Source organism: Serinus canaria, chromosome 1 (assembly GCF_022539315.1).
Source record: "Serinus canaria isolate serCan28SL12 chromosome 1, serCan2020, whole genome shotgun sequence".
NCBI lineage: Eukaryota > Metazoa > Chordata > Aves > Passeriformes > Fringillidae > Serinus > Serinus canaria.
Genome location: NC_066313.1, coordinates 77,097,241 through 77,238,930, shown reverse-complemented (window position 1 = coordinate 77,238,930; position 141,690 = coordinate 77,097,241). Strand labels below are relative to the sequence as shown.

General features: G+C 39.0%; 2 protein-coding genes across 3 annotated transcripts; one reads left to right on the top strand and one right to left on the bottom strand.

Moving 5' to 3' along the window:
- The first annotated feature begins 20,085 nt into the window (after window positions 1-20,085).
- On the top strand, window positions 20,086-28,908 carry METTL21C (methyltransferase 21C, AARS1 lysine). Its single transcript, XM_050981840.1, has 6 exons — window positions 20,086-20,132; window positions 20,463-20,531; window positions 24,444-24,595; window positions 25,892-26,034; window positions 27,560-27,677; window positions 28,235-28,908. Exons 3-6 carry the CDS (start codon window positions 24,454-24,456, stop codon window positions 28,627-28,629), a joined length of 798 nt encoding a protein of 265 aa, XP_050837797.1. The 5' UTR covers window positions 20,086-20,132; window positions 20,463-20,531; window positions 24,444-24,453; the 3' UTR covers window positions 28,630-28,908.
- A 136-nt stretch (window positions 28,909-29,044) lies between these two features.
- Window positions 29,045-79,394, bottom strand: TPP2 (tripeptidyl peptidase 2). 2 transcript variants are annotated; one of them, XM_050981804.1, is made up of 30 exons: window positions 79,159-79,394; window positions 73,217-73,345; window positions 71,392-71,487; window positions 70,878-70,982; window positions 70,096-70,220; window positions 69,226-69,389; window positions 67,791-67,945; window positions 66,693-66,769; window positions 66,037-66,164; window positions 64,125-64,224; window positions 62,006-62,154; window positions 61,762-61,877; window positions 59,961-60,129; window positions 57,894-58,051; window positions 57,307-57,383; window positions 56,379-56,485; window positions 55,448-55,602; window positions 54,205-54,321; window positions 52,567-52,667; window positions 50,496-50,592; window positions 50,083-50,220; window positions 48,533-48,777; window positions 48,255-48,333; window positions 46,366-46,404; window positions 39,670-39,821; window positions 39,475-39,571; window positions 38,466-38,596; window positions 37,004-37,211; window positions 30,510-30,629; window positions 29,045-29,886 (listed from the first exon to the last, which is right to left on the bottom strand). In XM_050981804.1, the coding sequence occupies exons 1-30, from the start codon at window positions 79,318-79,320 to the stop codon at window positions 29,797-29,799; spliced, it is 3,786 nt and encodes a 1,261-aa protein (XP_050837761.1). In that variant the 5' UTR covers window positions 79,321-79,394; the 3' UTR covers window positions 29,045-29,796. The 2 variants fall into 2 exon arrangements, with proteins under 2 accessions (XP_050837761.1, XP_050837763.1); XM_050981806.1 differs by lacking the exon at window positions 46,366-46,404.
- Window positions 79,395-141,690: the final 62,296 nt, after the last annotated feature.

The following is a 141,690-nucleotide window of genomic DNA, read 5'->3' as shown; positions in this document are numbered from 1 at the left end:
TTGCACCCCAGGCTCCTGGGGGAAGCTTGTCCCCAGTGCTTAGGGGAATGAGCTGGAAGGTGCATCCATGGAGCAGAAACACCAACAGAGTGACATCCTTTGGGATCAATCAGTCAGGCATGTATAAGTAAATCAGTATTTGTGCATGGGACACTATGTTTATGAAAGGCATCTGGTCTGGTCTGCAGCTTAGGGCAGAAGTGCTGTGGAGGTGAGGACAGCACCTCTCTGTGTGCCCCACAAGGCTTATGGAAAACTCTGGAAAGTGCTTGCACCTGGGCAAGGCCCTCTTTGCTTTAAGCATACAGAAGCTGCAAGATCAGTGTCCCCAGGGAATGGGACTTTTCAGGGATGTTTCCGAGGCCATGCTTGAAATACGTAGTGTTGGTAAGCAGCTCGTGAGGCAGCTCTGTGAGCAAGAGGTCAGCAAGTGAGGGACTTCTCTCTGCTGATACAAGACTGTGTCTGAGGACATATTTGAGATAGAAGTGCCCTGAGTGTAGCACAAAGCCCTTCTCAGTATCCTCTTCCCTAAGGCTTGCAATTTGTAGCTCAGGAGAAGCCTCCCACCTGACTGCCACCATGTTCCAAACAGTAATTTCAGGCTGCCTGGCCTAGCAGGATTTGAAATGATGCCAGGATATGATTAATAAATTTCCATGTGCTTGCAGGAAGGCCAAGGAAAGCAGTGCTGGGAACAGCTGTGGGAGGTTTCCAAAAGCATGAGGTGACCTCCATCATGGCTGTGGTTGAGTAGGAATGTCTCCAGACAGCAGAGTGGCAGTTGAAAAAGTCTGACTGGATCTGACCCCACAGTTACCACTCCCTGGCTTGACTCTCCTTTTCTGGGCAAGTGGGCACTGCCATCTTGTCCTCATCAGCCTGAGTACCATTACCAGTCAGGAGAGGTGACAAATCTCTTGGTGGCAGGAGGCAGCCCCAGAGTGCTGAGGCCTCTGTGATGGCTGTGAAGGAAGGGATGATGGCTGGTTTCACCTCTGTTTCAGTTGCTGGAGAAGAAGGACATTCTGCCCCCACTCTCCTGGGTCCTGGCTGTTCCTCCTGGGTGAGTGAAAGCAGCCCAGCTCGCTGAGGCAGCAGCACCCCAAACCTGTGTGAGGGAATAAAGAGAAAAGTGCTGTCCACAGCTACACGTGGCAGATTTTCTGTTGTTGTTGCTTATTATGGGAAGTGAGGAAGTGAACTGTTCTCAGGGTATTTTTGATCATGCAGGCCTTCTCACTCAGCAGTAATCTAATCCCCCCAGAGGCAGGGGGATCCTATATACTGAGGTGCAGAGGGTAATTCTGCTGCCATTCTTCGTGTCAGCCTTTTTAACTCACTCAGCAGCTTGCCACAGACTGAAAAAAGCAAGCATAAAATGCCATGCCAATGGATGTGTAAAGTGGAATAAAAATGGAGAAAGGTAAATTGTTTTTCTGAAACTTAGTGGGGTGTCAGAAATTGATCAAGATAACTTTAGTCTTTGACAGTACTAGACAGTCTAATTTCCCCACTCATATTAGCAAAATCTTTCTGTGTATAATGTCTCTTTTACTTTGGAAGAATAGCAATGCATTTAAAAAAGCCCTCATTCTCAATTTAATGAAAACACATCTCACAGTGATTTTATATATTTCACAGTTGATTAAAAAAAAAAGCTCTCTCCCAGGAACAAAGATTTCCCAGCTTTTGAAAAGGCAACATCATTTTTTCCTTGGTTGCAAAGCTCCTTTTTTGCTATAATTGGATATTAACACCTCTGAGACTGACTGATTTCAAAGGCAACGCTCTGGCACTGAACCGGCAGGTCGGTAGTTGAGCTCATGACAGGGCTGCAAAGTGCTTCTGACTTCAGGTTTCAGTTTCCCAGGGCAGGCCCATGCCAAGGTATTCCCTCTTTCCTCAGAGGTGTTGGGAGCAGCCTCAGGAGTGTGCCTGGCTGGGTCAGGTGTCCAGCTTCAGTGTATTTCCTAGTACCACAGGGATGCAGCCTCACAGTTAAAAGATAGGGATATCTGGATGTGCTTGTAGTGAGACATCATAGAATATCCTGATCTACATGGGACCCACAAGGATCTTTGAATTCCTACTGCTGGCCCTGCACAGGACAGCCCCAGGAGTCAGACCATGTGCCTGAGTGCATTGTCCAAACACTTCTTGAAATATTGGCAGACTTGGTGCCATGAACAACCCATTTCTAATGTTCAGCCTAAACCTCTCCTGACACAGCTTCATGCTGTTCCGTCATGTGTTTCAAAGACTTTGTGAAGCCCTTTTTAAAAGAAATGTGTGTATGTGTGTGTGGAGTCCATGTACACTCATATGGATATACCTATCCATAAACCAAGCCTAAAATTGGTCTCTGTTAGGTGTTTGAACAGTCACTGAATGGGACAGCGGGGTTACTCCATGTAAATTGGTTATTCCATGTACATCTGAAGCACACTGAGATAAGTAAAGTACAGTAAAGTCTTCCATACAGTAGTCAAAAGATTTTAGGAGAAGTTCCTGAGGGATGCTGGGAAGCTCCAGGATTCAAGAATATTTACTTGGCAAGAGTTGCACCCTGTGGTAGAAATAAACACTTACAGGCTCTTTTAAAGTAAGAAATAACCTTAAAAGTGAAGACCCCTAAATGCACCTGCAGTTTATTGAACAGCTGCTTTCCAGGCCATGTTTAACTGAAGAAGGATCTACTTACATCACATGCACATCAGATCCAAAGGAGTTCACATCTGGGGGCCAAGGTCAAACATAAGCTCGTAGGCACATTGAACATGCCGGGCATTACTCAATGGTTATGGCTACCTGTGCTTGTGTCGTGGCCTACATGTGTACCACTGTGACCTTTGTGGAATTAGATCTTGGGGTGCTGGCTTAGTGGAATAAAGTAATGGAATTAGGCGGCTTTGTTTGTATAGTGAGCTTTATTCTAACATGACTGTGTTTCCATTCCAGCACAGAGGTGTCCCACTGCCCAGGAGGCTTGGATCAGAGGTGTCACACGTGTCTATTAAAGACTGTAATTGAAAGAATTTGCCTCCTCCCTCCTTGCCTGTGTCTGAAGGAGGAAATCCCTGTCCAGATGTGACAGCTGCATGCGAGGAAAGGACACTTGGCTATGGCAAGCTCAGTATGCTGAGTGCTTTACAGGCAAACAGACATGGTCAGTACTGAGGAAAATGAAACACTATGTGATCTAATAAGAAGTCTTCGATGGTAGAAAGTGAAAATGATTAATGCAGTTGCTGAGGTACAAATTTAGCAGGCTTGGGAGGACCAGAGTCTCTGGTCTGCTGAGGCCAGGTTGCATTGTAGATAAAATAAGTAGTGCCCATTGAGGTTTTTTTAATTACATTTTGAGAAGTTTTAGTCATGGCTTTCCATCAGAAAACTACCATTCTCTTTGCATAGAGAACCAGTAACCCTGGTGCCTGGAGTCTCAAGCCACCTGGGTGAGGGGGTATGACTGGTCCAGCAGCCCAGCAGAAAAGGCAGCCTGACTTAGTCACTGTCCTCTTGCTCTAGAAAAGCCATAATAGACATGGCAAATGATTAGGCATCTGGTCAGAGTCAAAATGCAGACCTTTAAAGCAGGGAGAAGGTAAGATTAGAAAAGCTGCTGTTCCTGTGAAAGGAGTCTTTGCTCATGTAAAACTGCCAGTGGACTTCTCTAACCAAGAAATGAGGAGAATGTTCTGTGAACACAGCAAAGTAAGAGGGAGGATGGGGAAGAAATGGACAAGTGAGGTGACTTGTCAACATCTCTATTGCTGTCAATGTACAATGCAAATGTGCTGTATCTGGGTACTGAATCTGGCTGGCAAAGGGGCTGCAGCACTCCTGCACAGGATGAGCCCTCAAACCACAGGCTTCATTCCTGGTGTCTGAATACCCCGTTGATTGATTTAAATAAGGCAGCTGCAGGACTCTTAGTAGGGGGGGAGCCTCTGTGCCAGCACAGAACGGTGAATGGAAGTGAGAATGTTGCACGTGTTCCTTCTTCACTTCTGTTCCTCTTCCCACTGCTTCCTTGCCCTTGGGTACTGGTCATCCACTGTGGCACACACAAACACTCTCCAGGAGAAGACCCCTCTCCTGTGGGGAGAGGCTTACCAAGCTCAGTGAGTGCTAGGGCCACCTAAAGGCTGGGAGGTGGCTGGGAAGGCAGGCACAGCTGTGGGGAGCAAAACTTCCTGCTTGCAGTGGTGGGAGCACCAAGGGCATCCACTTTTTGATGAGGAGTTGAGTGAATAGATGGGTGCTACTCTGCCAAGCTCCCCAAGACCTGGATTGCTGATGGCTCTGTGTTGTGGAAGAATCCTTGAGCCAGTGGGAACCATCCCATGTGCCCATTCAGGCTGTCCTCTCCTCCCTCATGGAGAGCTGAGTAGGTCAGATCTAGGATCGAGTGATTGGAATTTTGATGCTTGACTTAAGAGGGTCTCATGGCTCATTTGAAACTAAGCCTGAGCTAATTAGTTCCTGAAGACAGCAGTTCAGAAATAACCTGTCTGGCTCTGGGTGTCATGGTGGGAAAGGATGAGGAAAGCTCCTCTCTCCCATTCTGTGCTCTCGCCTGGCACACACAGTGAGGTGTGTCTTGGCTGGCTCCAGCCCAGATCTGCCTTGTCTGCCGAAGGGATACAGGAATTTCTAAATGCTTTTTCCTGAGTTATTCTGGCTCTGCTAAAAGGCCTGTTGTTTTGTGTTCATCTACTGTCATTGTTCCCCTGGGTTAAAAACTGGAGCAGGTTCTCCCTGCACCTGCTGGCACTGTTTGGGTTAATCCCAGGTACTCAGCCAAGCTAGCTCTGGCAGCAAGGGCAGAACCTGCAGGGCCACTGCCTTTTTCTTCCTGTCCCTGGGGGAGATACAAATTGAGACAGCCCCTGGCCTTTGCTTCATTTCTGTCCCACCTTTCAGCAATCTTTAGAGTTTTAAGTATAGGAAAGAGATGTTTCCAGAGACAGGGAACACTAGGCATTTCAAAGTTTCTGCTTAACTGGTACTCACAATGGAAAAAAATAATACCACATTTGTATCCAGATATAAGAGCAATGGAATGAGTACAGAAGTCTCTTATTAAAACAACCATCAGCCTGATGCTATAATTGGTATTTTATATATATATATAATATAAACCATTATATATATTAAATATAATTATTTATTTCTTACACTTAACAGCTATGTTCTCATTTTTCCTCCTCCTCTGGATGAGGCAGGCTGTTGCTCTCTTGCTATCTTTATGATTTTTAGCTTGGCTTCTACAATGAAATAAAAAACCAGTCCTCACTTCAAAAATATGTGGTCATGTTTCTTAAATGAAACAGTATGATGCTGAGAGTACCAAGACTGTAACTCAAGCTGCTGATAGCAAACTGCCAAAGTGATTTTTCTTTCAAGATATTGCCTTTCACTGAACCTGAAGATTGACTTACAATTTGTTGGACCATACATATCTGTTGGACCATGGATATCTGTTACATTTAGGAAGAGTGATTAGCAAACACTGGCAAGGCATTCTCCTAAGTAATATGGCACTATTACTCACTGCTGAATTTAAATGAAAAGATAAATGTTGCATGCCACAAGCCTAGCTCTATGCAGGTTTTGCTTCTGTTGTTTATTATGTATTTCTAAAGTAGCAGATAGAATTCTGGTGTCTTTGAAGCTGTCCTTAAGAACCAACAAATCAAAGATCCTTATTAAAGGAGCTGCTTCTATTCAGAGCAGCATAGCCAGACCTTAAGCTAGAAGTGCAGGACAAAACCTTTAAAACACTGCAAGATAAGAAGTGCTTTTGTAGAAATTGTCCCGTTCGTGTGACAACTGCAGCTATATTTGTTTTGGCATAAAAAGTAATAATTTTAAAAATTGAAAGTGCTATTATTTTAAATGGATTTTATACTTCATTGGCTATTGCTGTTCTGGTCCTAGGGAGCAGCTGACTTTAAGAGGCTGTTCTGGTCCTAGGGAGGCTGACTTTAAGGCTCAAGATAGTCATGCCAGCAGCACTGCTCTTAAGAAGATGCGTTTTGTCACCAAGAACTAAGGCAATGACTATCTGGTCCTGAATTCCCCCATTGGTCAAGCAGCAGAGAAATGTTTTTCTAGTCAGATCACACACAAGCCAGGGACATGGCTTTCTGCAGAGGAGTGGCCACTCTAAGAGCAGGCTCTTAGACAAATCTTTCTGCTTGTAAAAGTGTATCAGAGCTCATGAGACCCGTTGGGTGGTAGCCTGTAGAAGAGAGCCCATAGCAGTCTGGTGTTCAAAAGAAGGGCTTAAAATTATGGAATAGCTTAAATGTGCATGGGGAAGCTGAAAAGAGTTGGTAGAGGCAACCTTATCCTCATTAGCAACATCTTAAATCACTGCATGAATGTCCTTTCTCATGTTTCCTGCACAGATGCTGGAGATAATTCTGAGTCTATAAAACTTTGCTGGATATAGCTCAGTTTGCAGGCTCTCATTCCAGTTTTGAGGAGTAAGTACATTCTTGTCCGGTCTTCATAGTGATATAGTGTGGAAAAAACAACATGCCAAAGCAGTTCTCTTCCATGTGGTCCTCCTTCAGCATAGATGGCTGCAATATCTGTGCCCACCAAGTGAGTCACACACTCACACCTTTCAGTTTACAAAAATTTTGAAATGTCGTGGGGAAGGGAGTAGGGTGTCTGCCTACCTATGCTGTTTCTTCTCTTTAAATGAGCATTTGCCCTTTAACCTTGCTAAGAAGCACAGTTTAACTCAGAGGGCACTCAACTGTGGAACTTGTTGGCTCATAAGGGGTTGGAGCAACTTCTTGCCATGTAAGTCCCAGTCTAGTGAGGTACCAAAGATATGGAAAGGTGTCAAATAATGCCACCTCATGCTCAAACACAGTTGTGGTTGTCATTCAGCAATGAGCTTGCATATATTTTTCAATTTAATCTTAATGGGTTTAATGGGATTTGGAGTGTCCCCAATGTTTGTGCTACAGCTGTGCAATCATCTGACTTGGAGCTTCAACCAGAGGCTGCAAAAAAGCAAACTGTGCAAACCTGCTTTCACCCTTGCACCCAGCACCTGTGACATTCTCCTCACAGACCTCACTAAAATGAAGACTGCACTTCTTGGCTGGTCTTGAAAAGCAGGATAGTCAAATGTCTGCTAGGAATGGCTCAGGTGTACTTTCTCTTGCCTTAGACTGGAAGAATGGCCTTCCACAAGCAATTGCAACCCACTTTTCTGAAATTTCTAGGAAATTATACCACCTGATGGTTAGATTATTAGACTACAGCTACTAGCTAGTAGCCAAAATTAACACAAATCTTAATTACTCAGATTTTTCTGTAGCTGTTAATCCTTTCTAACTTTACTTAGCTGTCATTTCCAAGAGGAGGAGACTGGGGGAAAGAGAATGGTTTCCTGTTGGAAAGAGAATGCTTTTCGCCTTACAGGTTAAAGGACATACTTTCCATCCCATTTTACCTGTCACTTCTCTCAAGTGTTGACACAGACAGAAAAGAAGTCTAGATCATAAAAGGCAGTTGTAAGCCTCTTGGGCAGCCAAGTCCAATGTCAATCTTGTGAACTCCTGCCCTAAGTTGTTGTTTGTCTCTGGCTAAATCTGCCCTGTAGCTCTGTTTCCATGGTAAAACTTCCATGTCATCAGACGCTGGCCATAGATGCAATAAGTCAAATCCAAATGTTTTTGTCTGAGTGCCAAAAAAAAAAAAAAAAAAAAAAAAAAAAAAAAAAAAAGTTTGCCAGAGACATTTTCCCACCTCTTTCACCTTGCAAAAGTAAGACTTAATTTTAAGTCTACTTCTTGCCTCCTGACATACTTTGCTTCTTTGCCTAGGTGACAAGGGATTCTCAAGCCAGTTTCACCTTGGGGTGCAGTCACAACAAAAGAGGGACTGTGAAAAACTGACTTAAAAATAATCATTACCTTCTAAGCTGGATTGCCATTTGGGGTGGTGAGAGAAGGATGGAATAGAGACAGTTGCACCCACAGATTACCTAGCTGTCACTTTCAGTTCCAAATCTTGTTATTTTTCCAGTGAGTTTTTATTTTAGGGAGTCAGGCTTATATCTTATCTCAAAATTAAGTACTTTGGCTCCTTCTTTAATCAGCAGAGATTAGTTTCATGCAGTCAGGGGAGCCTGGAGGAGTAATCAGATGCCCTACCAGCACAGATGGGCTTCAGCTCTCTAATGTTGGCTCCTCCTGCCATTTGATACTCCAGAGCAGATGAGACATCTGCACAAGGCTGGTAGACGTGATGTAAGATGGAGAAAGCCCACATTCTTTTTGGTGAAGCAACTGGATGCCAACTGGGATAGTCCACAACACCTAAAATAGCATTAGACACTTGCTTTTACGCTACTGAATCCTGGGTTTAGAGAGTTTAATTATTTTTAGATTCATAAATTATACAGAATAGATCTCCATGGACTGTAGTGAACAGAACTCCCACATTGATACCTCAGTTTAGATGTTCTGACCTGGCATTGAATCCCTTCTCCTAGCAGGATTAAGTGGCCTAAATATGGTGTCTAGAACAAGTTAGTCTTTCGTTAGTGAATTTGCAGACGACACTTCGCTGGGAGTCAATCTGTTAGAAGGTAAGAGGGCTGTGCAGAGAGACCTGGAAGGGTTGAATGGATGGGCAGAGTTCAAGAGGATGAAGTTTAATAAGTCCAAGTGCCGAGTCCTGCATTTTGGCCACAATAACCCCCTGCAATGTTATAGACTGGGGATGGTGTGGCTGGACAGTGCCCAGGCAGAAAGGGACCTGGAAGTGCTGGTCCACAGCCAGCTGAACATGAGCCAGCAGTGTGCCCTGCTGGCCAAGAAGGCCGAGGGCATCCTGGCCTGTGTCAGGAATAGTGTGGCCAGCAGGAGCAGGGAGGTCATTCTCCCACTGTACTTGTCACTGGTGAGGCCACACCTTGAGTGCTGTGTCCAGTTCTGGCCCCTCAGTTTGGGAAGGACATTGAGACATTGAGTGTGTCCAGAGGAGGCAACAAGGCTGGTGAGGGGCTTGGAACACAAACCCTGTGAGGATCGACTGAGGGAGCTGGGGGTGTTTAGCCTGGAGAAAAGGAGACTCAGAGGTGACCTTATCACTCCCTACAACCCCCTGAAAGGTGGTTGTAGTCAGGTGGGGGTTGATCTCTTTCACCAGGCAGGAGCTGACAGAGCCAGAGGACACAGTCTTAAGCTGCACCAAGGGAAATACAGGTTGGATATTAGGAAGAAGTTTTTTATGGAAAGAGTGATAAAGTACTGGAATGGTCTGCCCAGGGAGGTGATGGAGTCACCATTCCTGAATGTGTTTAGGAAAGACTGGATGTGGCACTCGGTGCCATGGTTTAGTTGAGGTATTGGGGCTGGGTTGGACTCAGTCTTGAAGGTCACTTCCTACCTAGTGATTCTGTGATTCTGTAAAATGAAACCTCCCTGCCAAGGTGATGAAGGGTTTCCATTGTCAGTTTGACAAAAGCACATGAGTGATACAGGAGAGCAAAGATGACACCCAAACTTAAAAAGGTTTCTGTGCTCTCACATTGTCCCCAGTGCCTGCATGACATTGCAGAATCTGGTCAGTGAGGACTGAAAAACCCCATCACAGGTGCCTTTGCAGTAGATATCTCTGCAAAAGCAGGAGATACCTCCTCTCTGTTGGCAGGAGGACCAACAGCTGGGAGACAACCACATCCATCAGCAATGAGCTGGCACCTCAGGCTGCTCACTGTCTCCTGAAACACATGCAGAGAGAGGCCACTTCATCAGTGGAGGAGCTTTACTGTTTAGCTTACATGGCACTACCACTAGCAATATTCTTTAGAAGAGCTGCATTGCAGAAGTGATAATTAAAAGTAATACTTTAATTCTTCTAACTGAATTTCATAACTCATGCATGGAGAACAGCCTAGGAAAGCATTTACTGCATAACATCCATAATAACTATTTACATTTGAAACAGCTGGAGAGAACTCCTTGCAATCTTAGCAGTACATTTCTGTGTTTGACCAGAGAGAGAAACAACATAAAAATATCCACACTACGGCATGGTTGTTGTGAGTAGTAATACATGAATAATAATTTCCCCAAAGAGAGGCTTCAGGCAGAGCAGTGACACCAGAGCAGGTCATGAACACTCAGACAGGTGTGAGCATCACTCCCTCCCACCCAAGGACACCGGAGCAGAAAGGCAGAGCTCCTGCCAGTGACAGCAAGCATGCAGGCAGGAAGGCTGGAGCTCTGGGATGGAGGAGAGGATGAGCAAAGAACACAAAATTGGAACACCAGATGTAGCTGTCCAGGATTGCTACTGCTGTAACTCTGGATTAGCCTGTGCTATGTGACACAGTATTGTTACTCATGGCATACATTTCACTTGATGATAATTTCTGCACTGTACAGGTACCCCTCCTCTGAGCATCTGTCTGTGCTGCAGTGCTGCAATTGCAGCCCTTAAAGAGCTTTTAAAACAATTGTGGTTTTGACCAATTGGTATGAAAATGGAGGCCTGGAACCATGTCCTGGGAGGGGAGGGGCCAACAAAGTATTTGTGGGGCCATCAGTTGTGTGAAATGCATAAAGTCACCCCTCATCTTTTTGGTGGTGCTGGCAGGGAATCATTTTAACCTTGTTGTAATAGCTATCCCAAAATATCTTTTCTGAATAGCCTTACAAAAGCTGCCAGGCAAATCTTTCATAGCTTTAAGTATTACTGATACTTGCTAGATAACGTAATTCTGCTTTTTCTGGGCCATTCCTAGCATACTACAGGCAAGCTGCATGACTCCAGAGGCAGGGGCACAACAAAAGGTTTGCCAAGGCTGACTTCTTCCCTGGCACCAAGTTCCTGGGCCTTCTGGCCTCTCACCTTCACAAAACCAATAAAGTAGGTGAAGCTGAGGAAATAAGCTAAGATTCAGCTGTCCCTCTGATAAAATAAAAAAAAAGCTAAGACTCTCCTTTCAAACAGTCAGACTTTGATTTATGTTTCTAATTTGTACTTCTGTGCTTTAGTGAGTTAGGAAGGACTTAATGATCACTTCTGACTGAAGATGTTTGTTAAACATCCACATGGCAATCCTTTTAAACTTCTACAGATGCCAAATCAGCATCCTATTCCCATCTACGAGATGGAGAGCACACACAGCAGGATACAGCAGATAAGGCTACACTGAATTTATAGCCCATTTATAGCCTCAGCCAACAGTTAAAAAGATGTGATGACAGACATTGGAGCTCATTTGATTTTTAAAAACTAAATATTATTAATGACTTAGGATTAAATTCTGCAGTTCTTGCTTGGACAAATATGCTGAGCTTTCAGATGTGGCACACCACAGCACACAGATGTTGATTATATCCAAGTGAAACCAGAGGTCTCAAAACTATCCCTTTTGCACCCAGACTAATTCTATACATAGAAGAAAGGAGAGGCAAGAAAAAACTTTTAAAAAAACATGATTCCAAATATACAAGAGCCCTCTTAAAGATAAACTTGATAAAAGATATGAAATATATTTTTTGCAGTCCAAAGCAAAAAAGCCCACTCTCTCCAGTGACATAGAAATTTACCTTATGGTAACCATCTGACATTTCCACTATGGTTTAAATAATGTCATCAAAATGGCATTAATTCAGGCATGGAGCTGCTTTGATTTGCATTAAATTTTTTGATTTGCATGCACAATCTGTATTTATATGGTGCATCTGTATAGTGAAGCTCATACAAGTCCAGGTTTGTTAAAAATCACAGGGATTAAGGGTGGTATTGGCAGTGCTGGGTTAACAACTGGACTCAGTCTTAGAGGTGCTTTACAGTCTTAATGATTCCAAGATTCTAAGTCAATAGAGATTCTTCCATCTAATTTTTTTAATACTTCTAGTATTAGTCTGCATAGTCTGATTTCTGAATACTTATTCCTGTTACAAAACAAATTGCTTCATTATAATATTGCTTGGGCTACTCGTTAGTCATTCATTTGAAATTACTTCAAATACACTTTTATTTTCCTTCTAGAGAAACACCACATTTTTCACAAGTGGAAGAGAAGCAAGGAGTTTCTTCAGTGGCAACCATTAATAAGAACCTGCATTCTTGTTATTCAGCCTTTTAATCAAGCCTCACCTTGACAAAACCCCCATTGGCTTCAGTAGCTTTACCTGAACAAGAATTTGAAGAATTTATTGCTTGGCAAATATTGCTACAACAGGGAATAATTATATATCCTACAAGAAAACCCCAAAACAACAAACACAACAACAAAACCAGAACCCCACCCCCAAAAAAAAAATCCAACAAAACAAAAAATCAGACAGCCCAACAAAACCAAAAAAAATTAATCCAAAGTCTGTAGCCCTGAGAGTGTTCATCCTTGACACAGCCAGCTTCACTTGGTCCCTCATTTGTGTCTATAGTAACCAGCCCCAAACAGATTGAGTAAGGGCAGTCCCTGCTGTTAAACTTCCAGTTCAGCATATTAGGACTATCACAATCTTAGCTCTATAAAAAGCCACATGGAATTAGTTCAAGATCTTTCCTTGCCATTAGGAAAAAATAGCAGATGGCTTTGAGTGCTTCTCCAAACAACTGGCTGAGAAATGGTAGAGGGACCACAGGAGGTAAGACAACACCCCATGGCAAGGCAGGGGGCTCCTCCGTGAAGAGCTTTGAGAGAGTTCAGATGAAAGTTCAGCTTTAGTGACTTCTCTCTGCAGGGAGCAGCAGCTCTCCAAACAGGTGGCATGAATAAGCAGATGAGAAAGAGGTGGCACCAAAGAGAAAAATCTGTCCCTATTTAAAACAGAGAAGAACTGACATTAATAATGATGCAGTTTCAGATTTTGAAAAATTAACTACGGAAGGCTTGAATATACCCTCAAAACTCATTGCTGAGGGAAGCATAAGTGTGTGACTATATAATTAGACAGGAATTAATCAGTGTCAAAAAAAAAATAAATCTATGGATGAGTTATATTGCCTCTGCTGTCAAGATATGAAAATGAGGGCAAAGGATCTGATTTGCCCATGATTTCATGCAGTCAAATGCACTTTTCACATTCAGCTGTGCCAGAGATTGTGCCTCTCTGTTCCTTCCCTGCCTTCTCTTTGCAGTTGTACCTCTCTAGCCAATCTCTTCATGCAAGTGCATGGCATCTAAATGGTCTATACCCTGATAGGAGACACTTAGAGAAGCTGGGCAAAAAACTCAACAAGGAAATTACTATTTAAAAAAAAACAAACAACCTGTTATTCGGGTATTACAATATGTGCTTAAATAATGCTCCAGGGCTCTTCACATAAGAAAAGTGAAGGAAGGTCCTACTCAGCCCAGAAAAAAATTTTGAGTCACCTGTCCCCTTGTTTCTCTTGCAAGACAGGAAGACATCTTGGTTCAACAGACAACATAGATGGACACAGAAGGTACACAACACACCAATCATCACATGAATGAGGCTCTTCAGGTTAATCCAGAACAGCCTAAATTACAGAGGAAGGTTAGGTTATGGAAATAAACACTCAGTTTAGAGTCCCATTCCTCACCATCTTGGCTTTTGTGATAAGTCCAAGTGATGCAGCACTGGTTTCCCCAACAGCTTTGCTAATGAGCTGCAGTGCTTGCACTGCCAGGGAAGGACAGAGCAGACATTAAATGCACTATACACAGCTGACAGTTGCCAGGAGCTGGTGACGAGGTGGACGCAGCCTGGTGTCCCTCTTTTCAGCATAAATCTTGGAGCATTTCTTCACTCTATCATGCTCCTGAACGTAAAGATGCCCTACATGTCAGCACAATTTAAAATTATTGCTTAGAATCTCAGAATGGCTTGGGTTGGAAGGGGGCACAAAGAGCATCTAGTTCCAGCCCCGCTGCCATGGGCAGGGACAGCTTTCACTAGACCATATTGCTTCAAGCCCCATCCAACCTGTCCTTGAACACCTCCAGCAGAGGGGCATCCACAACTTCTCTGGGCAATTTGTTCCAGGTTTCTTACCTAGCAACACTCAGCTTTGCTTCCTTCTTTGAGATGTGTGCCACCTCATTGTACATGAAAATTAGGTTAAGCCTGACTAGCATGAAATATTGAATCAACTAAAGAAAAAAACCATATTTTTGTCAAGCACTGAAGCACACTGCCCAGTGAAGTGGTTGAGTCACCATCCCTGAGCCAGGCAAGCAGAAGAAGGCACCTGCCAAGGAGGTGCATATTTCTTATTCTAAAAATAATGAAAACAGTGTGTTTGGTTTGAGGTTCATAATCAGTGTTATCCTACACCTTTCACTGCCCTTATTCAGGAAGGCCACCAGAATTAACTTGGAGTACTAGTGACCTTAAGCTGAGAATTCATTCCACAGCCATAATGAATTGGAAAAAAAAATGCCGAACACTGAAGATCATTCTTTTGGTTGGAATGGATCTTTAAAGGTCATCCAGTGTGATCCCTCCTGCAATGAGCAGGGACATCCTGAACTAGATCAGGTTGCTAAGAGCTCTGCCCAACCTGACCTTGAATGTCTCCACGGATGGGGATCGGTCTGTCCCCCAGCAGGTATTGGCATCTGGGGTTGCCCCAACCCAGGTGCAACATGTTTCACTTGGTCTTGTTAAATCTCAGGATATTCCCATGGGCCTACTTCTCAAGCTTGTCCAAATCCCTCTGGATGGCATGACATCCTTCAGGTGTGTCAGCTGCACCACTCAGCTTAATGACATCTGCAAATTTGCTGCAGGTGCACTCAATGCTTTTGTCTACGTCATTAAGAAGATATTAAATAACACTGGTCCCAGCATGGACCTCTGAGGGATTCCATCTGTCACCAATGTCCATCGAGCCATTGACCATTACCCTGTGGATGTGACCATCCAACCGATTCCTTAGCCACAGAACAGTTCACCCATCAAATCCATCTCTCTCCAAGTCAGAAAAGGTCAGGGATCCTGTCAGAGACTTTACCATAGTCCAGATAAATAACATCTGTGGCCCTTTTCTTGTCCATTGATGTAGTCACTCCATCATAGAAGAGCATTGGGTTGATCAGGCAGGACTTGCCCTTGGCAGAGCTGTGTTGGCTGTTTCAAGTCACCTCCCTGTCCTCCATGTGCCTCAGCAGAGCTTCTAGGACAATCTATTCCATGATTTTCCCAGGCACAGAGGAGAGGCTGAGAGTTTGGTAGTTCCTAGGGTCCTCCTTTCTACCCTTTTAAAAGATGGGTACTATATTTCCTTCTTTCCAGTCACCTGGAACTTCACGTGACTTTTCAAGTATCATGGGACTACACCAACCAATTCCATCAGGACTCTGGGATGCATCTCCTGGGATCCCATAAACTCATGCACAATCAGATTCCTCAAGTGGTCATGAACCTGATCTTTGCTAACAGTGAGAAGCATGTTGCTCTCTAGTTCTGTCTTGTGGTCCACTCACTGGAGAGGTGTGGGAAGATGTCAGTGAAGACTGAGGCAGAAACATTGTCAAGTACCTCATCCTTCTCTTCAGCTGCTGTTACCAGTGTGTCAGCCTTGCTTGTCATGGATGGTACAGTTTCTTTGACCTTCCTTTTTTGGCTGAGATATCTACAGGGGCCCTTCTTGTTCTGCGCATCCCTTACAAACCTGGGCTCCGGCTTTGCCTCGGCCATCCTCACCTCATCCCTATACAGCCAGACTGGATCCTTGTACTCTTTCTGGGACACTTGCCCATGCATTTTCTTCTTGCCCTTTAGTTTAACCAGCATGTCCCAACTCCACCATGCCACTCTCTTGCCTTCTTTGCCCAATTTCTTGCTCCTGGGAAGCTCAATCTCTTCCACTCTGTGGAAGTTGACTCTAAAGATCTACCAGGTCTGTACTGCTTCCTTGTCCCTGAGAGCACTTTCACAGAGGGTCCTATTTACTAACTCCTTGAAGAGCTTAAAATTGGCTTTGCTGAAGTTTGCTTTCCTAAAGTTGAGGGGCCTAACTTCACAGCTGACCTGACCCATATCTCTCAGGACTAGAAACTCTACCAAGTATATGATCACTGCAGCCGAGGCTGCCTCCTATATTGACATCCCAAAATAGCCTGTTTGTGTGGGTGACCACCAAGTCTAATATCTCATCTCCTCTGGTAGGGCTGGCTATTACATGGATCAGGGAAGTTATCCTGCATGCATTCCAGGAGTCTCCTGGATGGCCTACAGCCACCCAGCAACTTTCCCAGGAGATTTCAGGGCGTTTCAAGTCTCCCTGCAGGACAAGAGCCTGCGAGCACAATTACTCCTGTAGCTGGAGCAAGAAGGCTTCATCAATAGGCTTCTCTTGATCCAGGGCCTGTAGGCACCAACACAAGTTTTTCTTTGCTGCTCTGGTTCTTGTCCCAGACTTTTGACCTGCTAATGTCTGTTCTTAAGAGACAACTCTCCACACTCAATCCAGCTCTTGGTGTAGAGGGCCACCCCACCACCTCTCCTTTCTCCCCTGTCCCTTCTAAACTGCCTGTAGCCATTGACAGTCACATTCCAGTCAAAGGATTCATCCCACCAAGTTCCAGTAGTGGCAGCTAGGTCATAGATTTCCAGCAGCACAGTGGTTTCCAACTCCTCCTTGTCTGTTTCCCATGCTGCCTGCTTTTGTGTAAAGGCACCTCAGCTGAGCTGTCGGCTGTGTCATCTTTCTAGAGAAACATTCCTTAATTCCTGTGAGATATTTCACTGGTGTTTCCCTGTCAGGGATCTCAGCTGAGAACAAATTCACCTTGCAGTTGTTTATACTTCAGCAGACCATGCCAAGACCATGCTGTAGACATTTAGCTGGCTGCTGACAGATGTCTCCAGCAATAAGAATGAGGAGAATCTGCTGTAGAAGTGCGACTCTGCCATTTTTCATCCAGGTCATCCCGGCCCTCCAGCAAATCCTGCAGGAGATCCAAGACCACGAAAGTTTTAATCAAAGATTCAAGGCACACACCGAAGAGATAATATCTGAATTCCTGTCGTGGAAGAAAACAGTGTTCCTTTTTCAGTTTTTGTTTGGTTGGTTAGTTGGTTGGTTGGATTTTTTCCATTTCGTTATAAAAATGCAACAATGCCTTTGTGGTTTTGGTTAGTGATGTGGTTTTGCGGGTATATAGCTATGGTATATTTCTGTCTCTGGCTTCATGAAGATCTCTTTCCTAGGTGCTACAGTGTTAGAGACTGTGTATTATGTGGTACTTGTCAGCACTGAATTTCATTTATCACATTATCACCTCTCATAACATGCCAGAAATCTTTCTGGAACTCTGCAGCTTATTTTTCTTTTCACTTTCAAGAAAAATAAGCTGCAGAGTTCCAGAAAGATTTCTGCATTGTCATCATATTATTTTCACAACATTTTAGCAATACACTCAGCAGCACTGGTTCTTCTGGGTCATTGAAAACCTGGCCATTTATGGTCTCCTTGCTGTTAAATTAAAACAAAACATAAAACTCCTTATCCCAACCAAAAACTCAATATCTGTAAGGATCTCTAGTGAGTGACCTATGAAAAGCTTGTGAAAAAGCACATACACTGTAAACTGGAGGACAATTCATGACATGCTTGTAGACACTGCCAAAGAACACACAAAACCTTTTTTACAGAACCTCTTATTTATCACAAGCACTGCTGTTCCTCTCAGTTTAACCAGCACTGTCACACTTGCTCCACTGTTCCCTATATGCCTCCAAGACTCCCTTAGAAATACAACTCACATTTGTACAATTTCCTGTGCTTGGGTATCAAGCCTACTTTTAGATGCAGGCACCACACTTTGGTCTGGAGCTGGTAATACCACTGTGGAGTTCTGAGTAAGTGCCATTTGGTCCTGTTCATCTGTGGTTATTGATTTAATTGACAAGAATATAATTTAACTTTTCTGGTTTAACTCTGCTGTCCTGTGGCACAAATCTGGCAGGCTTCTTGCTCCTGATGGGTTTAATGACTGTACCATTTTCATTCCTGTTTATCACAACCTTTTAAAGTTTTGATAGTTTTACATATTTTTTATGCTGTATTCAGTACTATTAACTGCAGAAAAACTTTTAAATTTGTTTTAAAATTGAAACACCATAATCTATAATCCAATAATAGGAATATAGTTTTACTCTGCCTGTACATGGAAGAGAATGCTACTGCTGAGTCCAGTGACACAGTCAGGAAAAATACTCCTCCCAGCTTTCCTGATTGTTTAATACCACTAAATGGGAAAAAGACCCATACTACCAATTAGGTTTCACATTACCAGACCTAACATGCCCCCAAATCTATGCAAGCTACACAATTCATGTTAAAATACATACATTCTAAAAATATTTGAAGTTTGCTTTACTTCATCACATTTGGCAGCCTGCTGCATTTTGTCTTCCACCAATGGTCTACATGGAAAAATTCCCACAAGTGTTTTGAGAAACGGAAAAGCCAACCAATTAATTCAGAGCTTTGTGGAATTGGATTTTGAATTGATAACTGAAAAATGCCCTTTTACACATAGAACTGAGGTGCTGTATTGCCCTCAGCCTGCCCATTCACAGAAGTCTGGAGAAGTTTTAATTCCATGGGGCTACCCCTCCAGACAGCAGTAATTTTCATTGTTAAACAAGAAATACTTGGAGATTGAGAGTGGAATAAGAAGTATTTCTAGAAAGTATGTAGTAAATATATGTCAACAAAAGCTACATTTCAGAGTATCAGTGTTGATTCCTCCACGAGTTATAAACAAGAAATTAAGCCATGCCTGCATGATTCATAAATAAAGGGTAATGATGTCCCTACAGTTTCCTACCTTGCTACAAGAGACACCTTACAGAGTAAGCCAATTCCTCTGCTTTCATTTAACAAATAAACTGTTTACATCCACCATCAGTCCCATTCCAAAGCTTAGGACAGAGCTCTGACAGCAGCACCAGTCTGAGCCGCATTCACCCCTGGTGACAAATACAATAAATATGACAGCAGGAACATACCTGCTAAAACGACCGCATCTTAAAAAAAGCCATGGCAGTCATTCCAACAGCAGCCTATCTCCATTTCCAATAACAGCTACTCACCTGCCTCAGGACCACTCCTTTGCACTACTTGTAAAATCAGGCAGGTCTGTGGAATGCAAAGTTTACAATATCAACTTAATGCAGTTAATATCTTAATACTAGTTCCCAAGTATAAATTAAAAATTCTCTTTTAACTATCACATTTCAGAGGTAAGAAGCTGGTGAGCATTTTAATGTAGAGACAAGTGCTTCCTATCCTTAGTGAGACTCCTAGAGACATGTAGCAGCCCACACATGGAACAGCTGCTGTGACACAAAAGGTTCATTTTTTTAACTTTGCCACTCTTCAGGAGAGCATTACCTAAATTCAAAAGCTTTTCACCCCAAAAGGAAAATGCCTATAAACTGAATTAAAAATCCACATTTCCTCTGCCTCCCCCATTTCTTTCGCCAGCCTTCATCTGTTCATTAATAAGCCAGGGGTTATTTTCTAGCTTTATGACTTCCAAAGTAGCTTTAAAATTTTTCTGTCCTCTAATGGCATTGAATTTCTTTTGACAGAATCTTTGCAAAGAAAGAAAAGGGAGGGCAGAAGAGCAGCAAAAGAATAAATGGATATAAACCTCTCCAATTCTTGAAATGTGTAAGGAATTCACATCTGGTTCATCTTCAACATCTATGACATCCATCTGTTTTAAAATAATCATCTGGAAGATCTTCTGATAAAAGTGGGATTTTCATGATTTTCATTTGTTTTTCCTCCTCTTTCAGTTCATACAATGTTTCCTATGGTTATGACCTGCAGTGAAGATGATGAGAAAGTTGTTTTTTCCTTAGGACTGACACTAGCCCACACTGTCTGTGACTCAGGGCAGGGAGGGCACCCAGAGCTTCCCCAGCCAGATGCTCAGCAGGGCAAGGAAGACCTGACCTTTTCCTGGTAGTGGGAGCTTCATGAACTTTTCCCTGTGCTTGGGCTGCTGCCAAGTTGCCACACTCATTATTTATGCGCTAGTTTGCCCACAGTAAGTTGCTGGCTTGGTTCAGCTCCGCTGACGTAAGGCGAACACGGGGAACGGCGTTGTCTGCAAAAACAGAACAAGTCTGGAGGAGCCGAGAAAGGTTTGTATGCTTGTGGCTTCAAAGTCTAAGAGGGTTTTTGATTTTGTACTGCACATGTGGAAGACTTAAGTGTAACGTGGTAAGTGTAAGTTCTTCGAGCGCTGCCTGGTAACGTTACTCTAAATAACCTGCAATCCGACTGGCTGGAGGGGAAAGTTATTCTTTTCAGGTGCATGCCTGTATAAAATACCTCTGGAGCGTGCATCCACCCACAGGAAACTTCCCATGCCCTCTGTCACATCAGGTACCCACACAGCTGCCCAGCTAACCTCGTCTGACGTGCCTTTGTGTTCCCTGCTAACTAACAACAGAAGTACCTTTGTATTTCAGGTCAGCTCTGTGAGCCAACAGAATCCAGCTCTCTGTTTCGTGTGGAGTGACGGTCACTGCGGTATTTGGGTGCGTTTACCTTGTAGATTCAAATATCACATAAATTTACTACAGCGATATTCCTAACGTTGACATTTCCTTTGTTTCCTATAATTTGTATTGTTGGTGTTTATTTTTTTAAATTTAGTTAATGGTAACATGAGAAAATTGCATGAGCTCTAAAACAGATGTTAATGTATGGTATGAGTATGGTTAAACCTGATCTTGCAAAGAACAGACTGCACTTGCAAAGAACAGACTGCACATGTGAGCAAATGAAATTGGCTTTTGCCCAAATATTTAAACTAACACAGACTACACTGAGCAACTCTGTGCTGAGATGAAACACATTTCAGCAGAGTTGTGTTTACAGCTGAAAACCTAGTGACACAGCACTGCTCAGTAACCTACTCTTTTTTGGCCACATAACTGGATATTAAAAGCTCTTTCCAAGCAATTGATTTCAGCAGCTTAAGAGGCACAAAGTTTATTCTTAAAGGGGTCTGTTACCTTTAGGTTTATCATCGTCTTACAATTTGCCCCTAAGTGTTATCTTGTTAATTTAATGTAATATTGTCAAGTAGATATAGTTTTTTGAATTCTTCTTTCTTCCTTAGGTTCTGAAGAAATCAAATGTGATTTTCTAAGTTTTGTTCACAACAGCTTAAGACTACTAATGAAGTCAATACTGGTTTAAAAACTCTGAAATAATTTAGATAATCATTTCCCAACAAGACTAATTTGGAAAAAACCTGGCTGCTAACATTCAGAAAGAGCCAACATTTTCTAAGAGAATAAATTTTGCTTGCAACATTATCAAACCAAAATTCTTTTAGCGATACATAATTTTTAGTAAAATATGGATCAGAAAAATGTCAAACTAGTGACAAATGTTTTTCGTAGTTCTATGAGCACAGCAGCAACTTGAACATATATTGTTGAGAATAGAGAATGCAATAATGCAAACACCACCTATTTGCAAACAGCCTCTCAATATTCACTTGTGCCTGTAGCCTTCAGGAACAGTTTGTCATTTAAAATGATAAATAAAGCTGTGCATCAGTAAGGCCCAGACACTAATATGCTTGAATTATTGAATTTATAAGATTAAAACTGTCCTGTAGTTTGCAGCTAAAAAAAGACTTACTTTTAACTCCTACGAAATACGTCATTGAGTAATTATGGCAGTAGAATGAACATGCATATATATACATATATACACAGTTATAAATCCCTCTCTGTTTAGCAAAAGCTACCCCTCTACAAGACATTAATATAGCATCCAGAAGCTCCAGCCAAAAACCAGAGCCCAGTGTGTCAGGTGACATACAAACATAGAGTGCATAGTGTTTATCCCCCCAAATCACCACCTAGGAGCTCAAGCAACTTATGGACTTAATTACCACACCAGCAGCAGGGTAGCCACTGGTGTGGAATTTAGGCCTCCTGATCATTTTAATGAATTTAGTAAAACCAGCAAGGTTTCTTTATAAATATTTAAGCAGACTCCCATTTTAGGGGAACTCAAAGGATAAAGTGAGGGAAAGCATAACAATTTTCATTTGAAAATGTAACATAACATGTCTAATCGAGTTAGAGTTCAGTCTGAATGAGTGATAAATAAGGTATAGATACATATCAGGATCAGAGATACAATTTTATTTGCTGCAGGTACTTAATAGCTGATCAACAAATTTGTATTTATCAAGCATGCTTCCAAGCTATTTTCTGGAATTCGCTGCCACCCACAGCCAATTGAAATTTTGGCCTGTTGTAGTAAGAGCTTGCTTAAGCAAGGAAAAAAATACAGGGGGATCTTTCCACCCAAATGGACAAATTAACAGTTTATTGATTAAACAAGACTTCTGGTTTTATACATGGTAGGGTACTGGACAAGGTAAAGTTTTCTCCTGCTTCTTAGTTTCAGGATTGTTTTTTTCACTTAAATAGCACAAATCATTTTTGTAAGGCTACAAGAGCCTTACAAAAAACCCCACCAAAACAAACACTCATCCCAAAACCCCCAAATATGAGAATGTAGTGATCTGAAGGTTTCAACATAAAATGTTCAGAAGACTGTGTCTTCAACCAAATCTCTTCTGGCTGTAGCCATCACCAGTTCTGACAGATTCTTCTCTTTTCACTATGTACCCTCCAAACTGCACAAGTCTGAAAATATTTTTCACAGAGATTTCCTAAAACAATAAAACAGGAGCAGATTTTATTCTGTCTTAAAGCATGAAAAGGAGACGTTGCTCAAATCCAGAAGCCTACTTTTGATTAAATGAAAAAAAGCATTGCTGTTGGAAGGAGGCACACTGTGACATGTGCAATGTGAGCATGGATGCACTCACTCATATCAGGAAATGCAGTGACTGCACCATTAACTTCAGTCTCTTACCTACCTTCATCTTACCTCAAATCACACACCACAGGGGAAAGCCAGATCTTGTCACTAGCCAGATGGAGGCCCTCTGAAGAAAAAAAAACAACAAACCAAACAACAGTGCAGAAATCGATTTAAAGCACTTTAAAACAGTCTTTCCTGTTGCAGTACAAAATCACTGCCAAGATGGAGCAAATGCAGTGTCTGAGGAATTAGAACAGAAATCCTGTCCTTGTGAATAAACAGAGAAGCAATAAGGAATATATCAGGTATCAGTGGAATTGCAATGGTGTCAATATCATGTGCAAATTAAATCACTCACATAAGTCAGCAGTCACACTGTTCCTTAAAAAATACCTGCAGGCATCTTGGCCACTGCTAGAGATTTACCCCTTCCAGTGAGGATACGTAAAACAGCCTCCTGTAGTATGATGCAACTCAAATGATACAACACTTTGCAGTGACTGAGGCTGGAAAGAGCAAATATGCAGCCTCAAAAATGAGCAGAGTGGACAAAAGTTTTTATTATGGATAGAAACACAGCTCACTCCAGCCATCATGTTATGTAGGAAAGGTGAACATGTACAGCCTCTGGCCAGAGCAAGTTATGAACCTTTTGCTCTTTACATATAGATAGGTCTGTGTATATATCTATATCTAATCTATATCTATCTATATCTATCTCTATCTATATCTATATCTATATCATCTATATCTATATCTAATCTATATCTGTATTTTCACACGCTCACAGATATAGGCATATACATAGATGCTTCACTGAAGAAAACTAGTCAAACAAAGAGTTTCACTGACCTATGTCTCTCCAAGCAAATCTATATTACATCCTGTTCCTGCTTTTATTGGTGCCAGTTGGTATCAATCAGTTCCTTCTTAGATTGGGTGCCCTGTACCCTCGGGATGCACAGAGAGAGTTATCCAAAAACTTTATGGATTCAGTCTTCTCACTGCAATGATTTCCTGACTGCCATCTGGGTATTCTGCAGTTCATTGCATTTCAGTGTAATTGGGTTAGTTGTTCTGCAGGAAAAGACAGGGAAAAGAAGGCAACTCTATGCAAAGAGACAAAATCAAGAGCACTAACTGCAGCAAATGAAACAGTTTTATCTCTGGAATCATAAGTCCCAAGTTTTTTGAAAATAGTAAATTACATAGCTAAAAAGTCACAGATGTTAAAAGACAGTTATGCTCCTCCGCTATTGCTTCAACTTATGAGTAGCTCAATTTTCAGGCTGACTAGAGGTATCAATTCAGTGACATAATTCTAAGCTTCTACATAAATGATAAAATAAACCCAATGATAAAAATGATAAATGAGAGAGAAGAAAACTTCTGACAGTGTTACTACATTCCCAGAAACAGCTCGTACCACCCACTGGAGTGGAGATGTCCCATCTCATCCCATTTCTTCAATCCATCACTGAAAAACACTCCAAAAGGCCACCAAAGGCCACCTAAACTACTGACTTTTTCCAGACATATTTCATATGAAGAGAGTGCCTGCAAGATTTTATAACATTATTTTTTCCTTTCAGCTCTTTTGCCATGATCTCTGCACAGCAGCCACCATTCCCCAATCAAATTCAAAGAACAATGGACTGCCAATCTGAGGAGGAAGAAACCTGTGAAGAGCAGTATGACTCTGAAAACTGCACTTGCAGCTCTGAGCATGCAGCATCTGACACAGGTTTAGTCCAATTTAAATACTGCAATTGCCATGGCATGCTAGCATATCATAATTTGATTTTTGTCAGTCTTCAAACAGTAGATGTTATAATGCAACTTTTCCTTTGATACCCAATTTCCCCCATCCTCTTATGTTTGCATATATTATCAGATCAAATCTACAAGAAATACCCCTCTATCTCCATAATTAAGAAATATATTTAAAAAGGTCTCCTGATTTTATTTAGACATCTAAGAATTGTTTCTTAATTACAATCTCTTACAAAAGAGATATGGTTATAATATGCATTGATTGGGCTGGCACTGTTGAAGCCGTGTTATTCAGATTTTAACAGGCTAAATTGCTCCGACAGCTACTAAGGATTCCAGGCAGGCATCAGTTAAAATCCCTACAATCCAGAGCAAATTTTCCCCTTGCAGTTAATTCTATGCATATCCTTGCAACAAAAGTACAGCCATTCAGAACAGTGTCCTTGTTGTTCAGTGAGATCAGATGGATCTGATCAGATGAGATCAGCACAGATCTGAAAAATCTCAACCACGAGCCTCCTTGCTATGATGAGACACCCTAGGACACCTGTAGCACTGACTTGCTGAACTACATTATGTATGCCAACATAAAAAGCATCTTACAACCCTCCTTCTGTGGGAGGATGCTTAAAAAAACAACCGCTAAGAAAGAGTCAGGTTTTCTTCAATGTAGGATGTAAATCCTAAGTCTTTATGTAAAAAGCAGCTTGCTGTTCTAGAGCTGCTGGCCTCACAAACAAATCTACAGCACAAACACCATAATACAAGCTAACTTGATCCTGAAAGTCTTTTAGCTATCATTAGCAGAGTTTTATATTTGGATTAGTAGGTTTTCCTAAAAGGCTCATTTCTATCTCTAAATTGCTCATGTGAAAACCTAGAATGACAGGAAATGACCATTGTTCCTTTCACCCCCTGGCCACCCAGACTGTCTGGTTTTGGACAGAACTAGTCTTCACTGAAGGGGTGGTCAGGCATTGGAACAGGCTGCTCAGGGAAGTGGTAGAATCACCACACACAGAAGTGCTCAAAAGATCTTGAGATGTGGCATTTAGGGATGTATTAGCAATGAACACAGTGCTGGATTGGTTAATGGCTGGATTTAATGATCTTCCAGATCTTTCCCAACCTTAACGATTCTATGATTCAAGACCAATGTCCTGAGAGCTTTTATAGTCCATGTGCCCACATACTGGTTTTGTAAAATACTTTTTACCCTTTAACAAGTTGCACATATACCCATGGAATTTCAACTTTTCTCTCACAGGCTCACCAGTAACTCTTAAAATACTGCAGAACTGGGTTCCTAGAGTTTCACACTACTTTGATAAGGAGCACTACACGTACGTTGGCCACCAGATTGTCATTCAGGAGTCTATAGAACACTTTGGAGCTGTGGTATGGCCAGGGGTAAGTACACAAGACCACATGCAGAAAGCTCACGTGACACAAGAGCAAACCAGGACAGCAGCACACAAATATGAAGGAAGCTATCTTAGATGACACTTCTGACAATGGAAGCTTCCCTCTGCAGAATGAAGTCCTTCAGCAGAAAGCTCTGCCTTAGGGTAATTTGCCAGTTCATGCCAAAAGGACTGTGGCACCAAAGCATTTGTACATTGGATGTAAGGATTGAAAAAAAAAATTCAATAAGGGAACTCAGGAAGAAACATTCAGCTTCCTCCATGCTTCCAACCAGTCACTGCTGGTAAGTAAGTAATCAGCAGTACTAAAAGGAAGCTGAAAAAGAAAACTGAGATTAAATAGAAAAAGGATATGAAAATTACTAAATATGCTTATTTTAAAGAAAAGGCTGGAACAATTTCATTACAGTATGGAAAATCATACTTGTAAGCAGTACTTCTTCAGTCTCTGCTTCTCCTACTCTTAAAACCAGAATTTTATGCAGACTAAGAAAACTGCCTTTGAGGGAAGAGAGCCAACTGATAAAGACAAGAAAACCAGAATTTCAAAATTGTTCAGATCCACATTTATTTAAAAAGCTCACAAGAAAATGGCAGACAATTTCAAAACAATAGAGAGCATATGGGTGGGTGAAACAGGATCTTATTCTGAAATGTCAGATCATCAATTCGCACATTAATCAAGTGTCAGAATGCAGGTGGTAAAACTCTCCAAGAAAATTGAGAGGTTGCACAAATTGGACTGATGATTCATTAGCTGTCAGCTTTCCCAGAGCAGGTAGACAGTGTTGCATTATGAAAAGCACAAGAGTTATAACAGTAACACAATTCTAAAGAAGAGAAGCAAAAGGGGGAAGACAGTTTCTTTGGCATCAGTTTATGTTGGTAATAAACAGCCCACTTATATTCTGCTGACAAAATCTTTACAAAGGCCTAATAATATTTTTCATACAGTGCTGTTTTGTTTTTTTCAAAGGTTATACTATTATCAATAAACAAGTGTCAAGTTTGTAAATAACCAATTTTCAATATCTTCTTTGCTAAAAAATTTGAAACAAAAAGTTTTTCAAAAATCTCTGCTGAAGCCTAAAGTTACTGTATCATAGTGATAGCATAGCATAAAATTTATGATAATAATCCAGAACATTACTTACATATTGTTAAACTTTGCTGTTCTGACTGTATGGTTCACATCTTAACACTGCCTATTCTTGTGGGTCCCTTCCAACTCAGCTTATTCTGTGATTCTGTCTTGAGCTGTCAGAGGACTCATGTAGAAGTGTGTAGTAAATCAGTATCACATAAACTTAAAACTAAAAATAAACTACTTTACTTTTTTTTATATTAAAAAAACAGGATACATCACAATTCTTCCCATCTTACATTTTTGTTACACCCTTCAGTGTTTCTCATTATACTAAAAAAACACAACACTCTTGTATAAAAACATCTAATGAATTTTTGTGCAACTTAGCTCTTACCCTCTTATGGATATGTGTTAACCATTTTAGGCACTGGCTTTATCTCAGTATCTGGAATCAAATCAAGAACAATTCAACCTCAAAGACAAAAAGGTTTTGGAAATTGGTGCTGGAACAGGCTTGCTTTCCATTGTGGCCTGTATCTTAGGTTGGTAAATTTGTATTTCCTTTTGAACTTCTAGTGAATGATGATCTAGCTGTCATTGTCACTTTAAGGCAATGAAAAAACAGATGAAGTTAACTTTGTCACTGTTAGTTTTGTTGTTGTTGTTTTTTTTAAATTGAAAATCATTGTAAAGTACTGTTTTGTTAACTAAATTACCCTAGTTATGGGGGAGGGGGAAGCTGGACCAGTTACGTAGATAAAGCTTCACACGTGTTCAACTACATATCTATGAATTTTGCCCTGTCTCAAGTGAAAGGATGAGAGGAAACAGCCCTAAGCTGTGGCAGGGAGTTCAGATTTTATATTAAAAACTTCTTTTTATTTTACAGAAAGGGTGGTTAGATACCCTTAGAATAAGTTGGCCAGGGAGGTATCTGGAATCACTGTCTCTGGACGAATCCAAGAGGCATCTGGATGTGGGACTCGGGGATATGGTTTAGGGGCGATTATGGTAGTGCTGGGTTCATGGTTGGACAGATGATCTTGAAGGTCTCTTCCAACCTTAGTGATTCTGTGAATTAAACTCATGTTTTCTTTAGGGGCTCATGTTACAGCTACTGATTTGCCTGAAGTTCTTGAAAATCTCTCATATAATATTTCAAGAAATACACAGAACTTGAATATGCACAAACCTGAAGTGAGAAAACTGGTATGGGGAGAAGGCCTCAATGAAGACTTTCCTATGTCAACTTACCATTATGATTTCATACTGGCAACTGATGTTGTGTACCATCATGGAGCTCTGGATCCCCTGCTAGCAACAATGGTGTACTTTTGTAAGCCAGGAACAGTATTACTCTGGGCAAATAAATTCAGATTCAGTACAGACTACGAATTTTTAGAAAAAGTTTGCAGTGTATTTAACACAACCATCCTAGCAGAATTTCCAGAATCAAATGTCAAGCTGCTTAAAGCCACAGCAAGAAAGAATTAAAGAGAAAACTATTAATGATCTCGATTTAGCAGCAGCACCTCACAGATTGGAATGCTTTCCAAGATTATGTTGCACCATCTGTGCATTTATGGTTGTAAAGTTGCAGTTGCATCTAAGTTTTGCATTGCAAGTAGAAAAAAACCCAGCAAGGCAAAAGACATAGCAGTTTGTCTCTGCTTGATAAATATGACCTGTTCAAATTGACCAACTCCCCTCCACTGAAGGAACAACATTAGTAAGAAAGCTTTAACAAAAAGCATTGATCTTCTGGGCTGCACTGAACCTCTGCTGTTTGTAAGCTGCTTTCTTTCAACAAGTTTTATTTAGGTACTCATCCAGAAACCAATACAAATTTTAGCTTCAGTATTTTTATTCATTATAAAAACCTTTTAAAGTATCAGAGTGAACATGGTGGTATTTTGATCTTCAACTTTGCACATTTATTCTGCTGTGTTTTGTATTTTTAACATTAATAAACATCTATGTATAGCTTTACAATATCTGATCAACATGTCACTGTCTGGCACTTTTATACATGTATCAGCCTGTCCTGATACTCAGCTTCACCAGGATTTCTGAGTTTGCCTGAAATCCCTCCAAAATTAAGAGTTTTGAAAATTTACAAGAGTACCTATGCATCAGCAATTCTGAGAAACATTGTAACCATGAGAGGTTGAATTTTTCTCAAAAACATTAAATGTAAACTCTTGCAAACAATACAGGTGTCCATTATTTTCATCTAATAAGTAAGATTTTAGCTACTCTTGAAGTAGCTTTAAGGCCTTCATACAATTGAAATTAAGATTAAACATGTTAAAATTCAGTGTACCATAAAAAATACAGAACTTTTACAGGTTTGCAGTTCAAAGTAACAATTCAGAACATAACATGCATGCAGTAATTCTTTCCAAACTAATTCCAAATCCTTGATGTTGGCAGTTCTGGCACATCCATTGCCAGCAATGGGATGCACAATAAGGAAACTCCTTGATGACAGGAGTTAGGTTAACAGGTATTAAGCCATACCCAGGTGCCCTTACTGATAAATACACACAATTTAATAATCAGCATTCAGTAATGAAAACATGCGTTCGAATAAAAAGTCAAACTTCTCTTTTCCTATCCTGTCCCATATAAAATCATTTAAATTTTACAATTGTTGATTCTCTAGAATACACAATAATCAGGTGGATACATGACAGGAAGCCAATTTGCAGTGAAAGTTGCACAATGAGTCCATCCAAGCAACTTCATTAGCTGAGGAAAAAAAATCACGCATTAAAAAAATTAGTCTTACTCTTTTTAACATCTAAATCTAAACAAACACTGCACTGATATCAACACTTTAGTAAAAATGTCTATAATCAGAAAGATAACAGATTCAAGCTGGTAAGCTTTGAATTCCTCAGTCCTGAAAGGGGGACCCCTCCTCCCATTCTATATGATCCACATTCTTTCAACAATGCACAAGAATTTCATCTTAGGAATTCCCATTAATTCTCCATTAAGTTCTATGAGAAGTCATTATGATTAATAATGGTAAAAAAACCCCAGTGGTAAAACAGCAACATACGGGCATTTTCATGCAGATATCTTGGACTGAGTTGTCTCTACTTCCTTTATACCCCAAAGTAAGTTCCAAAAAGTAAATCTGCTAAAAACAACAGTTACTCACAAACAAGTTATTCTAGAAAAAGGAAGGGGGAAAAAGCACTGTTTCAAATGAAGGCTGAGTTACAAACCCTGGATAAAGTTAAAATATTACATTTAGTGCTTTCTAAAATGAGAAAAGTACAAAAAATTCCAGAAGAGTTATATCTTACTTCTGAAAGCTTAAACAGCATGAACACAGCCCCATTACTTGGCAAAACACTCCTTACCTGAATGCAGTTTTTTAAGTTGTCCTTTGTTGGCTTTTCTTCTGCAAGTTTTGTGGCAAACTTGAGCCCTCTTCCATACATTTTATTTACCAATGCATGCTTATAGGCAAAAGTCAAAACCTACAATGCAAATTAAAAAAAACAAAGCAAATTAGGTATTTTAATATCTTACAATGTTTAACAAGTGAGATCAAACTCTGTTCAGGTAGCAGAAGTGATTCAAAGTAAAACATTTATACAAGATATTTGCAGTATAACAGATGATTCACAGTAGTAGTCATAAACATGAACTTCCTAGAGACTATTTCTGACTTCACAAACATATTTGACTTCGGAACTTATGTAACACAGATGTATTTTAATTTTTTGTCACATTTCTAGCTTCTTTGGATTTTCATTCTCTACAGGCAACTGTAAGGCATATTAAAAAGATAATTAAAGAATCACCAACCAGGCAGGTATATTTTTGACCCAGAGAAGCAAAAATCAAATTGAGAATTTTAATTCCTAGTTAGTCACAAACTTACTGCAGAAACAAGTATGAATGTACACAGTGAATGACATATCCAGACAAAGACAGAGAAATGTACATAATTATAACAAGCAATGAAGACAGGTAAGCATGAAGACAAGCCTCAGGTTTTATGTCAGCTCCTCACTATTGGTAACTTTTTAAGAAGAGATTATAGAAAAGCTCCTTCTTGATAATATCATTTCTAAAAAGCCAGCTTACAGTCCTTACCAATGCCGTGGTTCATGAGAGCAAATGAATGTGTCTACCTAATAACTAATGTAAAATAAATTTAGGTTCTTAACACCCAACCACTGCCAGCATTCAGGGTGTTGCAAGATGGTTCACACTATTTCACCAGCTGCAGCCCTAAAAATTAGAGCAATCAAGACACTTGCATGTATTCCCTTTGGAACTCACAGTAAACAAGATATTTTTTTATTTTTTACTGAAGAGGGACATAGCAGTAAAGTTGGTGAATATGGTGGTGTGTCTGTTTTTGGCAGTGTTTTATGAAATCTTTTATTAGAGCTTGCTATTCATTTCCCCTCATTCACTACAACATTTTTCCTTTGCTCTGACTCCACAATAAAGGTTGAAGATTTCCCACTTAAAATATCCCATTAAGAAAAGCTAACAGAAACCCTTCAAGGATGTTCAGAAACACATTTTACATTACAGAAAAAAAATTAAATATTTCTCAAGAATATAAACTTTAAGGAATCAGAGATCTGAATCTTACAAGGAGAGAAGAACCTGTCTAATTTTAGCAGGCTGAACACTTACACTTAATAACATGCACAAGTATTTGCAGGATCAATAAATAGTTAAAATATAAAAAAGAAATAAACTTAATTATCAAGCAAGTCAAGGTGTAATTTTAAAGCTTCGAAATACTATGCCAAAGTATTCAAGAGTTGCTTATTCTTCTCTCTTCAAATACTTATTTTGCTGCATTGAAATATTCTCTTAAGCTGTTTTAGCTTACAACACACACATATATCCAACAATGAGCATACAGCACCATTCACATATACAATTTTCCAAATGTTACTGTTGGAAAAATAATCTGCATGCTGCATTCTCAATCCAATTATTTTGGATATTTTTTCTAAAGCAAAACACATTACCAAACATTTCTGAATAACTGCTCAGTGGATCTATTAGCAGACTTTGTTGGCTAAACTAAACTTAAAAAATTATTTCTCTTCTGTAAAAGATGATAGAACCACAAAACAAAAAAAAAACCAAACAAAAAAAAATCAAATGAAAAATGCATTGGAGCTCTCTGCAAATATAACATTTCTGAGGCTAACCAGAAATAATGTCACTGCTCTATGAAGAAAGCTCTTACCTGACCCTGTAAGTTTTGAATGGTTATTGAACATCAGTGATAAAGGCAGGAGGAAAGCCACTTGACAGCATTTCTTTCGTAACAGGGCTTCCTAGAGTTTTTGTGGCAAGAAAACAAAGCATTTTACGAAATACCCTTGCTCTGGCCAAATAAAAGGTTGGGTATTTCTAAATGAGAAAAAGGTTCTCTGCTGAACCAAAAGGTTTAAAACAATGCTCCAAGAGCTCCTGACATAAGACAATAATTTCTGTCTTAGTGTTCTGAAAAAAACCCCAATCAACTGTATACAAGTTCAGCAACACTACTAAAAATTCATTAGCATTTCAGAAGTTATGAACAATGCATGAGCTGCTTTAAAATCAGAATTTGTTTACAAACAAAAGATGTTAGATAAGAAATAGCACTTTACAACTTGTACATATATTGGCCAAATTAAGCCTTATAGATAAAATACTGCAAGCATTATAAGATCACAGAAGTAAAGGTTATGATTCCTTGAGACGTGTAAGGAAAATGTAAACTGAAGTGCTATTAAGATATAACAGAGAAAACAGCAGCTATCTGAATGTATAAAATCATCAAATAAACCTATTTGTAGTATCCAAAACCAAATTGTTAGATGAAAGAATAGTAATGACTTTAAAGTATTTAATATTATTTCAGAACTACATAATGAAATAGTTATATAATATAATGAAGGCCATCTTTTGCACAAAAGTGATTTGGGCCAAAAATTGTACAAAGAGCAATAAAAGGGTATCGAGAAAAGGTAATGCATACTTCTAGGATACTGGGGGGAAAATCACTTAAGATACTTTAAGTATCTTAAGTGATTTTCCCCCCCAGTTAAGATACTTAAATCAGTTACGAAAAATCAGTTAAGATACTTTATTCCCCAAGCTAATGGCCTGGAATACTACATGTACTAGAAGCCAGACCCATGAAAGTGTTTGGATGCCCACCTCCTAACTAGCCATTGGCTATAAAGATGTGTATTTAGGACAGTGAAATGCTGAAATTACCTCTCTGAAGACATTTGTGGGGCTGAAGTATTTAAAAGCTAGAAGACACTCTCAAAAACACTATGTTTGAATACAGGAATACTAAAATGCCTAATGAAACTTTTCTAGTATGCTAATGTTACCTGTGGAAACAGACTTGTAAAATCAATTAATTAATCATTTAAAGAGCTGATTAAAATATACCTACATTTACCTATAGGTAAAATACTAGGTTAAACAATACAATCTCTAGGTAATATACTCCAGCTATTTATAAGAACACTGAAGTTGTAATGTTTACAGTTGCTAACAACTGAACTTTTTCAGGTTCATATACATCTATAGTAATAAACCAGGCTTTCTTAGCTATGTTTGTTAATTTTTCTGTGCTCTATTAACTGCCCTATTATGAATAACAACTACATTAATAAAAAAAAAAATTACTTATTTTCATGGAAGCAAAGGGAGTTAAGGGAATCAAATACCCAGCAACACATTTTTGGTAGTGACTGAATATAATCAGCTGGAAGAGACAGCTGCATCTGACAATACAAACAATATTAGGAAAAAACTATCCAGGTTAAAGATGTTTAAAAGATATGATGGAATGAAATGGGCCTTTTACTTGTTTTTAAACTTACTTTTAATGTGACTTTTTGCTTTTCCCCCACAGCTAATAAAGGTAGAGAGGCATTACATTCTACAGATTGGTCATTCCCAATAACAAACACACAACATCCTACTATTCTCCTGTAGCAGCTGTGTTTAAAACGGAGGATTTTGGCCCACAAAATTTAAAGCCATGTTCTTGGAAAATAAACTAAAGTGCTATCATAAAGATGTTTGTATAATCTGTCAAATACTTGCTGCATAAAGCTGCCTTAACTGGAGTTTATATGAAATGCTTTTGTGTACACAGGGGACATAAATGTTTTATTTTGTGTTTGGTTTTAAGATGAACCTTTAGACAATAGCTGAAAGTATGAACAAATGAATTTACTATCAAAATTAAAGTGACTTCCCTACATACTTGCTACAATATGGTGACAAGCAGGTTACTTCAGTGACAAACAGACAATTCAAAGGAACTACCAAATGCCCTGTGGTGCCCAGGTGCTACATCTGCAGAGGATAGATGAAACAAAGGACAGTATTTCATTTACTAGAGGTGAGAAGTAACACACAGAAAAGTCATGATGCTCCTGATTCCACTTTAGAAACAACCTAAAACAAAGCATGGTTTGGTTTTCAAAAATTCCACGGTCTCTTGGTTTTCAAAAATTTACTTAAGCTTTTAATTACTGACAGCTGCATGAACTTTATAGGAAGCTTAGAACTAAACACACTTAGAGCAATGCTTCCATCTTAAGTCATATATATATACACACATATATATATAAATGATCAGTGCAGTACTTAAATGCCTGATTTTCATCCTTTCTCACCCAGATGTTCCATCTTTCGAGTGCCAGTATTACACAGACATATGTACATAAAAGAAGAGCTCCACATTTTCATCTCCAACAAACTGCTTCAGAATAAGCTGGCTGTCTCTTGACAACTCTCCTTTGAAGGACATTCACACAAGGTCTATCTCCTATCTGACTTGGCTGCTCCACTTTCAATCTGTGCTCGTTTAGGATGGGTGAATTAATTTTCTTTGTTTTTGATTTGTGCTGCAAACAGTGTTGATAACTCAAATATTTTAGCTGTTGCTGAGCAGTGCTTGCAGAGGCCAGACCTTTTCTGCATCTCATCCCACCACTGCACCAGTGAGAAGGTTGGTGGTGCACAAGGAGTTGGGAGCAGATACAGCCAGGACAGCTGACCCCAAGTGACCAAAGGGATATCCCACACTGTATGGCACTCAGCATATAAAGCTGGTTAAGAAGGAGAAAGGGGGGAGTTTTAAAGTAATGGTGTTTGTCTTCCCAAATCATGGCCTGTATATGATGAAGCCTGGCTTTCCTGGAGATGGCTGAACAACTGCCAGCCCATGGGAAGAGGTGAATGAATTTCTTGTTTCATTTTGCTTGTGTGGAAGGCTTTTGTTTTACCAACTGTTTTTGCACCCTACAAGTAGCTCTGTAGGTCTTATAACAGTCAATCAGTTTAGATTTAAATTTGAGTAATAAAACTCAAAACAGTAGGAAAAAGAAGACATACTACATAAACAGGATGGAAGTTATTTCCATATGAAATGCTACAAAAATCTGGAGAAGTTTTGATCTTTTAGTATCACTTCAACACTACTGAATAATCAATTTTCAGAGCAAAACCAGAATATACACTTTCATAAATCCATGGTTAAGACAGTCAAAGAAAGAGGTTCCTAATCTGTAGAACTCAAATCAGAGTTACTTATTCCAGGCTCAAAGCACACAGCTCAGCAATGCTATCTGTCTTGAAATAAAAGCCGAAGAGTGAAACTCCCAACAAAATGTCTATATTGACATTCTTTCACTGAAATTATTCCCATCAGCTTCCAAAAAATAAAGAACAGGAGACAGAAATAAACCAGGGGTTACTATGCTGGAGCAAAGTACTGCATTTACAAACAGACAGCAAGAAAATCATGTGCCAAACAATATGATTGAAGCACAAAATCTGCTATCACATGATATTATTGTCAGTTAACAATCAGAGGAGATATGCTGAAAAGATGTATGTGTACAAGGACATATACATTAAAGTGAGGAGGGTAAGCACCATCAACCTTCCTGACCAGGCCTCCACCTAAAGCACAAGTTCTCACAGGAAGTTTATCTACTGTCAAGGAAGTTAAATGCTTTATTTTGGGTTTTTTTTTCCTCTAGTCTTGTAAGTTTTTCTTTTGTAACTATCTGAAGCACTTTTTTTATTTTACACAATTATCAACAAATACCCTGGTCATTCCATCTTCCACTAAAACACAGCCATATGTGACAGTTAAGTTCAGAAACTAATTAACATCAATAGCTCAAAAGTTAAAAATACAAAGTCATAACCTCTCTAACTTAAAAGCTACATAATTAATTACCTACAATTTTTTTTTTCCTTCTGGAATTGCAGTCTTGAATGAAAGAGGAAAAAAATTTAGGTCTTAGGATCAGGAACTCTAAAATGACCCTGAAGTCCGTGCTAATAAATATGTAAATGTAATTATTTCCAAGGGTTTCTTCCTTTACCTCTACAGACATTACTGACAGCAAAACACAAAACTTCTCTTGTCCATAGTGTGGAAGAGGCTACAGCATGCAGGACTGAACAGGGTGGGGTGCTGCACACCTCTGTGTGAACAGCTACAAGAGCGCAGAGGTTAATCAAAAACACTCCCTGGAAAGTACAGAAAGAAGCAATTCAATATAGGAAGCAGCTTTTTGGTGGAAATCTAGTAATGTCTGACACCCTTCCCTCAACTTCTACATTCACTTGAAAAGAGATGGACTTACCATGGATTTCACAGGCTTGGCAAAATCTCTATGGAAAAAGGTCATAAAGGAAGCACAATGCACAGGGGGGCCATCATGGCAAAGTAGAAGGGAGGAATGTACAAGGCTGTGCACACAAAGGCAGCGCATATTCCAGAAGAAACCATCAGAAAACCCAACATGCAAATGAAAAAAAAAAACCTGCTCTGGTCTCTTACCTTGCTGTCAGAAAGATCAGTCCATTTTGTTGTTTCCCAGAATGTCTCTGTCAAAGCTTCTGAGCAGCTTTCATGATCCTCATCTTTGCCTTCTGCATCACTGGAAGCAGCCCCTTCTTGGGTCTGCAGATGAAGAAGTTGGTCAGCCAGAGCACTTCCCTTTCGACACAGTGCATCCACTAAAGTACTCTTCTGTTTTTCCATTTCACTAGGGAGGGGAAAAAAAAAGTATGAAAAATAGATAGAATTTTTGGTAGATACCTCCTTAAGAACAGAAACAGTGCTAACTCAGTTTAAGCTAAAAAAGCTTACAGTCATTAGTACACACAAGACTATTTACTAAATTAAACTAACCATAAAAGATTACCCAAAGACACTATGCATTCAAGATACTCAATCATTCTTCTAAGTACAAAATGCCTTAGATGACTTAAGGCAAGGGCAACTCAGGATTCTAAAAGTAAGTCAGCATCTAGAAATACAGCTTTATAGTTCCTGGCATTATAAACAGAGAGTTGAATCCACCACTAATACAAGCAGATATAATTCTGCTGACTTCAAAGGAATTGCATCCATTTAAAGCACCATTGACTTTGGTGTTCAATTTCAGATGTTATATTCAAAACACATGACCTAATGGATCAACTTACCAAGAAATGTTTAGAATTAAGTTTATTATGTCAAGGCTTTGCTTTTATATCAGCAATTCTAGAATTATAATTCTGAACTCAGGATAGCTAGAACAGATGGACTAGCTTTACAACTGAAATGTGATATTTTATAGATAATCCACAAAGATGCATCTCCCATTTTAAGGGCCTAATACTCAAATCTGCTGTTCTGTTACTAAAACAGCACCATGCTACACACAGCAAAATCCATCACTTATTCTCCAGACTACGGTGTCACCTTAAAAATACTATCTTGCTAAGGATATACATGCTGATTGTTCCTCTGCGCTATCTGAAACTAAAGAACAATAAGTCTCAAATACTCTGAAGCATGGTCATCACACTTTTTGCAAACGAAATCTCTTGCCAGCATGCAGTTACTTCTTTGGCTGATATAAATTTTGTCTTCAAATGCAGATGGGAAAGGTTGCAAAATATAAAGAAAAGGCAAGTAGCATTCAAAACAGATAATTCTACTGATACTCCAGTGGTCCCCTCTGAGCTTAGACTAAGCTTGATACAACAACTTAAAATCCCATTTTTCTGATACATTTAAATCCTGAAAGGATTCATATTTATTTTACTGAATAAATTAAAAAATGGAAGTTTCAGTGTCCCTGCATTCTGGAGATATACAAAAATTGTGTTGTCATATTTTAAATTGTGTGTGCCACAAAAAAATAATACAAGTTATCAAAAAACAGTTGCAGTCATTCCATTTCTTACATGCAGAGACAAAGTACATAGACTACAGAAATAGGATGCAGGAAAATTATTTACTGGGTAGGTACTTTTTTATAGTAGTTGCATCAGGCCTGGGATCAGTCTTCATAGCAAAATATACTGCTAATGCTGTTTGATCAATATGAGAAATTACTGTATTTGCAGCTTCAACGATTTCATCAAGTCTTTTCATTCGTTCCTAAAAGAAGAATAAAAAGATGTTCAGCACCATAAAATTGCATCATTGTTGACTCTACTAACATTAGGGTGATTGCAAAGCTATGCAAAAATAGTATTTGATCATTCAATATGTTCTTTTCTCCATCTCATTCAAATTTTGCTTAAAACACTCTGGAAAGTCTTCAAGATTTCCTGCATACTTAGTCCATTTCACTGAAAACAAACTGTGAAATAAGGTTGGAGGTTGGAATATGCAAAATGCAGAGTTTACAGAAAGAAAATCACCTTTCAGTACAAATCAGTACATTTGTAAAATGGAGCAGTTATGCAATTCAGAAATAAATATAAAATCAGAATGAAATGAAAAGAAAAATATTCAAGCTAGTGGCATATGCACAAAGGTATTTGTCTTCAAGATGAAAAAAAACCCACATGCAAACTGTTCTGTTGAAAGTTGACATTTTTGAGGACAGTAATGGAAACTAGATTTAGCTGTGTCACTTTAGGGGGTTACTGTCCTCAGCTGTCTGAGTCATGCTGCTAGGAGAAATTACCAGTCCAGAAGAGAAACAGAATAGGATGTGTGTTTGTCTCAGAAGGCACCATTCAGAATAAAACTACTGTACACTACATAAGTATGAAAACTTAAAATGTGTTTAACTGAACAAGGCATAACTTGATGAGCCAACACACTTTGGTCAGGCATAGTTTCTTTTATTCTGCTGTGGAATTAAGTAAATCACAGTCAAGGGAGGTACCTGTCACTCTAATTAGAAATTTCTGCCTTTTAATACTGTGTACAGTCACTTCAAGTTCAAATGTGCACGAAGAAAGACTTAGTTGTTAATGCCACATGGGTGTATTGAGACAAATCAAGTTTAAGAAGTATTAAATAACCTTTTCAGAATCCAGCTGATGAAGTCTTGCAACGTACAGAGGAAGATGATTGGGAAATGCTTCTTTCAACTCACTATACATGTCAGTGGTATCCAGCCTAGAAGAGAAGAGGATATAGCATTGAAGTACAGATTCTGAGCATTTTTGTGAACTTCAACCTGCTTCAAGCTTGTGTAGTAATGACAGCAGACATACTTGGTCATCCACTGTATTTTTAGGTCTCTTAAAGCTTCAGCAAATTCTTCTTTTGCATCTTTTTCTTTTTCCTGTTCTTTTTCTTTCTCTTTGCTGCCATTTTTACTCTTTGATGGTGATGGTATCAGATGATAATGAACAGTAAGGACATCCTGGAGGTGGGAAAAGAGACACATACTCAGAGGGATACACTACACTTTTTTTGATGCCATATGAAAACTAAATCATAGCCAGCAACTACTCTGAATTACACATACAGTGAGTAAAGGTTCTGAGAGCAAAGATATTAGACAGTAAAAATTCGGGAACTGCTTTAAGTTTTTATTCTAAGCAATGCAAGGATGTAAATATTAAAACAGCACACTAAGTGTAAGAAAAGAAAGCCTAAAATTTAGCTAACTTGACATTTTTACATTCACATAATTTTACATAATATTAGTTAGGGAATAAGGTAGGTGGTTTTCTGTGCTTGTTGATAAAAAAGAAAATAACTTGGTTAAAAGGATAAGGGAAAAAAGACAGATCCTATCCTACAAATCTGGCAATAAACAAATGAATTAAGATGGCTGAATTCTAAAAAATAGTACCACTGCAGGATAAACATGAAACATGTCACAGGATATGTTTATTACTCCCAAGATACTATTTCTTCTATGTGCATACTGAATTAGCTGATGCATCCAAAGTCAACTGATTTCCACTTTGCTGCTGCAGATTTTCCAGTTTCACCTGTATCTCAGTTCTAATTAAGTAGACACAACAGCAAGGGTTTTTTTTAAAACCTTAAATGGTAGCATAGAAATATGATTATAGTTTGAGTTCAAGCTACATTAGTCAACAACTACCATGAGAAAACCAGTTACAGCTATTTAAAAGGAAAATCCTAACACAGACCATGTTCTTGAAGTCAATTTCCTCACAATTTACATAGAAGTTTGCAAACAAGGTAGCATTAGATTCCATCCACTGCTTCTAAAACATCAAACTGCTGGGTGAGGCCATTTGTTCATTTTGGTTTTAATGTTGCAATCTTTACACAATCCTCTCCCTGCACAGCAAGGGCACATGTCCCATTACTTTACATACAGGATACTTCACAGAGAAGATCACGTAAGTTTAAATCCTCTAGATACCACTACTCTGTTGCAACATGGTGCAAAATATTGAGTTGTATGCTCAATTACTGTGGCAATTGAATTATTCTTACCAATTATTCCAGAATACATTTGTGGGAATGCTTTCCATAAACCAGGTCAGTGTTGTGTAGTAAAATGAATCCTTGTGTACAAAATGGAGTTAAAGTTACTTAAATAGCAAGTAAAATGGTGACAGAATTGGACTTCAACACTACACTTCGCAAACATTAAAAAACCATGCTGCAGAAAAATTTTATTTGAACTCATTGTTCAAACAGACCAGCATTCTGCTGTGGGTTACTGAACACAATATTGGTAAAAGTTACTTCAATATTCCCTTAAAAAAAATTCAGCTACTTAATATGAAATCACAGAATCACAACATGGCCATTTAGTTTTTTTTTTTTTGAAAAACTAGTTCTGATAACTAATCTGCATTAAAGTGTAGCTTTCACAGGAACTATCCTGCACACATGCATTGCAAGTATGAAGTGAACAACCAGTCAATACATCTAAATGAGCCTCCAGCAAGACCTAGGCTACAGCATAACTAAACAGGTCATGGAGGTAAGTACATACAGGAAAATACAGAGGTCAGGAACATGATGTGGGACTCACTAAAGTAATCAGAACAGTAGAAAGCAACAATATAGTTCACTAAAGCAAACCAAACATTTTAAGAAGAAGCAAGTTCAGCACAAAAGTCTTAATTTACAATATCTTCTAAAAGATGTTCTCTATCGAGACTAGTATTTTCCTAAGAAAGAAACCTGCCTAAGAAATATTCTTCCAAGAGTTAGGGACATCCTTTTTGAAAGTCCATTTTCATTTCACTTAGCAGCATATTTTTGTAGTTATGTATGTAGATGACCTCTGCATTCTCAAGCCTTATCTATATGAAAAAGCTCTAGTTTGTTAATCCAGTTATATTTGGTTTGAAACAAAGTCTCACTTACATGGATACTTGCATTTTGAACAACTAACCCTATGTAGCTAACCCATCAACAGCAAAATGTCATCTCCCTGTTTTCTCACATAGGTACTTTTGGTCTCATGAGGTTCTGCAAGCCTTACAAGCTATGACCACTGAAAGGAAAACAATGAGCTTCAGACACAGGCACCCTCCTCTCAAAAGAGCTTACACAGCAGACTTCTCTACAGACCTCAAAATTATTTCATGGGATAAATAAAGTTTAGGTTATTATCACATTTAACTATTACAGGGCATTAAGAGGGACTGAGGGCTTATTTATTTTATCTACAAACACTAGGATCATTTATTACTTGGCAACTCCCTAGGTATCTCAGAATGGCCCTGTCATTGCCATTACAGAAACATTCATCATTAGAGAATAAGGAGAACCAAGGCAGCTCTTCACAAATCAACACTCCAATCTGTTTCCTTATTCAAATTTCTCTCTGTCAGGAACAGAATTCCTAGACTAGTGTACTGGATTTCATTTTATACATACCTATAAAAAGATAGAGAGCTATAGACAGAGAAAGACAGCAGGTGAGCATACTATCCACTGAAAAATTTAGGGAAACTTTCAAATTTATCCTCTAAAAAGATATGCAGCATTGAGCAATTGGGATGCATACAGGATACGCACTTCAGTCAGTGTACTCTGGGGAGTCTTGTAAGCCTCACTGGGTTTACTTTTAACTGAACTACAAACTACACACATAAACAAGCACAGTACCTCTTAAAGAGCTTAATTAACAGTTAATTTGGCTTCAAGATTTCAATTTAGATTTCTGTCTGATGCTTTAACATCTAGTATTTTATATGTTAAGCACATATAAAACTATTGTTATTTGTACTTCAAAGCATTCACAGCAAAGCTAACCACAGGGAAAACACAGCAAAGCTAACCACAGGGAAAAAAGCTCCCTCTAGGAACACATCCCAGGTCTCATATTCCATTTAATAAGCATCCTCAAATTAATGCCTATTTGCACATACAGGCGAATATACATATGGAATTTTAATCTGTTTTAAGATGCATGCAATTTGTGCATTGTTCCTTATTTTTATGGCAACTCTCATTTAATGGAAAATTAATTGAAGCTTCTTGGAGTCACCAGGCAGGCTTACACAAAATTGTATCAGACAAGTTTGTGTAACATACTTCATCCTATTTCTGAATGCCTCATGGTTAAACAGGGGTAATATCTTAATGCTCAAAGGGAGTCACCATTTTACATCTAACTTCACAGTGGTATTTATTAGTCTTCCACTAGTACTTATCAATATTTGCACAATGCATTTCTTGCTTTAAACTGGGAGAAAGGATAGCAGGGAAAAAAAGTGTAGAAACTTTCCGTCCCTTGGCTAATTGTTACATATTGCTGTTCAAAAGCTGCATTATGTAAACCAACAAAAAGTCATTCTTACAGACCTGAAAAAGTCAGTATGTTTTTCATTCTAACTATGTTCTGGACAAAGCTTGGAGACAAGGGGAAAAAGAAATTAGATTGTAACTGTGTTAGAAATGAAAACAAAGACACCTGTTTATTATGTGGCAAGAGCCCCCTGATGTTTTTGTACAGTATAAAAGAATTAACTATCTTTGGAAACCTAGGCTGCTATTTCCTGGCATAACTACAAACTGCTTTTATGCAAAACAGAGATGCAGTCAGGTGGATTGTTGAAACCTGCTGAACATCTGGGCCCAGAGGGTGGTCAGTGACACACAGCTGGAGGTCAGTAACTAATTTTGTGCCCCAGGGGTCAATTCTGGATTGAACATGTCTGATGTCATCATTAGTTTCTGGGATGATGGAGGCAGAAGGCACCATCAGCACATTTGCTAGTGACTCCAAACTGGGAGGAGTGGCTGAGATGCCAGGGAGTCTGCTGCCATCCAGAGGGACCTCAGAAGGCTGCAGAAATGGGCTCATCAGGACCCTCCAAAGTTCAACAAAGATAAGTGCAAGAACTGGAAAAGAATAAATCCAGGCACACTTCATGCTGGGGGCCATCCAGTAGGAAAGCAGCTTGGCATCCTGGTGGACACCAGGTTGAACATGAAACAGCAGTGTGCCCTTGTGGCAAAGAGGGCTACTAATCTTACAAGAAGGCCTGGACCTGCCCTTGAAAAATATGAAAAATCTCCACGTATTTTTTTGACTGACTGCATCACTGAAGAAATATATAAACAAGTTTTCTGTGCTGGAAAACATCTTAACTGCATATAAATTTATGACAGGGCAAGGTAAATACCAAAATTTTTAAACTAGGAAGGCTCTGAGTTGCATTCTCAGCAAAATGCATTAATTATTGGAACTCTTACAGAACAATGCCCTGAACTATTCTGTGTTTTATTTCACAGAATATGCTGAGTTGGAAGGGACTGAAGGATCATCAAGTCCAGTTTCTGGCCCTGCACAGCACCATCCCCAAGAGTCACACCACGTGCCCAAGAGTATTGTCCAAACGCTTCTTGAACTTTGTCAGGTTGATGCTGTGACTCCTCTGGGGAGCCTGTTCCAATGTCCAACCACCCAACCACTCTGTGGGCGAAGAACCTTCTTCTAATACCCAGCCTAAACCTCCTCTGACACAACTTAAGGCCGCTTCAGGTCCTGCTACTGGTCACCACAGAGAAGAGACCAGTACCTGTGCCTCCAGTTCCCCTCACGAGGAAGTTGCAGACTGCAATGAGGTGTCCTTTCAGTCTCCTCCAGGCTCAACAGCCCAAGTGACCTCAGCCACAGACACTCCTCATACAGCTTCCCCTCAAGGCCCTTCACAATCTTCGTTACCCTCCTCTGGACACTCTAATACCTTAATATCTTTCTGATATTGGGGCACCCAAAACTGCACAGAATATTCAAGGTGAGACCACCCCAGTGCAGAGCAGAGCAGAGCAGGTGCTGTTGTGCCTGATGCCCCCCAGGACACGCTTGGCCCTCCTGGCTGCCAGGGCACTGCTGACTCCTGTTCAATTTCCCATCAACCACGACCCCCAGGTCCCTTTCCATGGCAGTTCTTTCCAGCCTCTCACTCCCCAGTCTGTACTGTACATCCAGGGTTGCCCCAGCCCAGGTGCAGAATCCAGCAGTTTCCCTTGCTGAATTTCATATGGGCTTTGATTGCCCAGCCCCAGATTTTGTAAAGATATCTCTCAGGCCTTCCCTGCCTTATCAGCGCCTCCCAATTTAGTATTGTCTGCGGGCTTGCTGAGTATCCCTTCCAGTACTGTGTCCAACTCATTATGAAGATGCTGAAGAGCACAGGGCTGAAGATGGAGCCCTGAAGAAATCCAGTAGTTTATCTGCTGCTAGTACCCCAATGAGTAATAGATGGAAATAACAAGAAGGACCACTTTTACTTTGGCCTGGGTGGTTTTAGGGCTCAGATCTGAAAACAAATCTGTGTTCTAGAACCAAAGAGGAAAAAAATCAAGGAAAAAACTCCCCAAAAACCACAACCTCTGGAATCTATTTAATAGGTTTTGTTATTCAAATTCTATTATTACTATAGTTTAATTCCCTTGTTAGAGATTCACTTAGTGAAGATCTTATACCCTATTTACCAGGAAGTCATGCATTCACATGGGATTTTAAATTATCTTTCGGAAAGCGATCTGAGTGATTTTCAGGTATGAAAATAAAACTCAGCAACACACACTAAAATCTTCCTTGGAAAGCCTAATCTCATTCCTTCATGGTTATTACACCAAGAAGAGAGTAAGTTACAGGTTCAGATTCCAGCTTACTGTTCACAAAATAACAGAGCATGACTATAAGCTACATTATTCACAGTTCTCAACAAGAATCCTGGCTAATCTGCTTGTCACTCCAGAACAAAGTACCTTGAAATCAACAGAAAGTAAATACCTTTACAACTTAAGAACAAGAAAAAACCCAGTAACCTTATGTAGGTAGTTTAGTGAAATATATTTTTGCATTTTTTAAAAAAAACTGTTTTACACTGACTCCTGGTAAAATACTGTATTACTTGATGTGAAAATACAATAAAGCACAATATTAAACACTGCTATACTAAAAGTCACCCCCTTTCTAAACTATCTGATACATGTTCCAAAATTCATTCTGTGAATACTACTACCTGCTATGTGACTGTATAAACTCTAGCTTCCTTCTATGTTTTTTATAACTGTAAAGTAGACAACTATCAATTTAGTAGACTGAGAATACACTTAGATATTCAATTATTCAATTCAAAGTTCATATTTGATCCTAAATCTGAAGAGAGAATAGGCAGAAACACTTGCCACAAAAATCTTGACCACAAACACTGAACATTGCTGAGTATTTAAGAAAAAGAAAAATTGCAGATCACTAACAGCACATGCATTTTTACAGCACTTATGGCAGAAGTATACAGATGCTCACGTGCCTCTCAGCTATGTGTTACAGTAGTGTTTTGTCGTTCTACCAGTAAACATACTTAAGGTGCTGAAGTAAATAACTCAGGTCTAAGCAGGTAGATGAAGGAGACAAATTAAAAAACTAAGACTGGTAGACAAATTCTTTAAGTCATATGCAAAAAGACTTCAGTATATCTTTTTCAAAAACTAACATTCAGTACCTTTTTAAATTTTCCTTGTCGCTTTGCTGCAGACTGCCCCTGGGAGTTAGAATAACATACTGTAAGAAAACATGCACACACCACACAGGATGGAGACACCTTCTCTGTACAATTACAGTTATACTTCCAACCTACAGATTTGCAAATTTTAGAGAGTCACATGTATGATCAAACATGCTCTTAAAGCATGCTCTTTCAGGTTTTTGAAATTAATAAACCAATGCATCACTGTATATACAATCCATTACTCCTGCAATATAAGCAAGTGTTGTTAACCACTTAGCTTCAAATAATAAATTACAGAAATTCAGCCTCAGAATTTTAGATTTTTGACTCTTTAATGGCATTGTTCTCTTTCATAATAAATACAGACAAATTATATACATTTTCCCTTACCTTGCATCCACTCACTGACTTAGAGACAACTTTGCTGCCTAATCCTCCTTTTTTGTCTCCTGATACATATTAAGGTTCACTAAAGGCAGCAGAAAGTATCAGAAGCTATTTGATACCATCCTTTTTCCACTGAAATATGACCATAACAGTTAGGTCTTCAGCTATGACATGAGGAACACCTCAGCTAGAATTTCTTCCTGTGTAAGATCTTAAGTATTCTCCATCATATGAAATTTGACAGGCTGTATCTACCTATCTCCTGCTTCCTATCTGAGAAACCACTGTATATAGCCAATTAGTCTGGTTTAAAATAAAATATGCAAGATTGCAACCAATAGTTTAAGCAAGTGCACAGTTCTAGCTAGGGAAACTAAGTTATCATGGATTTAATAAAACCACACTTGCGACCTCGCAGGTACCACAAAGAAATATTAAACTAGGTCTTTTAGAGCTCCTAGTTACTGGGTTTTTCCTCACTGATAAACAAATTCTCCTAATACATTCTCATCTGCAGTTACATGCAATCTGCCCCAAAAGTACAACCATTCAGATTGAATTAACTAAACTTTTATGCTTAACAATATCTAAAGGTACATGCCAACCTACTCTCAGAAACTTATTTTCTATGAAGACATACTCTAGTTTTATACAAGTTGTTCAGCCACATCAAGTGGTATATGCATATAGATCAACTACTTCTGAGTACTAACAATCATCAGGATTTACTAAAATTTAGTCTCAGGCTTACCATCAGCTAAAGGAATCTTCTAAACACTGTAGCAGCAGATACACAGAAAAGTGACAGTTACTATAATCACTGTTGCATCACAGAGTCATACAAGTTAAAAAACATTTTTCACAGGATGCTGTGTTATGAGCAAAAAGGATCCTTCATCTTTTTTTTCTAGCCTCACACACAGAGATCTTATACCATTCTGTTGAAGCATACAATCGTACTAGTGGTTGACAACAACAGTGTGTAGCAGGTAAGAAAATCTGTATACGCATTTGAGTCAGCAAAATTCCTACTACTCGGTAACAGTAACATATATGTGTTTAGAAAGCACGTGTTTCTGCTGAATATTGCATGCATGCAACCAAAGAGTATTACAGAACCAACATGCAAATAACACTATATGCATGTATTTTTCATTCAAAAATTACATTAAGCTAGGGAGTCACATAAGGTCAATTTTAAAGCCTCCACACCAACAAGAAAGCAGTTGCTTCTAGAAATAAAAGATTTTAGAGCAAAATAATTAAAACTCAAAATTTTAGAAAATGCAATTAAATTTAAAATTAGAAGATGAAAACAATAACAGAACTACTTAGATTTTATAATGAAACAACTGCTTCTAAAATGTATTATGTTACCAAACTGAAAGCTCTTTAAAGTACTAACCCCATACATTACAGCCCTTCCTGGCATGCAATTTGCTTGCTAGGAAAAAAAAAATCAGAAAAAAACCCCATCATCCATTCCATATACTCACAGCTTTCTTTCCAAGTTCTGTTTTAGACAGAGTAAGACTTCCTGCAAGATAACATCCTGGTCCTGCTCCTTTAGGTATTCTGTTCAAAGAAAGTAAGTTAAGTGTTAAAACCAGGTTCACTAAGGTTTCATGGAAACTACAATAAACATGCCAAATGGGGAAAGAGCAACACGAGGCATAACCAAGCCTGGACAGGCAGACACTATTAAAGTATCATTTTAGTGAGGTGCAGAGGCAGCTGCCTAGATGCAGATGAGAAAAACAACTTCTTAACTTACTTGTCATCAGGCAGGGATGTAACAAAGAATGGCTGACTGTGTTTTGGTGGTAATGTCAAACTGTTGGATTTCTTCTTCCCTAAGAGAGCAAGGCTGTGGTTTTCATAAATATCTAAGCTCAAGGTACTAGACAGCCTATGAGAAACAATAAATGGCAGGTCTTTGATGCGATCCAGCTCACTGTTCTGCTCATGACGAATTTGTAACCGAATAGTGTAATCTCCTTTTTCCAGTTTCACAGAATACTGAAAAAAAAAAAAGTTCTCATAAATGCCAAGGTTCAACATTTTACCATTCATAAAAAAGCCTCCAAGCCCCAGAAATAAGACTGTCATGTTTTGAAAGCATTCTTTAATTTTTATCAACCTGACAGGACTGTTTTGAGCCACAGTATGCTAAGTCTCCTTTCTGATACTGCTGCAGTAAAACAGAAAGCAGCCCCAAGTAGAAAAGAACAATAACTCAGAACTAGCCTGCCCTTGAATCTCCCTCTCCTGGGCTAGGGAGTCATGCTTCCTGTTGGTATTTCTTCCTGGATTAAAAAAATTAGAATTGTTTTAGAATCATCCTATGATGCACAACACCAGAGATCTACAGCATGACGGTCCACCAGGTCTAAGTTACAAAGCACTAGGGTGATGTTTAGATTTTACAGTATCTTAAAAATGCAGGTAAAGGAATAAAAAGCTTACACAATGCAATTTCTGAAAATAGTTTATAAACTGTAAAGCATGTCTTCTCTTGAAACTATCTTTTGTACACTTCCAGAATAATCAATCTGCCAAAATTACCATTATATTGATGATGTTCAAGTATGATTTTATATTGGTAAAACGTAGTTTCAAACCAAAAAATTATGAATAGTGTTTCTTTAATTAATTTTTTCCTTTTTTAAATATTTTTTTTACTGCTCCCTACTTCACCCATGATCCAGGCACACAGTCTGTTAAGGCAGAAAGAGATTCTTGCAGAGGGTAGAGTACAAGTGTTGTGCAAAAAACTTCTCTTTCCAACATAGCAATGGGAAGCAAACAAAGCTGAAGCATTAAAAAAGCTGTTTGAAGATATCGACAGCACTGAGGACAGTGTTCATGCATACAGAAGCCCCTGCTCTATCAGCACACAAGTCAGACCTTTCCACATTGCATAGAAAAGTTTAAGGTATTGTCTTTGTAAAAAAAAAACAAAACAAAGAACAACACAGTTTTGAACTAATTTCTTGAAAAGCACCAGACAAAATCACAAGAAATGAGAAGGTAGCAGCTTTTCCTTTTTCTCCTTCCTCAGGAGAGGAAAAAAAATCATGGTCTATTTCATGGACACTTATCTTTTTTTGATACAAATACATCACCATTGAACCTTGTATGACTTCTTGTGAATACATAAGAGCATTAAAATTATGCATCAGGACATGTAAAGAGTTAAGAGGAGGCCTGGGAGGTAAAAAAAAAAAAACAAAAAAAAAAACAAAAAAAAAAAACAAAAAAAAAACCAACACATTTTCACAGTCTTCAGCAAAAAGAAGGTAAAATAAATACATTACTCTGTACCTGGTGTGGATAGGCATCTCCTGAACCCATCTGTCTTTTGTTCTGGTCAAAAATAATCCAGAGCTGACTATCAAATTCAGATTCATACAACAATTCACAAAGAAGTGGACAGCTTGGAGTTACTTCTCCACTCTTAGGCTATCAAAAGAAAGGTAAAAGCATTTAACCTACTACAGAATAAAACAACTACAATCCTTACATACATATTCAAAAAGACAACTGAACTGTAGCATGTTTCAAACAACAGTAGCTTTTGAAGTGGACTAAGTCAGAATTTTGACTGTAGGGAGTCTAGAGTGTGACTCTAGACCTTCTTCCTGAGAGAAACTAAGTTAAAATTAAGACCTCGTTACTGAAAACATTATGTGTTAATAATAACTTTAAAAACCTCCCCCAACTAACAGAACCCTTACCTGATGGAAGTTATAGGTCAAAATCATCTCATACAGTTGACGATTATTTGGTAAAATATCTCTGGATCCCAAAGGTTTTATTTTTGCACTCACTGGTCTGCAGTTAAACAACAAAAGGTTCTCTTAAAAAAACATGTATCCTCAATCAAAATCTGTCTTGCTTAAGTAGAAGCATGTTCTGAGATACAACTGAATTCAGCACATGCCATAACATCTCATATATTTTAACTATCCAAGCAGCATAAATTCCTCAGTTAAAATTAATGTCAGTCCAAAAACAAGTCTTAATGAGACTACAGGCACTGCCAAAAAAAAAAAAAAAAAAAAAAGAAAAAGAAAACAATGTAGTAGGCATGTCTAAATGCTCAAAATTAAAGGCCTTTAAGGGAAAAAAAAAAATCAGGTTACATTTCTAGTATTCATGCTGAAATCAATACTTGTCTTCATAACTGATTAATGGCACTGCAATTACAAGACAGAACAATTGATAATTCCTTTTTATAGAAGGCTGTGTCTTCAGAGAATGTAAGAAGCCTCACATTAATCTGAGTAGTAACACAGAAGAATGTATACTACAGAGTGTGTATGTTAAGTCAGACACACTTGGGAAAAGCAGCCAAAGTTCAGGGCAAGCAAACATTTTAGACTTTAAACATCAAAAAACGTAAACAAAATAATAATGATATAGTAAAAATCTAAGCTTCAGAGATAAAGAATAGGAGAATCAAGGTGGTCTGGCATCATTTAAGTTTACCTTTCATTTATTAAATCAGATAACCTCTAACTTCATGATCAGAATTTGTCTCTAAGGTTCTGCCAGCTCTTCCATTGTCAAGGGCAGAGAGACTAGTCACCCAGTAGGATCTGGGCGCTGGGTCAGACCACAAGTCTGTTTAACCCAGGTTTCCTAGTCTGGCAGACACTAGATAGACTGCTGACAGAAATCTTAAGAACTGAGTAACACCACATATGACATGATATGTCTCCCTAACATTCACCCTGCCTCCAAGCATTTGAAACAAGAGACAGAATGAAAAGCCATTCAGTAATTCTCTCTGTGTGTCATGACTCAGTTCATTCAAGAGACACTATTCCTGCCTTAATTTAAATACATAAATACTTCTCCATAGTTAACTTAATTGCAGTTAATTTACTGTCAGATGAAGAAGTAAAGAGCATGGCCATTTTTCCAACCAATAATGAGGCAAATATTAAAGGGACTGTTTTATTACCTCATTTAGGGCACATCAAATGGATTATTTCTGAATCTAACACTAGGTGATATGTTCATTAAACTCCTGGCAATTCCAATTTGTCAATTCCATTTAAAAGTACCTAAAAGACTCAGACAGAGCCCAAAGTCTCCACTCACAGGCCCAAATAATGGAAAACTGTGGATTACTGACCACTGTGAAATTGTTCCACATCTCAAAAGTGCCACTTGAAGCACATGGCATTTCTTTAACCTTCTGAAGTGACCAGCTTTAATCACTGCTGCACCACTCAGAAATTTTTCCAGCAAAGTTCTTTCCCCAAATCAGCATGTGTTAAACTAACAAGGTAAACACAGCTTTCCCCCAAAAGATCTGCACCAGATTCTACAAAAGCACTTTAAATACAGCAAGAGAGAGAGGACAGTTTTCCCAGGTCAGAATTTGGCAGGACTCCAAGCAACTGTTTAGGGAAAAAAAAAAAACCAAACAACAAGCCAAAATAAAAGAAACAAAAAAAAAAAAAACCAAAACAGCAAACAGTAGCACATAATAACTCCAATACCTCTACAAATTTTTTCTTTAGATTTTAAAGTACCTTTTACCTCTAAGTGTCTGGAAGCAGTGGAATATTTTTGTAAATTTTTCTTCCTTCAAATTAGCTTAAGGAAAGTAATTTGTCTTGAAAAAGTCACCACAAAGAAGAGAATGCTGACATATTAATTGATGCTTCCAAAGTTACTTTGAATTTGACAAGAATGTTTTTGTAATCCTGAATTTCACTGCTAATGCGTTACTGTTTTAACTCTACATATGAGCAGTTTTCCCAGTCTCCCAAAACAGTTCCCCAGAAGCTCTACCTGAGCGTTTGAACCCAGCTTTTCAGACTTATGCATGGAGCAATATCTTCGTATTTCAACAGGGACTGAACATCAAACCGTACGATGCCTTCTGAAGCGTGCTAGAAGAAGAGTATACAGCAATTATGCTTCTGTGCACTTACAACAGTAGAGGGGGACTACCTATTATGATCCCCCAAAATACAACATAAGCTGTAGTTATTTATACTTTAGCAAGTAATACTGTGTCATTTTGAAAGCATCACAAGTGCATTTCTATTTTACAACAGCAGATACTGGGACTTGCAAAACTTATGTAAATAAAACTTAAGCTCCAGTTGCTCACCTTTTCCTTCCTAATTTAAATACTTTGTACAAAATTGTTAAGTCATACTACAGGCAGGACAACATTTGTTTGTGCATTTAGGATTATTTACTTTCAATATGTAATTCAATATATACAATATAGAATATTAAAACAAGTATTTTATGGTGATTCCTAGGACGGTTATTACAGAACAGATTAACTCTGCAAAAGAGAAACAATACTGCATACATAGACTTGGTATGGGCAAAATAATTAAAAAAGTTTATTTCTAGCAGAATCCCATTACAAAGACAATAGTATATAAGCACTACTGAAATTTATTTTATGGATGTTCCCAGTGCTCAAAAAGAACAGAAAGTCTATTTGTATTCTCTTATTTTTCAGTGTCCATTATTCATTCGGTACAATCCTGCTGGGCTGGGGGCAGTTTCTGTGCATACCATCACTGACAACTGTTTCTTTTCTACCAGTGCAAGACCTGGTACCTTAACACTACCCACTCTTTCTTCCTCAGTTTATTCAGCTCTTAGAGCCTGTATACATCCAAATTCATCCACAGGAGAGCTACAATTTGCTCTGGAGTTTAGCTGAAAGAAAGGCAGGTGCCAAGACAGATTAGCATACTGCTGCTTCATATAGGTACCCACTCTCAAAAGAGCTCTCTCCTGAGGGAGGCATTGTCAAACCAAGCCAGGTTGCATAGGACAATAAAGAACACAAGTACTGTAGATATCACACTAACACATTAAGCAACTTTTTCAACCCTTTAGTATCACAGAACACTAGGAATCATGACACTGCCCCACCCACTGTACCTTCAACTACCCTAAATGATGACTCTCAAGCCAATCACCACATCTCAACAGAACATTGCATAGAAAATAAATTTTAAGGAAATTTTACTCTGAATATAGTATAGAGTGATGTTGTTTTAGCAATGGTAGTCTACATATTTAAGTACAAGAACTGTGGTCCCAGCAAAGTTTATTTACATAAAACACTTGGTACTCTAAGCATATTTATATTTTCAGCCTTTTAGTATGTTTTATGTACTGGTGTTGAATTTAGGTTTTCTGTTTAGGTTTTTTTCCTTTCTTTTTTCACTAGTGGTTTATAATGAAAAGGCATAGAAAAAAAATCATAAATAATGGTAACTGGCATTTCTCTGGGACCGAACTCCAACTTAACAACTTGTAAGAGAGAACATGAAAGTCTCGTGTACAAAAATAGTTTCACTGTTTCTAAATTCAGGCAAGAAGGAAGAAAAGCTTTTTTTCTCAGAAACCATAGGATTTCACAGTAATTCAATATAAGCACTCCGGAAAACTTACCATGTTTAGCTGAGGAGCACCACAAAGAACACCATGGAAAGAAATTGTGTAATTAATGCTAACATCACTAAGGCTTGCCCACCACCGAGCAACGCAAAATTCAATGGTTTTTCCAGCCTGGTAACAAAAGCACAAAGTTAGACTCCAGCTCCCATCTTCCTCTTCTATTGACCCCAGCCTCCCAAAACCCAACCAAAAAAAAAAAAAAAAGAAAAACACCAGAGTACAACTCAAAAAAGACCTCTTATGTCCAGTTTACTCCAACTGTACAGATTTGTACAGTACCAAGTAAGACATACTTGGTTCAGAAAACATAAGACAATTCCAACAAAACAGCATGACTGACAAATGCTTCAAAACAAGGAGTGCCAGGGTATACCCTACACAGGAAGGTACTGCTTTTAAATGTTCTGTCTTCTATTCTTATCCCTCAAACTAGGCAGACAGGTTAGTTCATAGATCAATGTAATGTGTGTCCCCTAAAAAACATGCATTAGAAAAAGAAATCTCACTCACTCCCTAAGTAAGATGACACAAAACTTGAGAGGTTTGAGTTAGTTTTGTTTTTGCCTGGTTGGTGGGGTTTTTCTTGTTTCAGTTTTTAAATAAAATAACAAAATGTGTCAATGGGACCAACATAGCTTGTGGTCCCCCACTGGATATTTCCACAGAGGGTAAGGGACTGAACTGCACAGGAATTATAACCGCCCTTTGGCATTAGAGCTATACAACTAAACTGAGCAAAGCAGGGGACAAACTTGAAGGAGGCTCTGTAACCTACACCCCTGAACTGCTAAGTTAATTCCCTGACTGTTTTGGACTCTTGAGCTCTTGAGCATTATCCAAGGTAAGACTCCTGTACCTAGGATGTATGAATGTGAGCCAGTCAGTTACCCCTGGCTTCAAGATGAAGATGTCCCAGACTACTGCATTAACCACTAAAGGCAAAATATGCTAACTATGCAACAAGGCATGGCGCCTATTTGAAAGGGAAACAAACTGCTCTGCATAAACAAACACAAACAAATTGCAGAGATTAACATGTATCATATTACTAAATAGCTCCGAAACATTAGCAAGCTGTTAGAGATCTTTTCAAAACTGAAAATCAGATGCATTGGCTACTGTAACAAACACACAAAGTCTTGGGTTTGGGGTTTTTCTCAGAGAAAAAAATCCCAAATAAGTTATGTTATACTGTACTGATACATTATTTTATTTACTCCACCCCAAGGTAACTTACTAAGACAGGAAATGCTTCAATGACTGAGCCTTTTTCTGGTAAGGATGAAAATTTGTAGAACTCATGACTTCTGTATGCTTTTTGCTTCACCAGCTGAACGGCATGAAGCACAAACTTGGCAGTCACATCAGCTGAACATGAACACACTGTCACTTCTAGATTAAAGAAAAAGAAATTTAGTTTGAAGACACAAGAATTTTAGAAGAAAAGCAGAGAAACATTACTTTCACAAGCAATTAGTAATTTCAGAAGTTATGCAGTACGCCAAGTGGGTCCACATGTGAAAAGTGCTTACACATCAGTTAATTTCAAAAGCTCTTTCAGGTTAAAAAACCAGCTAAATTCAGAGGATGATTAAAGAGAAACATGTTTCAATCAAATGGTGAAAATAAATCAGATAGTGCAGGTGTATTATCTGCATAGGACAGACTACTGAATTGCAAAATAAAGAGTCCTATCACTAACTTCAGTTTAAATGAAAGATTTTTGAAAGGATTATTGCTTAGTAATTTCCCAAAGAAAGACAGAAAAAGACCCTTCTTTTCTTTCTTGCAAAACTGTGAGCTTTTTACCCATTGTGAAAATCACATTTTCTTCAGTTATGACTTCTTTCAACATTACAGCCATACACCTTAAAAACTAGGTAAGCCTCAGAGAGTGATACTTTCCCATAAACATGGAACATCCCTCCACAGCCACTTCAGATTGTTATTGGCTGGTTTCTTTAAGACGTAGAATCAAGATCCTACTATACCAAAAACCGTGAAATAACTCAAAATCACTTATCTAAGACCTTAAAAATCAAACAAATATTTTCATATTCAAAACCTTCAGTATTTTATTCAGGCAGAGCTCAAAATTATTTAAAACCAACTTTGTCAAGTCTGACAGATGCAATTTTTTATTTAGTTAATGTGGTCATTTTTCTTACCAGCCCATGTAGCTCCCTGGGGAACATCAATGAAGTGCCTTCGGATCTGACCAGGTTTAAAATGGACATCTGTGTATGTCAGGTCATAGCTTGATGATTCATCTACTCTGTATTTCAAAAGAAAAACACAAATAGTAGTCAAACAAGCTGTGAAGCAAATTTTGGAAGCATTTTTAAATGCAAAAATACTCTAAAAATGTGTACAATGAGGATATTTAGTCTTTAACACCCATTATATTAATCCTACTAATACAGAATCTGACAGTAAAATGTATCAAAAAGATTTAAAATCCACCACACTATGTAAATACCTTCCCCAGAATTACAGTGCCTAAATAGAATTATCACAAAATCCTCATTTTCAGTGGATCTGCTTTTCCTGGCTGAGTGAACTGCCACTGAAGTGAGCTAAGGAATGGAAGTAGCAATATTTCCATGAACGAGTTAGAGAACAGTTACTTTGTCTTTCTCTCTCAGTGCAGACTGTCCATCAAACAGGTTTAATAAAATATTCTCCTTCCTTATCAACATCACATAAGTCTTATTTTTAACCCAAAGATGGGCACAATACCAACTCTAAACTCACTGTATTGAAGTCATGATCAAAGCTTATCCCCATGTATACAATGGCTAAATAATGCCCTCTGGCTCTATGTACTCTAGTTCCCCAGACAGAAATGAAAAACCAAACTCCATCTGACCTACACATATGAACAGTACATTGATTGATACTTTGGTCAACGATCCAGAAGGCATCTGTATGCTGATAGAACAGGAAGCTGCTGCCACTGTGGCTAAGCCCACCAGGACACACTGGTGTCATGACCAAATTATAAAAAAATGCCACAACTGCATAAGCCTGCTGTAAGAATCTTTTCAGGTTTTTGTAGAAAGTCCAGGAACTCTCAAGAGTTCTGGATTTACTCACCTTGTTGGTATAACAACAGTGATAGGAACTCTGAACAAAGGGCCTGCATTAGGCATTGCTGTATCATATCCACACACCTAACAAAATAAAATACAACAACTCAAAATCTGTAGTCAAAATCAAACTATAGAAGACAACATTCAACTTAAACCAGTTGCAGAGTATTTTGGATTTTTGTAGTTGTCACTGAGGAGAAAAGGTCATTTGAGCACTGTCCCCCTAAAAACAGTAAAACATCAACAATCACTGTGGAAAAAAATTATATTTTTCCCATTTTGACTCATTTCACCAGAGAGAAAAAACTTCATCAATGGTTATTTATTTGGCTTATGTTTTCTATATGCTCTTATTTTTCAAACACAGATACTCAAAGTTCTACAGGCATGTGCTATACATTGTATAGCCCAACTACTGCTGAATCCTGGCTTCAGTCTGTATAGACTGAAAGATACTGTGGCACTACTTTCTGGTCTGCAAAGCTCAAAAATTTTATTTCCTTAAATATTATTTCTATAAAATGTTGATAGAGACCCCATAAGGACATACAAAGGCACAAAATCTTGCTCAGAACACCAGTACTTTCATACCTCTGTATAATGCACTCCTCCACTCAGGCCACGTGGATCCACACGAATATTTATGTGTCGACACTGGTTCATGAGTTCTAAATGACTAGGACACTGGACCCATGGTGCATTTGAAGTTAAAGCTAAATGAAGCTGGAGAGATATTCTTTCAGTGTTTTCTGTCAGGAAACAAATTATAAAATTAATTCAGTAACGCAGACATAGGCACAGAGTCCACTGTAACAGTATTTGCCATTAAAATGCACACATTGGCAAAATATAATAGGAACCAATTCCTTAGGGCCTCTGGATCTCTGATTCTCCACAAAGGGAGTGTTCTATATTACTTCTTTTAATTTGACAACAGAAGAATAGCAGCAGTAGGCAGGAAAATAAAGGTGGTATCCAGCTTTGAAATTCCTCTCCCCTGAAACAGTCAAACCTGAGAAAGCCAAAGGTAGGCTGGTAAGCAAGGCTACCCAGAAAAGAGTCTGGAAGCAGGCATAAACTTCCTGCTATAGATAAAATGTTGCCTAACCCAGAGAAATACAATAAAAAGCAAATCACATTGATTCTGAATGCTATGCTAATTACCAAACTACATTATAAAGCATACTAAGCAAGAGGTAAAGTCTATTAAAATTACTATGACAATCTAGTCAGATTTTGCAAACTATCTGGGAGATTCTGCAAATTAGCTTTTATGCCAAAAATGCTATGCATTAAGGCACAGCTTCCAGAAAAGCATCCAGAGCAGTTGAAATGTTGGAAAGTTTTAGTTATTAGCAGCTTCCTCCTGCTCAAAAGATTGACACTTTGAAATTATTTTTTTAGTCCTAATTAAGTTTATCCTAATTTTCAGACATTTCACCACATCTAGATTAAGCAGATAAAAGACCACTCTATTATAAGTCCAGCAGAAGAAATAAAAGCTTGAAGTGAGCCTCAACAAACAAACTGAGCAATTAGCCTCCCTAAACTCTTATTTACAGTTTCTCAAACTAAGTCTTGTTGAAGACACCAGACACAGCACAAAAATAACTAGGGAAAACAGGTACCAGGGAAAACTAGGGAAACAACATCTATGCACCAGCGCCAGTCATTCATTGCAAATGCCTAACTGTTTCTAGATTGCTTATTTCCTGCAGAAGTCTAGTGAACAATTATTTTGTGTCACACGTTAAATTTAAAATGCACTAACTGCAATGTAAGCTGTCAAACAACTAAGTTATTTGGTAACTTAGTTGTGTTAGTAACCTGCCCCAATTCATACCCTTTCTGCCCCTAAATAAACTCATCCCTTCATCACATGCCAACCTTCTTGATGACCACTGGTTTTAGGAAAGGAATAAACTCAGTAACAAGCTCTCACATGGCTCCCTTCCCAAATACAACAGAATTCAGTCTCTCAGTGAGTTCCAATTTTTATTAAATAAAGCAGGGCAAAAGGGTTTGCAGAAAGAAAGGTTAAACCTTATTTTTATCTGCACAAGTTATTTTTACCCTTTTAGTAATAAAATCTATATAAATTCCTGTATTCCTAGATACCCTTAAATATCTTCATTAATTATTAGATGGTGAATAGAAGTCTAATTTGTTAAACAATATTTTTCTCAGGTTGTGAAAACTTAGATAAAGTCCAAATCTAGAATTTATAGTCTTTAAAAAACTGAGAAACTAATTTCTGGGTGCTTTCATCTTTAGAACAATCATCAACCTCTGCCAAAAGTTATCTACAACACATACCCTGAAGTTCTGTAATTTCATGAAACATCAGGGATCTATGGTTATTCTTCTCTGTTTCTCCAAAGTCCCCCAACCTATCTTTAAATTTATACAGAACAAAGAGATCTCTTTTTTTCAATGAGAGGAAGCATTGAAGCAACAGTCTCCTCAAACAATATGAAAGCCCCACATGCCAGTCTGATGTTGAAATGGAAAATTTGTTTATTTTGCTCATCTTCCTTGACCATGAAACTCACGGTTATACTGACTTACAGTACAGGTTCCTATCACTCATCATTATCATAGCTTTTTGTTTCAAGTTTGTATTTCTCTGCACCTCCACCTACTAAAGTTCTTTCCTACCTGTATTCTCAGGAAAGACAGGTTCTATGCCAACCCCATGATCAGATGGCGCCACAATCTGGGCTGGATCTCTGAGGTAGATTCCACGGTTGCTGCCGACAGTAACTGTGAAGCCGATGTTACTTGTGAATGATGAATTCTGAATGAGGTAGTCATAGGCTTTATCAACCTGTTAGAGCAAATTCTAAATTAACAAATATCAACTTAATAGCAATTTATGCATATTCTCTTCAATATTAAATTTTTAGCAAGCACAGTAAGAAGCAGTGAAGTACCTCACATGCTATCAGAGCAACGTGCAATTACAAGATACTCAGTACAGAAAATAGAGTATTTTGTATGTACTGTATTATTACTGTACTTCAATAGAGGCAATTTTCGCAGTCTGCAAGAGCAAGAGAGCCCAGAAAGCCAAGAACATTTCAGAAAACAAATAAGGCCAAGTCTCTTCTGCTACAAATCCACAAAAAGATTCCTATTCAGAGATGACACTGAAGAAGACCCAAGGCCCAAACCTACTATTCTAATTTAGGTGACTTTTTTGTAGGTGGAGCAACACTAGTTAAAACATTTAAAACTTTTATACAATAAGAAGCCAAGCAATTAAAAAAAGACAGGCAATGGAATACCCATACAAGTCTTATATATTGATACAAAGTAAAAGAACCAAGTAATGAAATCCAGCTCTGAGTTTAAGTACATGAGCTGTCACAATAAACTCACATAACAAATTCATCTTCTTGTTTTAAAAAGACACTTTTCCACCTCACTTGCTATTTAACTGACTACAAAAATCTTAAATTCTCTTCTACTCGACAGCAAGGTACCTTCACCTGTGAAGATTAGGGCACTCTCCGTTGAGACAAGTAGACATATAACATCTCGTCTCCAAGATCAATTCTAATCCCATTTTAACATATAATTTAATCACAGGCTACTAAAACACCAAGTACGATTGGTGCATTTTATTTTTTATTTAGTATAGCTACAACCACTGCTGCCTTCTGTATCAAACTCAGCATTACAAATGTGCTTAGCAGATATTACTTACTAGGCTCTAGCATCTCCAGAACTTGAATTTTAGGTTAAGCATTTAATAGCAGCATTGTGAAGCACAAGAGAAAAATCTTAGTACTTCTATTAGAAGGAGTGACTGTAGGCAAAAACCAGCCCCAGCTCTGTAAGAACATAAGCTATTGCACAGGGAGATAGTCAGCATGCCTTTACCATACAGAGAATCACATCATAAATTTCCAAACTACTCTGAAGCCCACAGGAAACTATGAGCACTCCGGCTTTTTAGTGCAGGCCTGCAGCAAAGTCACTGTACAACTGCAGCTGTACTTCTCTGTGAACCAGCATGGGTATCTGTTTTCACTGCCCAGAACTTACAGTCCCAGCTTTTCTCTGACTAGAACAAGTTCAACTGTCTCTGACAATACTTAAAAACATTTTTGGACGTTAGGACAGAATTTAGGCACCCATGTGGCGCCTAAATCCACATGTGGGTGATAAAAACCTACATCCCACTTTTATGTGCATGTATCTTTTTGATCAGCCTAAGAACATGTCCAGTTATCACATTTGTTTTACAGTAACTGCATGCTGAAACTGGAAGAACCTTCTCATTCCTCCTCCCCTCCCACTACATTCCCTTCCTCTCCCCCAGAGAGATTTGAGAATCAAGTAGCATGGAACAAAATGAGTGAGATCACCTTAAAAGCTGATCTGGCTGTTTTGTGGGTTAGTTTTTCACCAGCAGTTATTTATATTATATTGGTTCTTTTTTTCTTTTAAATACCTGAATAATACCATGTCCTTGTGCAAATACTTCTATGTTTTCAGCTTTCACTGCAGTATTTTCTAATGCTCTTCTGACAGAATGAACAGTGTAATGAACATTATTAGCTTTGAGTCCTGAAATTAAAAATAAGAGTGTTACTGGATCCAACAAAACATTTGAAAGTGACAGCATTTTTTTAAGAGGAAAAAGTATCTAACCTCTTTTAGATGCTGCTTCTATGTTTAACATTGTAGCACTTTACCTGACAATACTAACGCAATGCCTCCACATGCATTGGGAGAAGACATGGATGTGCCATTCATGAGCTGTGTTCCTCGCAGAGTCCAGTTTGGAACAGAAGCAATAGCACCTCCTGGTGCACTGATACTTACTCCAAGGGCTCCATCAGTGCTAGCATTAAAAAGCAATGGTTAAAACACCAACATTTTTTTTTTCTTTTCACAATTTAAGATAAAGTTGTCAGCACACTTTAAAAAAAAGTTTGCTTTAGAGAATACTCACTGCATTTTACTTCAGTAAATCCATTAACCCATTAAACCCAAGAAAAAGCTTTCCACCAACTAACAATTTAAAATGTCATATTAATTACCAACTGTGCCTGTTTTACAGTGAGAGGTTTCTAAATTTTCACTCCTTCAATATTCTCCACCAGGCTTGAGTTTAGCCAGCAGAATACTTTCTGGGATTTGAATTACAAAATGCACACAAACCAACCTATTAAACACTTCAATAAATAAATTAGTATTCCATGTAGCCTATTCAATGGTTATTGCCTTAAAAAATAAAACAGTAAAAGGGGGAGGAAGGCTAGAAAAGATCCAAAACCTAGACTTCTAATTTTGCATGTTGACAGTTCACTACCAGGTTAAGTTTTGAATTTACAAGCCTGAGACAAGAGGGCAAGGAGAGAATACATAAAAAGTAATGTCAAGACATAGGTCATCAGCTGGGCCTAATCCCTAAACCCCACTTCTTTCATATGCATATTTAAGAACAGAGCAACAGTGTGCCTATGGCACAGTTAGAATAGCATCTAGTTTTCAACTCTGTGAGCCAGATATGCTCTGGATAGACAAAAATTAGACTGCTTGAATAAGGACAGCCCTGTGCCTGAGCTACTCAGTTCTGTAGAGAGGCAGGATATTTTAGGGTACTTATATCCCACACTAACACCTTCATATGTCTAAAATCTGTTTGAAATCAGAATATTCCACATATGATATGGCAATGTGACGTTTGGACATATTTTATATAAATTCATAAAAAGGTTCTGCATCGCAAAACCTCAGGACAAGCACTGCACAGCATATCTGCCTGAAAGCCTCTACTGCTTACTGGGACAGACTGATCCCTACATCAAAACTGCTCTAGCAAACTCTAGGAACTCTCCAGTAATCTGCATACCGCACCCTAAACAAGGAGAATCCTCCTTTGGCCAGACTTGGCCTTTCAGCTGACTACTTTACAGGGCACAGTGACTAAGCACACAAAAAGGGATCTATAAATGTGTGGGTGGGTGTGTGTGTGTGGATCAAAATTAATTACAAATCAATCTCCCTTTCTCAGCTGAAGGTAGAGAGCACATTTCTCTTTTCCTTACACAAAACATGACAATCTTTCATAGTAAGATTCTTGAAACAATATACCTGCCTGTAAATATGCAAACATCATAACAGCTAGAGAACAATTCCAAAGTCTAAACACTGGCAAGAACTCAAGAAGAGATGTTACTATTTTTTTCTTTGTTTGTCTATCACATTTCTATCAGATGCTTCTGAGAAATGAAATAAAAATTGGAGTTTACATTGCCCTTAAAATTTCTTTCACACATATTTCAGAAAATTTTCTGTAGTGTAAGGCAGAAAGCAATTTTTTCTGCCTACTCATAACTCTACTGAACTCAAACAAAACCCTTGAGTAAATTACACCATCACAGCAATGTCACTGAAGCCAGAAGTAACACCACTGCAGTAACAGTATTTATTTTAATCTTCATCACTTATAGCACATTTAACTTCACCACACTAACCTAATGAAATAAATGCTATAGAAAAAAAACTAAATTAAAAAATGCAAACAAATTTCCAAACAACCTTTCAGTAACTTTTATCATCTTTGAATAGATCTGCACCCTAATACTTTTATGGAAAATACAGACTGTGCTGAGGGAGTTCCATGCTATACCTTCTCCTCCAGGAGTTCTAGATCCCAATACACAAAAGTGTTACCAGAAGAGCAGGCTAGTTATGCCCTTTCCACAGGCAAGAAATATTTTCATTTTGTATTAGTAACTGATTTTAGATTTTGAGTTATATCACCTGAACCCCAAAGTTATCAACTGTTCTTAGAATATAACCTACCTAGGCCCTCTGGATGACCAAGTGTACTGATTTGCTGGCAGTTTTTCTCTCAAAGAGTATTCAGCAACCATCATGTCAGGTGACACGTAGGCACCAACACCTGTAAAAAGCATTCAAGCATTTTAGATGTAATATTAATTTTTACTAAGAACTAAAGTAAAATTCTTCTGTGGTTTAAATTATTTATGAGAAGAATTCTTGCTTGACATTTAAAATGGAAACACACATTTTCCATCTCATTAAATCCAGATATTTTTGCAAGACAAGTGTAAAGCATCACGCTATGCGGTAAAAATCTGATGGACACACTGTATAATAGTAAAATATCATGCAAAATTCAAAGTTTCACTTTTATTCAGTTTTAATATAACCTTCTACACTTCTTTCTCAACAGGTAACTTGTACATTTCTTCTCCTTCTCCTGCACCTCTTTCCTCTGCTCTGCCACAAACTGCAACTGCATGTCAGAGCAATCCACGTGAATTGGTTCATGTTCACATGGCTCCCAGCTACACCCCCTGGAGCAAATGGCCACACCCACACATCTCAGTCAGGAGACAGTCTTTACTGAGTATCAGTTCCAAGTACACAGAGTATGTAAATGACTGCATCAAAGCCTGATAAAGTAGCAATTGTAGAAGAGAATGCCAAGGATGTACACTGCAACTATGATTTTGTTTACAGCACAAGCATGGTGGCACAAAGCTACCATACCAAGCTGACAAATTTGGCAAGGCTCGTGTCTGTCTGTGTGAACTAAGCCAACCTGTCATCTGTATTTTGCTTTACCCTCAAAAAAACAAAAACTCTATCTGGTTCCCTCCAGATGGAGAACAGGAGCAAGCTACTTGGCATGCAGAGTGAATAATCACGCCATCTCTAGAGTGATACAACTAAGCTGAATTGACAAGAGTAGATGCACTGTAAGAGCAAAGCCAGTGCAGACCTGAAAAGAGCTTGTTAGTTCTAGTTCCAACCCCCAGTCTCAGGAGTGAATTAATAGCAGATTAACTTCAAGAAAGTAATCAGCATTAATGCTACTAGCTGCTTGGAATAGCAGCTCTCCAGCTTCCAAGGCTTCATGCTAGTCTCCTTACATACCGGTCTCCTTACATAGGAATTCTTAAAAAGCACACTTAAAAAGCATCTTGTGTAATGCAGCAGCGAGACAAAGGATTTATTTACAAATTAAGACTAAGGAAGTTACCCCTGAATGCCAGACATTTTGCTGAATCTTATAACTCCATCTTTCACTAAAATATCAAAACCATATATTAACCTATCAGAAAAAGAATTTTAATGATAGTAATAGACTTGCACCGCAGTGGCACTGCAGCTGGAAAAATTCCTCCCCTACAAGGACTTGTCTAGATCCTAGCATGGGATTATTTTCTATCCAAATTAAAAACATCTGTTTCACTAAAAATAAAAATCAGATTATCTGATGAAGACAGATGATCAAAAACTGTAGTTCTTACAATTCAAAATGCATTGCAATACTTTCCAGAAGACTAATTAGAATCCAACTTAGAATCGAATTTTCCTAAGTTGCATTTACCAGCAGCTATGAGTTGGAGCAAAGTAGTGTGCTTAGACAGTTACAGTTGAAAAAGTAATCCTGAAATATTCAAGCAAGCCAGATCAAAGATTTCTTTTGTAAATTTTATACAAAGCCACATTAAATCAAGACCATTTGCCTCCCATCTCTTTTCAACATATGTAAGGTCTTGAATTGTAAGAAGATAACAATCTAAATTTATATGCCTAAGCATAGAGCAAGTGCCTCTCTCAGAATTAACCTTGTAGCACAGCAGGCAACTTTATAGATTTAGTTCAGCACTCAAACATGTAACAAAAGTACAAAGTTTGAAAAGACAGACTGTCAAAAACTTTTTCTAAATGAATTATTTACCTATTACACTTGATGTAGTTCCACCAGGACATCCAACTGTAGAAAGGCAAGGACCATTATTTCCTGCACTTGAAACATAGATTACATTGTGTTTCCACACTGCTTCATTAATCACTTCACAAATTCTCCTGAAGTAAGAGAAAGAAATGAATCATTTACTCAACAATCTTGCTTTCTTCCACAGGACAAAGCTCCCATTTCTAGCAGAACCTTTGACCATTCACCAAACAAGGAACCTTATGCAGCCTGCTTCCCACACCTAGCAGAGGCGGTTCCAGTACAGAAGCTGACCACAAAAATATTTTCTGGTTTCAAAAAGGAGTGAAAACTATGTAGTGATTCTAGGTCTTGAAAAAATACCCCCCCCACATTATGTGGTGTTGCAATTATAAAAGTTCTTTATTATGCTAAAATAGTGTTTGTATATGTGTTATAAATCTTTGTATGATATATTTGCATATATATTATAAATGAAAAGCTTTTTCAATGGGTTTACTTCTTTCAAAGTCCGTTTGAAATTTATACTGCACAGTTTCTAACTTATGAATCATGTGAGCCTGGATGATTCAATCAGCCAGTAGCTGATTTACAGAAAACTCAACAAATACAATTCTACCTCTGTGAAATTAAAATACTTTAACCACAGTACTACTCACCCAGAATTTGGCCAGTGTGTTGCTTCTCCATAGCTGTAGTTGACAAGATCACATTTGTATTTTATTGTTTCTATCATCTGATAAAGTAAAAATGGAAGTCAAAATATGTGCTAGTTGAAGAATGAAAGTGACTTCTGTTTCTGTTGTTCAGGAACAACAGAAAACATCTGCTTAAATTGATTTGCTACATATGTAAGAAAGACAGATAAATCTCTTGAATCTAGAAAATAATTTACTGCAGACAATTAAGTGCTATTTTCCCAAATAACTAAGAAAATTTAAAAAACCTACTCCCTGAAAAGCCTTATTCTTGCCAGGTTCCCAGCTAAAAATCAAGACATTATCCTAAGAGAAAACTGCAGACAGCATCAGTATTGTCTCAAGAAAATAAAATTCTCCTTTACTGTCCAGTTTCATTAAACTCCTAATAGTTGCAAAAAAGTTATTGTTCATGTTGCTACATCAAAATATCCTATGGACCACAAACATAGTCTTTTTATATCCTTCTCTTGAGTAAAATTTTTCCTTATCAACTCATTATACAGAAAATGAGTTGATAAGGGGGTATTTCATCACTACAAGGAATGCTTTTTTTTCTCACTCTTAAGAAAAGAGTTAACGCAAATACAGAAACATAGGTAGATAACTTGCCTCTATTCTAGATTTATTCTAGATCTGAATAACTATAAAAGATAGAGTGACAACACAAAGAACCTTAGTAAGTAAGCAAGTAACTTCTCTCATGCATCAAGCTACTCAGACACTGCAAGTCTGTTAGCCTGGAGAAACTCTAAGAGCTCTATGCAATAGAAATCTTGTTTTATATTAAAACAGTAGTCTTACAATATGCTAGTCTTACAAAATACATTCTAGCTCGTTTTGGGGGTTTTGGCTGTGTTATTTATTGCTTGAGGGGTTATTTCTTTTCTTTTTTTGGGGGGGTGGCTTGGTTTTTTATTATAATTTTTGGTATTTTTGTTGGAAATACTGTAGAACCATAAAAACAAAGCCTATAAACAAGTAGGGCATGAAGTTTCACAATATTCTACACTTAAATCACACAGCTGATATTAATAATTTATTCAGTGAAACACCCACAGCTCTTATTAGACCAGTGCCAGTTTCCATTGTACTTAGTCTTGTATCACCAATCTTGATTGCAAGAATCTGAGCTCCAGGAGCCACACCATTCCGTTCTGGTTCTTCTGGAAAGTATCCAGCTGCAATACTAGCCACATGTGTTCCATGTGCTCCTGTGCAAAGGAAAAGTATGGATTTTAGTGGACTTCATTTGTAAGAACTCAATATGCTACAGCTCAATTAATTTTCACTTATTGAGTTGTAAGCACATAAATCCAGTCAGTGGCCAGTCACCAGTGCTGCTGATACCAAAAGGGTGACAGGACTCAGCAGTGGAGCCAGCCCTGTTCAATATTTTTTGATGGTCTGGACAAGGGGATTGAGAGTATCCTCAGTCACTGTGCAGACAACAACAGGCTGGGCAGGAGTGCTCATCAGCCAGAAGATAGGAAGGCTCTACAAAGGGATCTGGACAGGCCAGATCAATAGACTGAGGCTAACTGTATGAGGTTCAACAAAGCAAACAGCTTTTTAAGGACAGAAAGGAGGCAGCAGGAAGAGAGGAACAAAGTATTATTAACTTAATTCCATCAACAAATTACTTCGAAGGCTCAACACTTCCTACTCAAAGTTATGAATACTACACCTGATACAACTCAGGTAGCAGGCATTTAGATTGGAAAACAGAATGCACAGAAACACTGAAAGGAGCATCTCAAATAAGTTACCATATTTACAAACCTGAACTGCTTATGTAGCTCTATTGAGATGGGATAGTTTCATAAGGAATGAAGAGTATTTTTCAAAGCAAGTGCAGCCATACCATCCCAACTACTCAGTTTGCTTGCAAAACAAACCATGATTTATTTAAAGAATACTCTAAAACAGGTTCAGAGTGGTTGGAGCTACAGTTATATTGATCTTAATTTAAGTTTATAAAAACTTTTTTTGTTATGTCAGTGACATCTGACATAACAAAAAAAGTTTGTATAAACCTAAATTAAGATCAATACCCATTTTGTTAATGGGTATTGTATTCAAGATTCTTAAAGTATACAAGTACAAAGGAGAGCAACTAAAATGAATCTTCACTCTATATTCAACAAACATAACAAAAAAGGTTTTTTAAAGAAGGTTCTCTACAGTTTAGCTTCTAAGATGCATGTACATGTTAAAGAATACCTAAGTATGCACAATCGATGTATACATACTTATATACATGAAGTTGACAATATTTCATAAAAAAAAATGCAAGCAAGTTTGGTAATGAGCTATCATTATAGATTTAGTTCAGGAAATATGATTATTGATCTTAAAAGCCATAATAACAAATGCTGTACTATGACAGCTGCCTCAAGCTGTCCCAAGTATCAGAAACAAGACCCAATACAAATTACTGCTTCTCATGATAAAAACATTTCGTTGCTAAGTAGGTAAGATTATTTTCACTTACCTCCACTTGTAACAATAGAAAGAAGGTTTCCATCATCATATATATTCACAGAATAATTCAACATCTCAGATGTTCCAAAAGATCCATATTCCTGAGCCTCTTTGTAGGTTCTCAGCACTGTACAGTTAGCTAAGTCACCACTCTCACTTGTATCTATGCAGGCTCTGTTGACAAAAACAAACAAACAAAAAAAAGGCAATGTCCCAGCTGCTGCAAACTTCTACCCTCTTCAGCTGAGCACAGCAAAAAGACTTCAAGAAGTTTGGTTCTGTGTTATGGTATCTTTAAATAGTTCTTTGAGCAACTACTTTAAAACTTGGTTGTTTATACTTAAGATTCAGAAACTACAAAGTTATCTAAATAAATTGATTTTGAAAACCCTACTAAATTCAAATAAATCTGTATTTGAAAAGCAGGTGTATGAAAATGTAGGCAAGTTCAAGGAAGAAATTTTACAAAAGGTAGATGTTCAGTGCTGGTACAAAATATTTGAAGTTTTACTGTTTTGTATGAAGCACATTATCAGTAAAGAAATGTGCCATTTACATCCTGAAGTCTGTGCAGAGACACCTGCTTTGTCTTATTTCACATTACCAATGGATAGTCAAAACAGTTTTATTCTGCTTCAGAAGAAAAATAACATAAGCTTACACTCATATCACAACGTCTCCAGTAAGACTTTATTCTACCCCATCTTCATCTGGGACCAGAATTCTGTCAAGAAACTCAATGGATACAGCAGGACTATTTTAAAGCAAAAAATACTTAAAGCCTCTATAAAGAGAGCAGATATAAAAGGTAACAAGTCTTCAATGCAAGCTATTGTTTTATGTAAAGAACAAGGAATTTTAGACAAGTTTAGTAATTTACCTCCAGGTCTCACCATCATACCACACTACACAATCATATACTGGGCCAGGGTCACTGTATTTTTTCTCAAAAGAATTCAACAATTCCACTTGATTTTGAAGTTCTTCCTTTATTAGCTTATTTACCTAATAAGACAAACAAAATTCAGTTAGAGTATTTAAAAAATTATTACAAGATAGGTAATCCTACGTTCTTTTCTAGTGCTATACATTCTTTCCATTACTTTCTCAGGAATGTTAGACTATCCTAGGAGCCACAAAAATCTAGAAGTTCAATGGCTTTCAACAGTGCACTATTTCTTTTTGGCCTATTATGTACAACGACTTCTAATTTCTGTAAATGTAACATTTAAAGCCATTATTTTCTTAAAGACAATTAAATGATAAAGCAGTATCTGAGGCATTTCTAGTACTTCATTAAAATAGTACACAGTTTACACAAGAAAGAATATGTTTAGAAAATTCCGACTTTGAACACAACAAGGATGGTGGCCTCAAAACATTGAATATTAAATAAAAATAAAACTTACTGAAAATATCCAACACATTTTTGAAGTAATCCTATTTTCATATTTGACACCAACTCTCAAAAGTAAACAACACTAAGCAAACTGAACACGCATATAAAGACTTATAAAATTAATCTGAAGATACACTGGCAAATTATCTGCCAAAATACTCACAAGTACCCTTCCTTCATTCATGTCATGAAACATTTTAATCCTGTTAACCAGTAACAAATTGTTGCAAAAACAAGTTCATAAAATTAGTCTTCGCACAAACCTGTGAGGGAGAGCTATGAGCAGCATCAAATTCCTCTTGTTTCCTACAGGCCTCTGCCAGAGCAAGCCTGTGAACAGGATCCCAGAGCTTTTCCTTGCGCTCTTTCTGCAAAATAAAACAGAGGTTCCTCAACATACTAAGAAATATATGTCAAAGTATGAAGTCTATAGAGATAATTTGAAAATTCTGATTTGAGCCAATGGCTAAAAAAGTTCCATACAATAGTATTAATAAGCATAAATTGCCACACAATTTTAAAAAGATGGTATCAGTAATTTCTGTACTTCTCGCCTCAGTGGACCACTGTGAGGAGGATTTCTAAGCATTCCCCCAATTGCTATGAAAAAATCACAGAAGAAATGAAATTAATAAAAATCAGAGAGAACAGCATTCAAGGGCTGGTTAGCAATCTAAGCATGTTAGCAAATCACAGGCTGTAGTGTTCTAACAAAATTAAGAGACAGAACTGTAAAATATGACTATATACCAGAAAGAAAAGATAATGCAACCTTACCTGAATCCTCTCCTTAAGAGCTTTAGGATAGATATCATAGCCATTTTTTATGCCAATGTGATATTTGCCTGAAGGATTTACCCAGTTTGCTGGAATCTACAGAAAAGTACATTTAGAAATAGGTTAACTAATGGCATTAAAAGAACTCCTCAAACAAAAAAGCCCAACACTGTGTAAGAGAGCTTAGCAGAACAAACCTCCAAATACTACCAATTTAATTCTGTCCCCATAACAGTAACTACTGCACTGATCCAACAACATGACGTGGCATTTACAATCCAGCTCCCAAAAATCAGTATCAGTTCCTGTGACACTGCCACTGAACATCTTTAAACATTAGTTGCTCTGATAGTCTACTTTTAAAACACAAAGCCCTAGCTTTACTGAATTTGCTGGGCAGAGGTCTGGGGAAATAACAGTACTGTGAGTGAAACCTAACATGAGCAAGTATGGTTGGAAGCCATGACAAACATCTGAATATCTCATTTCACATCTTGATACAGTTTAGACTCTGTATATCAGGGTACACTCATCCTAGTAACAAAAGTAAAAGAGCAACAGATTCAGCCTTATAATCATCTTCTGTGCAAAATTAGGAAGAAAGCTTGGAGAGATCCAAAGATGTGATGCCCCCATATCACATCATCAATCCAATCAGGAAATCAAGAATATGTTAGCAACAACAGTTCTGTGTACCCAAGACCTCTACTAGATTTCATGTCCTTCCTGGAAACCCTACAGCACTTCTGCTATGCACAGTGAGAATTCAATGAGTCTACAACCAGGTCCTCACAGATTTTTTAGTCTCTAAATCTATTCACCACAAACTTAACACAATTCCTCTCGTAGCTTATGCAAATGTGGAAAATACTAGCACTTTTAAAGACGCTACTCTGTCTGATATTTTTAAAACATATTAGCACATTTTCTTCAGCCAATTTCCAAAGCTGTATCAGAAACTGTTTTGAACAAACAATTAAATTTTTATCAGCCCCCCCCCCAAAAAAAGCCCTGTACACACCCCAATTCAGCTACAAAACGTATCAGAAATAAAGACATATAAAAAGTGTAAAAAACACTAAGCAATCTACATGAAGATGAGTAAATGCAGCATTAGGTTTGGGTAAGATCTGGCTAGCTGGTTTCAGTTGGGCTAGGGTTGATTTTCTTCACCGTAACTGATATGGGGCTGTTTTGGAGTTGTGCTGAACACTCTTAATGACTCAGGGATGTTTTAGCTGTTGCTGGGCAGTGCTTGCACAGAGTCAAGGCTTTTTCTCTCACCCATCCCAAACAGTGAGAAGGCTGGAGATGCACAAGGATTTGGGAGGGGACATAGCTGGCACAACTGATTCCAACTTGACCACAGGGATATTCCACACCATATGGCATAATGATCAGCACATAAAGCCGTGGAAAGAAGAAAGAAGGGGAGTCATTCAGAGTGATGGCATTTATATTCAAGTCACCATTTGTGTGGAGCCCAGCTTTCCTGGAGATGGCTGAACACCTGCCTACCCATGGGAAGCAGTGAATGGATCCCTTATTTTTCTTTGCTTGCATGCAAGGCTTTTGTTTTACCTATTAAACTGTCTTTATCTCAACATGTAAGTTTTCTCAATTTCACCCTTCTGATTTTCTTCTCCCCATATTGCCAGGGGAAGGGTGAGTGAGAAGCTCTATAATGCTTAGCTGCTAGCTCGGTTTAAACCACAACATTGCGTTAAAAGGAAGTAAGTTCTGTAGAAACCAAAACAGGTGCTAAATTTGCTGTTAACCAAAGAAGATGATGTCCAGTGGTGTCTCTGTACCACCAAATACTAACCTTTAAAGTTCTTCCAGAAAGACCAGTAATTTCTCCATCTTTAGGTTCTGCAATGGTACATGTAGTTACATCACCACTGCCCGTAGTGTCAATTATATCAATTATCTTCGGTTTCCCATCAGTTGTAACCTGAAAATATGAGCACAGAAAAACTGGAAAATATACTTGATAACCCTTTAGCACACAAAGCAGGAAAGTTTTGTTGTTAAAAATATCAACTAGCTTTTTCAGACACCCAACCTTTAATTGAAGGACATAAAACCAACCTGAACTCAAGATAAATTTTCAAAGAACCAACACCAACATGTCCCTCTTTCTGGTTTATACAAATCCACTTATTTCTAATAAGGACTTAGAAGAGAAAAAAATAAAAAAATTGTATCAACAAAGCACAGGCAGCCTCAATTTAAAATCAAGCCTAAATTTGCAAAAAAACGTTTTTGCAAGAACTACTATTTGTTTTCATATTTTTACTGTGTTGCTTGTGACCCCTCATTCTGGACAAATTTTATAGTAATGAGTGCACAAGTAAGAAAATGACAGGTGCTGAAGTACAAGCTCTCACTAACTGGAATCTCTTAACTGAGCTTAAAGGAACCTAAAAGAGACACAAGTTACTATTACCTTATTTTTCCCACTTCAAAGATTCTACTTTGTGTTTTAATCCACTTGAACTGTAAGTAGCTGCAGCTATATACACCTAATACTTCCTGGAAGCAACTTGTTACATGACACAGGCAGTGATAGGACAAGGAAGAATGGCTTTAAACTAAAGGAGACTGTCAGACCAGTTATAAGGAAGAAATTTTTCACTGTAAGAACAGTGAAACACTGGAACAAGTTGCCCCGAGAGCTAGTGGATGCCCCATCCCTGGAAACACTCAAGTCAGGTTGGATGGGGCTCTGAGCAATCTGATCAAGTTGAAGATGTCCCTGCTCCTTGAAGGGAGGCTGGATTAGATGGCCTTTCAAAGTCCCTTCCAACCAAAACCATTCTATGAGTCTATGAATTGATCATATATACATATTTTTACAGTTCTGTATCAAAGACTGATTTTAAAAAAAGAAAATATCAATCATCTTCCTAGTATTTCCTATACATTAACTACACTGAAAGTGAAAAAAGCTTCATATTCAGAAAAGCAGCAAGATTTGTTGTTTTCTACCATTTAAATATATGGTATTTTTGCCCTTATTCTCTATCAGTAATTTTGATGTTAGACGTAATATATGGAAAGTTGTTTTGTTCCAGTAATGCTCTGGAATTGAGAATTCATGCATCGGAAACTACCAACATATTCAAACTGTTTCATAAAAGTCACTCTGCTGCTGCCAAAAGGACAAGAGTCAGGTTCTTATCACATCTCAGCAAAGAAGCACAGATACTTCCATGGTCTGAAATTCATGGCACAAAAGAAAACAGACAACAAACAAAAACCCAACCAAAATCCATACAATCCAAAAAACAATCTCCTAGAAACTCAACAACAAAAAACCAACCCAGACAAGTAACAAGCAACACCCCCAATGAAAAGACTTAAACACCTTAAAGAAATAAAAAGAACCAACCCCAAATATTCCAAACCCATAGCAACCATAAAAACAGCATCAATTTCATTTCCCAGAAGGTAACAAATACTTTTGAATAGGCTTGCTAGGCTTTCATGACAGAAACCAACACTCTGTTCATAGAAATTCAAGTTCACTGCAGAAAATCTCAAGAGCATCATAACCTGGTAAAACATCGACCAAACGATAGTTACACAGTAGTGAAAATTTACTTGGGGAACAGTGTGTAGGCACTAAACCATACACTTTTCAAACATTTGTAATTAATGTCTTCAGTGTTGGTCACAATTCACACAAAAGTCAAGAGCTGCTCCAATACTAAAGCAACTGCAAGCCAATCCTGACATTAGCAGCACTGGACATTTTTCAATATGCCTCTACTCAAAGTCAACTATTCAGTGATCAAAGTACAAGAAAACAAGAAAGAAAATGTAATCCAAGGTGACTTGCTTGAAGGAGGCAAGTCATACAGCAACAGGTGGCCAGAACACAGATTTATGCTGCAGCAAGCTTGGATAGTTTTAGGAGTTGTTTCCTAGCCCGAAAGACAAGGTGCAACTCCTACACTCTATGGCTCTCTGCCTCCTAGCTGAAACCTAGCAGGCCCACACATGCACAGGAGTTTGTACTGTCAGAACCAAGAAATCAGAGTCTTTCAGTCAGATACAAGAAACTCAGAGTTTCAGCTGGTCTAAGGCTCAATTCCTAACAGCAGCAATCCAGACAGGTTCACAGTAATTTAGTGCAAGTAACCGATACAGCGGCTACTGCTACCATGAACTGCTCTTCGGCACACTGCCCACCAGCAGCAATGCCAGAGTGAAACTCAAGAGTTCAGCTCAGTTTTCTTTTGCAAATCTTGTAATTCTGAGTTTAAAATTGTAACAGAAAATAATCAAGTCACCTTGATCAATTCCCTTATGTGTACAGAAGAGTCCTGAAGTAATGAATTGATTACAGACAGAAGGTACATTCTAGTACCTTTTGCATTAAAATAAAAAAAAAAAAAAATTCTATACAATTAAAAATATTTTATACTGTGTTTAGAAAAAAAATCCCCAATCTGGCCTTAATTACTATGGCTTGCTTATAGGCATTTAAAAAATACATCAGTAGTTTAAAACTGAAAACTACTTTGCTGTTTATACATTTCTGCTTGAAGTTTTAAAATCCTGCTTACATGTTAGTTCTGACTTTGTAAAGCAGATAAATTAGTAAACTGAGAACACTAATATTTAGTGTTATAGATATTAGTGTGTGAAATAATTCTGGCAACTGATACAGGTTATAACAGAAGTAGAGGAGCACCAGTATCTTTGACACAACACAAGAAAAAGGAAAGCCAGATGCATTTTAGCATGTTTTTTGCCAGCCCATACAATCACTGACTCCAACTGACAGCTACTGCTGCCACAAGGGATGAACAAGTTCTTCAGCACTTTGGTCATGGGACAGCTGATCATCATCATCACAAACAAAATAATTTCCAAGCAATTTTTTTAACTCAGTGCTGAAAAGCAAGTAAAACAAAACTAGCTGCTACTGCTAAAAAGTTCTCACATAAAAGCACAAGTTAATGTTAGTAAATAATAATTCTAAATGCCACTTCACAAAATAAATAAATTTGCAAGAAGTGAAATGAAATGACTTACCTACCATGAAACATAAGAAGCCCCAATAGGACAGGGAAAGGACAGGGTGGGGCTGAGCAGAGACTACACATATACAACCACAACACTCCATTAAATGCACCTAAAATTTCATCAGTCACTGTGCCTTAATGAGGAATTACAAACAATGACTTGGCAGACAGTAGGAAATACATTCTACCAAGACTACTGAAAGGGGGAAAAACTCACATGAAAGAAGCAGACAAATTAAACTTTACAGTTGGTGTCAACTAGTGGAAAAGCAGTGGAAGAGGAGGTGAAAGGAATTCTGTAGAGGGCACTGGTTACAAAAGATTGATAAAGAAAAGGAAAGTAAGTACAAGCTAGACTAACATTTTATGTGTCAAAGAAAGCTAACCAAGAGACAACAGATCTAAGAAGGTTTTCTTAACTATTCTCTCTATAGCAGCAAGCATCCAGGAAGGAACAGAAACATAATATTTCCCTGTTAAACTCTGTCCCCAAATCCTTCTGTCCCTCAAAAAGAGAACAAACAGTGCTATCAATGTTTACAAACCAAGTCACAGAATCAACAAGCAAAGGAACCCTACCCAGGAATGAAACACTATGGAGCAGCTAAGAAATTAACTGTTTTGTTTTGACTAAGAACTGCACTATACCCAAATCACAATAGCTCATTTTAGCTTGTAATAATTATTGTCATTAACCAGAACTCAAAGTTGTAATACCAATTAACCTTGCTATAGGTTAGCAACGGATTCAAAATCTTATAGATCTAACTCTATGCCAGGCTAGGAACTGACAAGAAGACTGACAGTAAGGAAAAGCAGCAGCAAAGACAGGGGTGTAAAAAAAAAATCCAAAAAATTGTCTCAAGGTTAGAAACCACTTCTTGCAGTACAGCTATGCTGTGTCACTGCCTATGCCCAGGACACTGATTCACTGCACTGAGCCAAAATGTAAACTGGCAAATGCTCCAGAGAGTGAGAACATTCTTTTGCTGAAGAAACACCTACAAAGCTATTCTAGACTGGGTGCTGCCTATGCCGCCTTTATAACTCCCTGTGCAATAAGTCTGTACTTTAGCAAGCCCCGGTCTATTAAGTGGGCAGTGTGGAAAGATCACACAACTTCTTTACATGTTCTTCTAACAACCCTGCAAACTTACTCTCACACACTACAACATGAATTACACATTCTGCTGTCCAAATCTTTTACTTCTTCTACAAATCTTTTACTGCACTGCCTGCAATTCTATCCTGTGCATAAAGAAAGAAAGTTGGAGAAAACTGATATGGGCAACAGGGAGATCACAGTGCTTCGTTAACACTCCTTATGAGCCTTTCGTTACCTATATCAGAACAAAGCTTCCCACTACTACCAATAAATTCATATTGGGGTTTTGTTGCTGTTGTTGACCTCTACTCATTCTATAACCTTTAGACACCCTAGGGGTTTTTGCTTTTATATGTGAAACTTCAGAACTATGCACATCATTCCATTTATATTCACACCTTCCTAACTGTGTTCTACTTTCTGCTCTGCCCATGGTATTATCATGCTTTCCTTTTGGCTAGCTTTAATTAAGACTTCCAATTACTCTTCCACTTACCCACAACTTCTTACGAAAAGCACCAGCTTCATTTCAGCTTAACTCAACCGAAGTTACACCTGGCCACTCCTTCCCTCATCCTGTCCTCTTAACTCATCCTCTAGTTTAACCCCATCCCATAAGGAGTCATTTCAGAACATGGAACTAATGATCTGCCAGGCTCAGGTCCCTGAATGAGGTCACTTAGGAGTTAATTCCACACCAAAGAAAGGATACAAACCACCACAAGCCCTGCTTAGTCAAAACAAAACAAAACAAAGGATTCAGCGTCCAAGTGAGCTGCATACAACTCGGAATCATTCTTCCACGGACTCTTCTGCCATCACTCAGACAAAACATGTTGACAAAAAATCAAAAGCAGCAGTGACACAAGGGCCACATGCAAACTTACAAGATAAGAAATGTTAAGAGACAAGGGTTAAAAAAAATAAGTGCTGGGAAATGCCCAAACTGACATCACACACAAAAATTTACAAAACCGACATGGAGACACAAAGTTTTCATATAAAAAAAAAAAAAAAAGCTGGCAGAATCGAATTTGATACAGACTGTTATTGCAATAAAACGCAGAGAAATAGAAAGAGAAAGACGGGTATGCAAAATATGCCATAAATATACTTTTCATGTAAAAGACCTAGGCGGCTGTGTGTAGCCTCGAGCTACCTACTGCCGAAGTAACGCCAAGGTCTAACAAAAACACAAAGCGTTCTTTTATAATGAGCTCTGCACGAGCGAAGGCAGCCCACGAGTATTTAAGTGCCGTAACACGCCTGTGGACGGCTGAGCAGCAGGATCCTCACAGCAGCAGCACCCTGAGCGAGGGGTGCGGAGCCCCCGGCTACAGCATCTCCCCGGCTTCCCGCACCCGAGCCCCCGCTCACGCGAGCTGGGCGGGAACCGTGAGCGAACACAAGCCACGAGTCCCCGGGACAGGGACATTCCCCGCCACAGGGAGAGTCCCCGGGACAACCCTCCGGGGCCTCCCCTGCTCTCGCCGCCGCTGCCTCGGGCCGCCCGAGCGCCATGGCCACCCCCGTACTCGTCCCCGTCCTCCCGGGGTCGGCCGGCGGGACCCGGGAGCTCCCTGTGAGCCGCGACCGTGACTCAGGGCCGCCGCCGCCTCGCTCTACCTGCATGCCTGGCGCCCCGGGGTCCACGCCGGTGTCCAGCACAGCCAGCAGCACCCCCCGCCCGTCGAAGTCGGGGAAGCGGGCGAGAAAGGCGGCGGCGCCGGTCTCCTTCTTGGGCAGGAGCCCGTGGAACGGGAACGGCTCCTCGGCGGCGGCCGCCATGGCGCGAGACCGGGGCGCGGGGCCGGGGGGGACAGGCTGCGAGAGGCCACGGGAGGGCGGCGCATGCGCGGTGCCTCCCCACCGGCCCGCGGGGACGCGCACCCCCCCGCGGCCCGCGGAGCGAGCGGCACCGGGGCTAAGCTGACCAATAGGGCGCAGTGGCGGGCGGGGCCTGCTGTGCAGGCAGCCAATCACGGGAGGGACGTGTTCCACGCGCCGGGGCTGTGGCGGCCACGTACGGCGGCGGCGGGAGCTGAGGGCACCTTCGGGCGCCGCGCCCACGGGCGGGGCCTGACCCGCCCCGCCCCAGGGCTCCCGGCCGGCCGCGGGCTGCGGCCTCGGACTCTGCTGGTGTAACCAGGGTCCTCCTAATCGAAAACGGGATCACGGACTTAGGTTAGAAAAGACAGCTGAGATCATCAAGTTCAATCTATGACCGAACGCTGTGGTACTGAGTGTCAACCCGACCATGGCACTGAGTGCCAAGTCCAGCCTTTCCTTAAACACCTCCAGGGACGGTGATTCCACCATCTCTTCGGGCAGCCCATTCCAATATCTAATCACGCTTTCTGTGACGAATTTCTTCCTGGTGTCCGAACTGAAGCTCCTCTGGCACACGTTTTGAGGCCTTTTCCTCTCAGGCAGTCACTGGCTGCCTGGGAGAAGAGGCCGACCCCCGCCTGGCTGCACCCTCGGTCAGGTGGTTGTAGCGAGCAGTGAGGTCTCCTCCGAGCCTCCTTTACTCAAATAACCTATGTGCAAACATTTACTTAGTGAGTTTTTTTTTTCTTCTTTTTCTGCTGATTCATTGTTCAGCATAAGTAGGTCCCGTGGTGACAGTACCAGTGCAACTGTTTAGCAAAGAGCAGGGAAAAACCCCAAAACCAAAAACCTACCAGCCAAAAAACCCCAAACTGACTCCCCAACCACACAAACAAACAAACAAATCAAGGAAACCCACAAAAACCCCAACAAAACAAACAAAAAACTCCAAAAACGACAACAACAAACCCAAAAGACTACATTAAGGGGAAAAAACCCCATCAAACCAAAAAGACTACCTCAAGGCTATAGGAAGCTCAAAATAAAAGTTTTGCTCAAGTTGTTAAGGGAAAATCTCAACTTTGAACAGAGATCAGAGGTTTCAAAAGTATTTTTCTGGCTTTCCTGCTCACATACAAATCTACAAAGGAACCTGTACTACGGAGTACCAGGAAACGCACACAGAATGTCTTTTGGAAAGATGCCTTGTTTGTAGTGTCTCACATGTGCCCCTTCAGCCATTTTAGCTGCTAATAAGTGTAAACCTAGTTGATTTCTGGGAAATCACTTTGCTTTCTTCAGGCAGGTTTCTATTTAGAGTCACCTTGGCAGACAAAGAAGTTCATGAGTTCACTGTAAAGCAATGGAGATTTTGACTTCTGAGAGTTCTTCTGTTTGTGTATTTTTTGTTTCACAGGTCTGATGAGATTATTATTGAACATTTGTCAGTCATTAATCTTCATTGAAATGCACCTGGCATTTGTTCCTTCTCTAGAAGAGGGTTGCTAGCAAATAGGGCTACTTAATTTTTTTCCCCATTTTTTTTCCTGCTACCTTCAGCATTACCTTCCAGCTCACTAATGGCTTTAGAGACCCATGTGATTTTTATGCTAGTACTAAAATAAATCTGAAGAGCACTGCCTTAAAAATACACAGTATTAAAAAAGTGAAAGCTGTACCATATGAATGTAGCATGTAACTCAATCTGCTTCCCACTTTGCTTTTCAATCATAAATCAGAATATTACATTTTGATGTCTAGATACCATGTGCTTAATTTTCTTGGAATCCTGATGGTTTCTGACTGCCATAATCAGATTTTTTGGGTTTTTTTTGAATTACATAAAACTTTGACTCATCTTACTACAGTGGAGAGAATTATTCTGACAGGATGGTTGTTCACTTGTTTAATATCTAATTAGCTGTTCATTTGAGTTTAGTTTTCCTTCTGTTTATCAGTGCTAGTGCCTCTCAGTGGGAGAAGCTTGTATTTCTGGCAGCATGTTGACATGAACAGAAGTCTCATATGTCCTATTCCTAGTACACTTTGAGACATTAAACTACAAAAAAGTTCTCAATATATTTCACATCCCATTCAATGAAAAAGCTGTATGTTATAATTTGGAAACATTTATTACTAGCCCTGAGAATTTCTTCCTGGTTCAGTTGCCTTGGTCTCAAAGTACCACAAACAACTCATCTAATTAGCAGGTACATATTGTTCAGGTGTGTATAAATTATGTGCACTACTGAGTAGCAGGGCAGGTTCTGCAGGAAAACCCAGGATTTGAGGAAGGTGTGCCAGTCAACCTCTAACAGACTTGAGAGTGATACCATGAAAAGAAAGAAACTTAATTTTGGATACAGTCTTCAAAAAGTAGCTATTTTAATAATTGTATGATTACAATTGTAGTTTTAGGACATGAGCTTAAGGATAAAGTTGTGCATTTTACTGAGACTCTGCAGATCCTGAGCATACTGAGAATTTTGGAATTTTAAACTTAATCCTGCGGTTCTCGGGTTTCTCATGTTTAGTGTGCTAGGTTAACTGTTGGACTAACACTCCCAAGTCCTCCACTAAATCGTGTCTTTAGGCACCCCATCTTAATATATTCAAATACCTCCGGTGATAGTGACTTAAACCCTTCCATCATGGGCAGCCCGTTCTAGATGGGAAAAAACTTTTTATCAGGACCTGTAGCAATAGGGCAACTAAAAGAGGGTATATTCAGACTAGATGTAAGGAAAAGTTTGTTTTACAATGAGAGTGGGGGAACACTGTAACAGCTCACCCACAAAAGGTGTGGATGCCCCATCCATGGAAACATTGAAGGTTAGATTCGATGGGGCTCTGAGGAACCTGATCGAGTTAAAGACGTCCCTGCTCATTGCAGGGAGATTGGACTAGATGGCCTTTCAAGGTCTCTTCCAACACCCTGATGAGGAAGGCTGAGGACACCTGCTGCATCTTCTGCCTGATGTTACACCCAGAAGTCCCATTCTGGGCCTCAAATCTCTTTTCTGTCTCAGCATGCATCTTTCTGCAAATGAAATGCTCCAGCTGCTGCAGGGTTCTCTCTGAGTCAGGCAGTTCTGTTTTGCATGGAAGCATCCCAAAGTGAACCTGAAACAACATGACCTAATATCTTTCTAGTACAGGCATTGACATGAATGTAGAAGTACTGGGCTGTTTGTTCTTTCCCTAATTAATGTTAAATTATTCTGTTCAAAGTATCAATTGGAGTTGCGCACGAACTGTTTAAATTTCAGTTGCAGCAATTACCTTAGTCACTATGTTTCAGATTTCACCCACTCCTTCTTTCAACCCTGCCTGAGTTACAACATGTGGAGAGGAGGAATCATCCTACCAGTTAGACTGTGCGAGGATGTGTTTGATCAAATTGTATTAGGCAAGGCAGGCACTTCAGTGTTCTGAGTGAGGTCATTAATTACCAAGGGGCTCAGTAGAGACTCTTCCTTATTCCCCCTTTATGAGGGAGGGCTGGCTTCAGGGAATATTGGGAATAAATGATCTTTGAATGAGGTGGATGTGACTTAATTCCTGCCATTGTCTCTGTCTCCCTTCCTTTCCCATTAGCTCTTGCTATTGCTGTGTAAGCATAAAACAACACAAATCCTCCAGAAGCAGATTCCCACTCCTTCCCAGCCTGATGCTTGGCCATTCACTCTCATTCTTCTGCTCCCCCAGTCACTTGTGCTGTTGTGGCTTCTTGATGGAACCAATAAAGGAATAAATCTGGCTGAAAACTATCCCACATAAGTGGTTGGGAGCTGGTACCTGAGACAGGTTCCTATACCACCTCTTCCATGCTTATGCTGGTGCAGAGTAGACATGATCCAGCACAGTACTCCTCAGTTAAACGCACCATGAAACTAAGGCACTTCATAAGGGAACTTGGCCACTGCACACTCTGCCAGGGAAACTGGGTTCAGAGGATTTGGGTTTTTGGGTTTTTTTCTTTACCAGGTTTTGTACTGAGTCTTCTGCAAAGTGCATGCATAGCAACAAGCCTGTGTACATTTTTTTTTGTGTGTGTGTATCTAATAAATATTTTCAAAGAAGGCCACATCTCAGTTCTTTTTCCCTTATTTACCACTGAACACTTCAGCATGGACAAGGGTATCAAATCTGCAGAGAGAACCTTTCAATGCACTCTCTTCACAGAGAGGAAAACATTTACTCATATTTTAGTTTTGATATCTAACCTTCTGTAATGGACGATGTATCTTTAGCTTTGTCTTCAGGAAGGTATTTACTTGGTTGGGTCAATTTGCCCTTCCCTTGATAAATATAAAATAAAAATATCATTGCATACATATAAAATTATGAGGTCATTAGTGAACAACATCTGGCATTACTCTCCAACATAATCATATTTCAAATGTGTCTGTCAGTTACTAGAATGAATTCTTATTGTTCTCTGTCACAGACTCTTGTGGCCTAGCTAATGTCTTTGGGATGTGCTTTCATTTACAAACTTGTTTAAAATTGTCTGACATTATATCCATATGGACAGGATATAATAGGAGGATATAATCATAAGTTCATATATTGCTTTAAATACTTTCTCAATAATGCTGCTCAACGAAATTATTAGTCCTGAAATTTCAAGAAGGTAGGACTCATTTAGCACTGACCTGCAGCAAAAAGCTGCAGCTGCAGTTCAGTACCAGTTGAGCCTGAAACATTTAGTGGTCTTCTGTGACAAAGCTGTTAGTAAGGTTGCATTTTAAAAGCATATTTATGTGAACAGAGTCACTCCTTTACTGTGCTGCAGAAATGAACAAAGAAATTACTGACTATAAATTCATACTTGTTATTTCTAGAGCTGAGCATGCATATTCATTTTTCATGTTTCTCTGAAACTTAAAACAGAGTTCAGTCTTTTCCCCAGACTTGGCCTTGTATAGCTTGCAGAGATTTAGGATAGAAATACAAAGATTAGTAGAATGAATTATGGATGGCATTGTATGTATATAAAAGAAACAATATCAAATGAAGATTAAGAACATCGTATGCTGATAACCAAGGACAAAGTTAACATCAGTCAAAAGGGTGAACAACAAGGAATCCATTGTTTACAGCAAGATCAGAAGGCCTGAGTTTTCATGGGGCCACAGCATGGCTACACTTAAGTAGAAGACTAAAATTCTGCTAACAGAAGGATGACAGTAAGGTTGCAGCCACAAAGATGTCCAAATGGGGATACACACTCCCTAGGTATCACTCTTCCAAAAAGTATATGGGAGGAATCTTTAAACAAGATGCTGAAGCACAGGTCTATGTCATAGTGGCTAACTCACAAGGTGAATTAAAACTATGTATAAACCCCATTGTCAGCAAGAAAAACCCAAGAGGTTTAATTAGAAGTTGATAGGTAATGTCCCTTGTCCCTGTGCCATGTATAAGTGAAATTGGCCAAAACACCGAGACACACACATCTTGGTGCAACTGAACATGAGAATGCAAGAGAACAATCTATGAGATAATGAATACAAACCATCCAGATTGGTTTTGTTTGATATAGGTAGCATCTTCTTCCTCCAGCTGCTTTCACACAGATTCTTGTTGTTTTAATTTTTTTGCAGTGTCAGGAATACTGTACTTATAGGGTGATTGCCAAAGCAGTCGGTATTTCAAGTGCTATTCTGTTGTGTGAAAGTCACTTTGGAGTTTTTAGGATTTTAATTAGTTGGATTTTGTGAGGAACCACAACTGCATTTATTTTTAAAATATGAGATACAAATACACTTATGAAGACACTCCTTGCTGCTAGGGTAAGGGAAAGAATCAGCAAGGTAAAATTAAGAAACCTTGTATGTTGAGACAAAAACAGTTTAATAGGCAAAGCAAAGCCCATGCACACAAGCAAAGCAGAACAAGGCATTCATTTCCCACTTCCCATGAGCAGGCAGGTGAAAGCCAGGCATCACACTCAACAAGGACTGGGGAAACAAACACCATCACTCCAAATGTCCGTCCCCCCCTTTCCTCCTTCTTCCCAGTCTTTGTTTGCTGAGCAAGACACCCAACAGTATGGGATATCCCTGTGGTCAGTTTGGATTGGCTGTCCTGGCTGTCCCCTCCCAGCTTCTTATGCACCCCCAGCCTGCTTGCTGGTGGGGTAGGGTGAGAGGCAGAAAAGGCCTTATAGACTCACAGAATCTCCCAAGTTGGATGGAATACTCAAGAATCATCAAGTCCAGCTTCTGACCCTGCACAGGACAATCCCCCCAAAAAAGCTTGACTCTGTGTAACCACTGCTCAGCACTAACTGGTATATCCTTCTGTTATCAACGCTGTGTTCAGCACAAATCTAAAATACAGCCCCTAGAAGAAAGCCCCTAAAATACAGCAGTCAGTAGAAAGAAAATTAACTCTACCCCAGCCAAAACCAGCAGACTTTAACAAATTTAAGTACAACAATTAATGCTTATTTATGATGGAATGTAAATCCTTACGAGCTCTTTCTCAAGATTTTCTATGTCTGTTTAAACTCCAAAACCCCACCTAAGAAAGGCTGAAATATATGAAATATGTACATATTTCTTATAATGGAACTCAGAAGCTTTTGTCAGAGAAATATATGCATTATATATATTTGGAAATATATACTATATACATTTGGAAATAAATATAAGAGGCATTTGAAGTTAAGTTTTCTTTGTCAGAAACTACACAATATGGCCACTAGGAATATTTCCAGATTTTCCTGTAAGCACTTTCACAGTATTTTTTGGCAATGTTTTTGTTTGGGGTTTTTGGGTTTTTTTAGTTGGTGAGCCTACACAAAAATGGAAACATCATCTGTGATCTAAAGTTCTACTTCTTATCTCTAAGGCATAAATTTGAATATCCAATATCTTTCTTTGGCTTACTCAAATAGGAAATGGGCAACAGCTGTTGGATTTTGGTAGTCAGGATTAAGGAATATACTTATGGACCAACATTCCCTGAAAAAAAAGAAAAAGAAATCTGTATCATGGTAAGAGAAGTTACTGTGAATTTTCTATAATTTAGAGGTGCCTTTTGTTAGAAATGTCTCCAAATGGCAGCAGCTCTTTCCTTGACTATAGTGGTGTCCCTAATCCCCTCCTAAATCTTTCTTTGTTGTACATCATGCAGTAATACAAATACTCAGTGATAGTTTACCTCCCTTTTAAAGCAGAGGCAGCTACTAACTTTATACAAACTAGTTATAACATGTAGCAACATTTTACATTGGCAAGTAATTTCCCTAATTTTTTAGTGACTCCTTGAACATTACTAGTCCTCAGTGTGGATATTGCTGTCTCTATTCAGGGTTATAGGAAGTCCAGTCTGTGACTTGAAATGATATGTTGACAGTGGTGAGGTGACAACTATCTACTGTATGTTTTTAATTTTACCTGATTTTAAAATATTTATAACTCTAAAACTAAGTTTTTCAGACTGCAATCTCTTTAACAACATAGTCATCTAGAGGTTTAATGGCTGGGATGTGTTTCTGTTTTGCAAAACATGAAAACACCCCCCTCAGTCACTGTTTTTGAGTAATGTCATGAATTAGATATTTATTAAAGTTCTCCTCTTGAGGGCAGCAAATATTCAGAACTAAAAGTCATTCCTGTTTCTTAATGATGTGACAAAGAATAGATCAGAGTTTAGCTTGTCCTTTGTCTCTCATGGTTTAGACAAAGATTCACTTACAGCTCTACAATTCTTGTACACAGCCTGAAAGTTTAAGTGAAAAACGTAACATATGAAATCAAGGCTTCACCTTATAAGCCAGCTGAGAAAAGACTAACCAAGTAGAAACATATAGAATCATCAAGGGTGGAAGGGACCCTTAAGATCATCAAGTCCAACTGTCAGCCATCCTTACCATCTGTAAGTTCCAGCCTAATTTCTCTGTTAAACTAGCTCAGCCTTTTCCTCCAATGACTTATCTTTCTACACATGGGGATGGCCTGCTCCTGAATATTAAACAATTCTTTTTAAAAGTATATCCAACCTTCCTGAATTCCTTTGCCCTTCAGGACTGACTCCCAAAGGGCTCTGTCAATCAATGTCCTAACAAGGGCTGTGAAAGTTCTGCTTCTCCTTATTTCACCCCTTATAGAAAACACTAACACTTGATGGTCATTGTGCCCAAGATGCCCACTGACCGCCACATCACTCACTAGCCTTCTTGGTTCACAAACAAAGGTCTAGTAGGGTACCTCTACTGGTAAGCTCATTCACCAGTTGTGTTAGGAAATTGTCTCCCACACACCCAGGAACCTCTTAGACTACTTCCTCTAACTGTGCTGTATTCTTAGTAGACATCTGGCAAATGTGTTTCCATAAGTACCAGGGCCAACAATAATGAGACTTCTGGCAGCCAGTTGTAGAATACCTCATCAGGCTGTTCATCCTAGTTGGGTGGTCTATAACAGACTCCCACCATGACATATGCCCTGCTGAACTTCTCCCATCCATTCCATAGGCACTCAGCCTTGTCATCTTAATCATCATCCATTCCAATGTAGTCAAAATACTCTGTAATTTACAGTAATATACAGTAAAACACTCTGTAATGTACTCCTCTCTTTCTTCACCTCTCTCTTCTCTAAAGCTTATAGCCATCCAACTACACTCATTGTCATAAAGTTTAAAATGAGCTTTTAAACATGACTTTATAATAAAGGAGCTCAATTGAAGTCAGTGTGAGAAGCTCAGGTGCCTTAGACATCTCTGATGATTCATGAGTATATTTACACATGCCCAGCCAAGAAGAATGACACCTGTGGCTATGTTCTGTCCACTGTGTTTTTATCATGGACACAGTGCAGTATCTCCAACAGAAAAAAGGAAACAACTACCAACAGGTCAGCAAAAACGAATAACATATGTTGTGGGTTTGCCTATTTAGTGCTTGTGTGTCTCCCATGTGGCTTCATTCTTCAGTGAGGTCTCACGCTGCAAAACAATAAAAAATATTGCAGTGGTCAGTAAGCCTGTGACAGGTTTCAGGAAGTATTTCTGCACCTCAACACAACAGCTGTCCCTGTTACTTCTTGTGCTGGTCAATGTGCTGCACCAATGTCAGTATGCAAACTCAAGCATCATTAGCAAATTCAATGCAATTGTAAAGAAATAGTCTTTCTTTCCTCATTTATTAATTAATAAAAGAATATTTTGAACTAATGCACTGAAAATAACTGTGACATCTGTGTAGTCTTTGAATGATGCTAGATAAAAGACAATTAGACAAGTTTAAGTGTAACCTTTACTACTGGCAACGCTACAAATACACATTGGTATGTCTCATTTTACTGTTGCCTAGATTGTATTAATAGGAACTCTGTGCTTCTCTTTGCTTTTGACCCGGAATGTGTGCCTGACCCAGGAATGACCTGCTTCCCTTGAATTTACGTCAGGTACTAGAAAACATAATGCTTTCAAACTTGGAGAGTGATGCAGAGATCCTGGGAATTATGGAAGGAGTTTGATTCTCCTCTGCTTGGTCTTTGGCTTACCTCCAGCTCCTAGGAAAGCTGGATATCATTCTCAGTGGCATTTCTGAAATCACATTCTCAAGGAATACTTACTTGCAGTCTTGTAGCAAGAATGTATACTCTAGATGTTTTATCTAAATCTCATAACTCAAATCCCCAAGTATATTATATGTATTTGAATTCTTCACTCTTTGTGATATTGAAGAGGTCATGATAACACAGAGAAAATCAGGGGGAAGGATCTGAAAGGAATATTGTGTAGGCCAAAGGAATAAAACTCCTTGTGAATGAGGTGAAAGGCAGTGGGTGTTGCATGTCCACGAAGGCTTGTGAAGGAGACCTTACCATGCAGGTTATTCTGTAGGGTGTGCAGGGTGAACTGGTGGGAGAGCTTATGATATGGAGCCCCCTCCTGCCTGTGCCTTGAAGAGAGGCCAGGGAGCAAGATCAGGATTGGATGGATCATCACTTCATCCTGCATAGGGCTGGACTGGGGAGCCGCACTATCCCTTGTCCATACATAGTGCCATACACTCCCTTTTGTTGAGGAGCTCAAGGACTGGATGCTTCTGGTCATTCTTCATTGCAAATTAAGACACTGATGGCCCTGGAGCAGTCAGAAGGCCAGGTACTGTCAAAAGGCTGGGTATGTGACTATGCTGGGAAAGCTGGGGAAATCAGTATTTCCTCTGTGAAATCCTTCAGAATGCTGGCTGTGTGATGCTGTGCCCCTGTGTGATCCCTAGAAAGGTTTCTTTTTCCCTTTCCTTGTCTAGGTAGATCCCTCTTTTGCCAGAAGAACAACTTATCCAGGCTAATCAAGATTTTTGTCCCTATGCTCTGACATGACCTGACTTAGTTTAATGAATTGTTGTATGTGTCTGCTTGCTATAATATATGACAAGCCTCTGCTTTTAAGGAAATAAACCCCTCAAATCTTTGATTGTTCTGGCTATACCACCATTTTACATATTACAGTTGACTAAATTAATAAATGGCATTATACCATGCCAAAATCAAAATGTTTTCTATACCCATATGAGTATTTAAAGTGCTTTCTAACTCTTTTGCTTACTACTACTAGTGTTGTAGCTTTTTTTGATGTAACATAATTCAGAATTAGAAAGTATTGATTTTTTCACAGATATAGGTGTGCCTTTCTTATATGAGTATTTCAAATTCTATTAATGTGCATACAATGTGAATAGAAAATAATAGCGTTTGAAAATATAAAAAAAAGTCTCAGCAACGTATATAGACATAATTAACTTTATGGCCATTAGATGTCACTGTTGCTCTGTGTGTACATGATTGAAGCATCACTCACTGCTCTAAATCGTGGTCCCCTAAAAAAATTTCTTCTATAACTCTACAGCTTTCTAGTGCTCTGTCCTTAATGCAATATATTGAGTATTCACCATTTCTCTTAACAATTAAACCTTAGAATTTGTAAAGCAGTGAAAATACACGATTTCATTATTTTGAAGTCTTAACCATTAGATCTTTACGTTAGAAGAAAGACATTATTTCTAGAAAAATAAAATGCTTAATCAATTAGTAGATTTTTGCATTGAAGATCTGCTAGATGGTTTTTCATTCTTTGCTTTGATTAGATGCTCAAAATATTTTACAGATTAGATATAACTGAAAAGTGAAAAACATGTCTCTTCATATGCTACTTTATTCCCTCTGACTCTAAAATAACCCTTCGAACTAATTAAAAATACATTCAATAATTTTTGTGTTTTTTTCCCATCTCACCAACTACATGCCTATTTGTCCTTTCTAGAGAACTAGCCCAAAATGTCTCCTGGAGTCAGTCTTCTATTTATTCCTCCCCATGAATTAGTGAGGAATACATATATGATCAGCAAAGTGGAATCATAAAGGGAAATTGCAAATCATTATGAGCTAAAAATCAGTTCAGAATGGGACTTAAAAACTTTAGAATCCTCAAAAATAAAGGAACTACTTTACATGAGCTTCAAGAGATTGTGAGCCATCAGCATTACATGTTGATTTTTGTCAGTGCAAACAGTCCACAGATTTTAAAATATTTTTTGTTAACAGCAAAGTTGAAACTTCAGAGAAGATTAAATTCATGCCTATTGTCTCTTATTCTCCCAATGCACATCACATTGGATAGTCTGACTCCCATCTCCTCAAGCTTCCTATAGATTCTGGGGTAGCTGTGCAGTGTTCCCAAAGCCATCTCTGCCCCAGGATGGACAAGCCCCCTGCCTCAGGGACACTGCTCCAGCCCTGACCATCACTGAACTTGCTGCAGTTTCTTGATGTGTTTCCTGTGTTGGAGAACAGTATTTAGATGTAGCTAGTGAGTGCTGAGCAGAAGGGGACAGCCAATGCCTCCCTGATCTCCTGGCTGTGCTCCAGGGATGCAGCCCCATATGCCTTAGGCAGTCTCTGCTGCCAGGGGATGCTGGTGGTTCCTGTTCAAGTAATTGGTTGGAATAAGAAACACAACACAGGAATAAGTTCTCAGCTCTTTAGGTTCTAGGAGTTGATGAGTTCTGCATGGATCTGTGTGAAACATGTACATGCACCTGGAGAAGGGAAGTAGCAAAGTAAGTTTTCAGATAATACCTGGTCCTTGAGGGAAATGAAGAAAAAGAGTATCAAACATAAATCCTTCAGAGGAATGCGGGGAAAGAAAGAGCATATCATGTATAAAATACAGCATGAGTATATCTACTCAGAAGTGCCATTTCAAAAAGTTTTGGATGCATTGATGAAAACCCTAAATCAATGCCTGCCAGAGGTCAAAAACCTAAATATTAAATTGTTAGCAGAAGGTACAGAGAGTGAGGCAGAATATCATTATGTCATGGCTGTAGGGTTCGTTATATACAGTTCTGCTCGCTTAATCTCAAAAAGGGAAAGAATAAAAGGGAAGAAAAAATAAAATATTCATAGAGGAGAAATAAGAAGAGAGAAGTGGAAGATGCTTCAGAGAAGAGCTACAAAGATGATCAAGTTCATGGATTTCTCAGTAAACTTAGATGCTGGAAGTAGTCTGGGAAAGAGAGAAATGGGGGGCATAAAGCAGAAGTCTAATCAGATGAGTAGTGTGCTGCAAGTGAATAGGAGTAAGTTCTGCTCTGTATCCCTCAGTACAAAACCTGGCATGCAGCAAATAAAACTGGATGTATTTCTTTGTACACAGAATCTATTTTCATGGTATGTTGTGGCTATTAAAATTTTAAGGGATCAGAGACCTCATGGTTCTTAGTCAAGTAGCAGTTATTAATGCTTATAAACCACTGAGTGTACACAGGCCACAAACATTTGGAGGAGTCTATTGTACAGGTGAAACATCCTATATGTTCATCCTGTTATTTCATATTTCCTTGAGCATCTCCCCTTGTTTACTGCCAAGGACAAGGTACTGGGCTAAAGGGACCTCCAGTGTGAGTCAACAGCACTATTATTATTTCATCATTTAAAAAAAAGTATCATATGAAGGAATGAAGAGGGATTTCTGTAAAGACTGCTTCATGCAAATTCAAAAGTTTATTTCTTAACTGACTATTCAAGTCCCTATAAAATGGCATTATAAGGAAAAACTAACTGTAGCAAAATTGTACAATAAAAATCCATATTAAGAATAGTATCTAATATAGTGTCATAAAGACAAGTAATTACTAAATTAATGAAATTTATATTTCTTAATAATTTTCAAAATCCTACGTGTGGATCAACTACTGGCTGCTTTACAATAAAGACTGAGTATAGACTATGTACTAGAACTTGGCTTCTAAGAAGGTTTGCAAAACCCCTTACGCAATTTCACTGGTTATCCACAAAAAAAGAGGGGTTTGGTTTATCAGTTGGAATTGACTCTTTGATCCAGCTCTTTCTTTTTACTGTTTTGAGTCTACAGTCAAAGAATTTATATATTTTTCTCAGAAGGTTCAATTTGTCCTTTAAAAAAGAATATTCTACATGTTCACACTATTTTTGTTTGTCTTAATTTTTTTTGCAGTATTATCTAATCTATACCTCTGCATGCCCTCACATTTCAGAACTCTTATTGTCTGCTGTCCTAAGGGAGCCACTCCTTTCAGATTTTTTGTGAGATGTTATAGTTTTTGGAATTTTTGTCTCATAATTGCTTGTATTTCAGTTTTTACAGATTAAATATAAACCAAATATCAAATGCTATTTTATCAACACATAACCATTTTTTTCTCATGAGAAATACTCATGTTTTTCCCAGCTTTTGATTTAAGATATATTTTTGTTGTTCATGCCTGTTATAAAATTATGCTAATGTAGAATAGAATAGAATAGAATAGAATAGAATAGAATAGAATAGAATAGAATAGAATAGAATAGAATAGAATAGAATAGAATAGAATAGAATAATGGGATCATTAAAGCTGAAAAGACCCCCAAGATCCCAGGGTCCAACCTTGGACCGAACACCACTTGGCCACCTAAACCATAGCACAAAGTGCCACATCCAGTTGTTTCTGGTGACTCCACTTTCCTGGACAGTCCATTTTAATGCCAGACAAGCCTCTCAGTGAAGAAATTCTTACTGACAAATCCTGAAAGGGTTTGTTTGTCACTTATGTAATTCAGTATGAAGTGCAACTGGAGTTCTGTCACATTAGTACTGCAAGTAGAAATCACTGTAACAGATTGTGACGAGCTAGTGTTAATGACAGGTTAGTAATTGTTGGTGTACAGGTTAGTTAATGAAAACAGAGAGAAAATACAAGACAAATGTCTATCTCATTTTTCTCACTGCTATGGGAGATGAACATTTGCAGTGCCAGTTTCATTACAGCTTTAATACAAGTTTCAAACTTTACTGGCAGTCCCTAGGCCTCAAACAGCAAAATATTGGGTTCTGTTTCTGACATGACTGTAAGCCTGTAGTCTGACATCTTGCAGCAAAAGTTACCTTTCATCTCCCCTTGCGTACCTTAAAGCTCCAAGTGTTCCACTGAGGGTCTTCCAGCCTTGTGTGCTGTGAAGTCTGCTCAATCACCAGTTTGGGATTTTTTCCTTTCCTGCCAGCAAGAGCAGTGGCTAAAATCTCAACACTTCCCATTGTTTTTCTCAGTCCTGTGATTAACCCTTTTGCAGTCCTACTGTAAATGACCCACCTTCCCATCTGTGAACAGTATTAAAAGGCCCAAATGAATTGTTTAGATATGGAAAAATGCTCTACCCATGACAATTTTCAAAATATTCAGAGTAATCAATCACTTTCTTTGGAGACTATGGGAAAAATTATCACCATCACCTATTAGCAGCTCTTCTACTGCCTACCACCACTCTCCAAAAGTCTCACAGGATTTCACAATATGTCAACTAATTAGATATTGCCATGTGTCTGAACCAGCCTGTAATCCCTCTCCTTCCTTCTGGCTGATGGCATGTCATCTGCACTCTAATTTGACTAACTGATGGTGTTCTGCCTGATTATATGGCATTAAGGAAAAGTATTAGGGGAAAGAGGACAGTGAGAGAATTAAAGCTGAGACATCTCTTGAAATATGCCTGGAGGAGTTATGGGAACAGTGAAAATGCATTGAGTGAAATTCTATCTTCCAGGTGATAACCAGGAGTAATAAAGACATTTTTCAAAGACAAAAATGAGAGTTAAAATCACCCATTTTGGAGAAATGGGATCTGAGATGTTCCTTATGTGGACTGGGTGAAGCTCTATCAAAGCAATCCTAAAATATGGATGCACTTCGCCTTGAGGAATCTCAAGAAGCATCTCTCTGCAATTAGTTTTTTGAATGAATGCACTGAATTGCTGTGGTTAAATTGCTTTGGATTTTGGTCAGGTATTAAAGCCACCAAGCTAGAAGGCAGTCACTATCCATGCTTGCAGTTTAGTTTTCACAGGATGGGGTGAACAGGTTTAAAGCCAGCACTGCTGACTGAGAGGTCTTGCTTCCTTTTCAGTCTGCCTTGTTGCCTTCTCCAGCATGTGTGCTACTCCTGCTGAGCTTTTGGAAACAAATTTGTTTTGCTACAACAGCACAAAGCAAACAGGATTTTTCTTTTGATTGTTTGTTTACTTGTTTTTTGTTTGGACTTCGTTCTGTTTTATTATGGGAAGGGAGCAGGACAGAGCAACAAATCCACCAACTTTTTTGGTGGTGAGAAGCCATTAATGAGGGCAGCTGCCTCTGAGGGGGGATGAACCCTTGAAATCCAGTAAGACACAGTTGTTGCTGAGTGTGTTTAAATAGCAGGTGCTGGCTGGGAGCACTGAGAGCTACAACTCCCAACCTCCCATGAAGAGAGAAAAGAGAGTTTCTGTGATGTAGGTACACTGATGGCATTTCCCAGGCTTACCTCAGAAAAGCTTGCCTCTGATTGATTGCATCCCATACCAAAGCTCATTAAAAACCTTGTTTAAACTTGTCAAGTGGAATAAGACCCTGAGGTTCTACTGGTCAAAAAAATGAAGTTGACACTTAAGGCCCTCATCCTTTTTGACCCAGCCTGTCTGGCACCTGCAGCAGCCCAACAAGTCTTGAAGGCTTAGCGTTTCAAGTAGCTTTGAGGCTTATTAAAGGGGAAAGCCCAGGCCCTTGCAGACCTTCAGCATGGTCTTTGCCATTCTTGCAGCATTAAAGGTATGGGCTTGGTGGGCTCAGCTGGGTTTGCTGGTCATCCCACCCACACTAGAGGATGGAATGACCATCAAAGAGGAAGGGTCACATGGATACAGAGCAGACCAGTCCCCCAAGGCTTTCCTGGGGAATAGCCCAATGCAACCTCCACCTTTTGGCACTGTGTGCTGGTTTGGGCTGGGATAGAGACAGTGTTCTTCACAGTATCTGGTATGGGCTGGTTTTCCTTTGTCCTGGAAAGAGTATTGACAACTCAGAGATGTTTTAGCTCTTGCTGAGCAGTGCTTGCACAGAGTCAAGGCCTTTTCTGCCTCTTCCCCCACCAGGGAGTAGGATGGGGGAGCACAAGGAGTATGGATGGAACACACCCAGGACAGCTGACCCCATCTGACCACAGGGATATCCCATACCATAGGGCATTGTGCCCAGGATATAAAACTGGGGCAAGAAGGAAACAGGGAAGTTTGGAGTGATGGTGTTTGTATTTCCAAGTCACATTGTACATGATGGAGCCCATCTTTCCTGGGTATGCTGAACAGCTGCCTGCCCATGCAATGGACAATGAACGCATTTCTTGTTTTGCTTTGCTTGTGTGAGTGGCTTTTCTTTTACCCATTAAACTGTTTCTCCCTTCAACTCTTTGATTATCATCTTCCCCTTCCCTCTGTGGGAGAGTGAGCTGCAGTTGCATGGGGCTGAGCTGCTTGCTGAGGTTAAACCATGACAGCAGACTGGAAGGAAATGTGGGCCGAGGTTCACTGCAGACAGCTTGGGTCTGTCTACAGCGAGAGATCAAAGAGGAGACAGCAAAGCAGCAATCTGGTTTGCCCAGCAATCTGCTTTGCCAGCAGTGGAAAGGAGTGACTGCTTGTCATAGCTCTTTATGGTCATGAGGAAATGGTGAAGACCACTTGTTTATTGCCCCAACCATTTTCCTGGACATGTACAGACCTTTAGCTAAACGTGCCTTGTAAGCACCAAGAGCACTTGCTCAAGTTCTTCCTCTCCTGCTCTCACCAGCCACATCACAGCAGTGATCCTTGTGTCCCAGCAAAGTCTGCCTCACCTTCTGGGGCAGGCATCTACAGATCAGTGTTGTCCCTGTGTTTCTGGATCTTGCTAAATTGTACTATCTATCTAACTCAGTACTATCTAACTCAGAGCTGACCTGGGCTCCAGGTCTGTGACAGATGAGAAAAGCCAAGTTTTATGTTTTTAAGAGCTAAGTGTGGAACAGCTTTAAATTATTAAACTGTTACATGCTATTAGTGGGTTAATCTAGGAGACATGGCAAGGACAGATGAATAAAACTAAAGTTTTAGCTGCAGTTTTCAGTTCCTACTTGGAGAGGGATGTTCTTGCTTAACCAAGCATGGCTCCATAGCCAAACTTACATCTATCCACTACAGACTCTGAACTTATTGCAGATCCCTGCTCTTCAGAAGGTGTGAACCTGAGCTGCAGGGAATGTAGTGTATGCCACCTCTGAACTGCAGTTAGGGGAATTCATATGTTTTATGGTGGGCTTCTGCTGAAGCCATGAGCAAAATAAATGACTGAATGAAAAAAGTCTCTTTATGTCAGTGGAGACCAAAGTATCTAGCAAATTAACAATAAAAACCTTGCTAAATTAAATCTTATTTTCTTCAAATAGCCACAATGAGTGTGGACATTCAGCAGCAAGCTGATTGCATAAAAACAAAGACATTTTAGACAGATGCCAAGTATTACAATCAAGGTATCATTTAACATCCTGATACTCAGATAAGAGTATATGAATTTGATTTAGACTTTACATAACCATTCTCTTTGCTCTTTAAATGAAATCAAAGGCACATCTCCAAGCACAATGGGGCTTCAAGTCAAAATTATTATACTAATAAAATTGGATTTTATAATGAAAGATTCTTGTATCTTTCTGTATAATACCTGCTTCCTCTCAATGAGGTACAACCTACTGTTCCCCATATTACATTTCCCATAGTTATTTTCTCTTCTCCCCTATGGATATACACATACATGTATGCATGCTTTCCTATCTAACATGGAGACATTCTCATCCAGTGCTTTCACACATCCTCAAGGGCTTTTTCAACTAATGGAACATGCTGCATCCTTAGGCTGAGATGAAATATTCAACACTTGACAGAGATTATGCAACACTTTTTTTTAATATGTAATTAAACTACTCTGGTTTACATGGATTAAAAAATTCATAAACACTTCACTAAGTTAAATTTACTAGTACAATGGAGTCAGTCCCTGCAAACACTCTATAACTTTCTCATGGAAGCAGTGAACCTTTTTTTTTTCCCTTTCCTCCAGAATAACGTGAAGGTCATGATGTGAATGTGGTTATCCTTTTGTACCTTTTCTTTTCTTATAACAGAAGCAGCAGTGTCTGAAGCAAGTTGTCTGTAAACAGTAATCCAACTGTTTTACTGCAGGCCTTGTCCCCTCATATGCTTTCCCCCCACATGTCCTAGCTCTCATTCCCCAGGCCGCAATGTTCATTTGCCAGAGGCCACAACACTGTAGCTCTCTGTCTGAAGGCTGGCTCCCAAGCTATCACCAAACCAGGTGTATTGCAGCTGAATTTTGCCGGACTTTATTGAGTGGGAACATTATTATAAGCCCCTTTCCAGAACCACCAATTTTCATATGGTTTACCAGGCTTTTTTTATTTATTCAGATTTTGCTAAAAATGCCCAGTGGGTTCGATGGTTTCTGGTGGTAGTGTGACACAGTTGCATGCACAAGCAGGTAGGCAGAAAAAAGTAAATTCTTTTTTGCATTCAGAAAACCAGCCTAGGAAAGAGAAGGGATACAAAATCCTGTTCAGGCCAAGCTCCAGCTAAGAGGGCATGGGAATAGAAATCCCACTGTGGAGGACCACTCTATTGTGGACAGGTAATTCTGTACTTGTAGAAATTATTTTCTTGTTCCAGTTACTGCTAGAAATAGGATACAGGCTAACTGATTCTATGGACTGATCAAAAAGGACAGAAATATTTCCATCTCTCATACAATATAAAGATTAAAAAAAAAAAGAAAAAGGAAATAGGAAATAGTTCTCCAAGCAGCAGTACTGTTGGGTTCTGATTTGCCTGGTGTCTGATATATTTAAGACTTCACCTAGTCTTTCATCATGAATTAAGATTGACTGGTAGCTTCAAAAATTATTAGAGACTGAACGAACGGAGAGGTGAACACAGAGGTGGATAGGGAAGACAAAAATACCTCTCCTCTCCAATCTACACCTAATCAAAGTTTAATTAAAGTTTCTCATGAAAGTCACCTGGATGAGAATCCTGATTTATGCTCCCATGATTTAATCATATCATCATCTGGCTTTCTGACTGAGAAATTTAACTATTATTCTAAGTGTAGAGCAATCCCTCTAAGTTTCTTGCCTAAGCATCAAAAGTCCTCAGGTCCTGATTTTCCAAGCTGAGAGTAATATTTTAGAAATAAGTATGTTCTGGATTTTATTTCCTTCGCTATGAGGATTTGTCCCCCATTACTAAGTTACATGAATGAATGTGTTCTGTTCATAAAGAGTGACCACTCAAAACAATTAACATCAGAGACAAATCCTGAATTTGGTTAACAGAAGCTGCCTTGTTTTTCTTTTCTTTCAGTTTTTCCTCTTTAGCTCTATTTCAAAATCAGAATAATGTTTATTTGAGTGACTTAAATAAATGTCACCCGTAGTGACTTTGTACTGAGTAAGAGTGATTGAGAGGTTATTCTGGGGGAGAGCAAGAGAGGGAACAAGCCTATGCAGGGCTCTTCCTGGACCCCAGCAAAAAACCCTTTTTTTGACAACAAAAGTATCAATAATATAATTGCTTTACCAAGACAGACTAGAAAGGAATATATGTTGTGAGTAGATGTTATATTCTTTCAGATGGAGGGCACAGGTGTTCATACAGCATCAAAGCTAAGACTGAATGGAATTTCCCCATCACCCTATGCAAAGCTGATCATGTCTGTGGAGGGAAGGTCTCCCTTTTCAGCCATTTGAGCAATTGTTTAATACAATAATGCTACTGTATTCCTACAGGATGCTCACACATTAACTTCTCTCTACCCTTTTTTCAGATGAAGTCAAGACCAGGCACATGCTGCAATCAGCAGAGTCAGGTGGGAGCTGCCTGCAGGTTTGCCCAGTTCCATGAGCTGGTGGAGCTCACCTTGCAGTCAATGGACACAGATGGAACAACAGGGCCTGGAGGCTGTGCTGGACATTCAGCCCAGTGCATACTGTCCTGTGCCTGCTCAGGTGTGGAGTGCCTGCTCACCTGTGGTGTGGCTCACTTCTCCTCAATGGGCAGTGCTCCCCTGATCATCATCAATGCACACCATCCCTTGATCCATGTGGAGATTACCTTTCCCAAATATATAAGTTGCATATTGTATTAATATCACGGGGCCTTCTCAAGCCCTAAATGTGAGCCCTAGCAGAGCAGATGAGACCTTTGCAAGATCCTTGAATGCAAAGCCTTCAGCGAAGCTCCTTTTACAGATGTGTGTCTCCTAAGATTTTCCTCTGCACCTTCCATTTAAAAATAAATTGGTACATATGAAATGTGCATGAATCATTTAAAAATGTCACCAGGGAGTTACATTAAAGGGTAATGTAATACTCTGTAGAAATTAGAAATAAATCTCCTAGCACAGAAAACTGCTGTACTTCAGAACAGCAATTACAAGCAAACAAAGGGAAACAATAAGATTCTTGAATATTCTGGCTGTATCTCCAAACCTAATTAGTTCAGCCTCGAACAACATCAAAGACTGCTTCATTAATGAACCTCTGAATCATCTGTACTCATCTGTGACTGATAACCATGACTCAGTTTTACCAGTGACAAGGATGAGGTGGTTTAGTAATAAAGACATTAAATTGCCCTCTATCTCCAAATTCTGTCATGAACTTGCACGGGCAGGCTGTCATCTCTGCATCTCAGTTCTACAGTGAAAGGCACCACTCCTCATGTGTACTGTGACATTTATATTTCCTCATAGAATCATGCATTGCAATGAGCCTTGAGCCCAGCAGTCTCCTTGGTAGTCCTGGAGCACTTGAGATGGCAGAGAAAGCATTCATGGATGGGGGTCCTCAAATACAGAACGATCTAATGTTCCAGATATTTCACAAGGAAGAGATTTTAGAAACAACAAAGTCACAGCAACTGGAGAAAGAGAAACAGGGTTTTAAGGAAATTATATTTAGGAGTTCATAGAGAAGAATAAAGGGGAAGAAGTAGTGAGCAGAGGTAAGTTTAAATGAAGAGAGAAAAGACTGAGATAACTTGGAGAAAAAAAATAAAGTTGTTATCAGATGTGGAGGGAAATTAATGAGAAAAGTGAACAGAGTTATTTTGATTGGGAAACCAGAGAAAGCAATTTAATGAACAGAGGAAAAAAATACCTCTGACAGTTAATTAAAACAGTGCTGCTCCTGTAAGATACTAGGTAAAACTAATAATGACAGATGTCGTCGTATTTAGAATTATACTGATGACAAAAGTACGTTTAGCTGCTTCTTTTCTTGCAGAGACACATCAATAATGCATACTTTAATTACATTCAACTACAGAACCTATGTATTTGAGTGGTGACACTTTGGTGATGGATAGAGACATCCAACCATTTGTCATTTTGCAGAGTACAGTACAGGGACAAGCCTAACTTACCTGTGCAGAGCTGTAGGTGCCATTCTCTAAAGGAAAACTGGAATGTATGTATTAAAAAGTGAATTCTATTGAATAGCAGGAAGTCATTAACATAAATACTGGGATGAATTCTTGACTTCTCATTGTAACTAAGACATACTATTAGATGTATCTGAAGTACAAACAGTTCAACGAGTTTCAACAAAAAAGAGATGATGCTGCTATGACAAAAAATGCTGCAAAATCAAAGAGATAACCTGAAAATTATAAAAAATAATGAAAATATAACACTCCAGGAATAAGTTGTTATAGTTTCAGGAATTTAGATACTCTAAGAAGGTTTATCTGATTTTTCTAATGCTCTTGTAAGTCCATCCTGAAAAAACAAAGCTGAAGATGTATTTACATCACATATTTTCATGTGGCATCAAAAAGTCTGTCCAGATTTTGTTGCATAATAGCATATACCCTTACAGTTCTCTACTGCTAACATACTTTCCACAATACAATAATGGTAAGATTGCCTGCCCGAGAAGCTGTCAGCTAAAATCCTGTTTACTCTAGCATGTCAAAAAATACAAGTATAACAAACTTTTCTGTCAGTTTTAGATTTTGAATGTAGCTGGATCTGACATCAGTTCCCTATATAACAAAGTCTGACTGTCAGTTTAAATATTTTAAAATTTACTTGTTGCAAAACTAAATTGAGATAGCAAGGTTGGCTTTTTATTTATTTTAAATATGAAGGTTAAAATTTCCTCAAGCAGAAGTACTCTAACTGGAGAGCAGTAACTGATTGCTGTTTAACACCTGAAATCCTGTGTGGCAGGATTTGAAGGTATTTATTGCTTTCTTTTTTTTTTTTTTTTTTTTTTTAACTTGACTGTAGAGAAAGACGCGCTTTTCAGATTTTACTTCTGGTGTGAAATACTGGAGATGGACTGTATGGGCTATGTCTGAGACATCTGTTAGGAGAATTTCCAAGATTGTCTTCAGGACATGATGACAGGCAGCTTGTGTTGGCCTGGAGACTGTCTTGTATAGAGGTAGGAGTGTTGAAGAGTGGCTGCTTTTGTGCAGTTGGGCATCTGGTCTCTGGCCCTCCCTCAAGTCCTCACGACAATTTTGTATTGTGGAGCTTCCCACACCCACAGGTGGTCCTCATGGACTTCTGGGGTCTGATGTAGTTCAGCCCACCACACCCTCCTGCACAGAATCCCTTTAAAATGGCCAAAGGGCAAGATGCAGCCTTTCCATTTCTGGACTCTAGGAATATTAATTCAAGGGTAAACTGCCAGGAGGGACTCCTTCCCTTCCTGGTGGCACAGAAATTTTGATGCTGGATAACACAGACCTCTAGAGTTGCTAGAGCCTCACTCATGATGGACACTGTCAAATGTTTGTGAAACATTGTTCAGAGGGGGCTGCACGACATGGAATGGCCACACTTGGGACAGTTAGCACGGGATACTTTCAGAGCCCCTACTTCTGCCATGCACTGACCCCCTTGACAACCCCCCAGATTTCTGACAGACTCCTCCAGTCCTACAGCCCAGCTTCCATATGTTCTTCAATCCCTGCAGAGTCCAAGTCATAGAAGGTAAGGCCTCTCTCTCTTCTTATGGGGAAAGCTCCATGGGGGTGCCTCCTATGGGGTCAGAGAGAGCCTGTGACAAAATGGCATTATGAACAGTGCCCCTAATTAATGATCACTCAAGGTTTCCCACTCCCCTTCTGGGGTGTCTTTAAAGCCCTCCTCAGCTCCTAGCTCACGGCTGAGTGAAACTTTTGCAGACATTGTGAAGTCATGCACAGATAGCCCTGATGGAGCCAGTGGTGCTGCTTGTGCCAGGAAGCTCTCCTGTCAATGGAGTGTTCAGACTTCTGTGCCCATAAGTGCTCACAGCCTGTGCCAAATTCTAGCACCTTTTAGACACGTGTAAGCTGCTAAATCTACCAAACTTCTGTGTGCAAAGAGATGTTTGGAGAAACTACTTCAGAGTGTTAGTTTTCATACAGCTTTTTGGGGTACACATTTCCTGACTTCTGCAACCTACTTCCCACCTTTGTTGCTGAGTTTGTGAGAGATACCTCTAGGCTTTCACCTGAAGTCAGCGTGGAAACACTGCAGAAAACTGAGCCAGATTTATTGGTTATGCCCCTTCTACCACTGAGATGTCTCAGAGTGGACAGTGCAGTAGAAGGGACCACAGGAGACATTGTAAATCCTAGGCTCACTTACTTGTTTGTAAGGCCAAGACTTGTGACACGAGTGGAGCAAACATGAAAAGTCTCCACTGGAAGCTATCCATGTAAAGGAAACTTTCAGTGCTGAAGAGATCTTAAGGAGGGTTGGTTTTTGTCAGTCCTGTTAGTCTCTGCCAGGAAATTGGACATCTGGTATTTAGTTTTACTGTACTTCACTCCTCAAATAAAATTGTCTTTTAGTCAAGTTTCTTCTCCTTTTATTCCCAGACTGCAAGAACCACCAATCAGACACATATGTGGCTTTGTCTCCTCTATCAGAGCACTGTAACATCTTATTTTATTTTTTTTTTACTTTCTCTCTCATCTTTCCTTGAAAGCCCATTCATGTAGGCTTTTGTTTTTTGTTGAACGTCCTCAATCTCTCCCTTCTACAAGTCTGAGCTCAGAGAACTTGAAGCATTTATCATCATGTGAGATTGCACTGGAGTGATGTGAGGTGTTACCACTGAATAATTTTTCATTCTCAGTAATCCATCATATGAAGTCAGACAGCGCAAGCACCACAAGTTTTGTGTGGCTGCCATAAAGTTCTGCAGTGGCAGAAAAATAAGATTAAAAGATTGTATAGTAAATCTTGTAATTCTTTATTCATCCTTAACCTTGAATACTAGATGGACCCCTATCCCCATATTGAGCTAGTGAAGAAAGAGGGGTGACTTTTTGTAAATGAAAAGGAACCTGCAGGTGACCAAAATCTTCTATTGCATTTTCCTGTCAATAGTATTCTAGACAGAATGCAAATTCAACAAGGCCAGAATTTTTGGTCAGTGAGACATGGTAGTAGATGAGTGGAAGTGAATTTGCAGGGGAAAACAACTGATCAGCTCAAGCTATTTCATATGGAGTGGAAGTCCACTAGAAAAGACAAATGCTAAAATGGATGGGTGTCTTCTGTATGACTCCCTTCTGGGAACTAAAAGTACAATTAGGACAAAAAGTGCTGTTCCTAGGAAGGTAGAATAGTCATTCAGTGTTCAAGTGGGCAGGAAAAAAATGTGTTTTGTAAAGATTGTTTCATCCTCTGCAGCTCTTGTAGTGCAGAATCACTCATTAATATTTGCTCTGTCATTTAAGTCTAAGACAAATATTTTAATAAAAATATTATTCTCACTGAAGTCTAAACATGTAACCAAGGGAGGTTAAAAACCATCTCATGACATGAATGCTTTGGTATTAAGAATAAATAGTACTTGGTAAAGTAAAAGCTATATGAGAAACACAATTTGAAGCAAACAATTTGAAGCAAACACATAAACCATTTTGTACAAGTTCCAGAATTACCAATATCCTTTGTATTTAAAAGGATAAATTGCTCTCCACAGCAATACAACCTGAAAATACCATGGCTCCTATCCACTAGGCAATGACCCAGGGAGTCATTATTGGACTGGAAGGCTGGAGTTGTAGGGAGACATGTTCCTTAATGCACTCTAAGAAAATCACTAAGCAGAGGGAAGGAAACACAGCAGGTGGCTGGCCCAACAGTGGTTGCTGTCTTTGCTTCCTTCCATAGCCAGTGGAGAGAGGAGAAGGGTCCTGCCAGGCCACCTGAGAACAGGAACCTGACATGTATCCTGCATTGCCCACACCTCCACTGCCTTAAGCTAAGAGCTACATGAAAAACTTCCAAAAAAACTTCCAAAAGGGGGGAAAAGGCAAAGAAATTAACAAAGTAAGAAAATGGATGGAGAGCAACAGAGAGGGTGTAAAAGCCAGAAGGGCACTTGAATGAGGAGAAGACCCACAGTTACACAGCAGCTTGGTTATGCTTCTCTCAGTAGGAGAGGACAGAGCTAATGCTTTATCTTGCAAGGGATAAGGATCCAGTCGAGGATCTCAGATCTCATGTTTGTTTGGAGCAGAATTGAATTAATGTTTCAAGCTGAAAAGTTGTAAGAAGAAAATGTTCAGTGAGAGAGACTAGAGACTGTAAACTTGGGAAAAAACAAAAGAAGGAAAAAAGACATGAAGTTTTGCTGGTGGAGGTGTTAAGAAAAGGAGGGATTTTGAAGGATGTTGAAAAAGTAAAGTTGACCATGAGAAGCCTAAGACAGGTCAGAGAACTGCACAGCTGGAAATTTGAATTACTGGAAATACATCTGAAATGCCAGTGGCAATTACATAAAAGAGGGACGGGAAGAAAGAAAATTCAATTTTAGTTGTATTAAGCTGAGGAAGTACAAGCCTAAACAATATTCCCATGTCTCCATCGAGAGGGTCACAAAGTATGACAAACCATGTACCTAATGCAGGCTTTTATCTTGCACTCAAAATTTAGGCAGATAGGGCCTTCTCCTGAAGGGTTTTAAAAGTACATTCCTCACTCCACTAGATATACAGGAGACATACAATTTACAAGAACTGATGAGCTAGGAGCAAAAAATTTAGGAAAAATCTGGTTTCTGAGTTATTCAGTCTAGATCTACATACCTTGTCCCGCTCCTCTTCCCTCCAATATTAGGACAGAGGAGTAGACACAGGTCTGTGAAGCAAGATTCCACAAATGAAGGAGAATTAAAATATATGCCAGAAGTATGCTGACTGAGGAATAGAAAGACTGCAGAGCAGACAGGATATAACATTGAGGAGTGCTGAAGAGGGAGGAGCTGATGAAAAGAGTCAGTGTGACAGGGGCAGAAGAGATACTTTTGTACCTCTATTACTCAGAAGGATGACAATGCCTTCACAAAGAAGTCAAAATTGGACTACAGTAGAGCTTAGCAGAGGATCCCAAGTTTTTTGTGCCCTGGATATATCAGTTAAGCAAGGAATGGTTGTAACATCACAATTCAACTGCTAAAGACAGGTTTGAGTCCCCTAAACTCAGATCCAGTTCCAAATTTTCCTTAACTTTGAGGGGTATTTCCATTTGGATTTGATTCAGCACCACTATTACTTTCAGTGAAGCCCCATTGCATATTGAGATCTGGAGATATTCTTAATTTTTAAGGGCATTTGGATTCACATTTAATGCCTATTAAATAAGGGGATGTATAGGATTTATTTGAATTGGAACTGATTTTGTCCATGTAAGATAGATCACAGTAAAATTAGATCAGCTCACGTATACATTTGTCAATACTATGAAGATAAATGAAAGCTGATCATATCGATTAAAGAGTAAAATTTGGTTACAATTCTGTAAACAAGGCTACTCTTGCATTAAAGCATTAAAGACATCTTCACTAAAAACTGTTCTCCAAAGAAAGCAAATTTTTTTATTCCACAAAAAAACTTGTTAGAAGGCTAATGCATCAGAGATGGTTCCTGCGGAAGTGCAGTTTGATTAAAATCTGTTGAGAAAGTCAGTCAACCATGTTTTCACAGCAGTTTTCGCTATTCACTACTGTTATGGTGAACTGCAAAGTAGCAGTGTATAATCACATCCTGCTCTGACGTAAAAATGGGATCTTTTAATTTAAAATAAGAGTTCTCACACTGTCTTCTCACCAGCAGAATATTTTAAGCAGTACTGCATATCATGGTTCTTCATGCTATGATCTGAAATACTAAAATTCAAAGTGTGAGAAAAGGAAATTGATTCACATGCCTCAACTATGAAGTACCTATCCTGTTATTGATTATTTTCCTCTAAAATCTTGATCTCCAGAGGAACATTGTCATAAGAAATTAGGTGTGATAACTTAGAAATAGCATTTTATCAGTGGAAGCATTTTTAGATTCAACCTGAAGAAAATACATGAGATCACCACACTTTTCAAAAAACCTCCTAAGTCTATCCCATTTGTGTTCACTTAAAATCAGTGGGAAGTAACTAAATGACACATCAATTTTTAATCAAAAATATTTTAGCTAAATATATTTCTTTGGGAAGCTACAACAAAATGAATTATACAGTTCTTTCACTGTACAACTCAAAAGAGAATACTTAATAACACCATGCAGCACGAATTGTGCTTGCATAGCGATTTTCACAGGATGTCTTAAGGAAAACTACACATAAAGAGTAAAAACCCACAAATTTAGATCATTGAGTGAAAGCCAAAGAGAACAAATAAAATTTAGGGCTAGATTTATAATCAGAAATTGAATCAACAGTACAAACCTCAGTAGGCGATATGCTCCAGATGTGACAAATACTACCCCAGCAAATCTCTAGCTTCCAACAAATGCTATCATACCATTAAAACTGCTGAAAAAAATAGCACAGTTATTACCATAGTGACATTCTGCCACATATGTGAACAAAAGGCAGTGGGTTGTGCTAGGTTAAAATAGCACAAAAGATGAAAAGTAATACAGCGCTTTTTATAACAGATATACTGGCTGAAAAATGGAATGATGTACAAGAAGATTCTAAACTGTGGTAATCTCTGTTGGTTAGCATGTGTGTTGAGGTCCTTGTAACAGGCCAAAAACTGACTAGTAGCAGTAATCCTGAAAGGAGGGATGTTTCTGGACCTGTTGGTGTTTATGTATCTGGTGATAATGCAAACCCGAGTTTTAATTTTTTTTTTTTTTTAATTTGTCTCAGCAAGCTTCTGAGATAGTGACTTCACAAGTGGATCCATGGTTTTCTAGCTAATTTATACACTGGTGTCATAGAAATTTAATGTTTTCACTTACAAATAACTAAGGACTGTCACAAGTAATAGATTCGTCACTCAGAAAATTTTGAACTCTCCCAATGCTCAATAATTTAAATAAAAGCCTTTAATCATATCTTTTAAGCCTTTGAGCACAATTGGGAAGGTATGCATCAGAAGCCACATGTGGTATGACAAACACCTCTAACAATACTTCAATCACATTGTGACTATGACAAATATTCTCTCTTCCTTTGCAGCAACCCGTAGCTGAGCTTTTCTTAGCTAGCACTTTCTTCACCGCCTCCTGCACGAGGCTCAGATACATGACCAGATTGCTTCAGGGTACAATGTTAGTAGACGTCAGCTGAGAAGCAAGAGACACTGGTGCACACATTCCTAGACCATGGCAATGTGCAGGAAGCCACTTGCTGCCATCCTTCCTCACAGTGAGCCACATGGAATGCTATTGCATCACACTCGTCTTGAACTGGGGCGCGTTTGTCAGCTCAGCCATGCGCCTGTTCCAGCGGCTGTGGCTGAGCTCGGGCACTGACACTTCCACACTTGCTTCTAGTCTGAGCTGATGCTTGTGTCAGCTCCCCAGTTAATGTCACAAAGCACTCAGGAGGACATCAGTCATTGTATCTAGTCAGAAAAATCACTGATGTCAAAGTCGAGGAAACATATCAGCAAACTACTTCACTGCTTTCCAAATCTCAAGAGTTGCTATTAGGGAAAAAATACCCCCACCAAACCCACAAAGCTCTAGAAAGATCTATGGATGGAAAAAAAAAAAGAGCAAAAAACTCCTTTTCCTTTGAGGCTGAATGAGACAGCAAACCTGAAGGGGCAGGGGTTTTGTAGTGTTTTATCATGAATTTGTGGGGCCATGCTTTTGCCTCCTTACAGCCTGATAGGTGATATTAAATGGTTAAGGTAGGATGGTATCATGAAAAATGGGTAATTCTATTTGCCTCTCTAGGTCTGATACATTTTCCTTTGGAAGAGTGGCTCGCACAAAGTCATGGAGTGTCAATGTTTAAAAGAGAAAAATTGAAGTTCTACCGAATCTGTGGTTACTTTTTGCCATGGTTAAACAGAATGCCAAAATATAAGGGCAGTTGATTTACTAAAAGGGGAAAGAACTTATAAGATAGCATAATTAAATTTACATCAAAATGTCAATAAATCAGAGAAGGAAAGTGAGACTCTGTGGTTTTATCAGAAGAAAAGCAAAAGTAATCTTAGTTTTTCATGCAGTAACACACAAGCATATATTAATTTAAACACAAAATGCTGCTATCTTGGGAGATACAGCTTGTTTCAGATAAAACCAACCTGCCTTGTTGCCTCCAATGTGTGGTAATGCACAGATAATGTGTGGTTCCTTAGGAAATACAGAATATGAAATCACCCACCTCCCCAGGGCTGACACTTTAGCAGATGATGAAATGTACATTACTTAATCAACAAGACTTCTGTGGTCTCTGAATAGGTTAACATTAGAAGGCTTGCCATGGCTAGGCCCTCACCTTGCATAAGCATGAATGAATCAAGCAACAGTAAGTCAATAAAATCAATTACAGAGGTTTTGTTTTGTTTTGGTTGGGTTTTTTTGTTTGGTTGGCTGGTGTTCTTTTGTTTGATTTTTTTTGTGGGGTTTTTTTTGGTCTTTTTTTTTTTTTTGGTCTTTTTTTAATTTCAAACATGAATTTTTTTTTTTGATGAAATTAAGATGAAGAACTGCAGGTTTCCTTATTGACATGTTATATTAATTTAAAAATTTACCTACATCTATATGCACAAACATAATCTTATGAAATGTTGCTGACTAATAACAGACAATTTACTGCACAGTTAACCTGTCAAAGTCACTATTTTACCATGGGTATTTTATTAAATAATTAGAAAATTGATCACAAAAAGAATAATAATACAGCATAGTACTGATAATTAGCACTTTGTGAGAAACCAAAGTGTTTAAGATGTTTGTTTCTTGTGAAGCATCTTTTCTGATTTACTTGTGGAGTTATAAAGCACAGTAATGATGCTTCAGAAATCTGTTTCATTCTTTCATTGAAGGATGAGGATTTAATTTTTAGAGGAGAGTACTGAGAGATGAAAGGCCTGGATATTTGGGGAAATTTCTTCATATCTCAAAGTCTTGATGCCACCCATTTCCTCAGTAATCTTTGGAAAGTGCCAACTACATGAAATTAAACGCTGACAAAAATACTGTTCTTAAAAAAAAATTCCTTATGTCTGATACTTACATAGTTGATTCACCATTAGCCAGGGATTAAAAAAGAGCCTGAATGACTTTCTGCTGTGTGAATTTTCTTCCAGACTTCCTCTTTTTCCTCACACATTTAACAAATGTTACAGTCGCAGGATTTATAAGTTCACTAACAGAGGGCTTAATTGTGCCTTCATCCTAACTAACTACAGAAACTTCTGGAAAAGTTGGCCCAGCAGTAGCTTAGTATAATTTTGCAGTTTCTGTCTTAAGGCATGTAAGTTATATGAGCCCAAACACTGAATTAAATGTTATCAGTATTATTAATGTTAAAACTGAAACCTGAGTCAATACCATCACCATTTCATTCCAGATGGGACCTTTAATCCTGAGATCCCTCCAAAAGCAAGAAGAATGTCAGGTCTTAATTAACTTACAGGAATCTTACAAGTTTTGGAAGTATTTTGTAAAATGCTTTGAAAATATCAGAAGTTTAATGCTAAATTAATGCTAACAGTCCTTATTACAATAATTATTAACTGTTTACAGTTGTAATCAGTTTGCTAAATGCCCTGCTCATTGCAAAGAGGCCGGAAAAAGTTCAATTTGTTGCATAATCAGCTATCTGCTCTTCAGTACACAAGCTAAATATAGTAGAAGATGTCAGCTACTAAATATGTAAGACTTGACGAAACAGCTCCTCTCTAACCTCAATTCTTCCAAACAAGTGTTATCAAATTCTGCAGAATTTCAACTTTATTTAAATATCAGCATGGAAATAAACAGGCTCAAGCCTGTGTAATTTAGATGAAAACCCTCTTTACATGAAGCAGGAATGACCAGAGCAATGCTGTCTTCCTTGAGGTTACAGGCACACAGCTGTCTGTGCTTCTGTTGCAGCTTCCAGCTTTCCCAAGGGTTATGCTTGGATGAGGTCCTTGACACTTATATCTGTCCTGGATGTCTGATTTAGAATAGATGAATTGGTGCTGCCAGGATTGCTGGGGACAGTGGCAATGCCAGGACCCCTGGGGACAACTGAGCAACTGAGAAAACTTGGGTCAGAATCATCCTCCATCAGCTTGGAGGAGCTTTGAAGAAGAGTCATAGTCTGGAACTATTTACAGCAGCAGGAGATACAAAATAGGATGGGAAGAGAAAGACAAGCTGTGGCTTCCGGCTGAACAATAAATAGTTTTGCATTTCCAAAACCAAAGGTGGGAGAAGCAGAAAGAGAACACTCCATCTGGCTTGAAGCAGTTGGGAGAGCTGATGGGAAAGAAGGACTTTCTGTTATTTCTCAGACTCTTACTGAAAAATGCAAATGAAGGGTTTCTCCAGCAGTGAAAAAAGCCAACAGCTTCTTAAGAATTCATGTGTTACATGCTAAGGAGGGGAGACCTGATGTTCCCTCAGACCAATAAGGGCTTTTGTTTTGAATCAGTTTTATACAAAGTGAGAAAAATGAGAAAATTTTAGTCTAGTCCACAGAGTTGGCAGATGTGAATGGACTATTAACCTTTTGTTTATTTGATTGCACAGGCTTGGATTTGCCGCCTAGGAATTCAGATTCAGCATAGTATCCTCATTATTCTTGAAGAATGACATTACAGTGTCAGATGACACCTGCAAATGAAGGTGAATATTTTTGGAATTGCTCATGTTTCTTTGTCCTTCATCTGATAGTGAGGAGGGTAATAGTGAATAACTCTAGTTGGGATGGAATTAATTTTGCCTAAATTCAGACACTCAAAATCTAGACGTGCAGAAGAGTCACTCAGGTAATGGTGAAAGGTCTCAATCACACTTCCTCCTGGATTTAGTTCAAGACATAAATATTATCTGCATGTACCCAGACAAAAGAAAAAAAGAGTAGGCTGTTTGTAGACCTTAAAGGCATTGCTAAAAAGAACTGTAACTTGAGATAAAACTTAACTCTGAAGAAAGCAAACCTTGCCAAGAAATGCAGGTATGATTAACTGCAGTAACAGTGATCTAATGGACAATTATCAGACTCAAATAAGGGAAATTATTAGAAAAGTGCAGTGCTCATACTAACCATTTTAAGGTTTTTATATAGGGTTATCACCAATAGGAGATGTATATAAGAAATTGTAGGCATAGCTGACAGTCCCTCCTACGGCTCAATTTTCCTGACACATTCCTTTAGAAGATTCTGTTTCCAGTTACTTAAAATGTTACCAAAGATTAACCAAAGTTCTGGATTAATTTTTTACCCAGGCTGTGAATTTGTAGGTTTTTTTACAAGATTTTATGTAAGAATGACCATAGGGACAAGATCTTTGTCTTCTATTAAAAATATATTTGTGAAGAGTTTATTAATGTTCCTACACTATAAAGAAGAACCTTCAAGTTTGTTGGCAGAGTTCTCTCCCATAAGGATCTATACAAATTTAAACATACCAAACATGCTTAGTTTGTTAGTAAGGCAATCAAATTTTATCATTGCAGTGGCTGAAGTTGTTTCCTGTACAATGCACTGGATAGATGGATCTACAGGGTTCTCTGCATGCCACAAAATGAGTGCTGTGGCTTCACTATAGAAACAGATTGAGAAGCCAAAGCAAGCACTGTGATGCTTTTATGAAAAGTACTCTCTGGCTAGCACTCCAGACTTGCTTCCACAGTCTCTCACATTAACTTTAATGAAGCTGGCCCCAATACCTGCATGTCATAGGCTGCAAAACTGTAACAACTTTGAAATACCATAATCTGATTTTGTCAGACTGAGCACCAGAATCAGCGGTGCTGATACCACTTTACTCCTGGATATCTATGCCGAAACAATAAAGGCCAGATTTCCCTCCAGCTTCAGGGGGCAGATTGATATCCAGCTGTGTCTGGCTTTTACATTAAGATAAGATCTCTGTCTGTGTTTCCTCCATTCCCTGCCCACAGGGTTGCTTTCTGTAGAAGAAAAGGCAGGGTAGGAATCATAGGATGCTCAGTAGTTTGGTGTGATGATTGGGAAGCAGAATTGAGAACTTCTCTGAATCATTATCTGCTTCATGTCCCTTCATGCACAAATAGACTCCGAAACTTCTTCCACTTTGTCTTCTCACCTCCCTTGATTTTGGCTTTACATGCTCAAGCCAGTTGTGGGGTTGCCCAGCTCTGTCATCTGGGAGCAGATAGCTGGGAAGGAGGTGGGCCATAAAGAATGGTCCTACCCATCCCTTAACTTGGTATCTGCTTTTGAGGCCAGAGTTAACTGAACCTTATGCTTAGCCCCCTGCTCCTGACTGAACTACACAGCAGGAAAGGCAGTGCTCACTCTGGTACCACATCAGGCCTGGCCTTGCTGTGCTGACTCTTCTTCCTAGATTGACTTTGCCCCTGTGAACTGTCCTGGCCAGCTGAACTCTGACCTGGGTGACTATTCCTGGGCTCTGCTCCTCTCTGCACTGTGGGTCTCCATCACGTGGGTCACAGTCCTGTCTCACTGCCACCTTTTGCCCCCAGCTCCCTGCCTGTGAGGGCAGCACCTGTCCTGCTTGTTCCCTGGCACAGATCATGGTCTGATGTAAATAGCAGTACATACCATTAGCACATAAACTGCCCCACCCACAGCGAGATGGTTGGTTGGCAGCCATACTGATCTTTAAACACAACCTAGATTTAGAAAAGAAAAAACACATTCACACAAGAGAAGGTAGTACCAAACATGCCAGAAGTCCAAATATCCAGGTAAGTATCCGATAAAATTTACCATTGCTAGATGGTCTAGCAGTTCACTGCTGTTTCTCCCAAAAGTGTGGAGTCTGGGAGAGGGATTGAGGCTCTTTCCACACAAGAGCTGAATAATGAAAGTGCTCTGATGAAACTGGGCACTTTGCAGGGGATCTTCAGACATCTGAAACTAAAGTTAGAGATGACTTAAACCTTATGGACACAGAGAGAGCATAGGCTTTGTAAGTGAAGCAAGCCAAAAGAAACACACAGGAACACAGAAGCAGTTTGTCAAGCAGCACTTACCTTTTAAAGTTAAATATGGAAAAGCATTAAATGTAAGGACTTAACACAGTTGCCTGTCTCAAACACTGTTAAGGCCACAGAAGGAGTTTGCCATGAGATAAGCAGAGAATGGAGCAACAGGATGGCTTAGCTCCAGGCCTGGTGGAGGTGAGATCTGGTTAGCTCATCCTGGTTAACACATCTGGACAAAAAATTCCACTGTGGCAAAGTAGGTAAAGAAGCATCAGCTCATACACATATCACTGGCCAAATAGAGATCACCCCAAGTTATGGGACAGATAGATGACATCTGTGACCACCTGTGACCACCTAAGCCCCCCCGAATATGCTTCTGTGGGTACCTGTCACTCAGACTCTAGGTTAAGCCACAGCAAGAACTTGATATAAGAAACAACATGGTATTGTCTAGGTGTATATATATACTATAGTCCAGGTATTGACCCAGACTAAGGGGGAGGTTCACAAAGCCTGTGGAGAAGAATCTATCACTGATAATGGACACAGAGAATTCAGCATTTATGGGCCACAAGGAAAGGCAACTCAATAACTGTGCTAAAATCAGTTGTTATGGATAAAATGTAATTCTGGGGGAGATTGTGACCAGTGACTCACAGCCCATCAACCCAAGAAAGACCCAAAAGAAGAAAAAGACTGAGTGTGTGGACTAATTAGCATTAGAATGAGAAAATTAGCATTAGAAGTGAGGGAATCATTTAACAAGTAGAAAAAAAAGAACTATTCACCCAATGAGCATTAGTTTCTCTGTTTGCTAAATCATATTAATAGTGAAAAATTTTGAATGACATTGGGTGGCCCAGCACCAAAAAGCTCAGGGTAAAGAACAACCAATGCGATGCTGCTGGATCCATGGGTGGCAATTTCTCCTTCTCCTTCTCCTTCTCCTTCTCCTTCTCCTTCTCCTTCTCCTTCTCCTTCTCCTTCTCCTTCTCCTTCTCCTTCTCCTTCTCCTTCTCCTTCTCCTTCTCCTTCTCCTTCTCCTCCTCCTCCTCCTCCTCCTCCTTCTCCTTCTCCTTCTCCTTCTCCTTTCTCCTTCTCCTCTCACCCCCCTCTCTCCCCTCTCTTTTCTATTTTCATCTATCTCTCTACCTCACATTTATTGTAAATAAGATCTATACTATTGATTTCAGCATATGGTCTCGTTTGCACCTTAATTTGGCCAGTGGCATCTTTCACTATTCAGATCTTAACAATAATGTCTGCCTTGTTTGCTCATGGATATTACCAGGACACTCTGTGGGATCAGCACAAAGCAGCAGCAGAGAATGATAATCATTCTGTTAATGTGGTTATCCTCACACAGCTTTGCAAATACAGCATAGCATACGTGAAAAAAGACTATAAATTTCCAAAATTCAGTTGACAATATGTGCAGCTGTACTCACTAATCAATGGAGACACATCAGCCATTTGCCAGGAGCTACTGGTTGCAGGTATTGTTTGTGCTAGCCCTAAATTGCCCTAGATACTAGCACAAGTCCACTGAAGTGCAAGTGTAAATAGTGAAGAAGAGAAAAAAGAAAAAAAAAAAAAAGAGGATTTGACTAACAGCTTCAATGTCTAAATAAAATGGTTAGGAGACTGATTTTTTTCTTCTCCAGACAACCAAATTTTACAAAATCAAGAAGTTAGCAAACATCTTTAAGTTTATTGCAGGTTTCAGCTCTTCATTGTGAGATGCTTCTTGGAAAGTCCAAATTCTATATGCTTTCATCAGAGGGACCATTCTCATGCTGATATCACACTGTGCCACTCTGCAATAAATTCATCTGGCACCTGTATGTTCCTGAGCCATGAACTTCACTTGAAAGTGACTGAACTTTGTCTGCCTGATAACCTCCACACAATATAAAAAATGAGAAAAGTAGAAATTTTATGGAGCTACTCATAAGCTTATCTCCTCCAGAAAGCCTCACTTTCTAAGTCAGTCAGTGGCAGAAGTCAGTCCAAACCTGACAGTCACATTATTCTTGTAGAATAGTGTGTGCTAATGCATCTGGGAAAAAAGAGAAAGTAATGTCAAACTCCAGTATGTGCTAGCAAAAAGAAATCCAAACAAGAAAAGAAGCTGCTGGTAATTTTCTTTTCACTTGAAGTTCTATTTATTCTGCTAAATCATTGAGTTACAACTAGAAAATCAGAGTAAGCTATGGTTCTCTCTCCTCCAAGTCAAAAGGTAATCCTGACCATGCCTCAAAAGCTGACAATTTGAAGAAAAGCCCACTGACATCTCACTGAGCCCAGTGTTTAAAACCTGCAGATCTATCACTGTGGCAAAGTGCTTTGTCCCCTTCCTCCCATTTGCTGACACCTGACTGTTGTTAAGAACTGTGGAACTCCACACTTAAGGCCAACATGCAGTTGTGTGTTACACTTCCATGCCTGCTACACCTTCCTTTCTCTCTCACTAGACTGGTCTAATAAACTCTTTTCTTTCTTTCCTTCTCTATGTTGCTAAGACTTGGCACTTTGTCTGCATTTCTCATTTTTTCCAGTCCTTTGACTTCCCTCCCTTGCTGCACTGCTGTTTTTTTGTGCTGAGTGTCAGCCCTAGCTCAACTTCATCTCTCACCTGCCCATCGAGTTTGTTTCTGGACCTTATCTCTATTTCCTGCACGGTATATGCTTTCGAATCACAAAAATATTTTCTTCTCTAACATTATTTCTCCCCATTTCTCTACTTTTGCAGCCAGTCTTTTCAAATTTGGGATAAAAAAATATTTCTCCTAATAGTCTTTCTCCCATTTCTTTCACCTAACTGAAATTGAGATAACTGTTCAAAATTTTGAAGACAGCACGTTCCTACAAGTGTTGCTTGTAGGAAGTGTTGGTTGTTTCTCCAACAACCAATCCATGTGCAGAAAAGAGAGTTTGCTTCTTTAGCATCCAAGTGCCAGATTAGTTAAGTTCCCATATAGGAGATCTGCTGACCATTTTAAAGGAAATTTTGAATCCTGCTGTTGTATTTGAAAACCAAACAAGACTGAGAAACTAAAAAGACTTCAGCAGAAATGTAGAACAGGCAAATGTAAATGCCTGTAGCAGTCTTCTGTTGTTTCACTCTGCTGAAGTTTTAGGAAGAAGGAAGACAAATTCAATATAGATCATAAATTGTTAAAAATTAAGCAAGTATAAATACATTATAATTATCTATACATTGGTTAGATAATTAAACATATAAAATTTAAAATATTTTAGTTTTAACAATGCAGTCCTATCCTTTATATCTCCCAATTCAAGAGAGGAGAATAACTTTTTTAAACTTTCATGGCTGTTTTGCACTAAAGTAACTTGTACCACTTTATGCTTGCACAGTGTCTCATGCAACAGAATTCTGCTGTGCCTGGACACTAAAATAAGAAATAAAATGACTATGCATCCATAATTCCACAGAGAATAAAAATGGAGAGCAGTAATTTACAGTAGTGCATTTATAATCTCCTCCTGGTTCACATCTCTACTGGAAGTGAAAAAGGTGAGGTTGGAACTGGAACTCTGCTCCTCAAAGAACAGCACTGCCATTCTTCATTCAAAAGCTTTATCAGAGACAGGAAGGGAGCAATTGAGCAAGACAGTTTTCATCACATGCTGCTTCACCAAACAGGCTTTTGACATAGTCATATTTTGTGTTCCCCAAAATAGCACTTCAGCATGCTTCAGTTTATGAACTTGTTTTTTTTAACTCCTTTGAATTTAATTAGGCTATTCATCAGTTTGGTAAATGCAAAGAACCTTTTAAAAGGGGAACAGTGATTGATTTTTAAAGTGCTATAATCACTCCATCTAGCTATTAAAAATACTTTACGAAATATTTCAAAGTATATTAATATTCACATTTTAAAATACAACGTCTTCTGTCCTCATTTTAATATATAACCAAGAAGCTACCATAATATCCCTAGGTGAAGTTCTTTACCCAGCAAAGCTCCTGTATAAAGCTCCCATTAACATCTGTTCTTCATGTGAACCTTGCTGACACAGGAGGAAATTTTGGGAGTCAAATAAATTTTGTCCTACACAGAGTCTGGATGTGGGTCTGAATGGACTCGCATGCAAACTAAAGGTGTATGAATATACCAGCACATCTCCCACCAGCATGAACTGCCATTATCTGCACCAAATAACAGTTTGGGAGGGATCTCAGCATTTGTGTGTGTGATTGCACTGAGCAATGTTGAAAACTGCAGAAAAATGCAAGTCCAGAACTGGCTATTTTGCCAGCAACCCTAGGGAATTATGTGCCATTAAAGTCTCTCGTTTTGCAGGGTCTTGCACCAAATTGCATCAGAAAAATGCTTTATATACTGCAGCATTTGTCACTTAGCCAGTGAGCCCCAGGGAGGGAGTTCATCCCTGACATATGTGCATTCTAAATGTTTGTAGCCACAGATGGGTGTCAGAGACATGTCCCTACTGCAGAAACAGAGGTTATTGCACCAAAGAGACAGAGAGTTACTATTCGAACAAGCAGTGTGATGGTTTGCAACTTTTATGTTCTTGGCAAGGCCCAAAGCCAGCAGTTCAATCATCAGAAGCACTGCCTGTGTGACAAGGCTGACTGACCTCTGGGTGTATTGTCACCACCACAAATCTGACTGCTGAGACCTCTGACCACTGCAATGAGTAAAGCTGTGCGAAATGCCTGTAACTCTGCCTGGGGCTGGCCAGCTCTGGAGAGAGAAGTAATACTTGCACTCCCTGTGAGGCTGCTCCTCTGCAACCAGCAAGTGCTGTCATGTAATGAAAGGAAGGGCAGTGGGACACCCTCAGTCTCTCATTTCCATACAGCAAGTGCTTCACAACACTCCCGCATCCCTTCTCTGTACCAACCTGACTTGTTTACTTCACTGTCTCTCACTTCAGCTGTTTGTCCTCCTCATTTATCCCTCTGCACAGGATCAGCTCTTTTCCATCTATCAAAAGTGTCATCCTTCACTTTCCCTAAGTATTTTTCTCTTGCTTTGTCATTAGTAGCATTTCTTCTCCATGTGTCCCTTCATATTACTTTGTTGCTGTTCCTTACCTTACCTTACCTTACCTTGCCTTACCTTACCTTGTCTTGCCTTGCCTTGCCTTACCTTGCCTTGCCTTGCCTTGCCTTACCTTGCCTTGCCTTGCTTTGCTTTTACCTTTCCTTAGCCTGGCTTTACCTTGCCTTTGTTCCATCCTGGCTCGAGAACACAGGCAGACTTGATCCCATTCCAGCCACAGCCCATAGCCCACTGAAATCCTGCATGACCTATGAGGAGAGTGTAGGGATGTGGTGCACACCAGAAACCTGCCATACCTTTAGCAAACAAGAATATATTCTACTCAGCCCATGGATATTGAAAATTTCATAATGTGTGTGGGATTGTAATTGCCATTCCTCTCTTTTTACTGTCGGATTAAAGCATGTTAAATTGACCACTATAAAAGTATTTCAATTATGCCATTAACAGCAGAAAGAAAGCCAGTCATGAGTCACACCAGTAAATTTTAGGGAAGACAAACAGACTCATACTGTGTGCACACAGACCTCTTCTATTGATATAATACTCCATAATCCTGAAGTGCCTGACTCAGTGTTGCACGTAGAGAGAGCTCAGGAGCATTTTAGTGCTCAGGGATGCTCTCACAGCAACTTTGACCACGTACCAGCCCTCAGAAAGGAGCCTGGGAGGAGCAAAGCACAAGGCAAGTGCCCGTCTTGCATGCAGAGCAGGAGGAGATGGTGGCACCAGCCTACGCAGGGTGTTTTGAAAGAGCATCAGTGGATGAGTCTAGCCTTGAGAAATGAAGCAGGCTTATAAAGCTGAGAACTGTAGCCCAAACACTTTTCTTCCAGGAGAAAACAGTGTGCAAATGGGCACGCAACTGCAGCTTTTACTGAGCTTTACACTCCTCTGTCACACGCCTGCAAAAGAAATGCGCTTTCGTTTTGGGAGGGAGCTTCAACTCCTTTCAATGAAGAGCACTGAACAGCAAGGGAACTCTCTTCACTCTACTACATTTTATCTGAAAGATTTAAATAATTCATACAATAGCTGCAAAAAATCCCAGAAAGCAAAAGCGTTTTAAAATTTGCTTCCATTTGTGGACTTCAGGCTTCAGTGAAACAGCTTAAAAATACAGGCCCATTCAAGCTGAAAGAGGACAATTTTGGGGGTTCTTGCACAAAACACTTTTACTCTCAGAGTAGACTCTTCTGAGTATTCCTTTTCTTCCTCAGTTTTGTTGCTACAAATAGCAAACTCTCCTGCCTCCAAGCTGCATTACCTTGAGAGAACGAATGCTGCTTACAGGATTCAGAGCACTACACATGCCATCAAAATATTACAATGCATTTCAAGTCTGGAGACAACACCATGGAAATATGCCCCAAGAATGCCAGAGGTAATGAAAGGCTGATGAATAGAACATGAGGTGGAGGAGCCCTGCTCTGTTGATTTCTTCTTTTTTTTTTTCTTCTCGGGAAAGCTGATATATTTTGCTTTTTTTCCCCCAAGAATAAGTTCTTTTCATTTATTACAGTTCAGTCCCTCTGTTATGCACACCATGCCTGTACTGGTTACAGGTGTGTAGTGCTTAAAATGGATTCTGGTTGCAAAATTAATTCCTGCTTTCATTCAGATTACAGGAAGTTTTAGTTACATTTTTTTTAATAAATGATTAACACAGATACCTTGATTAGTCTGTAAAAATCATTAGATTCTGTTCTTACATAATAAAAAATAATTCTTAGGGGTTGTAATTATTTTTAAACTGTAAATTATTTCCATAAATTTAATGAATTAGCCATTAATGAGGCCAATATACTTCTAACATAAGAAATATAAGGGAGGATTGTATCAAGTCAGCATAATTTAGCAATTTCCTTGTACATACATCTTAGGTGTCTCAAAAGGCAATTCTTCTCAAGCAAGTGCCAAATTTTCCTGTGTAGACAATTAAGGTGCATCATTGACTTTTATGATTTCCAGAGGGGGAGAGATGCTGTCTCACAGAGCTGTATGGCCTGGATCCTGAGTGATGAAAAGCAGGAAGAGACTCCTATTGTATGAGATCCTATTGTAGTGAAACATTTTTGCTTGCAACTCTAACTAGAAAATCACCTCTGTTTATAAGATATTAAAAAGCATTTTAGCAAGCTCTGGAGTTCTTTATGCTCTTGCACACACTTTCAGTTTGTTGCCTTTAGCTGCTGGAGAGTGATGAGAAGGCACTCTTTCATCACGCTACATTTTGCAGAGAAGAGCTGCATGTCAAGGACTCATCCCTGACATCCTACATGGTGCTTCATGACATCCATTTATACCAGGCTTCTTGTATTCCATCCCATGACCTGGGCTAATGAGGTGTATGGCTGCTGTATCAGGACTTGATGTGGTGCAGCATGGCATTATCTGCCTTGGGAAAGGTGAAATGAAGGCATTGTCTGCAAAAATATAATTAACGAAAATGTTTCTTAGCCCTTAATGGCAGAGAATGAACACTACCAAGGCTGCTGCTGTTTTTTGAAGAGAAATAGAACAACTAATGCCAAATGGAAATGGTTTTATTCTTCTTTGGTTTGAGGAAGCATTTTGGACAATACAGAGCCTCAAGAAATATAGGATGAACTAAAGCAACTGAATTCAAGGTTATATAGTTCTCTTGAAAACCTAACTGAGGCTTTGTGTTGGAATAATGTATTATTATATTTTCACATCATCTGCAACCCAGTAAAAGGAGTTATTCTTTGAAAATAAGTATTCAGAGAATTCATATCCTCACAAAGGAATCATGTCATAAGAATCAAAAGCAAAAGGCTTGCTGGATGATCAGAATTTGGACATAATTTTTTCTTGTACTACCTGTTCATGAAATCAGCCTATACTGCTGCTGAAATCACAGGGCTTTTGTCATAGAAAAAAACCCACAGTCATGTAATCCATGGTTATATACACAAAAATGCAGCACTAGTCATGTGTTCTTATGACTAATGGGATTGTTGTTATTGTCTGTAAGGCAGCAGCACATAGGAGCAGCCCTAATATGGATTTGGCACCCATTACATTTAGCACCCTGGAATCAGGTGTTATACAAACACAAAGGATGGCACATGCTTGGGAGAGCTTACATCCTAACTTGACACAACTAATCAATGGACATCATTGGTAACAAATAGGGGGGAGCATGGACAGAAAGAATAAAATGCCATAAGAACCACAATAAGAACATATAAGAATTATATTACAGAAGGGAGAAGAAATGCTCATTACTTTTCTTTCTTGAGGACCTTTGAGAAAGATGAAGCTAGATGTCTGTCGAGGCTCATTTCTTGGGAGGATGGGGGAGATGAGCAACCCCAAAAGCAGGTCCTGGCAGGGATGCTGCACCTCCCATGAGAGATCAATGTTTGAGAAAACCCTAAGAAGATGGTTTAGCAAAGGAGGAATACAAGGGGAAAAATAAAGTAAATTTCCCAAAGGAGAAATTGTCTGCAAAACATTTGAAAACCTTGGTTTTCATTCTATACAGGGTCCTTCATAGTGAGTTCAGTGAAATTTAAAAGCCATCTTTTCCCTTCAGTCATGGGATGAAGCTGTATAGAGATGATGAGGCAAGCGGTGCAAGTGAGGTGAGCACTATCTGCCCTCACTGGCCCATCAGGGCAAGAATCTGTAAACTCCATTTTCATAGTGTGACAGAATAAAAAGGGTGGCTGTACCTTCCTCAAGCTCTAAAGCCCCTGCATTAACAGCTAGGTCAGTGTGAGTGCGTGCTGCTGGAAATGAGAACTAGACTGTGAGCATATCTACATTCTCCTGCAGTACTTTCCTCAAAGGAATGAAGCAAACACACACCTCTGCCAGGATGGCTCTAGGCCCCACATTTCAAGAAGACTAGCTGGCCCATTGCTGTTTGTTATGGTCAGAAATAGCTTCTTGAAGCAACACATATAAGTGGAGTTAACCTGCTCTAATTGGGGTAACATCATCAGTGAAGAGGGCATTGATAACATCCTAACAGGTTCCTCATGTTGGTTGGGTTTATCATCTCTCTTTCAGATTTTAAATGTTCAATTCTGGCTTTATGAAGGCACTGAAATACAAGAGCCATGCAAACCACAATGTCCCACTGCCTGAAGTCCTAAATATTGATGACAGCACAACTGAAAGAAGGGCAGCAGCTCTAATTTTGTCCTGTCTTTATCCTACATGTGTTGGACATCCTGTAATTGTCAAAGCAGTCCAATGACAGATTCCAGTAAAGTGAAACTGCTTTTTCAACTGCTACAAAATAACAATCATCAGGCTATGGAGAAAATAGTTGAAAACTGTGACATGAATATCGCACACTCAATCACATGCTCCAAAACAGTCACTGACATAAAAAATTGATTACTAAAGGTGCCACTGACATGCACAAAAGATGCCTGTTGTCCAATACAGCAAATGTTGAATAAATTGACTGTGCTGAAAAATATAATTATTTCTGTTAATAACAGTCATTTAAGTTGTTCCAGGCTCTGAGTTTTTACATCTGTTGAACTTTCATTTTTTTGATTATATATGGAAATTCCACTAATAATATTGAATTCACACTAAACCCTTTCACAGATGAGGTCTTTCACATGAGGGAGAGATGCAAATTTAGAAATAAGTTTTCAAGGTTTCCATGATACACTGTTGTAATTACTGTATACTTATTCCGTAAGCAGAAGTTGAGCAAATTCACAAACTTAGGGTAGTGGAATCTGTATTTAAACTTTAAGCAAAGGTTCAGTTCACACTTTGATGGTGTAGAAGTCCTCAGAGTCAACCAAGAATGAGGGTGTGCCCAGATGAAAGGATTCAACTGTACCCCTCAGCTCAGGGGTCCATCCTTGCCCTGGTGGCACTCCAGTATCTGCCCACATGCCCCAGATGAGCTCTGCCCAGCACAGAGAAGCTCCCTTTCTTCCTACTGCACAAATCAGGTAGCTTCATGCTTTGAACCATCTGTGATTTAGAAAAATTTTCAAGTGAAATGGGCATTTAATTGCCTCACAGACAATCAAAGTCACTGATCAGTTGTTGGTGTTAGTCTGTTTTTAGCAATGCCACATTGGTTCTGGTAGTTTCTGATATATATGTCTTTTCACACCAGCCTGTAGAGGTGAGCTGCAGGTCCTGCAGGTATTTCCATTACAATATACTGGATTTATCCAGAGGAAACAGTGAGAACAAAGAGCTACATTTATCTTTCACCTTGGCATGTGCACACATATTTCATGCTAGACCCTGCGTAAAAATTTTCAGGGGGCAATCAGGAATGGATTGAAGGAAACTGACTGAAAAGGTTCCTTCCACAGTTTTCACAGCAACTCACAGATTATGTGAAAGATATTTTTAAAAGCCTTTTTACTACTTCCCTTCTTTTTCTGGTGGTTCACTTTTCAGCTGACAAAGTGATTTATTAACTGTCTTAAAAAAGTTCCATTTCATTGAACAAATGATAAATATCAAAACCTGAAGTCTGATCCAACATCAATATCAAACATTTGCAGACTTAGTTTACTTTTCAAAGAATAAGCAAAATGAGAATGAATGAATACTCAATATAAGAACAAATTAGAAAAGAATTATAGTGATTGGAAGACTCAACTCACTGTGTTGATTCCACGAGAGGCAGATGATAACCACATTTGAAAATTGTGAATTTCCACTCCTCTGCCTGCTAAAGGGCATCCATGAAGAAGGAAATGTAGTTTGCATTAGCAAAGGAAAGCAAAACATCTAATCTGTGTCCTACTGCTTTGCTTTCTCCTACCCACCATCCGCCTTGGAAATGCTGTGTGACAATTGGTGTTGTCACTTCAGCAAAATTCATGGAGAAGTGCGACTTGGTGTTCCTGCAAGTAGCTACAACAGGGAAGATGGTGTCATTCCCAAATACACACATGCATACACACACGTATTTAGTACAAAGGGAAGCAGGGAAAATTCATTCATTCATAGAAAAAGTGATCGCCTACTGTTCATGAATGCCATTAATTTCATTTAAGCCATTTATAACTCCTTCATTGTATTTTGTTCAAGCTCCAGCCTTCCTAAAATTATCTTTTCATTTCAACTACTGTTTAAATACAGAAATATATGTAAATATGAAAATATTCACAATTTTGATTCTACTCATTTAACATCTTGCTGATGCTTGTTGAGCTGGCTGTCAGAGCAGTTAAGGATGGAAAGGATCAAATTACCAGCACCCAGCTGCAGTGACACCTGGCAATTCACTACACCTCCCTGCGTCAGTCAATTCAAGCCAACAGTCCTGCGAGAAAAATGGAAAATCCACATGATCAGGTGAGACTTCTTGCAAGAGCACCACTACCTCATTTTATTGACATCAATATTCATTCACTCCTTGGATGGTGGTGGAGAGCTGAAGAGACCCAAAACCCTCCAGAACAGATTCAGAACCTCGGTGGCCTGTAGTTTCTTAAATTGCATTTCAGCATCAGTAGCAGAGGAACAAATGGTGCATGAGTTTCATCTGTGGGACTGTACATATCATTTTCCCTAAGCAAATCCTAGACACTACCAGCAGATGATTTACCAGCATAAGCCAGAATACCTTTAGGCTCTTAGAAACACAGCCACTCTGAACATTTCCTGGTGTCCATATGGCACAGCAGCATGCAACAGAAACAAATTCAGTTTTCAGAAAGAATCTGGAAAACCGTTCAAGGAGAAAGATTTTTTAAGTAGAAGCAGAGGGTCAGGAATGGAGATCCTATAGTGAAAGAGGCAAGAAGCTGGAGGCAGTCAGGCCAGACTCCTCCACTGAAATACACAGGAAAGGCAGAGGAATGGCAGGTTTGAAACAAAATTAAATGACCGGAGGAAAGGCAGGTTTTAAACAAAATTAAGTACTAAGGGTTTTCCGGATTTATCTCTGAGCTCAACTTCTAAACCATTGCACAAAAGTATACATTTTAGTAATTTAAAAATGAAAATTTGATTCTACTTCTTGAGCTTTTCAGAAAGATAAACTAGAGGAAAATTTTTGCAGCTCAAGGAGTACTGACGATGCTTATTTTTAGTTACTCTTGTATAGGTCCCTACTATGTCAGAACTGGCTGAGACAGAAAAGCCCCTGCAAAAAGCAAGGAGAAAATAAAGAAGAGGAGAATGGCACTCTTCAGTGAGACAAAAATAGAGCATAGACAGAAAAAAATTGTGTTTCTGACCTATCTTTTCTTTTGTAAGGTACCAGATTGGTAAACAGTAAGTGTAGCTTGTCTCCCTGGCACTAGCTGAAGGCCAAAGATAGCACATCGACCTTCTCCAGGGTCTGCTGGGACTGAAGTAACCTTCAGGGTCAGGCTTGTCAGCTTTGCTGATATCACAGGAGATTGTCTCCATGGCTAAAACACAGGCTGCTGTCATATATCTTTTTGCTGCTTATCCAAGTGACTGTGAAGAAAAAAAATCAATTTAGTTTCTCTGAAGTAGAACTACACAAAATTCATGTGATTGGAAAAGTGTGTGGCTAAATGGTGTTAGGATTTGTCATAAGAATAAATATATTTAATTATGCAGTCTAGTTCTCCACCAATTTTTAGATGCCTACATAATAATAAGAAACTCAATTTATGTGAATGGCTACAGTGTTAGGACAACAGAGCCTGTGACAGGTTCTTCTGGGGAGGGAAGAACAGAAAGAATCAAGACTAATCATGCTGTACAGACTGGAAAATTTCAAACGCAAACCCTCTACTTTAAAGGAGCATACTCAATAAGCTCAGAACACTGAAGTCACAGGGAAGAGAACCTTGTTCCTGAGCAATTCCATGCATGTGTCATCCAGGTCTAGCCTAGTCACAACCAACTCACAGCAGTGTTTCAAATCTCAGCATCCTTAGCTGGATACCTTCCCCACAATATTAATCACGTGCGTTCCTTTATTCCTTAGGCTTTGCCAGAGAAGTGGTGACTGTCCTGTTCCTGGAAGTTTTTGAGGCCAGGCTGGATGAGGCTTTGAGCACCAGATCTACTGGAAGGGGTCCCTGGCCTTGGCAGTGAGGACTCAAAGATCTTTAGAAGCTCTTTCCAACCCAAACCATTCTGTCAGACTCTGTAATTCTATAACTTCTGCTTTAACCTCCTCATACAAAGTCAGAATACAATTATAATACTTCAGCTTCAAATTTGAATGGTAGAGGCAACTCTATCATTTTGGTTTCTCTTGCTTTTATTTGGCTTCAGAGATGAGATCTTTCCAAGATTATAAGTTTTCATTCTGAGAGTTTCTGGTAGGGACTCATCCTTTAGAACTGAAAAAATCATCAGAAATGCAAAATCCTGTGGATCTACACTCCCCACTGATAACTTGGGAGGAAGAATATGTATTCTTCTAAAAGAAAAACACCCTTTTGCGATCACATGATTACAGGAAAGATTTATTTTAAGTCTGCAAAAAAACAGTTAAGGATTTATTTTCTGCAGAGATATGGTGGAAATCATGTGTCTATCTACCATTTGTATCTTATGACATTTTTTTCTTCAAAGAATATTAAGTTTTTCAATTTTCCAGCATAATGAAAAATTTTCATGATCTACTTAGGCAAACATTGTACTGACACCTGAAACCGTTGTAAATTATAAGTATGCCTATTTTATTTTTTAAATCTAGAAGTAGTCCTTCCTTGTAGTTACTGCTGCTATTTAAAGATGAGGAACATGGACTTTACATATCATATAGGTGTTCATGAAGTGATGGTAAATATATTCTGAAATATCTATCATAAATGGCTGGTTTTGAGTTGCAATTTTTTTTTTTTCTGAAGAAGCAGTGTGCAATTATTTTCTGTGGTTTTCCTGATGGTAAAATATATCCATTTTATCACACAGCTCAAATAAGCTTTCTTGAACTACATAAATTTACAAATATTTTACTTTATTCTGACATAACTGCTTATTATAAAACTATCATTTTTTAAATTATCTTGAGAAAAATAAACATAAATTATCTTCTAGCAACATAAACCTGTCATTCTTTGAACCATTTTGAAGTGATATGTTTTGGACACGCTGGAACTTTTTTGAGCCTTGCATCTAAATTTTAATTCACCTACTTCATCAGGGAGCTAAAAACATTTCCCTGTAAGTAGTGCACTTTACAGGTCTCAAATGTGTTTTCAAAACTACCTCTGCCACAATCTTTGCTATCAAACATGGCATGTATTCAGCTTTTTTCTTCCTTTTGGTTCTGAGCCTCACTCTAAAAAGAAGAGTGAGGCAGTCAATATTTCTTTTCTGTTTCATTTTTTCCTTGACCTGTCCTTGAATTTTAAAATGCTGTAATTTCTTTTTAGAGACGTTGTAATAGGTTCACGATGACATGTAGCAGTTAAGCAATTAATTCAGATTTTTTTTAATTATAATATAAAAACACCCTACATTTCCACTTTCACAATGACTAAAAATGGAATTTCTTCCCTCTGCCCCCAAATATTTTCAAGAAATCTGTTTCCAGAACTCAGAATAATTTTTTTTTTTTTTTGCTTACTCAATGGCCATCCTCATCACCTTCCTTTCAGCTTTCAGTGTCACCCTGCCCTTAGAGATACCAGCATCACCCTTGATCAAGGTGATGCTCCTCTTTGACTGAGAAAAAAGAAGGAGCATCAAAGTGCAGGGGAGAGATTCAACATTGCCTTTGCACAAAGGAGCAACACGCCACAGTAATAGTTCTACAATAGCTGTACTTCTGTGCTGCAGTAATGTGCTGTGCTACTCTAAGATGCTGGACTACCATAGCAGCTCTGCTATCCTCACTTCCAGAGGAAGAGTCATAAAATGAAATTGCTAAAAATAACTCTTCAGATGAGAAGCTGTTCCTATTCAGTTTATAAAAAGGAGGCTGAGATAAGATCTTGTGTAGCTACTCACACATGTAGGGGAAAAAAGATCTTACAAGTGTGTAGTTCTGGCTTTTAGGAAAGAAAGTAAAACTGGAAGTCTATTCAGTATTATATAACATGAGACAACCAGATCCAATGAGCAGAAGTCAGGAAAATTCACCTTGACATATGATGCAGTTTTCTAACAGGGAAGATGATAAATTAACACTGATTTTGGAGGGTGGTGCAGTCACTATAATTGGAAGGTGACGTTAGTTGCTGTCCTAAAGATAGGATTTGATCCAGCTTCTGAGGGTATGAAGATAGCACAGGCAGGTACCAAAGTAAGCCTACGAGGTTGTGGTCCTTCTTACCTTGGATCCTGTGGCTTGAAATACCACTCTGCCATCCACTTTCAGCCACATATTCCTAGGGCAAGGAAGGAGATCACTCTTGCCTGTGCAGTGCCACAAAAGCGGCAGGTCTGCAATAAATGGCTGTAATCTGTTCCTAAGGCTCCTCATTTCAGTAAGACCAAAAACTGGCCAAATTTTGTTTTTTCCATTTTTCTCTCTTATTCTAAGACATCAGACTCTGACTGGAGCAAGACAACAGATGAACTGGCATTCTGAAATGCACCTGTCAACTGATGGATGACTGACATTTACCTAAAGTTAAACTGAACATCAGATTTGGGATTATAAAGAAATGCTTCTGGAAAGAAAAACATATTCATACTGGAAAGACTCATGGCACATTTTGCAATTTAAGTAAAAGAGGTCCTTTCAGATGTAGTAGATTCCCTTCACTGTGGACTGATGCCTTAATCTTGTCTGTTCCCACTCTGTGGTACCAAAGGGTTTAGTTGCTTGAAGATTGAAATATTTAAGTCTAATTAAAGTCATTGTGTTCAGAACGGAATGTGTGGGTGACATTTACAAGCCTTTAATACATGAAAAGTCAGTTTAAGTAATTTAACAGTCATCTCTGGCCTCTGAAGATGACATACTCCATGAAATGGTGGAATCAGTACTTCTCTTAATTGATCTCCCTCATAAATACAGCATCAAATCCAACCATCTGGTGTCATTTGCCACCCTAAATGTTTTTGCTTACTGAGAGCCTTTTGGGCCCTTCTTAATCCCATCTCCTTTCAGTTTCTGCTACAATGTGTGTACTCTGCCAGCGTGGATGGGCAGCCTGCCTCTGCCCTGCTTTCTCTCTGCTTCCCCATGGGGGAATCTGTGGGTCTTTCAGCCAGGAGCAGGGAACTGGTGCACTAAGCCATGTGTAACTTCTACAACATCTGGATATAGCATAGAAGATCCCAGAATCATCCCAAAACTGGTGTGTCCACCAGAAGCCAAAAGGTGTAGACTCTCAGCTATGACCAGAATAAAGGTGTCACATCTTATGGGACACACTAAGTCTGTCTGTGATACTAAATTGGGAGGAGCTGCTGACTCCTTCAAAGGCAGAGAGGCTCTGCAGAGAGACCTTGAAACAGTTGAGGGTTGGGCAATCACCAACCACCTGGAATGGGAGAATCCTGGAGGTACAGACTGGGGAATGAAGCTGGAAAGCAGTGCTGTGGAAAGGGACCTGGGGGTCCTGGTCAATGGCAAGTTGAGTGTCAGCCAGCAGTGCCCTGGCAGACAGGAGGGCCAAGTGTGTCCTGGGGGACATCAGGCTCAGCATTGCCAGCCTGGGAGGGGATTGTCCTGCTCTGCTCTGCACTGGAGTGGCTCCACCTTGGATAAAGTGTGCAGTTTTGGGTGCCACAATGGAAGAAAGACAATGAACTATTAGTGTCCAGATGAAGGCAACAAATTTGGTAAAGAGCTTTGAAAGAAAACCTTATAAGGAGTGGCTGAGGTCAGGTCTGTTCAGCCTGGGGAAGCAGAGACTGAGGGCAGACCTCACTGCAGTCAGGACCAAAAGGATGGACATGAAGCTCTGCCAGGGGAGGTTTAGGCTGGATGTTAGAAAAAGATTTTTCACCCAGACAGTGATTGGGCATTGGAACAGGCTCCCCAAGCCTGAATCTCTTACAGAATTCAAGAAGCATTCGGACAGTGCTCTCAGGCACATGGTGTGGATCTTGGGACTGTCCTGTGCAGGGCCAGGAGTTGGACTCAATGATCCTTGTGTGTCCCTTTTAACTCAGCATATTCTGTGATTCAACAAAAAACAGTTGAGAGCCCAGTAGCTAAGAGGCTCCGAGTGCCTGTCCTCACGGTTCCAAGAAAAAGAGCTTCCAGCAGCTATAAATACATTCATGAAGCAAAGATAAATGGAGAAGATACAAGCAATCACAGGAACAATCCTTCTTACACAAGGAAGAGGTGTCCAGCACCTTTAGCACGTCTGTATCAGAAAACTAAACAATTGGTAATGAGAACTGCTTTACCACTTCTCCCCAGAAGTGGTAAAGCAGTTCAACACCTCAGATTCACCTCTACCAGGACTTGTTTTATCTGAATGATCCACACCCTTACCCTGGGGCATTGCTTTCCATCCTTTTTTCCAGAAGACCAAAATCTCACTCCTTGTTTTCAGTCATGCCTTCAACACTTGATCCAAGAGAAACCCTCTTGGAATACACTTTTCAGGCAGGGTAAAAAAAATAAAAAAGACATACTGAGATTTAAAAAAAGCCCATCATATACAATCCCATCAGTCACAGCATCCCAGAACTCCACTCCCTGCCCAAGACTCCTTTGAGCTAGAGTGGGTAGAACACTGAATAAAATACTGCCATGTCACAGACACTTATAATTCTTTGGGCATTAGCTTTAAAAAGCCAGGGAGTCTGGTAGATAGTGTTTTATATTTGCTTTGTGCTGTACAAATAGGCCAAAGAAAGTACAGGGAGTGGACAGTCAGCTTGGTTCCTTGGAAGTCAACAAATCATTTCACTGTATCCTGCAAGCAGATATATACATCTATATACAAACACATATACCATCTGATGTGACACAGAGTGGTTTTACCACTCTGGGGGTTTTAAAGTACTGATTATAATAAATTCTGTGGAAGGAGAGTCTGTGCAAGCAAAACACTAACTGAGGTAGCTAACTTACCCTACAGTGACTGCTGTTCTTCCCTTTGTAGTGGTGTACTATCTGCAAGTTTATTGGGTGGTTTTCTTCAAGCCTTTCCAACTATCAGGAATGAAAGCACATATCTATCATAAAATAAAAGCACATATCTATCATATCTGAGGCATTCCTATCACAACATTATCCACAGCAACTCAGTGATGAACCAGTTCAAGCAGAGAACCAGAGCTGTTTTTTAGGAGAAAAATACAACTGTCATTTGAAGATTGTAGGTTAGGAGGGTCATTCCTCCCTTCCTTCTCCTGCTGCCAAAAATAAAATCCAGTTTGTCATAAAAGTCTCCTGTGTGTGGGTTTGCATGAATGGGCTCTACAAGGACACATGGACATGGGTGAAGAAAGAGTTTCTGAAAACAGCCACTCGAAGGTGATGGAACTGCAAGGGAGCATGTGAGGGTCTCCCAAGAGCTGAGGAAATCCCAAACTTCCTCGAAGCCCATGAGAATTAATAAACTCATAACACCACAAGTCAGTGGAATTTGAGAGTGGTTGCCCATGGGCACCATCCTCAGCAGTGGGTGAGGTGTCTCAAAGGAAGAGGCTGCCTCCCTGCAAAGGCTGTGACCAGGCACACACCTCCCCACGGGGCTGGGAGCCTCAGAGAGCACCAAGCCAGGCTGACCCTGGAGCCCTCAGAGTGAGCATCAATGGATAATTGTAGCAGTCTGCCTCTATTAAGAGTGATGGCTTCAGTTATACTGAATATCAGATACTAGATGGGGTCTGCATCTCCCCTGATTTGGCAGCAGGGGAAAAGGAATGTTCAAAACTTCCAGCCTGTTTCATACTAAAACTCACCCTTTTTCCCCCCCAAAATTACTCTTTCTTTTTTTTTTTTTTCCTCAGCCTTTCACTTTTAAGGCTGTCTTGACTATCGTTTGGAGTGTTCAGTCATTTAAAATTATTGTTTTTCTTTTTTTTATTTACTTGACTGGAAAAACTGTAGATGCTGGGGAAAAAGGCATCTTGTCAAAGCATTAAATGTTCTTGTTTTGTTTTTCAGGGATAAATAAAAAAATACCACTTCAATTTAAACAGAGAGCATATCTGAAAAGAACCAACACCTGTCAGTTAGCTCTAGTAGGAAATAACTGAGAGGCCTCCTTGAGCTTATAGGAACAAATTGATACAGCTGTGCAACTGCCCACATGTTCTGGGTAGAAGAGGGCAGCAGATGGATTGTGAAAGCTGCTTCTTTCTGCAAGATTCACAGGCACTTTCTGCCTGGAAATAAGCTCAGGTTGGTCTATTAGGAAATGAATAAATAGTGAGATCACTTCAGAGGCTTTTTGTAAAATTGAGTCTTCAGCAATCCTAAATATAAATCCACATTCCTTGGTACCAATCTTGTCCTTCTCTATCTATGGTTAGAGTTTGTCTGTATATGGGAATTTAGCTACAAGATAAAATAGTCCTTTATATAAATATCTTATGAGTCAGTCCCAGCTGTAACTCCGAAGTGGTGAAGTCGTTAAGTAAATGCTGTTAAGAGAAATGTAAAATGAGCTATGATTTCTTCACAAGAAAATGCTTTTATGGCATTTAATAAAAGAAATATGATTTCAAAAAAGCATCATTGAACCCCATGTCATGCTGTACAAAGGACTATTTGAAAAGTAACAGGGTTAAAATAAGATAAGAATCAACATAGCTCCTCTGATAGGTTTACATCAGTCACACTGGGGTATCCTACGATGCTTCAGTAGATCAAATCTTACAATATTTTCATTATAAGAGAAATGGATCTTCTATGAATATGAGAAAGGATGTACCCTGTGCATAATGTGTTTCTGTCTGTAGATAAATCTTTTTATTATTAGCTCATCAAACCTAGTCTGTTATTCTATTATTAAAACTGGTTAAATTATTAAATTTTTAATCAGTTGAATTAATACTTATAATGGTGGCTTGTGGTAACTTTGATTTCTACTTTTTCTCACTATGAATATTAAAAAAACTGTAATTAAAAGACACACCATATTTCTAAGTTTCTTTTTTCATCTGTGGTATTTCCTGGAAATATAAGTTATGCATTTTTATTTTTTGTCACAAAACAGTTAATTCCTTTGTAGCTGCATCAAAACTGGACTGCCTGGGGAGCAAGCCAATTTCATCAGCAATTAAAAAGGTCATTCTTTTAGGTTTTAAAATATACTGAGTAACATTTTTTACAGGCCATATGTTAAAATAGAACCATGTTCTGATAAGTGAACATCATGTACACTAGCTTCATGGGATTTTAATTTTTATTGTTCTTTAGTGGTTTTATTCCACATGTATTGCTTTATAACCAAAGTGGGCTTGCCAGCTGTGCCATGTTTCTTAGGTAGATAGAGACAACTTGGGAAACAGCCTCCATCAGCAACAACTTTTGTTTCAGTTTCGTGGCCTTGTTTAGATGTTCCTGGATGCCACTGAATTGTCTTCTAAACTGCCAGTAGCTTAAAAGCAGTAAAAGAGCCTTGTTCCTTTGTGGTCACAGCTGGCCTGCATGGCTAACACCCCCAGAGAGCTACAGGCACTCTGTTTTGATGGCTTTATGTAAGGCCCACTACAGGATGAGGATGGTGGCCTCACAAACAGGGACATGGACAAGGCAACATGCAACACGCTGCTTGCCTCTGTCTTCAGCAGAGATGATGGACCAAGGGTGTCTCCAGCCCTGAGCTGGCAGACCACGACTGCAGGAATGATCAGCTCCCAGGTGACCCTGAACTTGTGAGGGATCTGCTGCTCCAGCGAGATCCCTACAAACTGATGGGGCCTGACAGGATACATGCAAGAATCCTCAAAGAGCAGTTGATGTCACCACAAAATCTTGATGATTTTTGAGCTGTCTTGGGAATCTGGAGATGTCCTGGCTGACTGGAAGATGGTGAATGTTGTCCTAATTTTCAACAAGGGCAAGAAGAACTCTGGAAATTACATGCCTCTCTTCAGTGCCTAGTAAAGTTATGGAGAAGATTGTGCTGGGAGATCTCATTGCAGTTTACAACTTCCTCAAGAAGGGAAGAGGAGGGAAAGGTACTGATCTCTTCTCTGTGATGACCAGTGACAGAAGCCTGAGAAAATGGCTTGAACTTCTATCAGGGAAAGTTTGGCTTGGATATTAAAAAAAAATATTTTATCCAGATGGTGGTTTGGCACTGGAACAGGCTCCCCAGGGAAGTGGTTACAGCACCAGCCTGATGGAGTTCAGGAAGCCTTTGGACAATACCCTTGGGCACATGGTGTGACTCTTGGGGATGGTGCTGTGCAGGGCCAGTAGTTGGACTTGATGATCCTGATGGGTGCCTTCCAGCTCAGCTTTTTCTGTGATTCTGTGACCTGCCTTGGTTTTGGTGGTAGAAGCACAACAGTACCTAAACTAGCATTGAGAACAGATCTGTGGCCAATGGCACTCCTGGTGTTGCTGTGCTGGAACCAGATTAAGTTCACACTTTCAAGTCAGGAGGCACTGTACAAAGAAAAGGTGTGTCCATTTTCCAGGATACAAAATGAGGAACAGATCAACTATAAAACAATGTTCCCTTCTTTAGAAATTAAAACTGGACAGAAAGTCAGGCAGAAAAGAGAAATGGCTGCAAAACCCCAGACTCCAGACAGACGGGAAGGCAACAGAAACAACAAAGAAGAGGTGTGAGAATAAGCAAAGCCCATGAAATCTGGCCTCTCTCCCAGCAGGAGAAATGGGAATCTGAGTGCTGTGTGAGGGTCAGCACTGTGAGTTACTCAGACTGACCTGCTCTTTGCACCTGTGCATGAAAATGACATCAGCTGTCTCAGGAGAGTGGCGAGGGCGAGTGGTGTTGCCTGCTTGGGCTAGCTGGCCACCATCAGGCAGTAGGGAACAGGGAAACACTGTGAAGGGTGGGAACTGGGAAAGTGGCTATCTGAATCATGGTTTGTACCACTGCAGGGCCGTTTTCCAAAGCCTTTACTTTTTATGGCTATGGCTTTTTTATTTACATGGAATAGGTAATAATACTAGGAAATTATGCCAAAATAGTATTTAGCTTTTTGATGAGGTTAGATCTGCAGACAAGCACTGCTGCCACAAGTGGCACTGCCCAGCTTTCCGCAGAGCACTGCCTATGTTCCTTGAAACACCACTTTCAGAAAATGCCAGAACTGTGCTACCAGAACTGTTCAGTTGGAGAAAGATTATTTCCAGGTTTTTTCTTTGCATATGAAGTGAGTGTCAGTGGTCAGAGTCATGCTCTAGTTTAACAAAAGAGAAATAAGAATTCAATAGTCATGTTTCCTCTAGGATGAAAACCTAGACCTTCTAAATCTGGCTGTTTAAATTTAAATCATCTGAGCTTTAAGTTGCAGAACTTAGCAAGAAGATAGTTGGAAAATATTATTTACTAAAATCAGTTAATCTGTAAATGTTTTCTGAGTGTTCAGAAAATGTGTAGGTCCATGTAGCAGCTGCTGAGTAGTACTATTTCTCTCATCTGAATCCCTGCAGATGCTAGGGTAAGGAATATTTATCTAAGAAGCTGCTCCCTGTCTCAGAAGCACATGGTCAGACTTTGTGAGGCCCTGAGAAAGAAGCAGGAACAGACAGTATCACACTGGAGACATCACTCTTCCAATGGATGTGAGAAGGGGCTTTTCTTTTCCACCTTCCTAAGCACATAAGGGGAATCCACAGAATAACTGCCAAGCTGCCATGGAGAATTAAATACATGATCTGGTGTGCTAGGCTCTGAATGATGTAGGTCTGGGAATAAGATGCTTTGTGTATTCTTGGGATAGCTCTGATTAAAAAATTAAATACCTCTCAAAATCAACTTAGATTTTGTAAAGAACGAGGTAATTGAAGCGGATCTTTGTATGGGATCCAAATAATTATCACGTTGAGCAAAACCATGCCTGAGGTTGAGCTATTGAGTGCAGGGTTGTGAGGTGAGAGTCAAGATGGGAATGCTGTATGCACAAGTACATTTTTGGTCATGTGTTTTTCCAGTATTGCCTCATTCAGTCATTCAGCTTGAAGTTAAGGAAGAGGAGAAAGAATGAATAGGTGGGTGCATAAAGGGGCCCTGAAATTTTGGTCCTACTTGCAGGCATCCTGAGATGAATCTTTGCAAGCTGCTTGCATCTGTGTACGGGGAAGAATGGTCTCACAGCAGCAGACAACGGAGAAGTAATAAAAAAATTAAATTAGATAAAATTAGTTTAAATAATGAGAAAGAATATAGAGGAAATGATCTCAGAGGCAGGTGCCCTTTTGAGAAAGTAGCTTTATTAGATTTTGATTTAATTTATTAAAGCTAGGCTGATGGTGTCCTTTTTTAATGCTGTGTGCAACGTTATCTTTTACTCCTGTTGATGGACAACGACAAAAAGCAGGGCATTTTGAATTGAGTGTGGCTGGAGGGGGGAACTGAAAGTTTTGTTCTGTTTTTCATCTTCTCTCCATATTTGAGCCCTATTTGTCAGTTGATGCCTGATAAACAGGCTTACCTCAGAAGAGCAATGAAGTCTTAGAATTTTATGATACCTTGTGGCAGCTAACTTGGAAATACACAATGACACTTAGATTTGCTGCCTAAATAGTGGGGGGAAAAAAAGAAGTTATAATTTTAGTAGTTATTTTAGCTAAGATTTTCAGGTCTAACATGTTTTCAGTTGTCTAATATGTTTTAACTTCATGTCTCTTTCAAATGAAATCCAAAGAGATATTACAGGTTCTTTCTATGCTTAGATCAAGAATGACCTAAACATTTTCTTTGTCAAACCATATTTATTCTTCTTGGTTCCCTACAAAGCATGTTTAAAGAAGGAAGAAATGGGGCCATCATTCCTAAACCAAACTCCTTCCATTTTCAAATGGCAATATGCCTATACCAGATGTGGGCACACTGCAGCAGGACTCTGCCTGGTTTTTTGTCCCTGGTCTCTCATCAGTCCTAATGCAATTTTATTTCTTTTGAATAAAGGGTTTATGAAGATACTTGTAAGTGAAGCAAACTCAAATGTTCCCATATATGTAGTACTTTCTACATTGTTCTATGACTCTATGAGAGTTTGGGAATGGTGTAAAGAGAGATGAGTATAAACCAGAGCAGGAAACTATTGAATCAACCTGTGCTGACTACATTCTTCTGTGTTATTCCAATACATTCCAGGGATAGTAAGATCCTAGATGCCTAGATATCTAGGCAGGTCTGTTACTTCCTATGTTTTTTTTTTCTCAGAAGATGCTTCCCCAGCCTCCACCCTGATGACTGGAAAGTCTGGAAAATGTTCTTTCCTGTCCAGATTCAGGCAGTCCTGAGATAGGATTCAGACTGCACAAGGAATACATATATATCAAAAAAATGGGACCCTAGGTTATTTATTAAAAAGCACAACTGTTTTCTGCTTTGCCTGGTTTTTCACAGCAGCATTTTCATCCTTGCCATCTGTCACTTAAATTGGATTCCTTCTAGAACTCCATTGAAACCTAATACGTGTTGAAGGTGGGATTAATAAATATAATCAGTAATCTATTCACTCTTAAATGACTTTTACTAGCCTTATCTTGCCACCATTCAATGTGAAAATGAGCCTTTGTGGAAGAACTAATAGCAGAATTTTTGCAGCTGCTGCAACATCCGAACATATATTATTATTGGTTAAGCTGATTTCTGTGTTTCTTGACTTTGCTGGTCTAGATGTGACTTCAGATGCATAAATGGGGTCAAGCAAATGGCTTTAATTCTGTTTTTTAATGCTTTGTTGCTTTATCTTTTAAATGAAAGTCAATGAACCGCTGCCACTGAGCAGTACATTTTTTTTCCCTTACAAGATAGTAGCAGAATGGCTCAGATGTCTCTACAGAGGATGATAAGACCATTATTCTTAGCCATCTTCTGCTCTTAACTTGTATCCCTAATAAGGAATAACAACTCCAGTGATTTGACAGTGATTCCAGATTATTAAGGATGCATATGGGAAACAAACTTGGGCTTTGTTTTCCAACAACCCTCACATTTTATCATACCTCATTTTGAGGTATCTTTCTCTATGGTTCTGTAACACAAGGCACAGCGTAGTCATTTAGTGTAACATAAATGCAAGATCTAAGAGGTGCAGTAGATTGTCAGTCTCTCTTGTAATTTATTATTTAAAATATGTTCTCATTCATTTGCAGTACAAAAGTACATCACTGTGTTTTTTAATTTATTAAAGAGAAGATTTACCTCTAAGGCACATGCTCCAAGTACAAAGTAAAGCTTTTAAGCAAAAAAATTTTTGGTGATTTTTGTGCAAACTCTGTGCAGTACAAGCAGCTACTCAAAAAAAAAGAAAAAAAAAAAAAAAAAAAGTTAATGTAGCTGAAAAGCTGGTGAGTTGCCCAGATCAGACCTGAAACTAATAATCTGCTTGGGAAAAAAAAATTAAAAACATGTGGATAACTCAAAGGTTTTTTGTTGTTTTTTTTTGGGGGGGGGGAAATTAAAAGTTCTTTAAAAAGATGTTCTAGATTAACAGCTTTTTCAGCACAAACATTTACTAAATACTGACATGAAGAGAAAGACATGAAAAAAGAAGTTATGTGTGTTTTATTTGGCATCTTCCAATCTAAGGTAAGATTGGATTTTTTTTGCCTTCATCATTTTTATTGGAGTTTTTGTTTTTTTCTTTTTTTAAAGTTTGGAATAGCAAAATTAAATCCATTCTAGTCCCTTTTCTTTTTTCCATAAAATATATAGTGCCAAAAAAAAGGACTTGAGACATAATTCTCATTTATAGATAGACCATGCTACTTTATTCTTGCAGAACAGAAAATGTTAGAGTAAATTCTTTCCAGATTAAAACCTTTCATACACTAGAGAGACAAGTGAGAATGACTGACTGTAAATCAGGATAGCAAATGCCTTTGGAAAAACCTTGCTTTCCATTACTCTGTGGTCACCAATTTAGACCACTTCTGTAGCCACTTATACCTAAGCATAAATAAAGAATGTATCATAATGATGAAACCAAGGTCTGGTCTTACCCAATCATTCACAACTCTCTCTGGATGTGACAGCACAAGGAGAAAAGCAAGGGGGGGACTTGAATTCTGTGTGGTTCAAATCTCTACCTTCAACAGTAACAATATTGAGAAAAGATCTGGAAATGACAAGTGTCAAAGAGGGACCATCACTGAAATCAATCAGCAGACTGTAATGCCAGAATCTGTAGGAGAAAAAAAAAAACCCAAATACAACTAGAAAAAAGCCAAAATGCTTTTTAAATGCTTTAACTGGAAGATGTTGACTGGAAGAACGAGGAATAATAATCATAGGACCTGAAGAAGCTGTGCTAACATTTTCAAGCTGGATACTCACATCAACATTGCCACATAGCAATCTAAATAAATGTCCCAATTTTCAGATTTGATGTACTGCTGCAGCTTTTCTTGGCTCCAGAAAGTACGAATTCTCAGCACCTCAGAAGACCAAGCTGTTTATGTGGGAGGTGATCATAGTAGAAAGTGAAACTGATGTGGCTCAACTTGCACGTGCAGAAACCAGCATGTCCCCACAGAAGGGATTTTTCAGGAGTCCGTGTCTGTCTGCCTATTATTCCATTCATTTGATTGCCAGTATGATAATTTTTTAAAGTAGCCCAGCTTGTTTTCTTTCACTGTTCACTGGCATATCACCTATATGTAACAAAGGATTGGACTCAACTTGCAGATTAAGGCTTTTAAACATAATCTCTATTATGGAAAGCTAGTCAGTAGGTCAGTGAAATCAATAGTGGTTTTCAGCTGATGCAGTGCAAAGCAGACCTGGTGTCAGTTTTGAGGGGAGCAGAAAAACACTAAATTACAGTCTACTCTAAATTCTTGACACTCCACTCACTGTGCTGAGGAAATTTCATTGACTACCTTGGGAACAGAGACTGCTGTCTCATATATAGATGTATACAGGTTATGTGCAAATACATGCAGACCTCTTACATTTAGGTATTTTTAACTGGGAGCTGAAATCCACTCACTATCACTACCATCAGGCATAAAAGTTTTATTTCAGTCTTGAATAGTCTCTTTATACAACCATTGTAGAATAACTGCATTCCTAGATGTTAAAAAAATAATTCTTATTACAACTGCCCCCACCAATGATCATATGTTAATGTGCTCTCAAAACTAGAACATATAGAAAAATTACACAGTAGAAAGCACAGTTTAGGAGCCAAAGAATGGATAGTTTTCCTGTGTAGTCTTTACCAAGAGAAGAGTTTTCTTTATTTATGCAGGAAGAAAATGCAAAAGTGAGTCAGCTGTGGGGACAGATTTCCAAATCTCAGTTGTGTCTCAGCGGTACAGCAAAATTGCCTGTCAAGGTACTCAAGCTAAATCTGAATTAGTTCTGTCTTGGGTAAGCCTTGGATCCTTTTATGGTCAAGGTAAAAAAAAAAAAAAAAGAAAGAATAAGTATCTTTATAGTATCTTTATTCCTCTGGATCACTTCAGCTCTGGAAATGATTAGCA

Bases quoted from the DNA above. Each gene is read 5' to 3' on its own strand.
- METTL21C (XM_050981840.1), top strand. From the start codon at position 24,454: ATGATCTCTGCACAGCAGCCACCATTCCCCAATCAAATTCAAAGAACA. The intron at 24,596-25,891 runs GTTTAGTCCAAT...TTTCTCTCACAG, and splicing joins GCATGCAGCATCTGACACAG to GCTCACCAGTAACTCTTAAA. The intron at 26,035-27,559 runs GTAAGTACACAA...TAACCATTTTAG, and splicing joins GAGCTGTGGTATGGCCAGGG to GCACTGGCTTTATCTCAGTA.
- TPP2 (XM_050981804.1), bottom strand. From the start codon at position 79,320: ATGGCGGCCGCCGCCGAGGAGCCGTTCCCGTTCCACGGGCTCCTGCCC. The intron at 60,130-61,761 runs GTATTTAAAAGA...TTGCTCTAACAG, and splicing joins AAGGACATGGTATTATTCAG to GTTGATAAAGCCTATGACTA. The intron at 57,384-57,893 runs GTATGAAAGTAC...TTATTTTGTTAG, and splicing joins GAGGAGTGCATTATACAGAG to GTGTGTGGATATGATACAGC.